Genomic DNA, 133,573 nt, shown 5'->3' with positions numbered 1-133,573 from the left:
TACACCCCTAAACCAAAAACATCTTCATTTACCCCCTAACTTTGGATAATCCTTTAAATTAAATAAAAATTAATAAAAACACCCTTAACTACTAATAATATGATATATTGACATTAATGCCCTCTATATTGTTTAATATATCAATCAATTTGAAAAGTTTATTCAACTTCATTATTTATAAATTAATACTATGTTTGTATAAATGAAATAAGTACAAAATAATTATTTTAAATTTGAGTGTATAAATAGCCGTTATGCTAATTAGCAAAAGTTTACAAATTCACTAATTTTAAATTAACCATTAAAGAAGCACTTTTTACATATTAATTTTTTTTGTTCTTTTGGTAAATGTAAGTTTCATTTATAAAACAAGATCGTACAGTACAACAGTGTTCAACTTGTGGTTTTTCCCTCGACATGCACCATAATCTATATAACGCACATGATCTAACAGAACGAGATAAATTAATACTAATAATCATCTGTCTAATATCTTTCACAATAATGGTGGCTATGATATTCGGTGGTTGCTCCGTATGCTCAAAGCGTCTCAAATTTCGTTCCCTCAAAATATGGTAAATGTAAGCAGCCAGGAGTACACGATAAGCCAAGTTAATGATATGTTACTCTCCATTTCCTTGCAGCCCATTCAACGTCCCGTGACCACTCTCTATTAGGCCATTCAAACCGAACAATCCGCCGAATCGCTGTCAGACATCTTCTGGCATAACGGTATCGAAAGAATAGATGAGTATGTGTCTCCATTGCGCTCTCATCACAAAATATACAGGCGCCTAGTACATATTAAAATTTTACCTACTAGTATCTTAGAGTGTAGGTTTTACCCAAATAAAAAAATTTATTATTATATATCGTGTCAAAATTTGAATCTAATGCAAAAATATTATGTATGAATACGGGTCATAACTACTAAATAGGTCTGGATCTATGTATTGCATATTGATTATCAAATCTAACTTGTTGGACGGTTAAGTCAACGAGTGAAATAGAATTATTACATGACAAAACAAAAATCAAAATTACCTCATTAACTCCCTGTATTATATCTTTGGTGCGGTAACCACGAGGCCACAACTTCTACTCCAATTTTGGTTGCACGCAAAATGAAGTCATCTTGGCTGTTAAAAATAGTAGTCCACCCAAATCCACACACACTACATCCACACCACGGCGGCCGAGCTTGAGGCCAAATATCCAAAAATCTGCAGAAACTGTGTGTGTGTTTTGGGAAATTCATATCATTAATATTAGTTCCACTTTAGCTTTCCAATTAAACGTAGACGCTACGCCACTCCCAAATCATTAATATTATGGCATTGTAGTCTGTAGTGCCATATTCAACCCAAGTTTTTCCTAAACAAAAACAAAAAGCACTTTATCCTCTTAATAAAGGTTTAATTAATAATAATAAGAGATAATTATACTTATTTTTCTTAAAAAAATTACATAAATTTCATGTGTTTTGTAAAATTAATCTAATACATCTAAAGTTTGCTTTCGTCTAACAAATAATACATAAGTTTTTTCGTTAGTCAAAATTTATTGAATTTAATTAAATCATAAGGAATTTATATATAATTATAGGTAATAATAATAATGTAGATTATATGCAAAGCTACTCCTACTACACTTGCAGCAAATCGATTCTAACAACACAACTAAAATCGTTGTTTGTGCATAAGCTTCAACACAATAAAACTGGCGTATGCCGGCCCCGCAATTATCATAAGCTTCAGCCTATGCCTATGCCTCCTTCTTCTTCTTCTTCCCAGATGCAACAAGAATTTTGATACGACTATGCCGTTTTCTTCAGCTCTACCACTACGACTACGACGATCCTGTTCCTTCCCCTCCGTCGTCCAACCATTCTACTTCCGCCTCCTCTCCACCGCACCACCTCCACCTCCACCTCCTCAATCTCCCCATATCCACAACTCTTCTTATGACAACGCAAAATCCAATTTTCTAAGATGGATTTCGGCCGGTGTAATTGCCACCTCTACCCTTGCCCTTTCCCTCTACTCATCTTCTCTTAATTCCCAATATGTATCCTTCGCTGACTGGTCAACGCCCACCACCCCCGCCGCCGCTCTTTCACCCTCCTCTCCGCATAATCAAAATGATCAATCTAACTTTCTCTTTGGAGGTAAAGCTCCACGTGATCCTTGTTTACAGAATTATTATTTTTACTTATAATTGTAGTCGTATTACACACTTTTACTTTGTTGTTGCAGAAGCATATAGACGGAAAGTATTCTTTAACTACGAGAAACGCATCAGAATGCGGAGTCCTCCGGAGAAGGTATTACGTTAGCTGTGTCTTAATTTCACCTAAAACAACGAATCCATAGTTAGTTGTAAAGGAAAAGGTCCATACTATACTCATTCTGAAAATGGTTGGAGTAAACTCAACTTATCTGAATGTTTCCTACTTACAGTGGTTGATCTGTTTGTTGTCCATCATCCATTGGAATAATTATGTGTTGAGATCACAAAAGATGGGTCACTCAATGCTGGTGCTTTAACTTCTCAATTAACTAAAAAGAGAAGCGAAGTTGAATAATGTTGAGCTTTAATTGCAGCTCTTGTGTAGTAGTAAATCTTTTTTGACAGAGAATTCTTCACATTAGAGCTGAGCTCGTGGTATTTACTCAGACTATATTAGCATACTTCTCAGCCAAAAGGAATAAAACAAAAGAAAATTGAAATTCTCAATTTAGTTTTCAAGATGTTTTTCTTTGTGCCAGAAACAGGTATCTGAAAGTTCTCTCTGAGTTTGAGGTTGCTTAAGAGAAATGTTTTTCGAGCTGCGAATACCTTTGAATATACCATTCTTTTGTTTTAAGTGTTAACCAAGTACTTTGAACCACTATGTAGTTTCTCAACTTTAAACAATTGCACTATTGATGAAGATAAGGTGATGCCGGTGCCTAAAAGTTTATCATTAAGATGTGTGATTCAGTAGCTTTCACCACTTCTGTTACTATCCGATGCTTTGATATGCTAACAGATTTTTTTTTTTCACTGTGCATAACTAAGAATTGTTGTGTGTTAACAAGAGTATACCACAGTGTAGGCTAAAAATGAAATATCTTTGTTCTTAACTTTTTAGATAAATAGCAATGTGGTAAATTGCTTGTTCCTCCAAACTACAGGAGATTGATTGTCTCTGTTAAGTCCCTGGAGCTTAGCCGGACCAAAGGTGGCCAAACCTCTTCTTATTCTTATCACTATGGAGTATAAGAGCATTTGTGTCCTGTATATCTAAGTTTACCCATCTTGCTAGGTAGAACTGAATAATTTAATTGTTTGCTTCATTTTGCAAGCTTAGCTTGATTGTACTGTATGTGTAGTTTACTGATCTCACTGACTATGTTCATCCCAAAGGTGTTTGAGTATTTTGCATCTGTTCGTGGTGATGATGGAGAAATTTTTATGACACCAGCTGATCTGATGCGAGCACTTGTTCCCGTATTCCCTCCTTCTGAATCGCACCTTGTAAGAGATGGATATCTCAGAGGGGAAAGGAGTCCTGGCGAATTGCGCTGTTCACCATCACAGTTTTTTATGCTCTTTGACACAAATAATGATGGCCTAATATCATTTAAAGAGTGAGTTGTTACTTATAGTTTGTGTTATTAGGGTGGGATTGTCTTATCCTTTTCTTTCTTTCATGACTGCTTCCCCCCCCCCCCCCCCCAGTTTGTTTTTCAGTTATATTTTTCCCATGATTACACGTTTCTTCCTGCATCCAACAGGTACTTATTCTTTGTTACGCTCCTCAGTATACCAGAATCAAGCTTTTCAATAGCATTCAAGATGTTTGACATTGACTGCAACGGGTAGGTACCATTTTAACAATTGACCATCAATGTGCATATTTGGAATATCCTTACGGATTAATTTATCAATAGACACTTCAAATGGTTGTTTTTGTTTTTATGATGTTCTGGGGAACGCACTGCCCTTCATGCTCAACAAAACTTTTGACACTTAGATCAGACTGAGGGTTTGCATTGTCTGTTCAGCAGCTTAAACTGATTGAAGCAGCGGAATTAGAAATGCTATCAAACAGGATGCTGATTAATTCTGGCTTTTCTAACTTCAGATCCAGCAAAACAATTAAAGAGAGGGTAACATTATTGAAGCCTCTCTCCTCCTGGAGGAACATGTGTCATGGAATTTTCTGTCATCTAATTAGGGAAATTGTTTTCTTAATGTCATGTTTTCCCAAAAATAACTGTAATGTGTACATCAAAATGAATTTTGTTCGGTTTTCGTAGAAGAGAAGTGAACGAAGATTTTCGGTTACTGATTTTTCATTTACAGTCTTCCATGTGCCAATTTCTAAAAGCTGCATATGCGTTCTTATATAGATTAGGTGTTGGGTGAACTCAACTATTTGAAATTATTTATTTAAACCTTACTCTTATGTGGATAATCTTTACCATTCTGGATGGTAGTTGTTCTGAAGATTGCTAGTTACAAAATAGAGTGAAAGGGGTGGGAGGACTGTAACCTTGATGTTTGCGCTGGAGTATGTTCTATTGGTATTTGGCAGGAGAACTGTGTACGGGATCCTTTATATTTGAAATATTTATTTGGTTAGAGTAAGACTTACAAGGTATAGAGACTGCAGCAGTGACATCAGCAAAACACTGGGGCATATACCAAGTGTTTAAGTGCAATGTTGTTCATTATTTGTGTGACTCAACTCCTGAAGGAAAATGAGTGTTAGCTTGATTAACTGGTGAAAATTGATAGGCACATCAAAATCTGATTGGGTTTCATCCCCTCTGGAACATTAACTATCTTCACTGTTGCCTGTTTGCAATCTTTTAGAACAAGAAGATATTTTCCTTAATTTCATCCATTGCTCTCGTCACTGTTATTATTTTTCAAGAACACTCGCTTTCTTCCTGGATGATAAGAAGTTCTGCTTCTCTCATAATAGGGAAATAGACAGGGATGAATTTAAGAAAGTGATGAATTTGATGCGAGCTCATAATAGGCAAGGGGCTGTCCACAGCGATGGGCTTCGAGCAGGGCACAAGTTGGGTGGTTCAATAGAAAATGGAGGCTTATTGGAGTACTTCTTTGGGGGTGACGGCAAGAAACTTCTCCACCATGATAAATTTGCCCAATTCTTGAGGGATCTTCATGATGAAGTATGTGCATCTTCTCCTCCATCTAAGAATTCAGAATCGAGTTCGCGTGTTGTGGTTCACCTTATACGATTTGTCTCTTATTCTACCAAAGTAAATGCTTTAAGTGTTCTTCCCCTTCCACTCAATTTGTACTATCCATAGTTGTGTTGGTATTTAGAGATAGAGTTCTTAATTGTCCCAGGTACATGTTGGAAACATGGGTGAGCTAATGGCTAGAGTAGTGTTGTGCCTTGAATTGACGTAATTATTCGCATAACTACTGCCACACTCACGATTCAAATTACAAAGTGAATTTTGGAAATCCTTGTTAGCGAAAATTTATTAAATGCTTTAAGTGTTCTTCCCCTTCCACTCAATTTGTACTATCCATAGTTGTGTTGGTATTTAGAGATAGAGTTCTTAATTGTCCCAGGTACATGTTGGAAACATGGGTGAGCTAATGGCTAGAGTAGTGTTGTGCCTTGAATTGACGTAATTATTCGCATAACTACTGCCACACTCACGATTCAAATTACAAAGTGAATTTTGGAAATCCTTGTTAGCGAAAATTTATTTCGTCCAACTCCCCCCCCCCCCCCCCCGGTCTTACCCTCCTCATGATATTGTACTGATTATTTATCTTGGGCAACTGTGCAGATGGTGAGGTTGGAGTTTGCTCATTATGATTACATGCTACGAGGAACCATATCTGCCAAGGATTTCGCACTCTCCATGGTTGCATCTGCTGATTTGAAGCACCTCAATAAGCTGCTTGATCGCGTTGATGATTTAGATAATCAGCCACATCTGCATAATATTCGCATTACACCTGAGGAATTTAAGAATTTTGCTGAGCTGCGAAGAAAGTTGCAACCCTTTTCTCTTGCACTTTTTAGTTTTGGACAGATAAATGGGTTGTTGACAAGGAAGGATTTGCAGCGAGCTGCTGACCAAGTAGGTGCTCTTTGTGCTTCCATTGTTTCCTCTATCAGTATCCTTTCTAGATGCTCACCTTCGAATTTTGATATTTCATTCTCGTCTTGCTAGGAGTACCCTCATTATAACTCTACTTTGTGCTGTGCTTTTTGCTTCCATTGTTTCCTTTATCAGTGTCCTTTCGGATGCTCACCTTTGAATTTTGATATTTCATTTGCGTCAGAGTTCTTGCTTCCCTTGCTAGGAGTGCCCTCATTACAGCTCTGGTATTAGCTAATCTCTAATCATGTTGCTTTAGCGTTCCACTTGTTTCTCATTCCTTCAGTGAATCATAGGCGTGTAAACGGGTGATTGATGGCACATACTTAAGTTCCTCATATGATATTTGGCCTCTGTAATAACAGTAGAAATTGTTCAGCACTTGTCTTTGACATTGTTAATCTTTAGGATTAATAGTAATGCATTAGCATTACTCTTGAATGCTTAATTCTGATCGTAGAAGCACCATCATCATAGAGATGCATGTGGCACATGGGGTTGCTTTGCTCGTATATTCGCCTTGGTTATTTACTTGGAATTTCTAATGTCCTCATTCTTAACTGTGGTTTGTTTTGTGAACTTTATTTGCTAGAATTTCATTACATTCTCCCTTTCACCTGTTAATTTCCTGGACATCTAATAGTTTCTTGACGAGCGTTTCTCATATACAGGTCTGTGGGATCTCTCTCACTGACAATGTGCTTGATATTATCTTCCATGTGTTTGACGCTAATCGGGATGGGAGTTTAAGTTCAGATGAGTTTGTTAGGGTTCTGCACAAACGGGAAAGAGATATTGCTCAACCCACAGAGGCAGGTGTTCTTAGCTTTTTATCGTGCTGTTGGCATTGTTCGAGTGCCCACTCGCTTACTCGGCTGTTATCTTGATCACATTGTTCACAGAGAAATATCCGGTCCCCAGAATTTTAATTTATATGGCAGTTGTCCTTGAGAGACCGCAAATAGTGTGGTGTTAAGTGGTGGCATTCCATACCGCCTTTTCTATGTTTTGATAGGCTGGGAAGTTGTGTTTGTAATGAATGGCTTAGAAGGTAAAGTTGAACCAAGTTTGTTTCATGTGCGGCGTGTGGGGCAAGGGATTCAGTTTTGACATGTAAAGATATGTATACTAACAGGTAGGATTTTAGTAATGATGTGCATATGCCTGGGCTATGGGCTAACATAAACCAGAAGTTTGATTGTATTTGTTTTATCTGGATGGAATACTGAAGCAATGAGGGGTTTGAGTGAGTATCAAAGCTTGAAAGTGTAGTAATAATGAATGTATTTGCTATGCTTTAATGTTATTGTTGTGCTGAATTGATAATGAGGAGAAAAGAAGTATTGAAGGGGAATTGGAAGGAGGGGGGATTGAGAAATGGGACAGAAGTAGTAGGTGGTGGAAAGTAGTAGAAAAGGAGCAGGGTGTTTTGACAAGGTCACATGTTTATGCGTGTGGCCAAATAGCAAATAGGAATAGCGACACTGATGATGCCACCAGCACCAGGCCAGCTCTCTCTCACTCTGGCAAAAGTAATAATGTGCAGCTCTCTTTTCAAATTTCTTAAAGGAGTGGGTCCCGCAAATGATTTCTTCTATTTGTGGAGTTGCGCTGTCACTCCTTCCCCTTCCCTTCCTTCAGTTCTCCCCCCGCTTTGCTGTCATCTCCATCTGATAGCAGCAGCCTCACCCACCTTCTCCTACACGCGGTGTTTTGCACGCGCCGCCCTTCCCATTGACTCTTTAAAACGCCCTCCCCTCCCCTCCCCTCCCCACAAACTGATGCCCTGCCACTTCCAGAAACTTCGAAAAGAGGAATCTAATAAAGAATATGGCGGAGCGGAGTGGAGTACGTAAGAGTTTATTAAAGTAATAAAATAAGAAATTACGGTAAGCAGCTCCTGAAATGTAATTCATATCTAACTTTTTTTTTTTTGGAAGTTGGACAGAATTTTTCATGTATAAATGTGAATGTGACTGGGAATAGTGGAGGATGGGCCTGGGCGCGTCACTGCGGACCCGATGACGGCTAACTGAAACAAAAAAATATATATATATATTAAAGAAAAAACACAGGAAGCAAATATGGAAATTAGAAACCCTAGAGGACAGGGAGAGATTTATATATATATATATACTACTTGGCGTCCAACCAAACATCCCTTGTTTGCGTTTCCCGGAAATTCTTTTGGCCGCTTTCATTCTCAGACTTTTAATTCCCCAACCTTATTTACGGGCACAATATTTGGATGCGTTTCTACTTTATTTCCCCACATTTATAAGCCCTTTTCCATTTATATTCTGCATTTCGGAGCTCCCTCCTATTCATCATCACTCATTCAATCAATCTTGATTGTCAACTACCTCTCCCTCCCTCAGGTATCACCTTCCACAATTTTTTTTCTTCAAGTTCAATACTTTTCTTGAAGCTCTTCTCTTTTCAATCTCTGCTTTTTAATACTTCTTTCCCTTAAAACTAAACGTAGATTTCATGTGATGTTATATCAGAGCCACCAAAATATTGACTTCCTTCGGTATTATGTTTGAATTTTTGAAAAAATTAAAGATTGTTTTTCACTCGTTTTTTAACTAGCTGTATTCTTCATGAATATAGTCTTAATAGTATTCCAAATAACTTCATGTATAGTTAAATATATTTTTCAGGTGCGTTTTCTCTCATTCCGAGATCATAATCAGATTCTTTCATTTTAAAGATTTGATTATCTTCATTTTCTTGGAGAAAAAAATATGGGAAAGCCTAGTGCAAAGAAGAAAATTCATATTGGTCCAAAATCCAATGACGGAAACACCAAGCACGTCAAAGCAAACTCCAAGGCATTTGATGAAGACACTGCCATCTTCATCAACATGTCTCAAGAATTGAAGGAAGAAGGGAACAAATTGTTTCAGAAACATGATCACGAAGGTGCTATGTTGAAGTATGAAAAGGCCCTCAAATTGCTGCCAGCCAACCATATTGATGTTGCTTATTTGCGGACCAATATGGCTGCTTGTTACATGCAATTGGGCATCGGCGAGTACCCTCGAGCAGTAAATGAATGTAATTTGGCACTTCAAGTAGCTCCCAAGTATAGTAAGGCTTTATTGAGGAGAGCAAGGTGTCACGAGGCCTTGAATAGGCTTGACTTGGCTCTAAAGGATGTCAGCAATGTATTGAGCATGGAACCAAATAACTTGACTGCATTGGAGATTGCAGACAATTTGAAAAAGGCAATCGATGAAAAGGGTATGCAGGTCGAAGACAAAGAAATTGTTATGCCCCCAAGTGAAGCTGAGCCTACTTCTGCCCCTGTTACTGGAAAGATTGTCAAGGAGAAGGGGAAAAAAAAGAAGAGCACCAAGTTCGAAAAGAAGAATATTTTGGAACCCGAGGAGAAGAATGTCAGTGAAGTTGAGGAAAACAAGGCTGAGGACAAGGTGGTTGTAGAAGAGAAAAGAAGCTTTAAGGAAGAAAAGGTAGTCATGAGGTCGGTGAAATTGGTTTATGGAGAGGACATAAGATGGGCACAGTTACCCGTAAATTGTGGTGTTCGTTTGGTGAGGGACATTGTTATAGACAGATTTCCAAGTTTGAAGGGTGTGCTCATCAAGTATAAGGATCAAGAAGGTGATTTGGTTACCATAACTACCACGGATGAGCTGAGGATAGCCGAGGGACTGGCCGAAAATCAAGGGTTTTTGAGACTGTACATTGCCGAAGTTAGTCCTGACAAAGAACCTCTTTATGATGGAATGGGTATTGAAGAGGAAGTACACGAAAGCAGTGAGAAACCATCAATGGTTACAGTTGAAAGTAATTTAGACAAAGGGTCGTCCTGTGTTGAGGATTGGATTGTTCAGTTTGCCAGGCTGTTCAAGAATCATGTTGGGTTTGAGTGCGATTCGTACTTGGATCTTCATGAAATAGGAATAAAATTGTATTCGGAAGCAATGGAAGATACTGTTACAAGTGAAGATGCTCAAGGGCTGTTTGATATTGCTGCAGCCAAGTTCCAGGAGATGACCGCTTTAGCCTTGTTTAATTGGGGAAATGTTCACTTGTCTAAGGCAAGGAAGCGGTTGGTTCTAACTGAAGATACCTCTGCTGAATCCACGTTGATGCAGGTTAAAACTGCTTATGAGTGGGCACAAAAGGAATATGTGAATGCAGGTATGAGGTATGAAGAAGCTCTCAAGATCAAGCCTGACTTTTATGAAGGGCTTCTTGCCCTTGGCCTGCAGCAATTCGAACAAGCAAAGCTTTCTTGGTATTATGTAATTGGGAGCAAGTCTAACTTAGAGATAGGGGCATCTGCACAGGTACTGGAGCTATATAACAAGGCCGAGGATAGCATGGAGAAAGGGATGCAAATATGGGAAGAAATGGAAGAGCAGCGTCTTAATGGTCTCTCCAAGCATGAAAAAGATAAAGCAGAGTTGCAAAAATTTGGGTTGGATGAGTTGTTTAAAGATATTTCAGAAGATGAAGCTTCCAAGCAGGCAGCAAATATGAGGTCTCAGATTTACCACTTATGGGGTACAATGCTATACGAGCGCTCTGTTGTGGAATATAAGTTGAGCCTACCAACTTGGGAAGAATGTCTTGAGGTTGCAATCGAAAAGTTTGAACTTGCTGGGGCATCACAAACAGATATTGCAGTCATGATAAAGAACCATTGCTCAAATGAAACTGCTCTAGAAGGTAGGATATGGGCTATTATTGGCTATACTCTTGTACATTTTCATGAATGCTCACCTTTTTCCTTTTAACTTTTGTGATCCAGGATTCAAAGTTGATGAGATAGTACAGGCATGGAATGAGATGTATGACGCTGATAGGTGGCGGACTGGTGTGGCTGCATTTCGTTTGGAACCACTATTCAGAAGGCGCTCTCCGAAACTTCATTCTGTTTTGGAGCATCTTTGAATGGTCTTGCTTGGTGATGTTGGTTTAATAGGAAGAAGAAGCATCAGAATTAGTTTTAAATGCTCTATTGGTCATTTGGCCCACATTATTTAAGTAAGTTGATGCTGCAAATTGGTTATTGAATTGCCGAGGTTAGCTGCACTGTTTTTGTCCACTGACTCTAGCATTGTTATGTTAGATTCATGTAGATGTTTGTGATAGTGAGTCATTTAAATGCGATGTAGATGTTTGTCATACTGAGTTATTTGTGTAGAACCTTGCATATTTATAGTTGCAGTATTTATGCTGTATGGTCTTAGATGGAATGGGAGATTGGAGTTGGAATAGTTGATGATTTTATAATGAATCACTTGTTTCTGTGTTGGTGTGAATGAGGATGGGATGGATTTTAAGAATAAAGTTGATGGTTGGCTGCACGGAGTATAGGGGATTTGTTTATTGAAGTTGTTTAGTTGAGCTGAACCAAATGTAAGGAGTGAGGTGCACTTTTTAGCAGCAATGGTATGCATGTTGACAAAAGTTTTGCGGTTCTTTGGCTAGTATTTGGTTTGCCGGTGATAATTTATTGTGATTGACTGTTTGATTTGTTGCAGGTCCTCTGGCTGGGTAGCTGTTTACAATACAGTAATTTGTTGCAGGTCCTCTGGTTAGCTGTTTTGTGAGTTTTGATTGGGTAAAATGGTTGTGAAGGCAAGAAGAAGTAGAAGTAGTTGGATTTGTTGTTTGAGAAGCATTTTGGTGTAGTGCAGCTCTCAACAAGTTGCATTACACGGAATTGTTATAGGATTGATTGAATTTGTAAAGTGTTATTGTTTTGGGGAGAGATAGAGAGTGGTGTATTGAGAAATTGAGATGGAGAGGTTGTTTGTATTTATCACGTATTCCAAGTTTTTGTGGTGGTTTTATTTTTGTCAATTTTTATCTATCAACTATTTTTAATTTGGTTATAACAAATCTTACTCACAACTTCAAATTTATAATATCGATTTTAACAAAAAATTGTTTATTGGGGTTGATTCGATTTGGGATCTTTGAGCTTGTTTTTGGACATGGAGATTTACAAATATGAGGTTGACACTTAGTAAACAGTTGTTGAAAATAGAAATTGCATAAAGATAGATAATAGCAAATGATGATAAAAATGAGTGGTTTGTGGTTAGTGGGAGATGCGATGACATAGCTACTTGGACGGACATGGTTGAGTCATGTTCCTTTATGGGCCTTAGTGGGAGATGAGATGACATAGCTATTTGGACATGGTTGAGTCATGTTCCTTTATGGGCTTTAGCAGGAGCTATTTGGATTTGAGTCATGTTCCTTTATGGGGCTTGACTTGGAGACAAAAGGGCTGGGCTGGGTGTGGGGTCTCTCCTCTTTGGGCTGCGTGGGAAGCCGAGTATTTTTTTTTTGAACATCACCCTTAAATTCCTTAATAATATATACTATTTATTTCTTTCAAATCAGTTGCTCTATTCACAAAACTGAAGACGGGTGCATAGGGCGGGTTAGAGACAATTCGCAGCCTAATACAACCCTTGTGAGAGGGTCAAGGGTGGGCGTGGGGGTCACTTTGCGTCAGAATCTATCTAATCTTTCTGCTCTCATCAACTTTATTATTATTATTATTCTTTTACATCTTTTTTCTACCAATTTATACTGTGAAAGAGAAGAAGCGTCTCCCTCATCATTAGGGCTTTTACATAACATGGAGAAGATCAGAAGAGCATCTCATGCTGGTTCATGGTACACCGACAACCGTAAGTACTCCAATTTTCTGCTCCCTTCATTACTTATATTTCTTCTTCACTTCTCCAATTTTCTTAATTTAAAATAACTGAGTTTTACTACAATCCTCCACCCCAGTGCTAATTAACTATGCTAAAAAAATTTGGCCTTTCCCACTTAATTGTTCAATGATCGCAAAAAGGGGTCTTGTCCTTGCTGTTGCCTATTTCTGTGGTTTGTTTTTGTGATGTTATCCATGTGGTTTGGATGATATGTTGCTTGTCTTGAAATTTTTGTCTGCTTATATGTAGAATGTTATAATATATGTTGATCACTGATAAATTTGATGTATATCTACTTTCATCTTCACATACAATACTATTCTGTTTTGAGGCAAGGGTTGAATTTGTATTCTCTCTATAATTTTAGCAAAAAAACTAGCTGAAGAGCTTGATGGGTGGCTTAGGGCTTCCGGCCTTGCAAAATCTTCCGATGTAAGAGGTGTAATTGCACCGTAAGTCATCACATACCACTACACTTGCTGTTTAGCGCAATGGTGATCGATCTAACTCCAGTGTATCTGGTGGTTTTCTACCCTTTAGTCATGCAGGTTATTCGTATTCTGGTCGTGCAGCAGCCTATGCGTTTGGAAACATAGACCCTGCAAACATGTTGGTTTTACCTAACTTCTCTTACTATGTTGGTCATTTCATTATTGTACCATTACTATTATTGTGCGTCTACGTGAATGTCCAATTTTTTTTTTTTTACTCTATCTCCAAATTTGTGAAGAGCTCTTTATGCTGCAGTTCTAGGGTGTTTCTTCTCGGTCCATCTCACCATTATTACACTCCAAAATGTGCACTTTCAAAAGCCACAGTCTATAAGACGCCCATTGGAGACCTACCAATTGATCAAGAAGGTAAATGATGCACGTTTAAGGTCTCATGCAATACCAATTTGCTGATGCTGTCATTCCTATATTTTTATTTATGTGCTGGTTGTTAAGTCCTGCTTCAAGAAAGTACCAGTTGAAGGATTATTACTTGGTTAGATAAGCCCTACCCAACTGTTTTCCCTTTTGGATCAAGGGATGGATAGTGAAGGTTCAATTCCAAGTGAAAGTTCAGGAACTACTATTTGATATTCACTTGAAGCTGCTCATAAAATTCTTAAAGTCTTTTATGTATCATGAGAGGTTCCATATTCAAGGAAGCATGATGGCTAAACTATTATCATTGGGTCTTTTTGAGTAGTTCTACAGTTTCATGTATTTGTGCATGAAACAAATTTTGCTAAGATATTCCTCATTTAAGTGCTTTTTGCTTTACCCTTGTGCCAGTGAACGAGGAACTAAAAGCTACAGGCAAGTTTGAATTCATGGATATTCATGTTGATGAGGCTGAACATAGCATGGAAATGCACCTGCCTTATCTAGTTAAAGTATTCCAGGGGTATGTTCTCGTCAATTGCAATTTTGTTCCATTTATTTGTTTGCTTTTCTTCTTTTTGTGTGTGTCTCTCCTTTTTTTTCTCTATCTTTTGGCTAATACATAGAAATGAATGCAGGCATTCTGTGAAGATTGTGCCCATTTTAGTTGGTGCTCTTAGTGTTGAAAATGAAGCCATGTATGGTCGCTTGTTAGCGAAATATGTTGATGACCCTAAAAATTTCTTTTCTGTATCTTCAGATTTTTGTCACTGGGGATCCCGGTACGTTCCTGATTATTGTTTCAGAACTGATCCTCATTGATTTGATCAGTGTTTCTATTATAGACTGAAAGATTCTATCGATTGGTAATATGTTTATATTGAATACTTATATTAAGGCTTAAGTTTTCTTGTCTTTGGCAATTGCCAGACAAATTACAACCTCCCCTGAGGTTTCGTATAATTACGAATACCCCTCATTGTTTGAAAAATTACTAATACCCCCTGATTTTAACAACTTGTTTGAGAATTAGCCCAATCCATTAGGTTTCCAACCATTTTTATGGTGAACTGACCAAAATGCTCTTGCGGTTTAAAAATTATAATTTTATTTATTTTTAAAATTTTCTATTTTTTTTGACTAAATGGATAATTTTTATAATTTTTTCATCCACCTTATTTGCTTTATTTTCTTTTAAAAGTTTTTAATTTTTTTAAAAAAAATTAAAAGATAGAGTAAGGGCAAAGTTGACAATTTCATACTTCCATCTAGGGATTACATAATTTCTTCAAACATCAGAGGGTATTTGTAATTTTTTAACAATGAGGCGTATTCACAATTATGACAAATCTCAGGGAGGTTGTTGTAATTTACCCTAAATTATTATATATACAAACTGCTGAGGCTTAAATTTTCTTGTCTTTGGCAATTGCCACATAAATTATATATACACAACAATACTATGTGAATTATGAGGTAAGTTAGCTCCCCCAAAGAAAGAAAAGAAACATGAAGAGATAGAGAGTCTAGTCTAGATAGTATACTTGGTGCCATTACTTAAAAATCAGTGAGTGCAGCTGTCACTTGTATCATGCGTGTTAGGTTTTGGGCATTTTACCTTTTCTTTTCTCATACTCATGTAACCAACCTTTCCTTCCCTCTCTACCGTCTTGCGCTCCTTTATGCGTGAGTTGTTTATAAGCACCTGATAGGCATTCCTTTGTGTTGGCTTTTTTAACTGCACTTGGATGTTGAGATATTGTGCTGAAATATATTGGAATTTCGATTTTTTCTCTAGGTTCAACTACATGCATTATGATAAAAAATATGGAGCCATCCACAAGTCTATTGAGGCATTGGATAAAATGGGAATGGATATAATAGAAACGGGAGATCCAGATGCATTTAAGCAGTACCTCTTGGAGACGGACAATACTATTTGTGGACGGCATCCAATTAGTGTTTTTCTTCATGTAAGTATCTTAACCTCCCTGAATATTTTTATTAGGTTGTGAGAAAAAGCTTTTTGCTTAAAAAGGTTATCCTCTTGGAGAACTTCCTCCTAATTCCATAGCATTGTGTAATTGGGAAGTCAAGGTAAGTAGTTACGATCCATTAAAACCATTTGGAGTTTGTAAGTAGAATACACTGGGTAAATGCATTTATGATTAGCAATTCACAAATGCATTTGGAGTTTATCATCAAGCAGTTCATGTTCTCCGAACTTGTAGCTAATCTCACTTGGTCTAGAACACACTGGGTAAATGCATTTATGATTAGCAATTGGTGGGTACAAAAATCAAACCAACGGACACTTAGACGGTTGATGCACTATTCAGAACCGGTAAACTGGCATCTTCCCATATTCTCACTTTTCTGGCACCCTATGTGAAGATAATCAGTCCTAGATGGAAGCTGGTTATATGAGGGGAGAATATTTTGTTGGCTCTTTGTGATCTTTTATTTTGAGTTATAAATTCTACGCATTTGCTTTATCCGCCTTCACTATATTTTGTGGATTGCCTAAAGCATCTTGTATTTCAAATTCAACCAGATGTTGAAGAATAGCTCAACAAAGATAAAGATTCAGTTTCTGCGATATGAACAATCAAGCCAGTGCAAATCAATGAGAGACAGCAGTGTAAGTTATGCATCTGCAGCAGCGAAAGTAGATGCTTGAATTTGTGAAGGTACCCAAGCTGGTGTAGATCAATGAGGGACAGCAGTGTGAGTTATGCATCTGCAGCAGCAAAGTAGATGCTTGAATTCATGGAAGGAGCACAAGATCACTGTACCTGAACTGCTACGATTCTAATGTCAGTTGAATGTAACTTCTATTAATAATTTCTGGAAATGTTATGTTTATTCTTGTTATCCTTGTGAAGAAGTAATTCTGGTGTCAGTGATGAATCTTCTGGAATATTGCTTTTAAGCTTTGTTCTGTTCAATCTCTTTCAAATGTAAGGTTTTATTTGGTTATAATTTGCTCTCCTCAGCCTTAAAAAACGAAAGAAGGATATCTTGAAGTTAGTGTTCTAATTATTTTTCGTTTAATGTTGTGGAGGATTTTGGGAGGTTAATTTTCAATTAATGATAATACTATTTACTTAACCGAGCTGCTAAATTAAAGATGTTTTCAAACTGCATTGGATGATGCTCAAATCCCGACGGTATTGAAGAACACACAAAACGATATTATTTCTGAAAGAGATTGAAACAAGAACAACTCAAAAATGAAGAATGGCTGCAACTCCGTCGAGGGCCTTATTCCAACAAGAAGAAATGAATAGAATGACTGGACCTGAACATAATTTTCTCAACTCAACCAATAGACAAACTGATAATTATTCCACAAAAATCAAAGTGAATGCTACAATTCAGGCACCGGAAAGAATGTGTGTCGAACATGGGTTATCACGACATATTAACTAAGAATCTCACTAACTACAGTCTGCAGTGTACCTTTTCCGCCTTTCCAATAACAAATTTATGCGGTATCATCCCTATCTCAATCAAAAATCCTCTCCCCTGTGGATAGTATAAGAAACACAATTGAACTAAGAATACAGAGTGACCCTGGGATAACAAAAACTGCTCTCCAGCTATCTGGACTTGTGAGGTCCAACTGAGCATCCTTAGCAGCCTCAAGAAGTCGACCAGTAAGATCAACCCCAACTATGCCTGCTAAGGTACCAGCTGTATTAGAAACACCCATTACAATTCCTGCATATCTTGGAGCCACATCCATGTGATTTACTGCAAATCCAGCTCTTCCAAGAGCCAAGAAACCAAGAGCCACAGAAGAGCAAAACACGACCCCTTCAGGTGTTCTAAACAAGGGAAGAGCCATCAGAGCAAAAGAAGCTACCACAAATCCCACAGTGTTTAGGAGCTTCCTCGTTTTTGTCACTGACAAAATTCTCCTGGTAATCAAGTGATCTGCAATCACCCCACCAATATTTGAGAATAAAAACATATTGAGATAAGGCATCATCTTAGAGGAACCCATTTCTTGAAGACTGTGCTGGAGTCCTAACTCAAAGTATGTCGGAAGCCAATTCATGAGTACATAAAGACCATAGTGGAAAGTAAAATTATTTGCCACTATCGCCCAAATTGGTAAACTGAGGATAATTCTCTTCCAAGGAATTTTAGGTGTTCTAATGGGATGTGCTCCATTTTCTACTTTTGTCTTTTGATTCCCTCCTATTGGAAGCAAGGATTCACCAAAACCAGCAGCTGTAGCCTTCGGATGATCAGATCGAGGTGGGTCACTGGCATACTTAAACCAAAGAAGAGACCACATGACACCTAAAGTAGCTTCAGCAAGAAATACTGATTGAGGACCCCGAAACTTGACCAGGCTCGGGAGCACAAGCGTTCCTACAGCTGCGCCAAAATACATACCTGAAGTTGTGAGAGAAACAGATCTCGACCTTTCATGTGGTGGCACCCACTGAGCAAGTACAGTGTGAATGGAGGGAAAGATGAAGCCCTGGGCCACTCCGACAAGCAAGCGGGCTAGGACCAGAACTACGACTCGATTCGGATCCAGGGGTACAAAAGCACAAGTCATAGACCATAGAACAAAAGAAAGCAGGAGAACACGCCTTCCTCCAATCTTTTGAGCTGCCCAACCACCAGGGACTTGTGAACAGGCATAGCCATAGTAGAATGTTGAAAGTATCACACCCTTGCTTGACTGATTTACTCCTGCAGCATCGGCAGCAGCAGTATATGCAATGGAGAAGCCGACTCTTTCTATGTAGCACACACAAGTGCAGATGAAGGTCAAAATTACAATTGCGTAACGCTTAGGAAAATATGTGATCCTCATTCTCTTCTGGTTTCATGAATGGAGAGACCAGCCTTTTCTTATTAGATGATACCAAAACAATAAAACCAATTCAAAAAATCCACAGCTGGTCCACAGATCTCAGTGGAAGAAACCCTCCTATAAAAATTGGAAACGAAGTTAAAATAATACTGATAAAGAAGCAGTGGAAAAAACGAAGTAAGAACAACACATCAAGTTCATAAATAAAATTTGACTCCCATTTAATTAATTTAACAGGAAGATGAGCTTCATTATCCCACCATTTTAAGTCAGCAATATGCATAAATTCAACCGCATTCACACACAAAGCCCAGCAGAAACATATGAAATGACAAGCAAAATCAAAACCTTTTCCATGATTTCTCGCGACAGATACACATAAATCAAAACCCCATTAAGATTCTGCAAGAAAAAGCAAATGCAACTGCCACTGGAAGGATAACCACGACAAACATTCAATTGTGAATTAAAATAAGCAATGAAGATCAAGAAAGAAACCTGAACTCACCTCCGAAGCGAAAAGGGCTCCCCAGAAAAATAAAATTGAAAGGAAATAGAGAGACTTTGACTTGCTAAAAATAAAAAGTAGGGTAGTGGGAGTGGGAAGCTACATTGACAAAAGGAACGAAGAGGGATTTGATGAGAAAATATTAATGAAATTTCTTCTAAAATTTGGTGTTGATGTATACAAGTACGGGTCAATAAATGAATGTGAAGAAAAGTGGTAAGAAGGTTGGAGAGGGAGCAATTTTAATTTTAAAATGTGACTTCAAACCTGAAAACTGGCAATTTAGAAGATAAGCTAAAAAGAGAATTTGTAGAGGACGAGGAATAGGAATTTGATTCCAACAATATAATATCAATAATAAGGGATAATTACAATTCCATCTTTTAGATTACAAATTACATTTAATATATTTTTTTCTAATAAATAAATTCCATGTAGTTGAGAGTCATCGAATTTGTTGATATTAATAAAAAAATTATTATTTTAAAAATATTTATTCTCGATTGTCTTATTATTAATTTATAGTAGGTCAAATAAATTTTTTTATGATTAAAGAGACCCTCCTACATTTTCAAGCATTAATGCATATAATGATTGTCAATTTTTGGACCTCCGCTTTAAGTTTGACACAATCGGTGGATAAAGTCAAGATTTTTGGGGGTTTTTTATTGAGTTAGAGCCCTAAATTTCAGATTCATTTACTCCAAATGAAGACATAGAGATTGTTCATAGTAGTTAGGTTGAGATTAAATAGAAGTAGGGATTCTTGATAGTAGTTAGGTTGAGATTGAATAGAAGTAGGGAGTAGGGAGTGAGGTTGAGACCCAAACCCAACTCGAACATCAAAGCTATTGCTTACAACTTACACATACACTCCTCTTCATTTGTTCTGTTTTCAAACTCTATTATGATTTCAATTTCATCATCAAACATCTTTACTACATATATGTAGTAGAGGATTCAGCATTTGGAGATTTATGCTCAGTTACCAATACCAAAAGGATTCACACCAACTTCAACACTTTTCCTTTCAACCACTACTCTCAGTCTCAGAAAATGATTGATATTCTCATTTCTCCTCCAATGCCGGTATTGCTCTCCATCGACCTTCCGATTCAAGGGGCTCAATAACCACAACTCCACCATTAGATAACCCCAAGCCGAACTGGTATGGCTTCTGTGGATGAGCAGCAACCACAACTGGATCCACATAACCACTGTGCCCCCAAACACACTCATTAATTCATCTTCAACTTAAGCACCAAAACAAATCTTGTTAATCCAACACACCAAGTACCTGAGCCGAGGCGGAAGATAGGCTGAAGGATCAATCTCAAATCTTGGCGCCAGATCTGAAGCATCAAGTATCAAGAGGATTCCATCTCTCATTGCAGCATATACCCACTGGCTATCACATGAATATGTAGCATGGGAAATCCGCGTACAAAAGTTGGCAATGGTCCACTGGAAGTAGAAACCAAATAAAATCATGCAGCTACAAACACTTCTTTTAGTAGTTTCCATGTGTGTGTATGTGTGTGTGTGTGCACGCATCACATGAGAGAGATAGACAAACAGAGAGTGGGAGGTAAGACCTGCTTCACACGTCGTAGCGTACTCGTTTCATATATTGCGAGTTGAGTCTCATGCACCGCGAGCAAGTGTTTCTGATCCTTCTCAAGTTCAATATTGGTCTCTGACAGCTCTGATGCCACCCAACCTACTGAAATCTGCAATACCGTGCTTTTCTTTTTCTCCCACGTACCAGAATCCCACAGAACAATCTAACAGAAACAAATGTGACTTTAGATGCCAATTGTTGGATATGCAAACAAACATTTGGGTGACACTATTTCACTCTCTTTTACAAATCTCTTTCCTAAACAACCAACCTGAGTATCTACTCCACAAGAGACAAGTACATTTAAAGTGGTTGAGAAAGCAAGGCCACTTATTCTTTTAGAGTGACCTTGAAGCTTGCTTATTACCTGCAAAATCAAGGGCCACAGGTAAGCGCATGTTGTTTCATCTGGTATCATTATCATTATATGAACGATCTAATTACCTCATCCACACGTATATTATAGATGAGAATTGTTGAATCATCCATGCCTATTGCAATTATATTGTTATCTGGAGGATAGAACACAATACACGTTGCAGCAGGCGGTGCCGGCATCACATTTCTTAGTTTCTACACTTATTCCACAACATTTAAATATGATAAGTAATATCTTTTAAGTGAAATTTGAAATACTCAAGCACAATGATACTTACAAACCTCATGTTCCTTCAAATGAGCTCACAGTTTTTAAGTATTACCTTGAATATCAACATGTTGTATAAAGAAACCATTCTTCCTGATGCTGAGATAACATAAGAATCATTCCTTGACAACGAAAAGCAAGGTGTAACGGCGTCCGAGCTGTTTTCAGGAAGATCATTGATCATTAATAATCCACTCTTTGGCTGCCATAGTTGAGGGGCACACCTTGTAGTTGCCTGCAGCGGAGACACTGCTTGTGAATCATCCAAAGACAGGACTGAGAATATAGATGTCCAACACACACGCAGACACACACACATGCACAGAGTGAGAAAGAGAGAGAGGTATGAGAAGAATTCCATAAAGATCGATTTTTTAATGAATAGACAAACATATGATACCTCACCACTTAAATTAGCATCACTTTTTACCCATCTCCATAGTAGATGGGTCCCATCTTCTGCTAATGCCAGAATGCCGTTCCCTGCATGAGTGTATACCAATCTCCGTATCTGCAACCATCAATGTTAAACTGTATTTCTTTTCTATCTCTTTTCTTCTTTTTCTTGAAGTTAGCAAGGAAAGATTAAATAATGCTATTCTAAACACAATGATGAAGCAACCCGTGGATGGCTTCCACCCAGTCCAACTAGAATTATGTCGCACTCAAAGCTGAATTGTCCTCTTCAATTGCAGGATATTATGCAATGGATCGTCATTGAAAGAAATTGAAGTATAGATGGCGAACGAAAACTTGTTATGTTAAACAGATGGAACTCCAAAGATGCTTAATCATGAGAGTGTAACGTCTCTTAGCCAATTGCATTACCACCAACTTATAACAATATGGTGTGTGTTAATCATACCAGATTTGTCTTAACTTCAGAAGTGAGTAGCACAGATTGACAGCGTGAAACTTCAACAATTTTAGAGATATTTGGCATCTCCACTTTGATAGATTCTGCAGGCTCTTCTGGGTTTCCTTTTTCCAACACATTCGGAGCTTCTTCCTACAGAGAATAACCAATTATTAGGAAGTAAGCAGTAAAATTTAAATTGCGGCCACTGTTGTAAACCATCACTAGATGCTTATTTTCTGGAAAAAAGGATGACTCTCTTTTATGACCGGATCTAAAGGATCTCCAAATGAAGAACATCACAAAATTTGAGTGAACTTTGTAGACAACTTACTGTAGTAGCATCTCCCCCCGCAACAACAGCTTTAAGAGGCCCAGGTATTGGATTTACATAAAGCTGTAAATGGATTATCAATAAGTACAAGATGCTTCCTGCTAAGAAAGTATAGAAGGATTTAAAATTCTAACCTTTCTCAAGGATTCTGTTAGGTATCCAGAAGAATCACCAGAAACAAAGTCAGAAGTTTGCAGCAAATCACGGCCGTGATCATTGGCCAAGATTTTGATTTGATTATCATCGGCAGAAATAGCCAACAGATTGCCGTTTTTGTTGAAGCAAATATATGGGTTCTCCTTTATGAATTGAAAAGAAATAGACCCACATTAGATCACCACATAGCCCTGATCTAAATGATAACATTTAAAAGGCACGGCTTGTAACAGAACTCAAGATCAAATAACTACTAGAAAACCTACAGGCAAACCTCCATCTGCATCAATAACTGCTAAAATTTCGGCATTGTCCATATCCCAAATTTTGATCAAATGTTCATCACCAGCAGCCAAAAACCGGTTGCTGCTTGTATCAAATTGAACCATAGCTGAAGAACATTTGCTAAGGCCATGATAATTCCTGATAATAAAACCTTCTGTCTCGTTCCATTCAACAATGTAAGATTCTCCATTTTTGTTTGTCCCACATGAAAATAGCCTAAAAATGTTCAGAGAATTCAGCATGCGTAGGCAAAAAACAGTGGACATCCAAGCATTCAGTCAATCACCTTTTACCATCAGCGCTATAAGCCATTCTCATACAGCAGAAACCAGGAGAATCATAAGTAACCCTTGATCCCAAGTTGTCAAATAGCCATGCTTTGATCTCCCCACGTGTTGAGATGGAAAATAGAAACTGTGATAAAATGCAGAGAGCGATTATCTACAAACTCTCATGCATGGGAAAAAGAAAGAATTCAGCATATTGATTATACACTGACATGAACATTTTCCTTCACATGAGGGCAGACAGAGTACACTGGCGCCCCATGACCCTCAAATGTATACTGTTTGGCCCCAGTCACAGCATCCCAGACCTTCGAAAAACAATTGCAGATTGTTGGTATATCTATCACACATATCAAACTTTCAAAGTATGGAAACCAACCTGAATCAACTTATCATCACCACAGCTTATGATAACGAGTTTGTCATGTGGTTTAGAGAATGCTAGATCATTTACACTGCCAACATGTGCATCAATCTGGAAGCAAAAACTCAGATAAAAGGAAGCAAATTAATTCGGAATATTGATAAAATGAAATTAATAGACGATACCTCCAATTTTTTCTCAAAGTAATTGGCAGTTTTATGATACAAGTATAAACGGATCATATGTCTTGAGTATGCAACCCCTGTTAACAAAACTCCTGTTAAACAAAACCGATTCACGTGACCATGGACTAAGATTAAGGAGCATTTTGAAGGATTTAGGTGTACCAAATAGCAAACCATCAGGGCTCCACAAAACTTGACGAACAGAAATGCCAGGATTTTTCTCCATGTCCTCCTGATTATGCAGAGTTGCATTTACAATCCGTTTTCTATTGTGACTAAGGGGAGTAAATCTTAACAGGAGTGGGTAAGAATAAAACAGTAGGGTAGAAGAACTATACCAACACCAACCCTGAGGCTGACTTGACGTCCGAGAACCTAAATTCACTCTTGAACAACTTCTCAGCAGAAGTAACATCCCAGAGCTCTATATCCCCATCACATTTTCCAACTAAAAGAGTAAACCGGTGGCACATATGAGTTTTCCGAAACATAATACCATGGAAAAATACAAACAATTATTAACAGCATAGACAACCTAATAGCAGGGTCTCGTGAACAGGGTGGAAATCCATTGTAGTCGGGGTAGAGCCCACATTTAAAATTCGTTCAAGAGTCCTGGGAAAGTCAACAGGAAGTTCATTTGCCGAATCTTGACAGCGGCTCAAAAATTCTGTGGATGATGCTACCTGCATAATATTGTTCTGAAAATGTAATGACCTTACTCATCAAGAAGCTAATAAAGGAAACCAGATATGTGTGATGATCCGTAGCAAAAGGATCGGTTACCTCATCAAGAGACCTTGGTGACTTTAAGTTAGAGGAATCATGATGATTCTTATTATCCTCTAAAGCTGGAGCTACCAAATGTGCATTACAGATTTTGGTCACACACTGAAGAAAAGGGTAATATATTAGAGTTAGAACACTACTACATAGAACGCAGGTGCTACCTTGGTTGGACAGGTTCCCAATATTTACAGGTGTGGCAGCACTTAAAGATTCAGTAACTGAGGACTGATCAGAAGTTGAGTTGCCCATGAAAGATGATACATATAGTGGAGCAGATGTGGGAGGCTGGAAAAGGATTGGATCAAACAGTATAATATACTAGTGCAGGAAAATTATGAAGCTTGATTAGGCTATTAAAGGACAAAAGGAAACAATTAAGCTTATTTAAAATCTTACCAGTGAACCTTCCTTGTTCATTTGATCTTGCATATTATCAGGTCCAGGACACTTATGATCTGTAAAGAGGGTGTCAATATGGGGTTGTGGATGAGGATGCGCACAGTGAATATGCTGCCAGTTCAAACTGCATAACATAATTTTAGAATTAGGTTACTTAAAAGATAAGAAAGTTTCTGGCTCAAAAATATTAGAATTCCCAGGGAACTGAAATGACAGCAGAAACGAAGTACCTCTGATTAATCAGACGCCTCAACCTTGACTTGTTAATTTGAGGAAACCTTGTTCTTCCCTGGAGAAGGGGATTTGCCTCAATGACAGTCCTTAGTTCTTGTATCATTCTTTTTCTGGCAGATAATGTATCTCCATAGAAGGTAAGCAAACTGTGTTCCCTGTTATTTCACCATGCGCTTAGCAATATATTTCCTCAAGAATCAAGTTGTTATTATTGTTGATTTGATATTTATGGGCTTTTTATGGAATTCCTTGCCTAATTTGATTCTGTACCCATTTGATTAGAACGATTTCTTCCCCAAATTATACACCTGATGAAATTGTGTAACCTCAAAAAGAGGTGATTATTGTGATCCAAACTCAAAAGAGAAAAACTAATGAAAATGTCTGAGCTGTGTGGGGCCTTTTTTATGTGAATGCAGGTCAGAGGGCAGAACCAAACAATTCTGCCTCTCCTTTTCTCACGTACATGATTGCTATTAAAATCTAACACATCTTAAAAGGCAATTCAAATACTAAGGATATTTACAGTTTTTATCATCGTACCTGAAGTCATCTAGCACCAGGAGCTGAGTCATTTCTTTGTACAGTTCTTTGTTTGATTGTGCAAAAACTTTAAGATCTTTGAGAAGGATGTCCAAAGCCACAGCATGTTCATGCCTATCACCAAAATTTGCATCCCATGAAATCAATTAAGAAACTTCTCTATAAATCATAAGAACTATTAGCTTACTTGTCTAGAGCCTCAAGAAACTTTTGCTTCCTAATCTCAAAATATATCTTAGTCGAATATTTGTTGTCTTCAACTACTGTGAAGTTTGAAAGATATTTCTCTGCCTCTTCCCAGTTCCCATTGAGCAGCAGCTCCTCAAAGTAGTTCAAATTGTAGAAATAACCAGTCTCCTGCTCAAGCCTATCATAGAAGACGGCATAAAGTAAGCTCCACGATATAGACTGAAAAATTGGAAGAAGAGGTAGATGTCCGGCTCACATATGAGCAGTCCTTTTGAGGTTCTCTTCATCGCAGAATTGCAAGATCAAAAAGATGAGGTCTTTACAAAGAGACATTGCCACAGTAGTTGTCACCTATAAACAAAACAATGACATTATTAGAAACCAAACATTCAGCAAGCTTAGCAGCATCTCATTGTTGATGAAATTTTCAAACATGAGATGTATATTGCATCAACTCAGCAATCTTAAACTCTCTTCTCCATTCATTTTGTTGTTATTGGAGAAAATATTTAGCAAAGGGTATATGTAACATCTAGAAAGCCATGAAAAAAAAGCATTACAAAATGATGGGATATGCAGCCCAAATAAAGAGGACTTAAGACAGGTCAAGCTCCTATGGAAGAGTGGTAGATTGGGATAACTGATAAGAGGGGTAAAACTGTTTCCAAACTTGGAGAAAGCGAATTGAATGATGAGATAAATGTAGGGGCTGAAGATGCAGCAAAAGACATACATAGAATCACGTGATTTAAGCAAATATTTGTATGTTTATGCACAAAACTACATTGGGAAAAAAAACAAAGAACAGAGTTGGAGCCGCCAAATCAAACACTTGGAGGGGAGGGGAGGGGAAGTAGGAAAAAGCACATGTAACTTTAGCAGCTCTTGATGATCAAACTCAGTATAGTCAAACCCAAGTTGAAGGCTGAAGCCACTTTTTCGATTGAGCAAAATAAGCTTCGCCAAAGGGTTTCTGATCAAATCTTTAGTAGTTGATGACAAACTGAAAATCTGGAAGCAAAAGTGAAAACAAGAAAAAAAAAAGAATGCGGATTCAGCAATTACAGCATCTAATAAAGTGAAAGAGGCACCACGGAAGATCGGAGGATATCTGATCAAGGTGAGCTTCTTCTTCTTCTTCTTCTCCGACTATAATGAAATTAGTGGAGGGGCTAAAAAATCAAAAGCACCATGAAAAAAGGTTTGGAGTCATAAAAGAGAAAGAAAGGAGAAAAGAGCATTGAGATGCTTTGGCAAAAAGAAAGTAATGAATATTGGAATTGAATATAAAACGGGTTCTCTCTCTCTCTCTCTAAACCTCAAAATGCTTCACAGGTCAGGCAGTCTAGTCTGGCCAAAAGAGTGAGAAAGCGATGCCTCCGAGGAGATAAGTTGCTTGACTTATCAGATAAGTGGTTGAAGAGACGACGAATAAGTTGGTAAAGTTTTCACATGGTACTCTGGATGTACTAATAGCAGGGTATAAGAATCTGTGTCGGGTCTCATCACCTTTGAATTGTACCGTACGTGTGTTTTTAGAATAAAATGACATAAATATAACTTTACTTTTAAATTTTATTATGATACCGAGAAAAAATACATATATTTATCAGTTAAAATAATCCTACATAATAATAATTTTACGATTGATAATTTGATAAAGGATAAAATTATTCAATTGAATTCTTAAAAGCTAGAAAGGAAAACTTCATTTTATTTTATTTAATACTGTAAGAATCAAATATATGATTTTATTTTTCTTAAGAAAATCTGAGTTAATTAACAAAAGGAAAATAAATTTATATTATGGAGTGTGAGTGAGCAGTCCCAATGGACTTAGAAGTCCATTTGTGGAGAATTTGGGCCACTCATTGTTGGGCTGAGATTTGGGCCTATCCATCACCGACTGCTTCTAGAGACTTCGATCATATGTATATCTCAAATTAAAGAAAAGAGAAATAATAGAATCTAATAATAATAGAAAAAAGGAAATAAACATCTCCAAAACCCTAGGTAGAGTAGAAGAGAAGAGTAGATAAAACCCCCAAATTTGGAAAATTAACCTCCATTAGGGTTTTATGGCATATCCTTAATTGTTCCATCTTATTATACATAGTGAAGAGAGTAGATATACGATAGCCTCTGTATATATACAACTAACACTCACTCTTCCCCTCCATACAGCTTTTCTTTTTTGTATTCTATATTTTCTTTTGCTCAAGCTCAAGCACTGAAGATGGAGGCTTTGACTACTGATATTGTGGTGATGGAGAGGCTTCTTACCTCCGCAATTCAGGCTTTTGTGGTTCAAATTTCCACTACACTTTTCAACTCCCTTGCTTACTTTCACCTCATGGTATAATGCACTTCTCTTCTCTCTCTCTCTCTCTTTTTTTTTTTCTGTCTAATAGTCTCCAATTATTTCTTGTTTTTTTGTTGATTTGTACTCAAACTATCTACTAATCTACATGTTGTGCCCGGATACTTATTCTTGACTTCCTTCGTTCTATAATTTGGCTATTGAGGCTTTTCTGCTTGTAACTTCCAAGACTGTTTTCGTGGTGCAAACATTTCTTTCTTTGTTGGTTTTCTGTTTATATTTGCTTCGTAATTCATGATTTTTTATTCTATTGTTAATTTATTTGCACTTTTTTTAAGAATTTTGTTATGTACGGTTGACTTTTTTTTTAAAAATTTTAATTTGTTTAGTGTTTTGGTCTGACTGCTTTCATGTTCATCTTCTTTTCAGTAATTTCTATCAATAGCATGAAAGCTCTGGACCCTTCGTTGATATTGATGTGGTTTAGCAAAAATTAACTGTTTTACGTTCTCCTTTCTTGGACTCCTGTGGTGGTTCTTTATCATGTTTTTGCCTGTATATAAGTTTTCTTTTTCTGCACAGAGTTCTAGCATTTTAAACTTTGGATTTGTTCTGCTTCCTGATTGTATTTTGGTACAGTTAAAGTTTGTGACTTGGTTGCAGGCAATTATTGATATTTTAAATTAATTGTAGTTTGCTTACTAATGCGGGTTGAGAGATTCGGGGCTTTATTCCTTCTCCATTTTCCAATTACTGTTGTTCAATTGATGAACTGTGGGATTCGGGCATGGTGATTCAGATAAGCTGTGGGGAATTTCATGGCTGGTAAAGTGTTGGTTTGGCTAATAAGGTTGTGAGTGCGAATAGTGGGGGTTTGATGGTGCGGATATGGTTGGCTTTTTTAAGAGAGATTTGATTTGTCCTACTCTTTAAATGCTTAGGCATAGTTTTCTTGTTTCTTTTGCCATGGAGGTTTAAAGCTTGTTTTATGTTGGTGGAGTGATGTGTAAGTAAATAATTAGAACAGAGATGGGCAGTTCAATCAAGATCTAAATTGACTTGGGTGGAAACTACTTTGTTTGGTTCTTGTGTGAGTGAACTTTGAGCCAGAATGTAGTACTTATAATAAGCGGAGAATCTCAATATAGATGGACCACTTCTAGTTGTTGCGCAACTTCCCTATCTAGGATCAGGTTGGGGCAATGACGTTGGCAGTTACGTTGTAAATGGCTTATTGGATACCAAAGAGATTTTAATAGCAACTTTTTTCCACTTGTTGGTTTATACAGAAATGTGTTACGGATTTACTACAAGATAGTCTTTAGATGCTTCATAGTCGCACATGCAGGAAAGGTGACTAGCGTACGATTCTATGAGCTTGTGTTTTAAGTGCTTTGCAATAACATGTTTCTTTTTATTGTTTCATAAAAAACATGGATTATCAAGGACAGTAATTTCATTAATGATTTTATATATTTTATAGACAGGATCTTTGTCAAATGCTACAGAAGTGCTCCCTAGAGACCTAGTGGCATTAGAGAGGTTTTGCTATTTCCCATTTCTGCTCCTTTACTTCTGCTCCCCCCAACCCCCACCCAAAAGTATTGATGGACAGTTTACTTTTCGAAGGGTGTTGGTAACTGAATGTTACATGGAGAAGCAGTCTGAACCTGAAAACAAAGATGGCAGTGAGGATGAGGATGAGGATGAGGATGAAGGTGAAGGTGAGGGTGAAGATGAGCAAGATGATGAAGATGCTGGAGATGAAGAGGATGAGGAGGATGAAGGTAATGATGATGAAGGAGACCCTGAAGATGACCCAGAGGCCAATGGTGCTGCTGGAAGTGGAGAAGATGATGATGAAGATGATGATGAGGATGAGGATGAGGATGACGAGGATGAAGAAGAGGAGGAGGAAGAGGAAGAAGAGGAGGATGAGGAGATTCCCCAACCGCCAGCCAAAAAGAGGAAATGAGCATAATGACTCCTTGTCTGTGTGTTTTGTACTTTGATTTCCTTTGACAAGGATGTGACGCTGATACAAGCAAACATAGAATTAGGAAGTTTGTCAGTTTTGGACATAACTAGAAAACTCTGTTAAAGTTAATGACTCCTGTTTATTGTCTCTAGTTTCTGATGATATGGATATTTCTTGTCTTGGATTGCCCCTTGGAATTCTTGTGTACTATGATGCCTTATTTAGTTAGGCATTTGTGGCCTCCATATCTCGCAGATTTTTATGAGAAGCAATTCTGGTAATTTTGCTTGCACTTCATTGTTTCTACCAATAAGGCTATTATCTCAGGAAAACCTGGTAGTATTGATGCACTTAAAATGGAATGGTAAAAGCTCTCTGCTTTTAGCTTTTGGTGGCTAAAGACGTAGTTCTACTCACATGATTTTATCAGCATTCAAGCTACTCGGGCTTGGCCAGTTTGTAGTGATCTACCACTTGAGCTTTGGCTAAGTTGTCCTTGTTCCAATCTACTTGTCGCTTGATATTGAAATATGTTTGTGATTTGAAGAAGCAAAACTTAGGAAATTGTTGGGTTTTTTTTCCCCCCCCCCCCCCCCAAGGACTTAGGCAATTGTTGTTGAATTGCTATATTTTCCGATGTAACTCAAAAGCAGAACTCCAAGCGAAAACTTGACTTGGCTATGTCTACTTTTCTACATGCGCCATTGTTGTGATTAGAGGAAGGGAATGGTTTGCTTGACTGGGTTGGAGGTGCTCTTGTGCTTATAATAGGTGGGTTATATTGGCTATCCAAGAATATTTGGTAGGAAATACCTATCAGGTAATTAGACTATAGGTATCTGGTGCAATTAATTTCCCCAGATCCTTTCACTCACAATTTATATCAAACCAAACTCATGAATTTTTCCTATTCAAAATTCTCCAGAAATTTGCATTAATTTGGTGCGCCTCATGGACTCAAAAACTTGATAACTTTTTGATGTATTCAGATTCTGCGAATTTCAATACGGAATGGACTTTTCACAAGTTCTCATTATCAAAATCCCTCAACTAAATAACAAGATAATAAGAAAGTGGTTGATAAAGTGAGACGTTAGATTCCTTACACACATGTGACCCCGGTCGGCTTGACATTAAACTGATACTCAGAATCCCAGGCATAACTGAAGACATAGCCCGAAAATGGGGCGATGAATGAACCCTTAGGGAGAGAACATTCCCCACCATTCACAACCAGAACGTTTGGGGGAATATTCTCCACTGTGTGGAATCCATTGCATGTCAATTTCACATTGGCCACCAGACAAGGGCAGGCATTGAACAGAGTCACTTGAAATTCAGGCTTTGTTCCTTTTACCTTTGTTCCTGTCTGGTTTTGCTTCACAGTTATGTCATTTGGTGAACATTTGTTCTCTGACGTGCCTGCCATTGGGGATTACAAAGGGAAACATAAATAAATCTCAGTATCTCACATTAGTCATTACTCATGTTTTTTCTCTTTCTCAGTATGAAAAAATGCAACGTTTTTGTCTTTCTGCTGGTGCTTGAATGTGACATTTACCTTCAGAGATGAAACACAAAAGTATCAGCGCAACAGAAAACTTAATCAGAGTTTCCATTCTGCAGAAACTCTACGGATGGAAAAATGACTTCTCTATTGATATGAAAGCACGGATAGAGGTAGAGATCATTCTTGCATTTATAATGTTCTTTGGCTCAGTATACATCCAGGTCAATTCAAAATTAATGAAATTTTAGCTTTAAAAAGTAAGATTTATGCAATGAAATTGGAAGAAATCTTTCCTTTCAGGAATGTATGATTATGGCTTTCTAACATCAGATGCTGATTATTACATACCTGAAGATCCTATTTATTTGACTTGATTAAGAAAGTGAAATTAATATTTGATAATGCACCTTATTTACACTTGATTTTGTAATAACAGTACATCTAATTTACTTAATTTTCCAACAAATATATTGCAGCAAATGCTTTTTCGTTTCTTGAGGATATTTCATCAATCTTTCGCCTGTACATTCGTTCATAAAGCAGCATGTTTGACTGTTGAGAAAGTTTGGCTGGCAGGAATATCACATATTCATATGTCTTATGAGTGTGCAAGTGTGGGAGTGGGACAGTCTCTTAACTTAGACGGCCGCTAAAATTTGATGAATCAGTAGTTTGTTATCAAAATTCACTGTGTCAGATTACCCTCAATTTACAGGTCGTCGGATTTGGTGTTGAAAGGGACGTGGTATATAAAATCATCATGTAAATTGGAGTAAAATACAGAGTTTAAATAAAGGAATAAACTAATTATTATTCGTAAACGGGATGAGATTTAATCCGATACAAGCAATCTAATTGCTAAAGATGTAATCATACAAGATCGGAGTTAATAGTTCCAGTAAGATAGTAGGTAAGGGTACAATGTAAATTCCATTTTGATTTTTATTATGTATAACATAAGAAATGTAAATCAATCAAGTTAGTAGCTGAGATTGATATTTTCTCTCTACACGGTTAAAATTAAGTTAGAGAGTTTACATAAGAAATGTAAATCAACCAAGTTAGTAGAGCGCATGATGAATGAGTTTTAAAGCATTGTGCACTCTGTTAAATGTGTCTCCTTGAGCAGCAATTAACGTGGAGAACTTCAAATGAATTGCTTCGTTAGTCGCTGTTCATATTGTTATTCATAAAGTAAAGTAGTCCAAGCATATGAAACATTGGGATCCCACAGCAGTGCATGAGGCAGAGAGTTGGTGATTTGTGGGCATAACAATTCACGTTTTCGTTATATTATATATCCTCAGCTTTGCATGCCTAAGTTTGACTAAGATCCAGATGTTGAGTACATAATTTGATTGAATAGAGTCAGTTAAATTTAAGAAAAATATATTACTATGTTAGCAGACATGAAGCATAATTGATGTGATGAGTTTAGGACCAAGGCAGGTTTTGTTTAGGTTTATCCTCATCCGGCCACTTAAATCCCAACTCTTGTTTATTTTAACTTATCTCATACACTGACTTAAAAGGCAATGGGGACTTTGTCTTTCCAATTAAAAAACACATAAGATGCCGTAACCAGATGAGCTTTGACATGAAAAGGACCACCTCCATTTGGTTTTTCATCTTTGTTATTATGTAGTTATCCTATGCTCCGGAAACTATTTGTTCCTTCTGTTGACATATATTGGGATTTGGTAGACACTGATGGGTACTATTAACTTCACTACACTTATTAAACAGCATGCTTGCTTCAACCCAATCCCAATCAATTAAACTGTGCAGAGGATTTTTACAGTGTGCTCACAGCAGGTCATATCAGGGCAATGAATCCCATCTACTCACTAATTATTATACAGACAATTTGTCATTATTTTTTCTGTATTTCGTCCACTTGTTAGAGTAATGAGCAATGATTCATGAATATAAAATTTTGAAGAGCAGGATGATGCATCAGTTGACTAATGTTATCTAAACCAAATTGTGGTGCTTCCTTTTTTTTTTTTTTTTGGCTTGTTTGGAATATGATCTGTTGGCTTGATTCCTTACCAGTACAATCAAACCAAGACTCTTCTCATCTTTCAATTATTAATTTTCTCAAGATGCTTTGCTAATTTTCTCTTCATTCTTCAACTAATTATTTAGATGCTGTGGGCTAAGATGAAGAGTTTAATGAATGCAGCCCACATCTTTGTTCATCACTTTCAACTGCAGGAGGGCGGACCACATCAAACCTTGTACTACTAATTGACAGCCCTATGAGTTTGACGATGTCTTAGCTTTTACTACACTGACGATGCAACAAATATTTGTTACCACTTAAAGTATCTTATTAGTCAAAACTTCACCAACCAAAGAGAGGAAAACCGTCATGTAAGAAAAATCAATTGGCAAGTGCTACACAAAGAAACGATCTATTTCACCATTCATTGTGTGTTAAGAAAAACAAAAGGAGATTAAGATATACCCTTTTGAGTTTTGGCTTAAAATAAGGACATAAAATTGTCAAACCTGCACCAAACCATTCTAATGTTTTTGCAACATTTCCAAAATCTCTCTACCGAAAATTTTCTTAACCTTTTTCTTAATTTCCATTGAAAATCTTTATCATCAAAAGCTTTTTATCCAACTTCTGATGAATTGTTTTTCCTTCAAGATAATGATTGATAAGTCTCAGTATTTATAGTACAGAAACACACACGCCCATGGCTTATTCATCGAGTGATGCTGATCCAGACACACTGCTGTATGAAATGGTTTCTCTATTGAAAGTTCTGGGGCTCAGCTTGTGGCTCTACTTGGCCAGTCACGGCTCGACAACAGTCGTTTCTCAGAGTCCTGCAGTTGCTAATGGTACAGTACATATTGATGGAGCTTCCTCAATAGGAATGATAGATGATGACTTCATTTGTGCCACAATGGATTGGTGGCCTCCCACAAAATGCGACTATGGAACTTGTAGTTGGGGTAGTGCTTCACTTCTCAATCTGGTAAGCTTCTAATTGTCTGTTGCTTATCGTTGCAACAGTTTGTCTTTCTGAATTTGGCTATTACCACAGAATTTAAGACACAAGTTTTACCATTAACTTCTGATGCTCTGTTAAGGACGGGAAGTGAGCAAGATTTCCTGTTCTGCGATTCCAGTTTATGGAAGAGGGACATTTCAAACAAAACTGTGTTTTTACAGTAGTGTTGTGTCAATTCAGCATTTTAATCTGCAGCTATCCTTTTTCCTTTCACCAGACAATGCTTTATGAAATGTGGAAAGGGCTAATGTAGTTCACATTCATAAGTTTCCTCCATTTGTGACTAGTTGAGTTCACGTACTCTAGCTAAAATTCCAGCAGACAGAGACAAGGGCTACATTAATTTAGAAAGGCAAATGAAAGTGATATGGAATTCAAGACAACTTTTTCTTTATGCACTGCATGATATTAATTCAGTTCCATTTAATTTTTATAGGATCTAAGCAACAAGATTTTGCTGAATGCGATCAAAGGTATAAAAACTTTTATAGCTATAAATTGTAAAATTTTGTGCAAGAATTTTCGACTGAGATTATATTTCATTGCAGCCTTCTCTCCCCTAAAACTTAGACTTGGTGGAACTTTGCAAGACAAAGTCAGATACCAGACGACAGATGATCCCAGACCATGCAATCAATTTGTTAGGAATAGCTCAGAGATGTTTGGATTTACTGAAGGTTGCTTGCCCATGTCACGTTGGGATGAGTTAAACAATTTCTTCAAAATGGCAGGGTAACAATATTTCACCCTTTTACTGTATGAAATATGTCAATATCTATAATTTCATATTTCATATTGAGCACATACCTCTCCAGTCTCATGACTTCTTCTTCGAACGACAGAGCAGAAGTTATATTTGGTTTGAATGCATTAACTGGACGCACAATAGGATCAGATGGTACTAGTACAGGAGCTTGGGATCCTCGCAATGCAGAATCCCTTATAAGGCACACTGTTAATAGTGGCTACACTATCCATGGTTGGGAGCTTGGTGAGAATTCTTGGAAAGGATTTGTTTTCTTGAAATATAACTTTTTCTTGATTTACTGAAGCTGTTTCATGGAGGTTGGATCTTTGATGTCAGGAAATGAACTGAGTGGGAATGGCATAGGAGCAAGTGTTGCAGCGGAGCAATATGCATATGATGTGATAACACTCCAGAAAACGGTGCAAAATATTTATCAAGGCTTTGAGAAGAAGCCACTAGTCCTCGGACCAGGAGGGTTCTTCCTTGCAGATTGGTTTACAAAGTTCATAAATGGAGCATCTGGCTCTCTTCAAGTGGTTACGCACCACATTTACAACCTTGGTCCTGGTATGTGTCTTTTGATAATGATAATTGCTTTATGAGATAGAAGAGAAATTTTTTTTGCAGGGCAGGGGAGATAGGTGCATTTCGACTTCAATTTTGTGCCATTGTGCGCTCAGTTGAAGCATTCAAAATGAAATGAACAAGTATATTTTCTTATTACTAGGTGTGGATAATCACCTGATAGACAAGATACTGGATCCATCATATCTTGACGGTGGAGCACAGCCCTTTAGGGATCTTCGAAATATTCTCAAAAGCTTGGGAACTTCAACTGTGGCATGGGTTGGTGAAGCAGGAGGGGCTTATAACAGTGGCCGCAATCTTGTCACCAATGCATTTGTGTTTAGCTTTTGGTAAAAATTGGTTTTGTTCCTACAACTCTTCTTTTTCTTTTATTCAGACAAGCTCGAGTCATAAACAACTCAATTCTATCTTGACAATCAAAAAGGTATCTGGATCAGCTGGGAATGTCTTCCTCTTATGATACTAAAACATACTGCAGACAGTCTCTGATTGGTGGAAACTACGGTTTGCTCAACACTACCACTTATGTCCCAAATCCTGATTACTACAGGTGGCTTTTCTTCATCTGATGGTACTATATTGTTTTTTATTGTTTCTAATGCATAAATGGCATACAGAAGGAAATAATCACCTACCGATATTCAACAAGTTGCGCACTTGATCTTGCATTTGAAGTGGCTACGTATTATGAATGCATACATAATGCTGTATAAAAATGAATTTGTGCAGTGCACTTCTTTGGCACCGTCTGATGGGAAGAAAAGTTCTATCAACGAGCTTCGTGGGGACGAACAAGATTCGTGCATATGCTCACTGTGCAAAGAATTCAGTAAGTAATTGTTCTATATACAGTATAGTTTTCATCTATATATGAAACCCAGTTAAGCAATTAAGAAAAATAATTCACTTTTGTGCTACAATGTCACAGCCTGGAGTCACATTGCTGTTGATCAACCTGGATAACAGCACTGCAGTTCAGGTTGGCCTTTCAGTTGAAAATATTGTTCAACAAACCCGAAAGACAAAATTCACAAGCATCTACAAACACCATACCGAATTTGAGATGATGAGAGAAGAATACCATCTAACCCCAAAAGATGGTGATTTGCATAGCCAAACAATGCTTCTGAATGGGGAAATAATAACTGTAAATTCTTCAGGGATGATACCTCCACTGGAACCCAGAAGAGTTGACCTCTCAGAACCAATAACTGTTGCTCCTTTCTCAATTCTATTTGCTCGGATACCCTCCATTCAGCTCCCAGCTTGTAAATAAAGCATAATCAGATGGCTGTATATCATTGCCAATGTGGTTTTACACGAAGATCTTTAGTTAATAGTCTATAGTTTACTACTTTCTTAATCCAAATTTAACCTTCTAGCAGTTTTAATTGGGATGTTACTTTATTGGTGTCATGTTCTGTCAACTAAGCTCTTCAAAGTTTGGGAGCAAGGCTAAAATCTTGTGACCTGCAGAGATGAAACGCCATCCTGTATGTCAGTTACATAGATTTGGGATTTAGTGTTAGTAAAGCAGGTAATGAGTACTTCTAGTTACACGCAATCTCAGAAAAGAAGTCTCAATAAATTATAAACACCGAGACATCACATTCAAAATCTTAGGCAGGTAATGTACAAAAAGAGGCTGTTTATTTGGAACTAAACAGTACAAAATTTGTTGTGTTTCTGCACACTACAGAGAACACTCAGCAAGGCAGAAATCTCCATTAAAATCTTAACCAATGTCAGTGCTCTGTGATTGGTGTTCCAAGATTACTCAACTTGCTGAGAACTGCAGCTCTTGAAATGCCAGAGGAATAGCAGGTCTCCAAGTTGTACCCTCTGGGCTGTCCATGAGTGCAATGCCTACAGCTGCCAATTCTTTTCGAATTGCATCAGATTTTTCATAATCTTTATTTTTTCTTGCAGCATTCCTTTCTTCGATCTTCTGCACAACTTGATCTTCTGTTAACCTTGCGCGTTTCAGTGCATAATCTCTCAGTTGCTGCAACGCCTGGAACACATAAAACAATAAGCTAAATCACTAGGTTTCCAATCAGGCAAAGTTACAATTCTGTAAGTGCGACATAAATTTCGAAGATTAAGAAGTTTACTACGAAAAAAACAGCGAATCTTAGAGACCAAGGAAAACAATTTACTTTTTAGACAAAAAAACAAAATAAAATAACACTGGCTAGCCGATAAATATCAAACAACAGTAAGCAAACAGGAAATTCATAGAAATTTCAGATTCAACTTCCTATGAATATCATATGGTTTATCAGAATTTGGAATTTTAATCAGAACAATTACATATTCAAGGAATACATAACTTGAAATCTCCAAAGCATTTTTAAGGAAATGTGCAAACCATTTTAGAAACAACTACAACTGCCTGTGAACATTCTAGAAAGGTAAGACAGATCAATAAGAACAACACTCTAAAGAAAGAATTGTGGGCATTAGTGTGTGTGCCAGATGGAGAGAGAACATAATTTATATTACCTCAGAGTAACTATCTGGCAAGAGCCCCAAAATAGTAAGAATATTTCCAATTGCCTTTCCTAAAGCTGCAAGTGACTCTATTCTGAGTTCTTGCTTCTTTCCCTGCAAAAAACACTCTGGTCATAAGGAAGCCCAAGAAATGAGCCTACTTTAACTTTGCCATGAGATTAAAATCATGCGGCATAACTAAAAAGGAGATCTAAATTTTATCTTTAGAATGAACTTAGTGGGAAACTGCTGTAAGTGATGCTGCAAGTGGATCCTGATTTATATGTAAGAAAGCATCTTCACTATCGATGCTCAAGATGCACTACACCAAGTTATTTCAACTCGAGGAGTTAAATGTTTTTTGATCTAAGCCAGTACATAACAAATCAGCAGAACTGCAAGCATGATTAAGATTGCTTCCCAATCAACTGAAACCAAAAATACCTTCCGAGTATGTAAAAGATCATTGATGGTTTTCAACGGTTCAGACATCGCAGCCAAAGCTACAGGAGTATGAAGATCATCCAACATTGATGCCAAACATTCATCATAAAAGTTTTTGATGCAAGTCGCAATTCCTGGTGGAATAGAATCCTTCAAACTAGCTTCATCATACTGTGTAAGGATCCTCTCACAATCGTGTAATGTCTGCACTCAAAATGAACTCATACAGATGAAATCTTACCTAACAAAAAAGTCTGAATATGACAATTGGTAATAGAACATCCAAGTTTATATAACAAAGCATGTAGCTTTCAGTGTGAAATTGCCAGAAGAATGCAAGTCTGGACAAATTGAACAGTAAAAAGAAGCTCCCTAAAATAAGAATCATGTCTAAACATGTTGCTGCTACTATACCTGAAAGATATAGAAAACACGATCTGATGAACTTTCAAGCTGTAGGTCTGAGTAGTTGATTGGGGAACGGTAATGAGTTCCCATAAGAAAAAGCCTCAAAGCCAGTGGATGGTAAAGTTCTAAAACCTGAAATCAATAAGAAAAGAGGCCTCATGACTACTGAGCTTAAAAGAAAAGGAAATATCAAGGGCAATTGGACATATGTCAATAGACAACTTAACAACCAAGTTTTGTGTGTGAGAAAAAGAGAATGTAAATCATTCATTATCCCTGTAACTGTTGAATTGTGTTAATAGAAAAGAGGGCCGATAACTACTGAGCTTAGAAGAATAAAAATTATCAAGGGGGATTGACCATATGCCAACAGATAGCAACCAAGTTTTGTGTGTGAGAAAGAGAGGTTCTAAATCATTCATTATCCCAGTACCTGTCGAATTGTGAAAAAGTTTCCAAGAGACTTTGACATCTTCTCAGAGTCGATGGTAACGAATCCATTATGTATCCAATAGCTCACACTGCTTTCATGGCATGCAGCACAACTTTGTGCAATCTCATTCTCATGATGGGGAAAAATAAGATCCATTCCTCCACCATGTATGTCGAAAGAATAACCTAAATAAGCAGCACTCATGGCACTGCACTCAATATGCCATCCAGGCCTTCCAGGACCCCATGGACTCTCCCAAAATGGTTCTCCCTCCTTTGCTGACTGCAAAACAAGCAAATAATACTCACAAAAGCTCAAAAATCCACAGAAATTACCCTAAAACTTATTCCACTTTATGGTATAGGAAAGTATTTTATGCCAAAGCAATCAGTTAAATTTAACACTAAGTTCCCTTATTTTCACATTTGATCTCTCCCCCTTAAGTAGGGAAAAGATATATAGGTTAAACTTATCATGGTCAACTTCATGTCATAGAATGGAAATGTAAAAGGTTTGTCAAATTTCAACACTAGGGGGCTTATAAAAAAGTGTGATAATATAATGATGCTTTTATAAGTCTCTCAGAATAATAATGTAGATGTGCACATATAGTTGTAAGACGCAAATGCTAAAAGTTAGCAATACTGCCAAGAAAAACATCCTTTTGGGAACACAACTGTTACAAGTTACAAATCTCTTTCGGTTAAATCTAAATTTAATTGGCCCAAAGAAAGCCTAAAAGAATGATACAAAATGTAAGGAGTGACCAATATTCCTAGAATGCTCTAAAGAACGTACTAGCTATATCATAATATCATCTGGGAAATGCATAAATACATTGCTCTCGAAATTACAAGGACTTACTTTCCATAAAGCAAAGTCAGCTGGATTTTTCTTCCTGGAGTCTACAGCCACCCGTTCACCTGCCCTGTTATCTTCTAATCTACGTCCAGATAATCGACCATACTCAGGGAATTTGTCTACAGAGAAATAAACATCCCCATCGATCGTGTATGAGCACCCATTATTAAGTATCTAAAAAAGGAGCAAAGAGAAAGTGTTAAGTCTCCATCTAATGATTACATGAAAAAAGTTAATCATTGTTAGAACTATTAGGACAAGGAGACAGATAAAAGAAAATCATGCATCAAGTGTTCAAACCAGATACTCTTGGATGCCTATGTTTTTGTGTGTGTGATCTCCATCTGAAGTCATTTTACCAGCAGAAAGGAAGAAAAATAATTACAGAAAGAAGCACATACTGCAAGAGGAACTTATCAACATGGGCCAGAAAGAAGAGTGAACATGAATAATCAATCCGGGGGTACCTGTTTAATCATATCAATAATTTGCGGCATGTGATCTGAGACACAAGGTTCCACGGAAGGGGGAAGGCAGTTTAAATATGCCATATCATGACGAAATTCTTCACAATATCTTCTGCTTAAATTAATTGGATCTTCACCCAACTCATTTGCCCTGGCAATAATCTACAGAATTCGAAAATGCGGACTCAGGTATCCTGTCATGCATATGTAAGAGGTAGTTGGTACTTATAAGCAAGTGAGAGTATTAACCTTCACAAAAAGTTTATTGAAAGGGTCCCCCACTAAGCCAAATGAAAAGTTTGATCCGAAATGCATAATAATGAGGTGTTAAAAGTACCGAAGTATCCAAACAGATTAAGAAAATGTGAATTATGCAAAAGAAACTTCAATTCTTGCTTCAGAAGTGGAATATAAAATGGCATTTCTCATCTTTTAATGTTATCAAGCAAGTCCTTTTTATAGTTCTAGTAACCAGTTTCCAGTATATGAGAAACCTTTAGTAAAAAGGCAAAATGAGGAAGATCTTGAGCTACTGCAGCTATTTCACAGCTGGAAGTACTGCTGTTGAGCAATGTAAAGTGTTTTGGGTTGACATGAAGCATAATTATCATAACCAGTACACAGAGAACGAAACATGTTTGATCATCCATCCTTTGCGACCATCGAACCATACATGTGCTGCAAGCACAAGGAAACAACAACCGATTCAAAGCACAGGGATTTCCAGTTCTTCAACTCACCTTGTCATCAACATCAGTGAAATTGCGGACATAGTTGACTTCATATCCCAAGTACTTAAGGTATCTGCCTAATTTTGAAAGAAAGACAGCAACAAAATGAAATTAGTTACTTAAGATTTTGGCATGTGATACAACAGTAGTCAGGAAGATTTTGATAAAACAGGAATCAAAAGGTGTTGAAAATTAATCAGCGCAAAGGTCAGACCTTTTCCTCCTTACTCCAATAAAGTAAGGAATTTTACGAGGAATATCAATCAATACATATATATCAACCACCATTCGAGTGCATGAAACATATTTTCCTCAACAACTAGTAAGTAATGGTACGAAGAGAAACGTAAGGGGAATATACCTGTAAAGCACGTCGAAAGCAACGTAAACTCGGGCGTGGCCAATGTGGCTGAGATCGTACGCAGTGACGCCACACACATACATTCCTACTTTCCCATCAATTTTCGGCTTAAACAACTCTTTTTGCCTGCTCATCGTATTGTATAGCCACAGCTCCTTTTTTATTTCTCTACCATTATAATTATCACTAGCTGGGTTTTTTTTGAGGTCTTTACCGCAGCAACTCGTCAACGACTGATCTTTATTGCGGTAATTGATGGCAGAAACAGTGGGAACGCGGAAATTCGTTCCGGAGTAGAGTGTTTTGGAGGTGAAGCTTTTGCGGTGAAAGAGTGAGCGGCGGAGCGGAAGCAAGGGTTTGTACCATTTCAAAACAGTCGCCATTGGATTGGGGATGTCACGCTCTCTCTTCTGTGTGTAGATTCCGGAAAAGCTGGGAGAGAAAGAGAGAGAGGTTCATTAGCGTTCATTATCCTGAGGAGTGACGAAGGGAGGAGACGAGCATCCGGTTCCTCTTCTCCAATACTTTCCAATTTCAATAGAATCAGTGGGATGACAAAACGCTTATCCACGTTTGCAAACAAAGATGCAACTTCTCTCTCATGAGTATACTTATTTACAACCAATTTCCCCAAAAAATATTCTAGTGCTAAGTTATAGTAAATAATTTTTTTTAAAAAAAAAACTAAAAATTGGTACATTGTGGATATGTGATGTAGTCGAGGTTTTTTTGCTAAAGGATGAAATCGGAATTTTTGCTAAAGGATGAAGTCTATTGTGAAAAAATTTCCGCAAAAGGTCCAGTTTTCAAGAGAATGGTGTCTAGTCAATGAATAGTAACTTGCATAAAAAATTTATATTTTGGTATTTATAGTAGTGTTGTAAATTATATGGTGTGGTGGATTGTAGATGTTTAGTGTATACCTCCTATACAATAAATTACATTTTTGCCCTTATAAATTAATAATTTTTACCAATGTATAATCAAGTACAAGAATGTTTTTGCTTCTTGAGCTTAATGTAAAACTAATGAATAATATATATATCTTTTGTTTTCTAATACTAGAAATATTTTGTTTAGTTCAATATTGGGACTCAAATGCAAATATTTCATATAGTGAAGTGAAGCAACAAAACTCGCTGATCAGATTTGTTTGGATTTCCCAGTTTCAAACTATGAAGTAGATGCACATTTAACTTGGATTGTGTAACTAAATCATACAAGATGATGAAGCCTGTATCATCGGAAAAAGAAGAACAAGATTCAGCAGTATGCCCACTACTAACTATTAATTCACCTAAACTCATCTGTATAAGATTGTAAGTATCTGAGGTATATGATGCAATCTTTCCCCTCAAACTATGAGCAGCAGATGCTTTCTAGGAACTTCTGCCAATCTCCCAATGTAAAGAATCGTCTAACTAATGCCCCCATGAACCACCTCTACAAAGCTCAACTTTGGAAATGCCTGTGCACGTTTTATCATGCTCCAAGTACCATGGTTGTCAAATGCTCCGACTCAAGCCAAGGAACAAACCTTGTCTGCAACACAATGATTTGAAACAAAGTGTTACCACACTTTGAAACAGCAAGAGAACACATTTCCTGAGGGAATATCATAAAGGGGAAAAAATTATAAACACATGCATATTTACCTTGCCCAGAGTAACTACAGCATAGACGACTGTCATCTATGTAGGTTGCTTGAAGACCCATCATCCACGAGCCCACAGAAATATCATCATGAGCATAAGCCTTCAAAGATGCACTGCATTGAAGTAACATCATGACATTGCACGACAATAACTCATGACTAAATGATGACTTGATTGCACAATCCATGACAAATGAGAGAAACTTGAGGGTGATGAAAATGAATAAAGCAACAATCAAAACCTTTCATGGAATGGCTGAAAAAGCAACCTTATTTAGTTTACTATAATATAGAGTATTTGGCCAATCACATTATTCCTATTCCTATTAGCTGATGGCTCAAAGGAGATTCTCATAAGAATGCAAGATGTCAAGAAGAAAATGCCATTTATTGGAATCTATATCCTATGTTCTTTTACGAGAACGACCTCAAAGCAGAACAAAAGCTGTAGCATGACAAGCAGCCTCAAGAATTTAACTTGTTATTAGTTATCAAGAATTAACAACTCTATGCAAAATCATTTCATAGTTATCACATTAACATCCATGAAGATGAAAAGAAATCCTTGAGCCTAAAAAAACATATATCTTCTAGATTGACAATCTAAAGCAGCCCAATGCAATCAAATACTAATTTCAGCAAAGGCTAAGGCTGACCCGTTAATGTTTATGTACTGAGCCAAATTTTTTGAAAGGATAAAGATAGAACCAGCTGCATGGCGAAAGTACCTGAAAGAAAAGTTAATGTCCTTCAATGAACAACTTTCGAACAAAAAAATTGCAAGGAAAAAGCCTTCTAAATTCTGAGATACAGGCACACACAACGGTGAAAAAGCAGAAATTCAAGTCCTGATGTTACAGTAATGTACTTACGATTTCTGATCACCAAATTTCCACCATTCTGGCTCATACCATGGTCTTCCCCTGAAAAGTATACAATACAGTCAATACTTAAGAGCTTAAAATAGTGATTCACGTTTTACAGAATTCTCTTTCAAATTACAGAAGACTACTCTTTGTTTATTAACATTGAGACAAGTGATGTACACAAAATGGTCATAAATTTAGAAGACCGCTTTCTGATATATTTTATCAAAAAATCAAAAGTTCTTTTATGTCTCCAGAAAATATATCTAACATACAGTTATTATTAGACTAACTTAAAGCTCCAACTATGAAAACAGAAAATTCTTAAAGCAACGTAAGCTGAGCCAATAGAAGATAAGTTGTGCATTACTCTTCAACTACTACATCACCAGACTTCATGCAACCAATATAAGCACTGTCTTTATCATGACGGCTTTCAAGAAGTTCAATCAGATCATCTGACAAAAGGAAAATTTAATATTTTTATTAGTGAAAAAAAAAATAGATATCCCATGAGTTGAAATTTCTCATGAAAGAAAAATAGATATTCTGTGATTTGAAATTTCACAAATAATATCCAGAATTACCAAAATTCAGAGCAACATTGTCGTCGACTTTTATATAGAAGTCTGCATCCCACATCTGGACTGCGGTGCTAAAGAAGAACTTTGTTTTCTTGGGCAATTCCTCTTGAGCCTCCTCATGATGATCCTAGCAGAATAACAATCAACTTGTGTTGCATGCTTTTATTACACATATAACAAGACATCAGCTCACAAAAAACTCAACACAACAATCCCATGCAACAGCATTACTATCATTCACGAACATCAATACAAAATTAAAATTATTCTATTATCTTAGGAGTCAACGGTATTGCTAACATTTTTCAGGTCAATTCCCTTATAATAAAATCATTAAGGAAAAACTTCATGGTAGCAAACTAGTAAAATAAATATATACAAGATACGTAAGAAATTCTAACTTAAGAACCCACATGGCAATAAGATGTTTTATGAATCAACTCAACCATCATGAATCAAATAACTCACAAGAATCAAAAAGTCCTTTGTTGCAAGGTTTTCCTCATCAATATTGCGGTCCAAGCTGTCACCACGATTAGGACTGCAAATCCATGAAGCTTCTAGTTGATAAATTGATCAAGATCTAGTGTAAATGCTGATACTGCTAAAGACAATGCGATCAAGGAAAAACTATTGTAGACAAGTTTAGCTTAAGAAACAAAGTGTTCCAAGTGAGTTGGAAACCTCCGTCCAATCACAAATCGCACAAGAATCCCTCTTTCTTCAAGTTTTGATAAAACATCAGCTGCAACCACAATTAAGTTAATTCATGTTATACTCTTCAGGCAAGCACACCTGTAAAGAGATTATAATATGAGAATCCGACAGATAGAAATTGAACTTCAACTAACATCTTGACATCCAAGAACCTCTGATGATATTGCGTTGTAGCCGACCCCCAAAACTAGTATAAACTCCAATGACAGCGAGCAACTTTTTGCCAGAAGAAGACCCACTTTGCTTCAGCTGTTTCTTAAGATAGCCTTGGCTCTTTGCCACCGTCAATTCCATCTCAATATCAACAATTCTCCTCTGTAATTCCCTATCATGTTCATCAAATAAGCCTGACTTACTTATCATGCCAACCAGCAAACAACTTATGCATCATGTGAAAATATTAATTAGTATATGCATTTCGGGAGGCATGGAGCTATAGAAGTCCTACTTGCATCCAAGGACCATTAATTTGTCCTCCACAGAAAGTACCTTAGGTCGCTGCTAAGAAAAGGATAAAACAATTCCCATTAGTTTTTCCCTTTTCATTTGGACATAAATACATATATAGCGAATAGGCAGGTAGATAAGCACATATTCATTGTGTCGAGTAGTCTCTATATTTAATGACAGCAAAAGGAGAAAACTTAAGGACACTCTTCTGTCTGACTGACTAACGAGCACATAAAGTTGACAAGGAAAAGAAAAACAAGATCTGATTTTTAGGTCATGAATGAGGCTCTAAAAGTAATTTCTACTGAGCTCAGATAATATAACAACTCCATTTGTGAGTCTTGGTAGCATGCATTTGTTTGATTGCTTCCTTAAGATCGACACGGCCTTCTTCAGTAGACTTCAACAATCCACGAACAGTTGCATATTGGCTTAGGGTGCACAACATCATGTAGAATGTGATATCAAGCAGAACGTTCCTTTTGAAGGTAGCATTGTTGATACCAAAAACCCAGGCTTTTAAATCTACATATTTCTAGGAGGCACATTCCTTTCAGCCAAGTACTTAATAAATCCCTATTTGCTGAAACAGGGTTCCACCCGCATTTCAGCATCATTTTCTTCCATCTTGTTCAATCCAATTGATGAAATAGAAAGTCGAGCATGATTTTCGAGATTAAGTCATCTACTGATTCATAATTGTAGCACTCTTTTTCATTTGTCCCATTTTTTTTTTTTTTTTCAAGTTTTTCATTTGGTGCTGAACTTGTACAACTGGGGCATCTGAGTAACAAAGCTTCAATTGAACCATCCACAACATGTTATCAGTTCTCAGCCTCATCACTTGACTTCCCAAAATACTCCTCACTCACTAACACACACATACACACAGAGGGACAACCTTGGAAACTAAAAAATCAGAATTATTTGAAAATGAAACAGATTGGAGAATTGAAACCTGAGCATAATTCAACTTCAACAAATTGGCCAGCAACATTCTGTTCTCTGCATCTTGCCACAAACTGACATAAAGAATAAAAATATCCATGAGAAACGATAAAAAAGGAAAGGAAAGAGAAGAGAAAAAGCAGAAAGCAACCGGCCAGCAACGTAAAGCCAGGCAAGGCAAGAAAGAAAGGCCATAAGAAGAGAAGGTTTGGAATTGGAGGTGGTATGGAGAGTCTTGGATTTCGATCGCCTCTCAGATTTGGAAGAAGTAACCGGCAAGTTGGTATTATCCATTTTTTTTTCCCGAGTGAAAAAGAATAGTAGAGAATAGAGAAGTTGGTGATGAGAAAGGCAAAGGGTTGGGTTGGTTGGTTATTGAAGAAGAAAGGTTTCCAAAATAAGAGGGGCTGTAAGTAAATTCCGAATCTCAGAGGAGTAAATGAAACAGAGAGAGAGAGGATGAATTAAATAACAAAACGAAGATTGTTGTTATGTTTGGATTGGAGAAAGATGTTTCTACAGAAGAAGAAGAGAGCAGAGCACTCTGAATGCGTTCTCTTCTTAGCTCATTGCTGGACAAAGTGGAGTTAGGCTTTGTGTGTTAATTAGTTGCAAACCAGCTTTGTGTTGATTAAACGGATAGAGAAACAAGAGTGGCATGGACATGAATTCTTTCAAGAAGAGTGCCATGCACATGGATTCTTTCAATTGCTGCGCATCTTTACACTTTCTAAAACTTCTAATCTAACCCTCAAATTTCATTTTGAATTTTGTTTTCTCATTCATTCATTTTTTTATTATAAGATGATCCAATTCCAATATCCGGTCACCTACCAAAACACTCTTCCTCCTCCCCTTTCTTCTTCATCTTTTTTCCCTTTTTATTCCAGACATTTTCCAATTCATTTTAATATGTGTCTGTTAACATCTACGAGGTTGTTGAAACCTACTACGTTAATTCATTATAAATTGATTCGTTTTTAACTAAGATTTATAATTCTTGCGAGGAAACAAGGGAAAACCTGGACTGGAGGTAGAGCATTTGTCACCTATGTGTCAAGGTGCACATGTGAGTTGGATCAGTCCAAGGCCGATATGGACTAGCCTCAAAAGTCCAATCGATTCACTACTGTTCATGACCAGCCTTAGATCAATTCTAAACTTCTAAATGGCTTCATTTTTAAACTCAAACTCAATCCATGAATTGGCCCAATTGAGGCCCTAACCAAGCCCACATCAAAGCCCGAATGTGCTTGTTTGATCTTTTTTCTACAATATTGAAGCCTTGTTATAAACAAATACTTAAATTTATAATTGTCTTTTAAGATAAATTAAATCAAACAAAAATTACATATAGAAAAATTATAATTTAAATATATAATGAACTTAAAAAAAAAAACCCAACTAGCCCATTCCCCAAGTATTTATTTCTAACACGACCCAACCCCAAACAGGCATGAATCAAACCAACCCATTTTTTTATTGATTCAATCTGGTCCTGAGGTGAGTTTTGTCCAGTCCGGTCCATTGTGGATCTTGACCTTTGAGACTTGAAAAGAAATATTACATCAACACCACAATTACAAATTGCTTATACCAATAATATATGCAGTGTCTCATTAAATCCTTATCATTATTTCAGAATTAAAGAACAGGGAAAGATGGATGATATAGAGAAACAAAAACTGCTTGCAAGGCCAAAATTAGAATGTAGCTACAACTGACACATCTATTCCCGTATGCCGCCACTGACCATGAAGAAATTGCCTTTCATATATCTTCAGTCTAATCTCTAATTCGTCCTCTGTGCTCCACCCAAGAAGTTTGCAAGAGAGGGAACACCTTGGTTTCCCATCTCCTCTTGGGCTCGTTTCAATTCTTCAGCATCTGTTCCACAAAAACCAGGACACAATTATCACAATGACTTACATATATTCTCATGGTATCACCAACATTCACTCGAAACAGATGGTTACAAGAAATGCTGGAACAAAGCAATTCATGCACGTAGGAACTTCACTTCCATGTATTTCACAAGCTAAGGGAACAGTGTCAACCTGCTCTACAATTTGTGACTTAATTTCTGGATATGTCAGTGAATAAGTTATTAGCATATACTGGAGTCTCGTTAGGTATGAAGGCACACCACATTTTACACCAGTAATGTACTAGAATTAAGACTAACTTATATGAAACTATATCAAATTGGAGGAGCTCCTATCTGCACACTTTTTGTTGTGGAAATGTATAACAAAATATCCAGCTGCCCTTCAAGATTTGTTCAGTTTATAGTATGAAGAAAAACAGGAAATACATGTTTTCTTGATAGGAGTAATACATACGCTGGGTTTTTTCGGTCTGAACTCCATTGGTTACGGGATGTCCAGAAGGAAAAAATGATCAGATGGCATACAAGTCTGATTATCTATGAGAACTTGGAATGCTTACCAAAGTTCCCCTATAACTTCAAAAAGTTGATTTATTCAATTGACCAACAGTAGTCAGACAGTAAAAGCTAAAGAAAATCCACATCAATCAATGTGAGCAAAGTGTATGTGTATCAAGTAGCCAAAGGAAGATTGTGAATTGACAAAGAGAAAGCATAATGTATAAGTGGAAGTCTCCAATGAAATCAGGAATTAGTATCAAACTTACCCACTAGTTTGGGCATCAAAAACATCACAATTGCCATGAATCCAATCATCAGTCCCATTGGGCTTTTCACAATGGACATTATGGAGAATGGTTCTCTTATCTGCAAATTACAGATGAAAACCATGCATACTTTTCAGATTGAACAATTATTTAAAACCAACAATTAGTTTAGAAACTCTAACAAACCTCGAAATATTGTTCCTCTCTCAAAGGCTCCAAGACAAGTTCACTCAATGCTCTCCTGTTCTCTGTCAGAGCTGCCTGGACCTTACCAGGATTTCTGGCGCTGACATCAACCCGGACCTGAAAGCAAAGCAAAAATTCCCATCACATACATATTTTTGACAAATAACCAACTATAAAAGAATTGAAGAACTAAGAAGCTCACTGGAGAGAAGAAATAGCCAATAGCAGCCACTTCAATAAGATGAGTTCCTGCTGGCACATTATGGCTTGCAAGATAGTTAAAGAATAACATTCCAGTGCATGTATTCAACTGTTACCATGTGTTCAGCAACTTAGTGATCATTCTACAGAGTGAAAATTCTAGTGTCCGTTCAGAAAATAGCAACAATTTGATGCAGTTTTGTCGCCAAGCTAAAGCTAAAGCAAAAGCAATAATAAAGCAAGACCTCCAAAGGTCACATATCAAGTCCCAAGAGTGATGAGCAAATAGATATAGATGATAGGATACAATGAAAAATATCCATCGGGCCTTAGGAAGGTAACTTTTTCTCCCCCATTAAGTATGACCTTGACATTTGAAGTTTTTGCTGGGAGACCAAATCCTGTTGCACTGAATCCTTGAGGACCAAAACATTAAAAAAACAAAAAGCAAAGTTAGCTCAGTGCAATTAATAATATATTAGTAGCTTTTCATTTCAGCACAACGTTTGTTACGTTTCCATATTGTATGTGTTAAGGTAATAGAAGAAAATGAAATTAGTCCTCGGTGCCACCCATGATCAATGTTCTCTTTCCGAACATTGCTTCATATTCACACTCATAGTACCTTTCACTACATAACATCGCACATTTTCTTTCAAGTGTCATATCATAGAGAAGTTTCTTGTGGACTACATTTTCAGATTACCGAAGAGGAGATATTTTGAGAAAGTAACACCTTAAAGTTAGATTCATATAAATTTCCACTAGATGCTGGATTCATAAGCACACTCCTTTGCTTCTGCCTAGCAATCTGAACCAACATCCTCTATGCATCTCAATGTACATTCTTTTGATATACAACAAAATCTTTGTAAAATTTCAGGAGGACTTAAAATCAACGAGAGAAAATTCAGAAGCGAATCAAAATACATCATACCAAATACACTAGGGTTGTTTGGTTAATTTCAAAATACAATCAATTCGAAATCCTTTAACGCCCACATTGAACTGTTATTTTCCATCATTTTAGTGGATTTTAATAGTGAAGCCGTCTATGATCCTCAGCTCCTGTTCCCTTTCTCAAGTCCAAATCCCAACATTTGAAAAATTATCCTAAAACTAACATTTGCGGAGAAGCAGAATAATAGAAAGAAAAAGATCAGGAAACTGCGACTTGAAACTCCCAAGTTGGTTTCTGCCAAACTCCAAACGACCACTGTCTTTGGGTTATTCTCCTACTTAAACCTAGTTGCGTCCAAGACGATTCAGAATCAAGGGAAATTTAAGGAGTTTTTATGCTTGAATAGGCAACAAATGGTGAGATATCGCAACTATAATTATTAGAAACTCATGTAGAGAAAACCCTTGATGTAGACCGTAGAAAGGAAAGCATACCTGGAAATCTAACTTTACCGTTGATGCTATACCCCTCGGCGTTCCTAGAGAAAGAAAAGGGATAAATTAGCGAGTCGACGACGGTACCCAACAAGCCACCTCAGAGCATCGAAAATCTCTAAAAATTAGGGGGACAAAAAAAGAAAAAAAAATGGTAGGAGTTCAAAGGGAAAACCAATAATGGAGGAGAAGAGTTACCCATTAGAGATCCCGAGTGCCCAAGGCAGAAGCAGCGAGATCAGTGAAAGAAAGATCAACAGGTGATGCGCTGCCATGGAAGGGGGGAGAGCGGTGAAGAGTTGACAATAACGAGAAGCGTAAAAATGGCGTTGTTAAGAGTAGAACTGTTACTTATGTTTGGATTAATATTTTGAATGTTTAAGTTTTGTTACTTTGGATATAAAGAGAGAAAAATAGAGATAAATAATTATGTATTTTGAGATAAATAGTATTTTTGTATTTGTATTTTGATATAATATAAAATAGTGTAAAATAAGTGGTGTATGTTTGATGTTGGGATTTGGAAGATAAGAGTTACTGTTCATTGTCAAATCATGTCTTTGAATACATATATTTAGTAATATATATGTGTATGCATATAGTATTTTGTTTGTTAGTGAAATACAATATATATATTTATGTTAAGAGAAGAATAAAAAATAATAAAAAATAAAAATAAATAAATTACAATTGCACACCTAGTGAAGGTGTGCAAAACACAAAAACAAACAGGCTTTGTTTGGATTTGAAACTTCACATTTTTCGAGACAAGATAAAATACACTCAATGTTTGTTTTTGTATTTTTACACCTTATCTGCATGTTTTTCTATTTTTCAACTTTCTATATATAATATATATATATTTATATATATACATAATATAAAACAAAAATGATTTGACAATAAATAATAATTTTTGTCTCTCAAAAGTACAACATTAAAAATAAAATATTTATATATATACATATTTATATATAAAAATATATGACTTGACAATGAACAGTGATTTTTGTTTTTCAAATCTCAACATCAAACCTACACCACTAATTTTAAAATATTTTAAATTTTTTCAAAATACAAATCTAAACATATCGTCTATGTTTGTTTTTGTGTGTTGTTCTAAGATGGGCCAAAACACAAAATTAAGTTTGGATATATAACTTGCACACCTCCACTAGGTGTGCAAGTTGTATTTTGAATATTTTTTTTAATTCTTTTATCTCTCTTCTTTGGTCTTGTCGTCTTCTTCTCTCTGTCAGCTTCTTCTCTATTCTTCTTTTCTCTCTCTTCTTTCATGTTTGTCTCCTTCTCTCTCACGGGAATTTCTCTCTTTCTTTTCTTCTTTGTTCTGTATTCTTTCTTCTCTCTTTCCTTTTCTTCTTTTTTTTTTCTCTTTCTTCTTTCATTTTTGTTTTTCTGGTCAGTTTCTTTTCCTTATTCTCTTTCTTCTTCTTTCATTTTTTTTCTGCTTGGCAGAGGTTTGCCCGATGTTATTTTCCTTCTTTTTCTTGTTTTTTCACGCTTTTTTTTTCTTTCTCTTTTGTTGTTTGATCTAATTTTTTTCGTGTGATTTTTCCAGCAATTGGAACGCCCAATTATCTGCCGTTGGCGATGCCGCCGCCACCGGAGTCAACGTCTCTACCGCGCGAGTTTACGGACTAAAAGTTGATCTCTTACTTTGATTCAAGTATATGAGTTTTGGAGGTGGGTTTGTTATGTGAAGTGAGGAAATGGCGAAAAGGGTCGGAGATGAGACTGCTGAAACGGAGTTGGAGACTGAGACCCAACATCAATACGCCGTTCATATTTTTCTCCGGTCAGCTGCACTGTTACTCTTTCTTTAAATTTAGGATTTTTCTTTTTTATTATGAACTACTTGTATTAATGTATTTTTGTTGCTCAACATTATGTCGGTTATTAAGAAAAATTACCACTGATTTGTACATTGAATTTTTTTTTTTACATATTTTAAGAAATTGATTTTGGCAAGTTGTAGTATATAGTGTCGGTGCACTATACAGACCAGTTTTGCTGCACTGTAATCAGTATTTATTGCAATAAGTGTTGAAGTGTATATCAATTATGACTATACGCTGCAATTTTCTGCTACTACCATTTTGGATTTAACATTTCACTGACAGGTTTTGCATTATATTTACTGAAATTGGACCTTTGTGGCAGTTCATTATTTTACTTTTAAGCTTTAGTGTGTAGTGCATGACTGATATGCACTGTTGTGGCAGTGTTGCTTTTTGCTACATTGACTGCAGTCATATTATTTGCAAGTATCCACAATTTGCAAGTTGTCTATGGATAATTCACATGGCTACAGTGACACTTTAGTACATATTTGAGACTATAACATATATGTTACTCATTTTGTCTATATATATAGCATTCATATCGTTCGCTAAAAAAACTACTCCATCTAAACTTCAAAGTACAAATGCTTGTATTGGTTATTTGAGTACGTATCCGAATATAGTGTTGCACTCGGGGAACGGTAGCTTGCATTCCACTTTTGTTGGTGTTCTACTTGTGAACCATCATATTCGTACATTGATTGAAAAAGGTACTTGTTAATCCCTTTAATAATTCTGATTTTATGTTGTTTGCTATGTCTCACCAAGCCGTGAGGTGGAGTTCGTGTTGTGGTTATTTAAGCTAAAGCTGTCTCATGAAACTTGCATATCTATTGGATTATTAGGTTCTTTATTTGTTAGGATCTATTTTGGAGTTGGTTTTGTAAAGACAGATATGTGGTAATATGTACTTTTATAGTTGTGTTTTTTAATTCAATCTTGTCTAGACCATCCTTATCTTTTATCTTTGGGGTTAGTTTATCTACATGAATTGAAGTGATATAATGTGTCTTTTACTAGGGATGACCCTTGTAGTGAATTACCATGCTAAGTTGCTAATTATTCCTTTTTTCTGTGAGCTACATTCATATGATTTGTGCTTCAAGACAGCTTTGTTTCCCTTTTCCTTCTTTATGTTGCTAGTTTAGGTTGGTCTATGAGATGTAACAGTTGGTTACTAAATAAACGAAACATGTTTTCAGACAATCGAAACTAGCGTATATTCTTTTTCCCTGTCCATCTGGGCTATATATGCTATATATATAGTTGTAATAACAGAAGCTGACATTTGTTTATTTGCTAAGTATAATTCAGGACTTCGTATAATTCTTTTGATGTGCATGTTTGGATTGTGAATGATTACAACTCTTTTTGACAGTGAAGAGTGTGAGAGAATTAATTTGTATGAAGAAAATGCAAATTATTTTCAAGTAGGGAAGATAGTGATTCTGCTTTTGGAGAAGGATAGCATTGTGTTTGGATTTGTAATTTGGGTGTTTTGGTTTTATGTTTTGGAGATAGAGAGAGAAAAATAGAGATAAATAAGTATGGCTGTGTTTGGATTCCAATTTTGGCCCATTCCCGAGATGGGCCAAAAACACAGCAATGTTTGGTTTTAGTTTTTACACCTTCACTAGGTGTAAAAACAGAAATTGGGCTACAAGCCTTTTTTTTCTTTTTTTTTATAGGCTTAGCCCAAATTAGTTTATTTTAAAGTGTAAATAATTGCAGCAACTTTTTGTCATCGTCTTCAACCTTTTCTCCCCACAAATTCCGGTCGAACCGACCACAGCCTAGCACCATCATCATCGGCGTCAGACCCACCACGGCGTAGTGAGAAGAACTCCATCGACAGCACAACCCCAACGCCGCTATTACCCGCGTCCTCCCACCATGACGGTTTTACGATGACCAAGCCACAAACTCCATTGGAGTCCGCCTCTGTTGACGTCAAAGGTGTGCCGCAGGCTGTTGGAATCAATTTCTCAAGCGCCACCTAGTCCTCGTTCCACACCGTGCGTCAATCAAGTGAAAGGGCGGATTTTTCTCCGTTAAGTTTGCCGACAATTTCTTGTTCTTTTACTTTAATTACACAATTTCTTCCATTCAATTTCTGATTTCTGAATTTTCTGTTGTCTTCAGAGTTGGGTGTGGATGTATTATACTGAAAAGTTTGTCGGTTCAACAGTATTTGCCTTAAATTATTGTCTGTGATGATTTGATCTTTCACATGTGCACAATGCTTTCTTTCTTTAAATTATTGTCATATTTTCACCTTTTCCTGTTGTTCCTGTTGATTCACACATTGAATAGTTACAATAATGCATCTACAATAATCTGCACAGCGAGGTATATGTCTATATATACAATATATAGTGCGCGATATAAACACCACATTGAAGGTTTCATAGTTCATTTAGATCTCATTTTATAAGTTTTTGAAGCTGCCAGTAAAAGCGAAACCTCGCTACCTTTTTCCGGTGAGTAAAACCGAATGCCTATATTTGTATTCAATGATGTGTTGTTATTGCCTTCATAAAAATCTGATGTTTGAGATCTGTAGTGATGATTTATGTTTGTTAATACAGTTATCACTTGGTTAAGTTACTTTCTATGTTATGTTACTTTCAATTTTGTAGGTGTTGAACATATTTAATGTTTATGGTAGTATATATTCTTTATTTTGTCTGTGTGATCAGTCGGGGAGTTGGTTGTGGAGTGCGTTCGGCATTTCCCTGTCAATATATCTTAGTTGAGTACTGGATTGTTTAGGTAACTATCATCTCTAACACTCATTGTGGCAAGTAATTGCCTACCTTTCTCCATATCCATGTAACTCATACCTTATAGAGATATATATGGCAACTCCAGCAAATGTGCCACTTTGAGGTTTTTGCTCATACTTCTTGTATTTGTCTAACTACATAAGGAATAGAATTTATGATGGTTTCCGTTTTCTTAAAAGATTAGGTTACAAGAACAGTTTCTTAAGTCTAGTAGTTTGACTCTCAAATGCACTAGATGATCTGGCCTTGATTACTTGCAGCATTATGTCATGGGATGACAAGGATGTTATAGTTTCTTCTCTTTTTAATCTTTCTCTCAAATTGTAGGTTGTTTGCTTGACTACGAAAATGATTAGGCATTACTTTTCATATGACAAGCAGATGAGGGCAACATGTTTCAGGTTGCTTGGGGCATAGCATAAACCTAAAACCAGTTGTATGCTTCATGTGCTGATATGTATCTGTTAGAATATTTGTGTGTGTGGGTGCGAGTCATGACTGAAGTTTCTGGGATACTTGATGACTTCAATGGTGTTGTCCTTTTGGGCTTGTAATTTTGCTACATTCTGGAAGTTGCTTCAATTCTTGGTTGTCTCTCTATAATTTGTGAGCTTGGCAGGTTATGCAATTTAGATGTCTGTGTGCTTCTATGCATTTATATTGGAGGTTAGTATATCTTTTCTGTTGATTATCCACTTGCTAATCAAAATAGTAGCTTTCAGCACGTATTTCTCTGGGCTCATCTATGCGTATGAGAATAATGGGATTTGGATTTTATCAAGTAATTATGTTTGTATAGCTTCTGCAATGTGTATTCTTGTCTGTGTGTAGATACTTATAACATTTTAACCGAGATAGTACCTTTATTCCTGTAGTTGGCTATTTTTGTATGCCAGAGTTGCTGCTGATAGATGGGTTAAGTTATAATGCTTACTGAGATGTGTATTTTTGTTTGTGAATAATAAATGTGCAAAGAGGGCAGAGGGACAAGGACATGTACTACTCTCTCTTGATTAAATTTAATAGTACAGAGGCATTTTTTTATACGATCTTTACCTATACTATATGTAATTGAAAATTGATAAATTGGCGTCTCAATTGTTTTGATATGCTAATTTTAATATTTAATTTGAACGAAATTTATTTATTTATTAAATTTAGGTTTCTTTATATTATTTTTATTCAAATTTATTTTAAGAAATTTTGAATAAAAAAAAAGAAAGAAGTCTTTTTTATACTCTATCCCTTATTTTATCCTTACGAACTATCAGATGAAATAGAATGCTTAGAAGAGATATAATGAAATTCTTTGATTGGCTCTTTCCATAAAGCAAAGGAAATGAGGCCAAAACACAATTAATTTAATATAACAAATATATATATAATTCTATACTAAATCTAATGTAAATAAATATTAAATAATATGATTAATAACCTAAATAAATAAACGGTGCCTTATTTTATTTGAAATGCGGCATGATCTGCAACCAAATATGTGCTTCAAATTTGAACTCATTTACTATTTTTCAATAATTTTTTTATTTTAATTTTCATTAATTTTTTCTCACTATATTTTTTATAGTTTTAAGAATTAACTTATTATTTTATATATAATTTATTGAATAATAAAAAAGTATAAATAATGTATTTTAACAGAAATAATAACACATGGTTTTATGTTCTAGTAACTCATTAGCGAGATAATGATTGTTTGTTTATAATTCCAACCCTTTGCGATGTGCGGCAGTTTCTTTCCTTATGGATATATAAACGATTGTAATTAATTGTTACGACACTTTGATATATAAGACAACCCACAAAGATGCAACACCCAAATGACGCTGGTTCCTCCCACTCATCTCTATACGATAAAGTGTTATGGACCATGGAAATGGAACGCGTGTTTATTGAGTTAATGCACGAGGAGTTCATCACACACCAACTCCAATCATCCACATTTCCACCATCAGTCTGGGCTCGTGTAACCGAGCAAATGAACTCGGTTATGAGTCAGGGTTGTCTTCTTACGACAGTACAGCTTAAGGGCAAACTTAACAAGATGCGTCGTGCTTGGCGTTTGTTAAACGAAATTTTGAATAGGGGGGCTGGGTGGGGATGGGATTCAGAAAGGAATACCATAACAGACAATGCATGACGCTTGGAGGAGCTGTATCGGGTAAACATCTACTCGTGCTGCCTTCTTGATTGCAGTGTCCTTACAGAGTCGCAAACTAATTACATATCTTGACAATGTAAATGAATGCAGAAAAATCCGGAATATAAAAAAATAGTTGAGCATGGGCTTCAACGCTTTGACCTATGTACTAAAATGTTCTCACGGAACACCGCAACTGGTGGGCTTGCGCGTTCGTCATCACAACGTCGGACAATCCACAGCACCAACCACATAGACGATGAACAGATGGATGTCACTCAATCGGGCAGCCGTCGTTCACGAGATGAGTACGAAGATACAATATTCTCTCAATCTGTTCCCATGACGTCCCCAGACGAATACTTTTCTTCCCCGGGACCATCGCAGGCTTCCGCTGGTCCATCTGGAAGCGGGCGTCGATTCCGACGGGAAGCTAGTGAGTTGCAAGCTAAGAAGTGTGAGACGATGGATAAGTTGAATGAATCACTTCAAGGAAAGATTGACCAAACCGGGCCCAAAGCTACTGAATCAATTGAGCGGTGCGTAGACGAGTTGACAAAGTTTAATGATTTGCCAGACATCATCTTCACCACCACATTGGAGCATTTTCATAGTCACAGCACGCGCACGATCTTCTTACGTCTTAACTCATTATCTCAATTGAAGTAATGAGCCTACCAATATAACGAGAATAAACTCCGATGGTTGTACTCTTTGGGCAAGTGACTGTATTGCTTGATTGTTAGAAAATTGGAAAAAACTGATTTCATTATGTGTATTCATGCATGTATGTCATATCGATTTACTCATATTGCACTCATACCAAGTACCCATGCTCGTTAAGTATTTTCATATCCCCAGCCAACAAACATCTACTGCATGTAACTTACACACTAATTTATCTTGTTTATGTTTAGCAATACATCAATGATCGGATATATGGCAAGCTCGGGAGTTGGTGGAGGTCTAGATTCGAACTCCGCAAGCGAGAGTCCGGGGACCCCAAGGACTACCGGAAGTAACGAATCTGATGTTCCAGAGGAATTTTACGCTTTTAGAGATTTAATATGCCCAAAGTTATTTAGGAAAAATGTGCCACGTAACACATCTTCACTACAAGGAGCAGGATGGGTTGCGGAGATTATGACGACCCCACACCAGGGAAGGTTTTTTGACAATATTCGCATGACCAAGCCATGCTTTTATGCTTTGGTTGATGCATTGACTAGTAGAGGTTTACTGTCTCATGGTCAGACGTCCAGAGTTACCTCAATTGAGGAGGTTGCACTTTTCATGCAAACGGTCGGCATGCATAAAAGGCACCGCGACAATATGGAGCGATTTCAACACTCATTGGAGACTATTAATTGTAGATTCCACCGAGTGCTTTCTGCCTTGTGCGCTATGGCGCCAGAACTAACAACACATCCGAATTTTACAAACACACATCCGAGAGTGGCAAATAACCCAGAATTCTACCCATACTTCAAGGTACGCACCACATCTATCATTGTCGTAACACCATCTCATAGTCTTCACAACTGCGGAATTAATGCAAGCTTGTTCGACATAATATTTCATGCATCTAGCTATACATAATTGTTGACATCGATGTAGGATTGCGTCGGAGCGATGGACGAAACGTTAGTACCTGCATGAGTCCCCCAAGTTGACCAAAATCGATACAGGTCGCGGAAAGGCCGCCTAGCACAGAATGTACTAGCAATATGTGATTTCGATATGAATTTCACTTATGTGTATGCTGGGTGGGAAGGAAGTGCGGCTGATGCCCGTGTCCTGGACCATGCAGTTTCACAGGATCGAAATTTTCCTTTCCCTCCAATCGGTGAGCATTGTAATATATAAATTAGATTCCACCAACCTCTAGTTTAAGGACCAATTACGTGGCACTAGCGGTTCTCTTTATGATGATACATTGTGACAATGCAGGTACGTATTATTTGGTAGACGCGGGTTTCGCAAACTACCAATGTTTCCTGGCTCCTTATCGAGGAACAAGGTATCACCTACCTGAGTGGAGGGGACAAGGTCGTCGATATCATACCCCATAGGATATGTTTAACCATGCACATTCAAGGTTGAGAAATGTAATTGAACGATGCTTCGGTGTACTGAAGAAACGTTTTCCAATACTATAGTGGGGATGCCAAGTTACCTTCAGAACCACTAGGTTGATATAGTAATTGCCTGTTGCGCCCTTCATAACTTCATCCGTAAGTTTAGCAACGATGACATCATATTCAACGAACCAGATGAAGATATTCAGACTGACATGGATTCATTCTACCATAGGGGACATCCAACCACTTATGAGATAGAAGCCCAGCGCAACCTTCGAGATAGCATAGCGATGCAAATGTGGGCAGCCAACCATCGAAACTAGCAATGAACGTAGTGGACAATGTTGATTCATATGTAAACTATTAAAACTACTTTCCTAATGTAACTTTGTCTTGGAATGTTACGCTATAATATCGTTTAGTACTATTTGCATGAAGAATTATAGAGTGTGCTTGATTATTCACAATTTTAAACTGTTTAGATAGTAGTTTTAAATAAATTGACATTTTTTTACATTTTTCAACTGTACACGTGGTGCGATTTTGCACAATAATTATTTTGCTGACCGTAATTTTTTGCAGCCATGGCATACCGCAGATATCTGGAGAGTGCTGGATTTCCACAGGACGACCATTGGGGTTTAAATATTGAGCAGCGCTTCATGTGGATGATACTTGACGACAACACTCGGGCGCCTATGAGAGACGATGCACTTGCGGAGGCGCAGATGGGTCACTGGGCACGTGGATTACGTAGATATTTTGGATATCCTTACACCCGAGACCAAGTCCGTGATAAATTCTACGAGTTTAAAAATCGATTTCAACAGTTCCACGGCATCACTCCGATACCAGGGATTTATTATGGTGTTTCCAGTAGAGCTACGACCATGTGCATTACGGGTACGTCATTTTAGTTCTAATCTGATTACAGCTACTTAACAATCATCGTTTGAAAATACTATTGTAATTTCCAACGCTAACAAATTTATAATTGGACCCTTTTTACAGCGTTTTTCATTGGCTAGACGGTACTATGAGTACCCAGAGCCACATTATCCCAGCATGTTAGAGGTGTGGGGACCCATCAGGTTGCCAGGTGTTCCTATTGAGGCACAAAGCGAAGCAGGAAATAACGAAAGTCGTAACACCGTGCGTAATTCGATAAGAGGAAGCGTGGATGCACCTATTGTTATATCGGATTCTACTGCCCCATTGTTACAGTCACATACGCACATCGCCAGTTGGGATGCAGTGGACCATGTAGCTCGTGGAGATGGTGGCCCGGTGCTAGCACATAATACCTCAGTAGCTGCACGATGCAGTATCGACATGGGCTCGGAAGTGGGGGGGATTGGATCGTGGGCTGACTACATTCATCGGATTGGTGTGCAGTCTGATCGGGGTGCCCAGACGTACAGTGAGGGAGACAGCACAGCGCACTCACCGCGACCACGAGGACTACCACCACACCGTCGTGACGGTCCTTAGGCATACAATGCCGATTGGAAAACTTTCAAGTCGAATATTGATTTAATCATTAAAAAGAAAACAACTAATCGAGCAGTTTGTGAGTGTCAAATGCATTCGTTTCTTATATATCGTGCAGTTGTGTAATTACATTTTCATCATTCCCTAAAAATTGACAGCCTTGTATGTCATGATTAAAAATAATTTTAATTGTTCTGTCTTTTACTAATCAATGCTAATTGATTCAACTTTGATTATTTACATATTTTGGAATCAATATAGTTTTCTATTTGAACGAAATTTTTTTCAAGATTTGAACCGTGTGGACACTGTATAATTACTGCATGCTTAATGCAAGTACTTATTATTTGATTTATCAATTAAATATTTTCACCGCGAATATAAAGGTGGATGAAATCATTTTGAACATAATACTGTAGTGCATGTAATTATTTATTTAATATAAAGTAATAAACTCCACACCAAAGCAGATGAGATATAGTGAATTTTTCTAAATTATCTATATAATGTTATGTTATATATTATTTAATATATATGCTATATGTTAAATCTAAGCAACAATTATATATAAAAATAATTTTTAACTTAAAAAAATATTGATATTAAAAATATTTACTATCAATGCTACTGACTAAAAATATTTTAAAATTTTCTACCTCAGTAAATTACTTAGTTTTGTATATTGCGGATAATACACCAATATTATATACGAAATTCATATTTTTTATTACTTTAATTATCTATTATAATTAATCAATCCGAATACAAAACAAACGAATGTATTTTCATCACATTACTATACTTCAATTTACTAAATATTAATTACAAATTTTTTGAACTTACACTATTTTAATATTTTGAACTCAAAATTTTTAATACTTATGCGAAATATTTGAGAAATTTGAAAATTGAGAAAAATATACTAATAATACATACTTAATTAAAAATATCTATTATTGAAATGTTTATATATTATATTTTTTCATTCCAAATTGTAGGTGTAACAAGATCATTTTCGAGACAATACTACAGTGCAGTAAATTATTCATTAAATTTGTAATTATTATTTAAAATGTTAAAAAAAAGTATTTAACAAAGATAATTACTTAATTTAAATATATATACTATATTTCACTAACAAACAAACTATTATATACATACACAATTATATTAATAAATATATACAAAAAAGACATGATTTGACATCCAACAGTAATTTGTCTCCTATATCCCAACATCAAACATACACCACTTATTTTAAACTATTTTATATTATATCAAAACACAAATTCAAACATACCATCTATCTCAAACACATAACTTATGTTTGGATTAATGTTTTGAATGTTTTTGTTTTGGTGCTTTAGAGATAGAGAGAGAAAAATAGAGATACATAATTATGTGTTTTGAGATAGATGGTATTTTTGGATTTGTATTTTGATATAATATAGAATAGTGTAAAATAAGTGGTGTACGTTTGATGTTGGGATTTGGGAAACAAGCGTTACTGTTCATTATCAAAACATGTCTTTGAATACATATATTTAGTAATATATATGTGTATGTATATAGTATTTTGTTTGTTAGTGAAATATAATATATATATTTATGTTAAGAGAAGAATAAAAAATAATAAAAAAATAAAAATAAATAAATTACAATTGCACACCTAGTGGAGGTGTGCAAAACACAAAAACAAACAGGCTTTGTTTGGATTTGTTACTTTGCATTTTTCGAGACAAGATAAAATACACTCAATGTTTGTTTTTGTGTTTTTACACCTTATCTGCGTGCTTTTCTGTTTTTCAACTTTCTATATATAATATATATATATATATTTATATATATACATAATATAAAACGAAAATAATTTGACAATAAACAATAATTTTTGTCTCCCAAAAGTACAACATTAAAAATAAAATATTTATACATATACATATTTATATATAAAAATATATGATTTGACAATGAACAGTGATTTTTGTTTTCCAAATCCCAACATCAAACCTACACTACTTATTATAAAATATTTTAAATTTTTCCAAAACACAAATCTAAACATATCGTCTATGTTTTTGTGTTTTGGCCCATCTTATAGATGGGCCAAAACACAAAATTAAGTTTGGATATGTAACTTGCGCACCTCCTCTAGGTGTGCAAGTTGTATTTTGAATATTTTTTTTTAATTCTTTTCTCTCTCTTCTTTGGTCTTGTCATCTTCTTCTCTATTCTTCTTTTCTCTCTCTTCTTTTATGTCTGTCTGCTTCTCTCTCAGAGCATTTTCTCTCTTTCTTTTCTTCTTTGTTCTTCCTTCTTTCTTCTCTTTTTCCTTTTCTTCTTCTCTTTTTCTTCTCTTTTTTTTTTTCTCTTTCTTCTTTCATTTTTGTTTTTTTGGTCGGTTTCTTTTCCTTATTCTCTTTCTTCTTCTTTCATTTTTTTTCTGCTTGGCAGAGGTTTGCCCGATGTTATTTTTCCTTCTTTTTCTTGTTTTTTTCACGCGTTTTTTTTCTTTCTCTTTTGTTGTTTGATCTAATATTTTTCGTGTGATTTTTCCAGCAATTGGAATGCCCAATTATCTGCCGTTCGCGATGCCGCCGCCACCGGAGTCAACGCCTCTACCGCGCGAGTTTACGGACTAAAATTGATCTCCTACTTTGATTCAAGTATATGAGTTTTGGAGGTGGGTTTGTTATGTGAAGTGAGGAAATGGCGAAAAGGGTCGGAGATGAGACTGCTGAAACGGAGTTGGAGACTGAGACCTAACATCAATACGCCGTTCATGTTTTTCTCCGGTCAGCTGCACTGTTATTCTTTCTTTAAATTTAGAATTTTCCTTTTTTATTATGAACTACTTGTATTAATGTATTTTTGTTGCTGAACAATATGTCGGTTATTGAGAAATATTACCACTGATTTGTACATTGAAATTTTTTTTTACATATTTTAAGAAATTGATTTTGGCAAGTTGTAGTATATAGTGTCGGTGCACTATACAGACCTGTTTTGCTGCTGTTTTGCTGCACTGTAATCAGTATTTATTGCAATAAGTGTTGAAGTGTATATCAATTATGACTATACGCTGCAATTTTCTGCTACTACCATTTTGGATTTAACATTTCACTGACAGGTTTTGCATTATATTTACTGAAATTGGACCTTTGTGGCAGTTCATTATTTTACTTTTAAGCTTTAGTGTGTAGTGCATGACTGATATGCACTGTTGTGGCAGTGTTGCTTTTTGCTACATTGACTGCAGTCATATTATTTGCAAGTATCCACAATTTGCAAGTTGTCTATGGATAATTCACATGGCTACAGTGACACTTTAGTACATATTTGAGACTATAACATATATGTTACTCATTTTGTCTATATATATAGCATTCATATCGTTCGCTAAAAAAACTACTCCATCTAAACTTCAAAGTACAAATGCTTGTATTGGTTATTTGAGTACGTATCCGAATATAGTGTTGCACTCGGGGAACGGTAGCTTGCATTCCACTTTTGTTGGTGTTCTACTTGTGAACCATCATATTCGTACATTGATTGAAAAAGGTACTTGTTAATCCCTTTAATAATTCTGATTTTATGTTGTTTGCTATGTCTCACCAAGCCGTGAGGTGGAGTTCGTGTTGTGGTTATTTAAGCTAAAGCTGTCTCATGAAACTTGCATATCTATTGGATTATTAGGTTCTTTATTTGTTAGGATCTATTTTGGAGTTGGTTTTGTAAAGACAGATATGTGGTAATATGTACTTTTATAGTTGTGTTTTTTAATTCAATCTTGTCTAGACCATCCTTATCTTTTATCTTTGGGGTTAGTTTATCTACATGAATTGAAGTGATATAATGTGTCTTTTACTAGGGATGACCCTTGTAGTGAATTACCATGCTAAGTTGCTAATTATTCCTTTTTTCTGTGAGCTACATTCATATGATTTGTGCTTCAAGACAGCTTTGTTTCCCTTTTCCTTCTTTATGTTGCTAGTTTAGGTTGGTCTATGAGATGTAACAGTTGGTTACTAAATAAACGAAACATGTTTTCAGACAATCGAAACTAGCGTATATTCTTTTTCCCTGTCCATCTGGGCTATATATGCTATATATATAGTTGTAATAACAGAAGCTGACATTTGTTTATTTGCTAAGTATAATTCCGGACTGCGTATAATTCTTTTGATGTGCATGTTTGGATTGTGAATGATTACAACTCTTTTAGGCAGTGAAGAGTGTGAAAGAATTAATTTGTATGAAGAAAATGCAAATTCTTTTCAAGTAGGGAAGATAGTGATTCTGCTTTTGGAGAAGGATTGAAGTTTTTCTTTAAATTTATTTGTCTTGCACCCCTTAATTTGTGTTATTTTCTTTTTTTAGTGGTGTTGTCTGTTTTTCTTTATATTTGACGGATCGTAAATGAATTGAATGGAGCTAAAATCATATTTTAAGTTGGATTTGAATCTTTTATGGACTTTGAAAGTTTAAATTAATGGAATTCGAACGAGCTTTAAGCATGTTTATCACTATTATAAGGATATATATCAATAAATCTATGATTTTTAATTTAAATTTTAATTCACTTAGTTAATTTTATTAATATGCGACTAGTAAAAAAAATTAAATTTTATAATTGATACAATCTGTCCATTAACTTTTTCTTAAGATATAATATGTTCAATTTAAGTCATATAAATATATATAAATTTTATGCAAAATTATTTCTTTATATTTAATATGCTATAAATATTTATTTTCTGTTTGTTCTTAAATATGATACAATTAATATAATCAAAATATAATTCATTAGTTGTAACGTATTTGTATCAAAAAATTAATATGCACGGACATATCATAAAAATCATTCTTATCTTTTAACTAAACTTTATTTAGATATAAATAAATCTAATAAACAGAAAATAAATATGACCTTTACAAAAGAAATAAAATATAATTCAGTAATTTAAGCATAAGTATGGGAAAAAAAATTAAAAGTACCATTTACATATTACGTTTTAGTTAAATATATTTCGAGAATATCTATTACTTTATATTTAATATGATACAATTAATATATAATCAATTATTTCTTTATATTTAATGTGATATAAATATTTATTTTTTTTAAATATTATTTAAACCGTAGCATTGTTTAAATTATTTAACATATTAGTGTTGTTCAAGCTTTTAAGTCAACAACTATATAAAAAAGAAAGCATCAGTAAAAATTAATTTGGTCCATAAATTAAATAACCATTAACTGAAATGATTTCTAACTCATTAATTATATGTATGAAAAAATCGATGCCCAATTGGATCATATTACAAAAATTTGTATATTACAAAAAATCCGTGCGGAATTCGATCATATTACAAAAATAAATTTTGCTATTTTTTAATGTGGTTAGATGTTGTCGTTTCTATTTTTAATTACCAGTATTATGTTTTTGCAGCATCTTTACATAAAGACATTAGCAATTAGTAATGTCGGAGCAGTAATACATTAGTTGGTTTTCATGTTTAATAGTATATCATAATGTGCCATTCTTCTTAGGGATTTACTAAAAGGCATAAATTAAAAACTACCCATTACAGAAATACAAATAATCACGTATGTAGTAATTAATTGATATAGTGATATAATGTGAGAAATCCAAATATAGAATCTAAAAGATTGTGAAATTGTAAATCATAAATTCATTGTGGATATATAAATTATCGTTGCTTATTTTTTACGATATTGTGATATATAAACAAACCCACAAAGATGCAATACCCAAATGACACTGGTTCCTCCCAGTCATCTCGGAATGATAAAGTTGTATGGAACTCAGAAATGGAACGCGTGTTCACTGAATTAATGTTCGAGGAGTTCATTACACACCGACTCCAATCCTCCACATTTCCACCTTCGGTGTGGGCTCGTATAACCGACATAATGAACTCAATTACGGGCCAAGGTTATTGTTTTACGCCGGTACAGTTAAAAGACGAAGTTAACAGACTGCGTCGTACTTGGCGTCTGTTGAACGACATTCTGAGCAGGGGTATCAGGTGGGGGTGGGACCCAGAAAGGAATACCATTACAGACGAGGCAGGACGTTTGGAGGAGCTGTATCGGGTAATATAAATATTGTGCTCTCATTCTGCCTTCACTTAACCATCTAGTTTTGCATGAAGGCTCTCTTAAATGCGACGAACGTACTCTTTTACAAACTAATAATATGTCCTGCCAGTCGGTGAATGATTGTAGGAAAATCCAGACTATAAAAAAGTTGTTCAGCATGGTCTTTAACGATTTGACCTATGCACTCAAATTTTCTCACGGAACACTGCTTCTGGTGGGGTTGCTCGTTCGTCATCTCAACAACGCTGAACAATCCATAACAGCAACAACATAGATGATGAAGAAATGGATGGCATTCACTCAGGCAGCCGTCGATCACGAGATGTGTGCGAATATACAACATTCTCTCAATCACAGCCCATGACGTCCGGGGAAGAATTTTTTTCTTCACCGGGATCAGCGCATGCGTCCGCTGGTCCGTCTGGAAGCGGTCGTCGGTCCAGACGTGCTACTAGTGAGTTGCACGCTAAAAAGTGTGAGACAATGGATAGGTTGAATGAATCACTGCAAGGGAAGATTGACCGCATTGGGCCCAAAGCTACTGAATCGATTGAGAGGTGCGTAGATGAGTTGACGAAAATAAACTCCGCTGGTTGTATTCGTTGGGCAAGTGAATGTAATGCCCGGTGGTTAACATATTGTCAAAAACTCGTTATTTATGCATATTTATACCAGTATGATTTACTTAGATTGCAATCATACCAAGTTCCTAAAATCTTAATTATTTTCGTGTCCTTAGCCGTCGAACGTCTACTATATGTAACTTACCCACTACTTTTGCATATTTCTATTTAGCAATACAACAACGACTGGATATATAGCCAGCTTGGATGTTGATGGAGGTTTGGAGTCGAACGCCGCAGTCGATAGCCCAGGGACACCAGGAAGTAACGAATATGATGTTCCAGAGGAATTTTACTCATTTAGAACTTAATATGCCCAAAATTATTTAGGAAAAACGTGTCACATAACATGTTAGCACTACAGGGAGCAGAGTGGGTTGCTGAGATAATGACAACCCTACACCAAGGACGTTTTTTTGACAGCATTCCCATGACCAAGCCATGCTTCTATGCTTTGGTTGATGCATTAACTTCTAGAGGGTTACTTCCGCATGGTTAGACGTCCAGGGTTACCTCAATCGAGCAGGTTGCACTCTTCATGCAGACGGTCGGCATGCATAAAAGACACCACGACAATATGGAGCGATTTCAACACTCACTGGAGACTATTCATCGTAGATTCCATCGTGTGCTCTCTGCCTTGTGCGCAATGACGCCAGAGCTAATAACTCTTCCGGAGTTTACAAATACACATCCGAGAGTGGCAAATAACCGCGATTTCTACCCATACTTCAAGGTACATATCAGCAGTTTTCACATCATTGTTCATAGCGTAATTAATGGAAGCTAGTCTTTCACATACTAATTCATGTATGCAATTACACCGTGCATTGCGCGTTCGATGAAGGATTGTGTTGGAGCGATGGATGGGACGTTGGTACCTGCTTGGGTCCCTCGAGTTGACCAAAACCGATATCGGCCGCGTAAAGGTCACCTTGCACAGAATGTACTAGCAATATGTGACTTCGATATGAATTTCACCTATGTCTATGCGGGGTGGGAAGGAAGTGCAGTCGATGCCCGAGTCCTGGACCATGCAGTATCACAAGATCAAAAATGTTCATTTCCGCCGATCGATGAGACGATCAAATATATTTGCTATATTGCATCGAACATCTTGCTTAAAAGGAAAGTAGGTGGTACTAGCGGTTCTCCTTATAACAATGTCTTCTTACAACGCAGGTAAGTATTATTTGGTCGATGCGGGTTTCGCAAACTACCAATGTTTTCTGGCTCCTTATCGAGGGACAAGGTATCACCTACCTGAGTGGAAGGGACAAGGTCGTCGCTATCAGACCCTGCACGACATGTTTAACCATGCATATTCAAGGTTACAAAATATAATTGGACGATGTTTTGGTATACTGAAGAAATATTTTTCAATATTACAGTGGGGATATCGAGCTACCTTCAAAACCACCAGGTCGATATAGTAATTGCATGTTGCACACTTCATAACTTCATCCGAAGATACAGCAATGATGACATCATATTCAACGAACCGGATGAAGACACTCCTCCTGACATGGATTCATTTTACCATAGGGAACATCCAACCACTTCTGAGTTAGAAGCTCAACGCGCCCTCCGAGATAACATAGCGAGACAAATGTGGGCAGCCCACCATCTAAATTAGGAATGAATGATGGAACAAATGTTGATTCATATCTAAATTATTAAAACCTTTTGTTGATTTTCACTCTGTCTCAACTTCGAACGTTATAGGATCATTTAGTAGGAAGCTTTAGAGTAGGATGACGTGTAGTTTTTCGTTGACATTGAATAAAATTGGTGATGCATTGATCCAAGCAAAATGACATTTCATACATTAGCAAGGAATAGCAGGTGATACGACGTTGCACATTACTATTTTCTGACCATTATTCTGTGCAGACATGGCGTAGATATCTAGAGAGTACTGGATTTCCACAGGAGGATCACTGGACTTTAAATGTTGAGCAGCGCTTCATGTGGATGATACTAGACGACAACACCAGAACGCCCATGAGAGACGATGCACGTGCAGAGGAACAAATGGGTCACTGGGCACGTGCATTACGAAGACATTTTTCGATATCCCTACACACGAGAGCAAGTCCGTGATAAGTTCTACGAGTTTAAAAATCGATTTCGCCAGTTTAACGGCATCACTTAGATACTAGGAGTTTTTTATGATATTAAAACATTTGTTATGGTGTTTCCCTCCGAGCTACGACCACGCGCGTCATGGGTACGCCATGTTATTTCAAATATAATGAGATCCATTTAACAATTGTCATTTCAAATTACATACATTATTTTGCAACGCACTAAAATCTTTCATTTGAGCCTTTTGCAGCATTTTCCATTGGCTCGATGATACTATCAGTATCCAGAGCCACATTATCCCAGCATGCTAGAGGTTTGGGTCCCGCTGATATTGCCAGATGTTCCTGCTGAGGCCCACGGCGATGTACCGAACAACGAGAGTAGTAACACCGTGCGTATTTCGGTGAGAGGAGGTGAGCATGCACCAATTGTCATATCGAATTCTACTGCCCCATCGACGCAGACGCATACACACATTGCCAGTAAGGATGCAGTGGAACATGTAGCTCGTGGCGATGTTGCCCCACCGCTGCCATGCAGTACCCAAATAGCCGCACGACGCACTCTTGACATGGGCTCAGAAGTGGGGGAGATTGAATCGTGGACTGATTACATTCATCGGTTTGGCATGCAGTCTGATCGGGGTGCCCAGTCGTACAGTGAGAGAGATAGCACAGCGCGCTCACGCTGACCACCGGGACTCCCACCACGGCGGCGTGACGGTCCTTAGAAATACAATGGCCGAATATGAAAATTCTACGTCAAATGTTGATTTCATTAGTAAAAATGGAACAACTACTAGAGCATTTTGTCACTGTCAAATGCATTTCTTTCTCATATGTCGTGCCGATGTGTTTTAAGATTTGAACAATTCTTTTAGAAATTGACAGCTTTATATGGTACAAGTAAAAATATTTCCTCTATTCTGTTTTGAACTAAACTATTTAACTATTTTTAATTCAAAACATCGTTCTTTGCATGACCAACAATATATGTAAAATTTTCAGAAAATTTGGGCAATATATCATTACTGCATACGTAATGCAAAGTGTTTATTGTTCGATTTATCAAGTAAATATTTTTCACCACGAATATAAACGCCCATGAAATTATTTTCAACTCACCGATTTAATATAAACAAATCTATTCAACACCAAAGCAACAAAGATTTAATTATTTTTTTAAATTATTTGTATTATATGTATTATATATTATTTAATATATAATATTTGTGAAATGTAATTAATAATTACTACTAAAAAAATAATTATTAACTTATGAAATCATTGATATCAAAGATATTTAAATATCAAAGCTACTTAGTTAAAATATGTAAAACTTTTCTACCTAACGAAATTACTTTAGTAGGTACGTACACTACTGACAATATATCAGTACTGTATACCTAATTCATATTTTTATTACTTCAAGTATGTATTAAAATTTATCTGTTCACATATAAAATTCTAATGAATGTATTTTCAATTTGTTATATAGTGCATTTAACGCTTGATTACAATTTTTTTCAACTTAAACTATTTAAATCTTTTGTACTCATAATTTTCCTATTTAACTGAAATATTTGAGAAATTTCAAATTTGAGGACAATATACCAATAATACATACTTAATTCTAAATTTTTATTTAAATTTTATATATTATGTTTTTTCATTTCAAATATAAAGTCTAACAAAATCATTTTGAAGACAATACTACAATGTGTTTAATTATTCATTAAAATTATACTTATTATTTAAAAAATAAAAATAAATGCCTCAGTCAAAAAAAAAATTACTTAACATAAATATATATATTATATTTCACTAACAAATAAAATACTATATACATACACATATATATTACTAAATATATATATTAAAAGACATAATTTGACAATGAACAGTACCTTCTGTCTCCCAAATCCAAACATCAAACCTACACAACTTATTTTACAATATTTTATATTATATCAAAACACAAATCCAAACATATGATCTATCTCAAAAGACATACTAACTTATCTCTATTTTTCTCTGTCTATCTCCAAAACACCAAAACAAAAACACCCAAAACATTAATTCAAACATAATGATCATCTCTATTTTCAACACACACTCATTTATCTCTATTTTTCTCTCTCTATTTCCAAAACACAAAACAAAACAACTAAAACATAAATCCAAACATAGGACAAGGTTTTGTGTTTGCTGCTACTTGTATTTATTTGTTTATGTTTTGCTTCTACTTACAATCATTTCTATTTCAATTCATCCAAAATTCTCAATTAAATTAGGTTATATTTTATTAAATGAATTATATATTGCTATTTATTTATTTCTATAAATTATACATGTAAGATAATTTGATTAAATTAAAATTTGATTGTGCATGAATTATGTTTTACATACTCTTGTTTATGTTTTCTTTGATTAAAAAGTGTAGAGAGAGAGAATTTGATAGGGGATAATAGAAACAAGAATCAATTTCACAGGGTAAAAAGTTAGCTATTTTTTACACTTTTGAGTTGAAAGCGTACATATAAACGAAAAAGAAAAAGAACAAGTTGGGCATTGCTGCGTGACTTAGACAACAACACACAACCAACTCCAAATTCAAGAATGAATCAAAACACACACACACACACACACACTCCCCCTTGCTCCATCTCAGTATACCCAATCAACAACCTCAAACCTATTACTCCCATTTTATTCCCCCTGCTATAAACCCAAACTTCTCGACAACCAATCTGAAAGGTTGGCTATAACAAATCCTGCAAAAACCTGCAATGTAATTTCCAACACAAATCAACCAATGCTATATACAAAGTAACAACGCTAATTCATCACAAATTTACCTGAACTGAGCCAAGTATATAGATGGCAGAGTAATGGCGGCCATGAATCAACATATCAGCCACCATCGCAAGCGGAATGGTGAGGGACATGCCCAACGTGGCCACCAGTGGTGTCGTCCACACAACACATAATGCCCTATACACAACATACCAAATCATAAGAACATGCAACTGTCTTGCCACGGCTATGGTTCAAACTGGAATAAACTAGTTTTCACATACCAAAAATAGTCAGAGAGAACACTTCCAACTAATCCGTTGGCAATAACAACTTCATCCACCTTAGCAGAATGAGGAACTGTAAACTTTGGTTCTATACCCAAAGCTGTTAATGGCCATACTGAAATGGAAAAATAAAAATAAAAAATTTAGCAAGTCAATTATCTAATGGATATGCAGGAATAAAATGAATACGAAAGAGAACAAATAAGACTCTAAACCGCTTACCAAGCCACCAAAGTGCCACAAGTGTAAATAGTCCAATATAACCAAACAACTTCTGCACATCAACCCTCTCTCCTTCTTCACCCGAAAACTTCTTGAGAAGCACTGCAGCATTTACATAAGAACGGGCATTCGATAAAATGGTCATAAATTTATCTCAAGTATCGAGTGAGAGAGCCCCTCACCTGTAAATAAGCCATATGTCATAGCTGATAGAAGTCCAAAAAGATCCCCAACAAGAGAGCGTTTGCTACTTTGTTAACAGAAGAAACAAAAAGTTGAACCATCAGTCAATTCCCTGAAATATACAATTACAAATGCAAAACTGAGGAATAAACATGAGATTTCAAATATTCGATTAAACAGCAAACTCTTTGCTTTCATGCATACTTTATCAGGGCACTTGTATTTAGTTTCCATAAAATAGGAGGAAATACTCACGAAGAGGTGTTTAATTGTGACTCATCAGCGGCCCAAGTTTTTCCCAGGGTTGTCATGGCAACACCAGCCATGCTCACAAACACAGCAACAACCTTTGCGACATTTAAGGAATCTTGGCCCAAAAATGCACCAATAAAGAGAGTAAACAATCCTGAGGTCGAAGATAAGACTGTAGTACTTGCAACACTTGTACGTGCAAGAGCAGCGTTTGATAAATACTGCAAAACAAGGGTAAAAGGCACATGTATGAATAGGAATGCACAAAATCAGCAGTCTGATTTCCACAAAGCATTATGCACATCATATTAGGAAGTATGCAAGTACCTCCGTGATAAACCAAAGAGGGGCAATGTAAAATCCATAGGTCGCAATTTCTTTGGTTGTGATTGCTTTTTCAGGTCTGGTATGCCTAGCATCATCTCCTTGTTTAGAAACTAAAGGCTTTCCCTCTTCATGTTCTGAAAAGTCATCTTCACTGTCTTTTCTGTTCAGGGATCCCTGAATTTCAATTTCGAATACTTTTCGTCCCCCAATGTACTTTAAAGGAGAGCCAAGTCCAGGACATGCATCATCAGCTATAACTTGATTGCTCTTGCGCGAACGTCTCTTCAGGATATTACATATCCAATCTTTTATAAATGCTATCGGGAGATAAATCACCATCAAAGAAGCTCCGAGATATGTCACTGCAAATGGTTGCTTATAGTCTGTGAAAATATCCTGTTTCAAGAACCACATTAAAACCTAAGCGGATGCATATGCTCTATCTTTAATATTTATTAAGGTCAAACTCCTCCTAACAATTGGAAAGAGATGACCAAAAATGACATATGCAGTAAAAAGATATCAGTTTGTTTTGTAGCAGAATCTCCCTATATAGAAAAACGAATCCCTCCTTAATAAAGAAATCACAAAAACTTGACATACTGAGCTTCCTAGACAAAGTAAGATTAGTGAAGCATGATTTCCTTTTTCCCAAAAGATATCCAAGCATAGCAATTTACATTTGAACCAAACATGCATGTGGATTTGGGTCTGAAAGGGTTTTGAACAAGAAGGATGCCTGCACACATAGGCCATAGCAGTCAAGAAAGGGCCAATCAGAATCTCATCCGTGATTATAGCTTATTTCCATTGTAAATGTGCACCCTCAATAGCCGAATGTCCATAAAGCAGGTCATATATCACCCAACTGGCCAACCCAGCAATGGTAATTGGTGTATTCTTAACCAATTGGGCAAAACTTATAATTTGTTTTCTAAGGCAGGCAGACAGACTTGCAGATCACGAGATAATACCTTATGAAGCCAAGTGCTAAGGCTTCATAAGATTCCTACAGCATAGTACCATACACCTATGATGCCAAGTGTCAAGGCTTCATGGAATTCCTACAATACTACCCTGCAGAAGCATATCTACTTGAAAAGAAAAGAACAAAGAATCTAAAGTTACATGTGTGCATACTTTTGTTTCTTGTTGGTATCCTAGATTATGAGTTTGTATCCAGAACAAGTAGCAGAAATCCATACACCTTCATCTTCCAAAGAGAGGAATTGATGGCAGGAGAGAAAATCAAAGTGTGAAAATTAACCGAGCAAAGTACATCCAATGAATTCAAGCATATTAAAATTGAAAATTGTCCCTTGCAAATCATTTCTCAAGATATCAATGCATACATACACTGAGTTGCTGATTTGAATGTCTACCGAGATAAAAAAAAAAATCGAAACAATCAACAGAAAGAAGTTAAAAACTGCTGAATCTATACTGGAAAAGGGGAAGTAACTTTACCAATAGAGAAAAAACAGAGGGAGAGGGAGAGGGAAAGGAAAAGAAAGCTGACCTGAGTAACCTCTGCCGAGGTAACCCAAATAATGACGACAGCAGCAATTAAAAGCAAACCGGCCTTGTACCTCCACCCCATCAGAGATTGAAGAACAACCCAGATGCCAAAAATTGATCTTTGACCAATAAAAACAGAGAAGATCTGAGGTTTCTCAAGTTACAGATCTTGTTTCACCAAAAAGTCAAGATTTTTACAACGTAACCGACAGAAAGAACTAATAAGAAGGAACAATCAAGAGGGTGCAGTTTGTTAGGTTGGTGGACATAAAGAAGAAGAAGAAGCTGTAGGTGGACGGCGAAAGGTAGCAAGAAAATTTTACAAGGGGCAGAAGTTGGAGTAAGAGGGAAATGATTACAAAAATAATGGGGGATTATGTATTCAAATTTGATTGACTATAAATGCAGAAACCCCTAAAAATGGAAAAAGACTTGAGACTGCAGTGACTCACAAGAAGATTTTTAGCGTTTCAGTTTCACCTTTAAATTACTTACTACAACCTCAGCCTGTAATGACAGTAATGTGGATGTCCCTTTTGTTTTGTCCACGCCCTTTGCTTCCAACTTAATTTTATTCTCTCTCTCTGTCTATATATATATATGTATATTGTATTGGTGTGATAATTTACAGCTAAGGATCTGAAAGTAACACTGACCGACTGGCAAGAATGTACCATGTTCCGGCATTATGTGTAACTGCAATGATTGGACAATAACTCAGTTCACCCCAAAATCCATTTAATTGGGAGCACCTCCTCAACACAACAACCCCCTTTGTTCCATTTTGGCATTCATCTTTTGTATATAAAGGAAAAGACTTATTGTGCATTTGTGAGTATATATTTAGATGTCGGTATAAGATCATCAACACTTCAAACTTTAATTTGTTGGGTACGAGAAATATATATATATATATTTAAAAAGATATGGTTAGGTGTAAAATTATGATTGGTTAGTAGTAACTTAGTTTATTTGACAGACAATAAATTAAGAAGAACAACTCCTCACTAATTAAATATTGTACAAAGTGCAGATGAGACAATTTAATCAAATTAAATATATAAGATAGAGAGAGAGAGAGAGATGTAGGTAGTAACACAATATTAATTAAGTTTGTTGTGAGTGATTATTCCTTGATGATGGTTTGTGAGGTCCACTTGAGATGCATATTCAGCTTTCCTGATTTAGTCCCCTCGATATGTAAACTCTCTGTAAATTCTCCTTCTAATATACACCTCGTCAGCGTCAACAAGCATCTTCCCATTTTGTCCTGCACATCAACAAATTAACCATATAACACACACATACATGACACAACATTAATCCTCAATTACCTTGCCAAATGTGTCGTGATCGTAAACTTCCATGATTAGTAACTCATGCAACCCATCCTCCACTACGAAATCGAATGTCTGATTCCAGACAGGATTCAAGGTGTCATTTAAGACCTGATGATCAAATGAAAAACATTGTTAGATCGATGATTGAAGGAGTGAATGAACGTCTGTCTATCTGTGGCCTCACGTACCCTGGTCTTGCACTTCTGTTCCGACTTTCTCATTGTTAGGACCACAAAAGGATCAGATTTTCCCATTAAATCTGTTGCTGGCAAGTTTTCTGCGGACATTATTGTCACGGAAAGAACTCCTCTGAATATAATGTCCTTTTTGGTATAAGAAGGAGGAGGAGGAGGAGGAGTAGAGCTGGAATCTCCTACGTCCTCAGTTACTTGTTTCAGGGCCTTCTCCAGGGAAGTTAATCTGAAGTCTGGATCAAAAGTACTCGAAAATATACTGTCAGTGCTGAGAGGACAATACAACAGCTCCAAATGCACCTACACGTATATATGTAATTGAACCATGCAATTATATATATAAGAAAGAAGAAAAGATGATGATGAGGTGATTGTGACTGACTTGGCCGCGATTTTTCCTATCTCTTTGGACATGCAGATCCTTCACCAGTTTCAACCACACGTCCTTAATCTTACCGGGCTCAAGCTCACAGAGTGGTATTTGAGCACAACCAATTAACTCAGCAGCTTGAATTCCTTCATCGTCGTAAATCCTCACTGTTAAGTGTTGAGTCAATTCATCCTCAACTTCAAACGCAAAGTGCTCATTCCAGATTGGATTTATGTCATTGTCCTATGAATATGTATGTATTACAAGATGGAATTGTATTGAGATGGGCAGGGCAATTAATTAGGTAGGTAGAGCTACATTCTTACAATGACTTTGCTGGTTTTGGTTTTGGCACGCAGAGGGCGGACAAATATCTGAGCAAAGGGATCCGACTTGCCAATTACATCTTTGTTTGTTAATTCCTTAGCTTCAATCAGCTTCACCTCCAGAACTCCAACTGCCTTTACCTCTAGGTAACTGTAACAACACAAATTCAATTAAGTCATTGGAACATTATAAATCCAATCAAGTAATTGGTAGATAGATAGATGACCTATAATCTCCTGGTATTATGGGCACAATTTTACGAACTGGCCACGTTATAGAATCTTCAATAGCATCTCGTATCGTATCCTACATATACATAACAACAAGAAGAGAGAGAGGGACAGAGAGAAATTATGCAGATTAAAAGCATGCATATATAAATATGAAATCGATACGTAGTAGATTAAGTATTTGTGAAATAAACCTCAAGGGCAGTAGATACTCCAGGAACCGCTGATATGTCTCCACCAATCACTTTGAGCGTAAAGTCAAGATTCCTCTGCGTGTAAATAGAAATGGCATCAATTAGTAGTAATCAAGTGAAACCAGCTTGTTCATTATATGACAATTAATTAAGATTGTAGGAGATGGAGGAGTGGAGTGATGCCTTTTCTCTCAAGGAATAACAAACTGCTCCAAAGCATGGAATCTCATCAACTAATGGTTTGAATATCAACCTGAAAACCCCAGTAAATCCAATATTTTTGACCTACAATACATATACAATTATGCAAAACACAATCTATCAGTCAGTCACTCAATCTATTCTTGTATATATGTAAGAAGAAATTAGATACCTGGATGGGTAGTGCCACACCAACTCTAGTCTTAATATCAAGTACGATGTTAGGATTTCCATCCCACTGCAACTCCATTTCCATAACTAGCTCTTTTGGTTGACTACTTTCAAGTACCGTAATTCCTGCATGCATATATATCAATTCATTAACCATCAAAACAACAATTAATTACCTACTTCATCTAATTCATATTACCTGTGAACTGCGGTGCCACCGTCCCTAGAGTCAATTTAGAAAATTTCAGAGAAGCCAAAATTGCTGGTCTATATTGTTCAAGAATTGGCTCCACCGAGTTCCTTATTATCTCCGAAGCTGCCTATACATACATATATATATATATGTAGGTGTTTGTGTGTGTACAACATCTATAATATTAACATGACAAAATATTATAGAGTAAAACCCAAAATGAGATGATGAGAAAAATGAATGAACCTCGTCCACATAAGGCCATATTTTGTCAAGAAGTTGATTCATCCAATTTAACTGCAAAACAATAATAAAGAGGAGAGAAAATGGAAGCCATATTAATAATTCATTATTATTAAGTAGATGAAGAGAAATAGAATGCAACTCAACTTCTGTCTGTGTGAAAAGACAACCCAAGAAGGGTAATATGGATCGGGAAGGAGTTTCCTGGAATCTTGGACACTCATCCTGGCTAAACCTGCTATTGCTTCTGCCTGCACCCAAAACCTAACATTATTATATATATTGATGATGATAATAATAATAATGGGAAACAACAGTGTATGTATATATACCAAATCACAGCGCCTTTTGGATCTTGTAGTCTGGAAGCGAGCAAAGCCCACGATCAATCCAAAGCCTAATGCGAAACCCACAATCCACCCCAATACGAATCCCATAATTGATATATGTATATATATGGTTAATTAGATGATGATTCTCTTCTTCTTCTTCTTCCTCCTCCTCCTCTTCTTCTATATAATATAATTCAATTCCAGATCGAAAAACTATATATATATATTACAACCTTTGTCGGATTCTTGAATGAATTGTATTAATGTACAAACATGGATGATCCGCTAGCTGCTTAATCCAATGCTGGAATATTGAATGAATTAGAAGTCACCAAACCGTAATACCGGTCACATAGTGACGTGTATCTCCTCATGAGTTGCCACTTGGTGAGTATGCCCACATCCATCATCTACTACTACTTTTACATTTATATATATATATTTCTTGTTCTTTCAATAAATTATATATATATATATATATAGCTGGGTAGGTACCTTCATATATGAGATAATAAAATTAAGGGGTAAAATAAAGTTGATAAATATATAGGAGAAGTGGGTAGGTAGTGATTTAATTATTAAATAAAGAAATATTTAAGTGGGAGGCGGTAACAACAAATAGCGAAACAACCTCCGACTTCATACCAATTCATAATTAGCAAAGAGTGGGTCAATACTAATTGAAGACTACCCCAACTCCTCTCTCTCTCTCTCTCTCTCTCTCTCTCATATGATCAAACAAATTAAACCCTCTCTAATAACTTAATATTAGTTAATGTTAGATTCAAACAATTATAAATTAGTGAGGCAATTAACTAATTAATTAGGGGCATTGGCATATATACACATATATGCGTGTGTGAAAGGGAAGTAGGGTGAATAGATAGTCAAAAGTGAAGGCGATGTGAGCGGAAAGAGTCCCTTCATAGTCTAACGTATTTCTGACTATTATAACAACTCTCTCTACTATCACTACCATTTCCACTACTCTTATCACTACCCTTCCCTCTCTGTGTGTCTGTATTATTGCTACAACTACGTATTACTACTTATTCAGTCCACTCCAACATACTGTATCATCATCTATATATAACTCTCTTCATCATATTTGGGAATTAGGATCCATTACAAATTTATACAAGTCCCCCTCCACTCCACTTGTACTGTTTTAATTCTTGTTAAATTTGCGTGCTACCTCTCTCTCTCTCTCTCTCTCTCTCTCTCTCTCTCTCTCTCTCTCTCAATTCATTAGATATATAGACACACATTTTGAAGAAGAAGAATATATATATATATATATTATTGATAGAGATCATTAATGGATAGGGTGATGAGTTTAAGCAATAGTAGTAGTGGACGTCCATTGTTATACTCTTGTTGTCTTTTCCTCATTCTCTTCTTCTCTTGCCTCTGCACCACACACTTGCGTTTCCCACCCTTAATTTCACCCAACAAACAGGTAACATTATAATCATATAGTATATGTGTGTGTGTGAGAGAGAGAAAGAGAGATATTGGATATGGATTCAATATATCTATCTATATATATAATTATTGTTGTTTAATTGTTGTGATGAAGAAGAAGAAGGATGATCATGAGATTAATATTGAGAGATTGGAACAAGGGTTGGCTAGAGCTCGAGCTGCCATCATTGAAGCGGCACGTACCCACCGCACTTACGACACGCCTCCGCCTCTGCCTAATCATGACAAGAATCAGACTCCTACTTTTATCCCAACACTCTCCTCCTCCATTTACAGAAACCCTTATGCATTTTATCAGTTAAGCTCCACTTACGTCTTCACTTCCGCATTGCATATACATCATTCATTCCCCATTTTTAATTCATTAATCAAAGTGCGTGCATGCATGGTGCAGGAGCTACATAGAAATGGAGAAGAGGTTGAAGGTGTGGGTGTACAAAGAAGGCGAGCCCCCATTATTCCACAGGGCTCCACTCAAAGACATTTACTCTATTGAAGGCCACATGATGGACGAACTTAGCAACCATCTTAACCCTTTCGTCGCTTCCAACCCTGATGAGGCCAACGCCTTCTTCCTCCCCCTTTCCGTCACCAACATCATCCGCTATCTATACACACCACGCCTCACCTACGACCGCAATCCCCTGCAGACCGTCGTCACCGATTATGTCCGCCTTCTCTCTACTAAGTACCCTTATTGGAACCGCAGCGCCGGAGCTGATCACTTTTTTGTTGGATGCCATGATTGGGCACCAGACGTTTCCACCGCCGACCCTCATCTTTTCAAAAACCTCATCAGAGTGCTGTGCAATGCCAACTCTTCCGAAGGTTTTCGACCCATAAGAGACGTCTCATTGCCGGAAATCAACGTCCCTCCTCAAGCCCTCGGTCCACCCGACCTCAATCAATCACTACTCCACAATATCAATAAATATCGCACAATTCTTGCCTTCTTCGCCGGCGGACCTCACGGCCACGTGAGAAGAAGACTTTTCAAGTACTGGAAAGACAAAGACAAGGACGTTCAAGTCCACGAATACCTTCCCAAAAACCTAAATTATTTTGAACTGATGTCGCGTTCCAAGTTCTGTCTGTGCCCCAGCGGGTACGAGGTAGCAAGTCCGAGATTGATCGAGTCGATGCATGCGGGATGCGTGCCGGTGATCATATCGGAAGGGTACGTGCTGCCATTCAGTGAGGTTCTTGATTGGAGGAGGTTTTCGGTGCATATTCCGGTGAGGAGAATAGCGGAAATGAAGAAGATACTGGAGGGAGTAGGGAGGGAAGAGTATATGGAAAAGCAGAAAGAGGTGATGGAAGTGAAGAAGCATTTTGTGATGCATCGACCGCCTCAACCTTTTGATTTGTTGAATATGGTGCTTCATTCCGTCTGGCTTAGAAGACTCAATGTTAGGCTAATCTAATTTCATTCCTTGATTATTTCTAATTCATCATCGAATTTGAATCAATTATATAGCAACTGAAGTGCAATATATTTGTCGTGTAATTGATTGGTGTACAGTGATCATCAATGAAATGTAATATATTTGCGATGTGATTGATTTAATTCTATTGAATCAGCAAGAGTTTTTTGATAATGTATAGAATGAATTGATAATGTATAGGTTTGTAAATTTGAATTACCTATTTTTGGTTTTTGTCTACATTTGTGGTGCTGGTAATTGAGTGTGTGGGTATAATAGGATGATTGATCTAATACAAGTAATTTTGGATAAAAGAAAATTATACTATAATTATGGGGGAATCCATATTTAGTTAATAAAGCTGAATAGGTAGGTGGGTTAGGAGTAGAAATAAGATTTAATTTGAATTCATATATAATTAATTAGGTCGGCCCATTCAAATTAATTCATAATTATGAAATCCAGCTTCATATATATGATAATCAAATACAAATTAATTAATTAATGGTAAAAAGCTATATATATATATATATAAGGGGGGGGGGGGGGGGTATAGGCAACACATTGATGAGATCCAATTCAAAAGTAAAGCTGATCACCAAAATCCTCTCTAATAAAAACCAATATTTGTATTCCCATAATTAATTTATACCAATATTCCAATTTCCAATTAATTACTTTGATTGGCAGATGTTTTAAGTTTGAGGGTATTTGTTGTGAATATTTATCTTTTGGTAATTTATTTGATAGTTTATAGTCATATTAAAAAGTGTATGAATTGATTAAAATAATGATATAATTGTTTGTTGGTTTTATAAAAAGAAAAAAAGTAAAGAAAGAGTAAAATGGTAAAAATATAGTAGGTAAGATGTTTGTAATAAAGAGATGAGATTTGGGTAACCCAAATATGAAATACTCATAACGCTCATCATCAATTTCACAGTGTGTTGACTGTTGATGAGACCGACGTCCGTCATTCTTCCCCACCCCCACGTTACCTTCCCTTCATCTCCTTATAACCGTCTCCTCAACAACCCCCTCACACACTCATCACAACTCTTTCTTCTATATACACACCCACACCCACACACACACACACACATATATATATATATATATGTATGCATGGTGATGATCATGAAGAGCGGTGCTGATTCTGCTTCTGCTGGACTTCTCTCTACTTTCTCTTTTCTTCTACTCTCTGCAGTTTTTGCTGCCTCCATCGCCGTTGTTTTCCTCCTCGGATATTTTTCTCATAAACCCATTCATGGACTCCCCTCCTCCTTCTATTCCCCTTCTCAACCACAATTCCAGATACCAACAGTTGAGTTGCTCTCTCATACGCGTCCTGCACCAGATCAATCCAGGGCTGTGCTTTCTTCTGAATTCCCATCCAAATTCAAGCCAGCTGTCACCGTCAGTATTTTCACTTCTATTTAATTAATTCTACGTGTTTTTAATCACACACACACACACATATGTATATAGATGAATTTGATTTAATGTTGTTTGCAAATGATAATGCGTGTGAATCTATTTTCAGTTATGCAATCTCCTGTACCTTACGTATCCTCAATCCTAATTGTATTCATTTATATATCTGGTTGTTACAGTAATATTCCAGAGGGACCAATTGTTAATTAATTACGGGATGATCTTTTAGCATTATTATCATATTGGCACTCCCAACTTTACTTCACGCAAATCCTAAATATGGAAATTTTAGCTCAACGGATTTGTACGACTGAATTAATTCTACAGCTATTTCAATTGGTGAAACTTTGAGTGTTTTTTTACTAATTAAGCTGTCAGTTAAGTGTAATGCAGCTATATACAACCTACTCATTTATCTCAATGCTTCCCGTTTGCTGTTTGATGATTAGAGTGCTTTTTTCTCTGTGCATGAATCACTTGTAATTCAACAAGTGTTGACTGATAGCATGATTATAATGGTCCGGGTTTTCATTAAATATGGGAAATGCAGAGGAGAGCGGAGAACAAATTGGAACAAGGATTAGCTAGAGCAAGAGCAGCAATTCTGGATGCAGCTTCTGCCACAAACCCATCAATAATCATCAAGAATAATAACATTCTTTCCCCAGCAATCTATTGGAACCCCAGTGCATTTTATCAGTAAGTAATCCTCTTAATTAGAAGCACCCTCATTTTCCATTAATCTTATGAAACCCATTTTTAGTACGTGAAAATATTGTTAAGAATGCTTGTGAAATGATGACTGGAAGCTCGTAAAGCAGTCGCACGAGTCTTAATATTCAATCTATTCCAACAGCTTCTTCATTGCACGTACTAATTTAATCTGCAGATTTTCGATCAATTACAAAATTAAGTTTTACGCCTATTTCCTGAGCTTTTGAAAGAGGGGGTGGGACCTTAATTTGCTAAATTATGGCAATTCTTTCCTTCTAAGATACCCTGCAAAAATTTCAAGACTATAGATTCCATATGTGTGATATTCCACTAGTGAGAGTTGTGGTTATTAAGAGGAGAAAGGGTGTCTTCTATCTGAAGCATGGGGGTGCATAGTGCGCACACTCATTGTTCCCTCCACTCCAGTTTTTTCAATCCTCAAAAGGACTGAGATCCGTGCTGCTATTACTCATTACCTTTCTTTGTCAAACATTGCCCATGGATAGCTCCACCCCCCTCTTTGCTATATCCACTTGTCCTCTATTTTCTATCTTCTCAAGAAAGTATTTCTTTTTTTTTTTTTAATTTTTGAAATGAATGTCACGCTGAAATTTTGACTTTATAGTTACTTGTGGAGTGATATCACAGCTTAACTACTAAGCATTGAATCGATATCAAAACTATTCACTATATTTACTTGCTAGAGATTTGGTGTATTACGATAAAAAGTCATGGCTTTAAGAACAAAAATAAAAGGCAAGGACTCTCTTGTTAATTCTGTTGTCCCAGTTATTATTTTCTTCTAGGAAAAGATCGATGATGGTTTTTCTTAAAAAGGTCCATTAGAAATTCAAATCATCTTCTATTCATTGTATTGTTTTGCTATTCACCTTTCGATTACAGATATTTGTAAATCTTGGTCATTTTAGAGATAATCATGTTTCAAGTATTCGCTATATAATAAGATTAGTGAAACATACAGAGAGGAGAACGAGATTACAGTTCATTGATTGAGATTTGTTCAATAGAATGGGGAAACGGGAGTTCGTGTAAAAACATTTACTGTTGGTTATTATGGGAGTCGTATATAACAAGATACCTCGCGTTCTAAATAAACTGGCTTGAAGTAGTCACTACTCCACATTGATTAATTGTGGAGTGATATTAGTCATTATGCATTTTGCTGACACGTGGGGTGCATAGTATCTTGGTCTTAGAAAATGATTAAAACTTAGTATGAACTGATTTCCTTGCTCATATTTATATATTACAGGAGTTACAAGGAAATGGAGAGAAGATTCAAGGTGTATGTATATCAAGAAGGGGAGCTACCAATAGTGCATGACGGACCTTGCAAAGACATATATAGTAGTGAAGGAAGATTCATACATGAGATGGAGCATGGAAACAATAGGTTTAAGACAAGCAATGCACAAGCAGCTCATGTATACTTCATGCCATTTAGCGTTACATGGATGGTCAAGTACCTTTACAAGCCTAATACGTATAATGTCACCCCACTCAAAGCATTTGTGTCTGACTATGTGAAACTCATCTCCACAAAACACCCCTTCTGGAATAGAACTCAAGGAGCTGATCATTTTATGCTTTCTTGCCATGACTGGGTGAGCATAGTATTATTTACATGCTATTTTATTCTGCCACTGAATCATTTCAAATATCAAGTGAAGATTACTCTATTCTGATATTCAAGTGCTTTCTTGTTTTATGAACGAAGTTATCTTGATGATCTGTATGCTATTTACATTGTCCTCCTAATGAAATATTGTTTGTTTGAATTGTTCCAGGGGCCTAAGGCCTCACAAGGAAATGGATTACTCTATAACACATCAATACGTGTCTTGTGCAATGCAAATTCCTCTGAAGGATTTGATCCAACAAAAGACGTGAGCCTGCCTGAAATCCATCTTTATGGTGGCATCGTAAATCCAAAGCTGATTTCTCCTCCGCCGTCCAATATTTCCAGGCCCGACCTTGCATTCTTTGCTGGTGGCATTCATGGCCCCATAAGGCCAATTCTCCTCAAACATTGGAGGGGTAAAGACACTGATCTCCATGTTTACGAATACCTACCTAAAGATCAAGATTATTATGATTCCATGTTACGTTCCAAGTTTTGCTTATGCCCTAGTGGATATGAAGTGGCTAGCCCCAGAATTGTTGAGGCCATTTATGCTGAATGCATCCCTGTGATATTATCTGATCATTACGTCCTGCCATTTAGTGATGTTTTAAGGTGGGAGGCATTCTCAATACAGGTTGATATTTCTGAAATCCCTCGATTGAAAGAGATATTGGTGGCAGTATCAGAAGATGAGTATCTGAGGCTGAAGGAGGGCTTGAGAGCTGTAAGGAGACATTTCCTTCTGAACCAACCAGTTAAGAGATTTGATATGTTTCATATGATCTTGCACTCTGTATGGCTTAGACGATTAAATCTAAGGGTTGGATAAGTACTGGAAAATAAACTTATGAAAGGGGCAAAAAGTTTTATGAGCTCCATTGATATAACTGTATGTATATACCGTCATGTAATTTTTGTACTGCCCTTTATCCAAAGTTTAACAAGAAATTAAGTTTTATAAATCACCCAGCTTTTCCCTGCAGTGATGATTTTGCTTGGCTCCAAAACATATACCAAGTAATCGTGAGCAAGGCAAAATGTATTACAGTGACAGAATTACTTTATAAGATTCATATGATTCAGAATGTGAAACATTTTCCATTTGGAAAGATTTGTTTATAATATGAAAAGATTTATGTACATTACGAATTCTTTTAACTATGAAAAACAGAAAAAAATGCTAGCTATGTACATCACTTAATTGCAACGAAGCTGTGGGAGAAGCGCTCAATCTGAGACTTCAACATTTCCCCAATAGAGAACTTAGGCCTTTCAGTTGAGGTTGGTCGATAATTGGTAGTCTCTTCCATAACAGAAAGATCTATCTCACCCATCTCTCTCTTCATAGACTTGATGAAGTCCAAGTCCACATTGTTTCCTGAAATATCCCTCACGTAGAATGCATTAACCGACTTCTCTCCTCGTGTGGCGACATCTGCTCTTAATACTGCAAGGCCATTCTCCCTTAGAACCCGTGTTATGTCAGACAGCAATCCGACCCTGTTATATGCGCAGAGTTCCAACCGCACTCCCTGCATTTAACCAATAAGAAAATTTGAAAGTGAAAGATTTTTGCCCAACTGCAGTTCAGTTAGGATGAGCATACCTCACAAACTCTGCGTTCTATTGCAGCCTCTAAGCATTTTATGACTTTATCTTTCTCGCTCTCCGTGTTCAATGCACAACCGTCTGCATGTCTTATGAAGTACTCCTGCCACAATACAGAATTAATTTGATCAACAGTCTACTTCTCTACTAAAGACAAGATTATTTCAAACCATATGGGCTAGCTAGGAAGAATAACTTAACATACTTGGTATGCATAGCCTCCATAAGAATCTATGGAAGCATGAAAAATCACATATTGCATATCTGTAAGAGTACAAACAGTATCAAACATCAGCCTTCTCCGATCCTTGCATTGGATGGTAACAATTGAATATCCCTTCTCAATGCAACTCTCAATGGATATGCTGGCCTTTCTGTCCTCCTCATCACTGTCTGCTGCTGACGTTGGTGATCTCTTGTGCTGGACCGGCACGTCAAAGTCCCTGACGGAAACCATTAGTTGGTGCAACCGACGCTCTACTTTAGTTGTGGTGCATAATTGCCCCTTAGGAAGGCCTGCTGGCTTAACTTCTTGCTGGTTAGCATGTTCTTCTGTGGCAGCACTACTGGTGGCTCGGAGGACAGTGGTCAAATGGTCCTCAATGGCATGGAGCCGGTGATCATCAATTGGGGTGTCCGTTGATTTATCCGAAATGTACACGACACAGGCCAAATGTGCATTGTGGCTCCACGCATGTGCTTCAATTATGTTGCAACCAAGATCAGCTAGCACTGCTGATATCTCTGAAAATAGGCCCGGCCTGTCCTTTCCTGTCATTTCAATTGCTTTAGGCTCATTGGCTTGAGACTCCAAATTGGTTAGGGCCTTTGCCTTGGGACTGGTTATGCCATTGGAACCAATATCCTGCATGTTCGTCTAGGTCAGCATTTAGTGTGTAACTTGATAATTAATGATTAGCATTAAAGGGGAAATTCTTAAACAATTTGAGCCAGTAAGAGAATTACAAGTATTATACACTAGTTGAGAAGCAGCCGAATGAAAAACCCAAATCAAGAATCTTATATTTCTGAAGGTAATGTAAATTACCTGCTGTATGTAGTTGATAACCCTTTGATCAGTAATTTTGTTGCCTCGCTCATCTTTAACATGAAAAACTGCACCACATAAAATCAAGACTCTTATTATGTTCTTCTTCCATAAGGTTTCAAGGTATCGCATTAACTTAATGAAAACTGAGATTTTCCAAAAATAAAAAGAAGCGGAAGAGATGAATACCATCCATGAACCATCCTGCATCACAAGAAATGTAACCTTTTGATATGGTGAGGTTCATATCAGTAAGTGCTTGCACCACTTCCAGGAGAAGCCCCTGCTTGTTTACACTGTCGATCTGCCACCCACGCATATATCATACACTTGTTAGATTCTGTCCTCAGTGCACATAGTTTAGTCCATGCATGCCAATGAAGTTTTCAAGAGAAAGCATCCAAATGCAAAAGAAGAGGAGTAATCCATTTACTTTTACAACTGTGGAATCTTGTGAGCTTTCATTGTCTATATTAACTCTACAACTGCAATCAAAAGGTAAAAAAATGAAAATAGTGCTCTAATCATCATTAGAACACATTCTTCAATTATAATTTCAAATATGAACAGGAGAAAACTCACGCTGGGCCATATATTCTCTCCGGAAGGCTATCAAAATCAGGATCAAAGTAAGGCGAGCAGACCTTGTTCATTCTGCAAAATGCAAAAAGGCCATGAGAATCAGAAGAAAGAGAGAGAGAGAGAGAGAGAGAGCACCGAATAGGAGCATCAAGCTTTTACCTGGAAATGTTGTTTGGTGAATAATTTAACAATAAGAATAACATCTCCAGTTCGTGAAAGAATGGTGTTGCATACAATATGCATGATGGAAATGAGCTAAGCTCATCATCATGAACATGATGTAACTCCCACAGGCGAGGGAAGAATGATGAATTTTTTCAGTTCTTCTCATCAAAGAAGAACAAAAGAGGAAGAAAGAGCTGATTTCTTCTGTTCTCTTTATTTTCTTTTTGGAAATTTTAAGAATAAATGAGAGAGGAGGGATGGGGCAGATTATGGTTGATTGCCCGATTGGATTGTATTAATGAAAGAATGCGTAAGTTGGATGGTGGAGGTTGATTTGCTAAGAAAAGCTAACATAATTAATAGCCGTTTATTTCTTTGTTAGTCAAAGTTGTATTTATAGTCCATAAATGTCTCCTAAAATGATGGGACCAAGTTGGAAAGTTTTTACGTGGTCTGCGTCTCTCCATCTATCTTTTATCTTCTATGCAGGTAGGATGATGATGGACACCAACAAGATTTGTCCTTCCATCTCTTGAACCCCATTATGAGCTTCAAATTACACAAAACCACCAAACCAAGTCCACGTGGAATTAGTACATAATACGCATACATTTTATTACAGGTCCTGTTGCAATGTTGACCAAGACTGTTTATTCTTGAAAATCAGCACAACAACATCAGAAAAGGGTTTTATTTCCACTCAATATTTGGGTCAGAAATGAATGGTTGACATCAAGGCGTGGAAATTACTTATGATTTGCCAACATTGCCTGGATCGACTCCCAGTCCCAGATTTAACGATTTTAGTATCTTTTACATACCCAACAACTCATAAACTGACTTTAAACAGATGATATGAAATGGACAGTATTGGTTGAAAGTTTAACGAGATGCAAAAACTGCATCGTCATGTAATCTACGTCATTCACGGTTTGTGGGATCAAGCCTATCTCAAGTTACTGCTGCCTAAACCGTAGGCGTCGCTCAAGAAATAAATTTGGATCTGATGGAATAAAAGTAAAAGTAAACCCTCAGCCAGAAACGCAAAGGAGAGACAGACAACTAAACAAAATTTCCGAATGCCTTTTATTGATTGAAGAGGGAAAGACTCAAATTTGGCATATGTAACTGTTAGTGCTATTGGATTTGCATGCTCAGCAGGACAAGAAAAACTACAAATCCTACCATAACATCTGCATCAACCTTTTTCCAAGAGTTCTACCGGCTGAGATGCCAAGAGAACTCGAAAACAATATCACCTCACATCAGGGACGTCGTTCTAACGATTGAACCAGGGGCCAGCACCACCATTAACATGCCCATTGCTATGGATCCCAACACCATTTGGGATAAGCGGAGGAGGCAATCCAACAGCCATTGGAGGCGGAGTAGGTGGATACAACCCATGTGTGTGAGGTAGGTTGTGGGAACTTACAAGTGGACTCCCAGCTGGACTTCCTTTACGCTGTTGTATGGCATGTATCTGCCTCAGCCCTTCTTCATGGATACGTGATATCGTCTCGAGCTCCTTCATTGACAAAGCTTCCAGCCCAGCACCATATAGAGGAGCATGCCGTGACATCTCTTCCTGAAGTTGAGCCTCTAGATGGTGGATGTATTGCTGCAAGAAAGTAGCACTCTATCAACAACAACATCAAATAATCAGATTCCTTCACATAAAGGAGCTGACGTTAAGGAAAAACGTTCAGGGGCTAAAAAGTCATTTTTTAACGAGAGAAAAGTCAATAATCCAATCAAGCACTAAGCTAATCAAGATACTGCCAAATAAGCAACTTCAGCTAAAACACAACCTCGCAGGCCTGCAATTTGGACTCCATCCCATCAATATAGGCCTCACATCGAGCAACCTGTTCTTCCTTCTCTCGCTTCTCTCCTTCTGTTTGCCCAACTGTCTGTGTCAGACGACGAACTTCATCCTCAAGCGACTGTCGTAACTCTTCTCGAGTCACATTTTCTGTGGCAAATCTTTTCAACTCTTCATCAAACCTTTTTCGTGCTGCCTCAGCACTCTTTAACCTCTCAGCAAGAGCATTTTTCTCCTTCATTACCCTCTGAAACATTCAGGAAAGATTATCAGGCATGACAATAATCATGATCAGCTGAACTAAAGCTTATGACATCCTGAAAGAAAAAATAGAAAGGTAAAGGATACAGCAATCATGTCTGGGAAACAGCAAACATAACTTAGCAATTTTTACCACCAAAGCCCTCTACCTAGACACCAACTTTTAGTAAACACAACTTATCAACTTTCTTTGGGCCAAAAAGACAAAATCCCATTTTCAGAATCACAAAAGAAGATTTGTTTCCACTTTTAACATATTTTAGGAAGTTGAGAGTCAACTTTAGACCATATTATTTCACCAATCCTTCTGAAAATCTTTTATATTGCTCAACAACAGCAAAAACCAATGCCAGATGATTGATAAAATATTAGACCTTCAATTCGTCGCGTTTTCGAGATTTCAATTGGGAGAGTTGAGTTTCAGCATCATAGAGACGATCTTGAAGAACTTTCTTCTCAGCCATAAGCTTTGTGATTTCATCATCCCTTTCCGAGCGAACCCACTCAAGCTGACTCTCAATTTCTTGCACCTGCTCCATCAGCTCCTTTCTTTCCCGAGCAAAACGATCCATCTCAGCCCTCACTTCGGACTGTCATCATATACAAGCGTCAAGAATTGTAATGATTTTCTTGTGAAACCATCAATATAGAAAAATAATTACCTTGAGACGGCTATTAGTAGCCTCAGATTCAGTTAGTCTTTGAGATAAAACAGCTTTTTCTTTCAATAAACTAGCATTTTCAGCTTTTCTTTCTTCACGAATACGAAGAATATCATCTTCACTGGCACACAACTGATGCCAAAGAGCCGCTCGATCAACATTTGCAAGTTCAGCAACCTCCCGCATCATGCTCAGAACTGGTCTTACTGTTTCCTGCTCCTCACATACTAAGATCACCAAAACTTCCATATCTAAATCTACATCACGACTAGCATCTGCACTAGTTGTAGCACGATCAACAAGCCTCTTTAGCATCCTTAATCTGCAAGACTCATCAGCATAACATTTGAACAACATAGTATAAAGAATCTTCACAAATCCTTTCACCCGCGAGTCTTTGGAAAGTGCCAATCTTTCAGCAAGACCAAGAACTAAAGTGAAATCATCTCGTTGCTCTCTGAGTTGCTCAATGCCTTCCCCTTCCATGACTAAATCCGGCTGCTGAATCTCAGCAACATATTGTGAAGTGAAATCCAATTGTTTGGCAAGGCGTCTTTCCAAGACTACAGCCAGAGACTGAGGGACAAAGGTCCCACGAGCTACAGCTCTCTCAAAAGTTTGCGCAGCTTCAACAGCTAGACAGGGTATAGATAACATCTCAATTAAAATGTAAATATCAGAAAAGTGAGAACAGCCATGGGAGGCATGATCTTCCCCTGAATGTAGCCTTTCAGACTTAGGTCCACTTTCACCAAATATAAAAAGCCCACAAGCTGTTGGTGAGAAATTATCACCAAAATCGTCATCGCAGTTGATATCTCGAAGAATATATTCAGCAATATCTGCACAACTATTTACAGTCCGACCCAAATAATCTAAGACGCATGGAGAGACTTCGATACCCAAATTCTTTAGTCTGACTCGCACAGACCTCACCTGCGGCAGGACGTCAAAAAGGTTAATGCTATTATCCACGGAAACAAGGAGATAGAAGAATTCAGGAAACAGATGAATCAGGTTGGTTCACTCATTCGTGCTTACTGCTTCAGGAAGATGTTGACAATGTAGTGCTGCTTTAAATATAAAGTCAACTGTGGCTGCAAGAGGTTCATCATTAGAATCAGCCAAAAGCTCCAGTGACTGGAAAAGAACACGTTCCCATACATCACTACCACATTCCAACTGACTAAGTGCCCCAAAAACCTGAGAAATAAAGGCTTAGGTGACGATGAGAGATGCACAGTGAAAACTATCAAACTCATGCTACAAAAATGTCATCTGAGATACATAAAAACCTCATCAATGCAATCAAAGAAACAAGTGGATTCAAGGGAATCCCTCAATTATTTTACCGGCAGACGTAGTGCAGGTTCTGCATCGGGCTTCTGCAGCCGATCCATAAGCGCAGAAGCAGCTAGTGGATGTTCTGACTGCTCAACTAACTTTGGAACCAATGCAACTAGGTCTGGTTGTAGATGCTTGGGGGCTTTGTCTAATACAAGAGCGATCTTTTGAGCCGACTGCGGCCTCCTTCTTGGTTCTGGGCAACCTTGTGGAACAGCTCCATCAAGAGCTCTCAAGGAGTTCACAATCAATCCAAGAAGCTCCTCTGACTGCTCTGGCCACTTGGTCTAAAGAGAAGGTTCCCTAAATCAACTTAGAAATAAGCAGGCAACATATTCACTAGTTTAGAAGATATAGCAAACATACCTTGGATCTCAGAGAGGGGTTCTCACATGAACCAGCAGCCGATGTCTCTGGTGGACAAATAGGCTGCACGGGAACAGTTTTTGCATGTATGCCAATTCCATTCAGATCGCAGCTTTGTACAGCAGATGAATTTATACTTCCGCCAATCCCTAGGTCCAATCTCTCCCCCACAGAAAGCTGTGTGGAGTCCGTCAGTCCATTGTCTCCATCAGATCCCAGTGGACTAGTTGCTCCACTGCCATCCGGAGAAGGTTTGGAGCTAATATCCGAAGAATCATCACTTGAACTCCCCTCTGAAGGCTGGCAACACTCAACCATTATATCTAAAAGTAAATCAATAATTGCTTGTTGCAAAACTTTGACTCCCATCAACAAATTCATCAAACTGGGAGAAGACTCGTCATTCTTCTTAATTTTCTTCCCATCATTACTACCAGATATCTTCGTAGGAAGCAGCAAGCGCTTTACTTTTGCAGGGTCATCAAGATAAACACGAAGTCCAGTCAGGAAACCAGCTATTGCTCCGGCATCCATGAGTAGTTTCTCTCTTAAGGTCACCTGAGGTTGAGAAGAATTGTCTTCATAAGTAAGGTGAAACCCGGCCCTGGATAGAAGATTTCTGAAGATGTCTTCTTCATCTCCACTTAGATCTTCACTGTCATCAGAATCAATGAGTTCGTCAGGGTCAGTTGTCAGGGCGTCTTGATCATCTTCAGAAGCTAAAACCTGAAAAACAATGTACTGAATTAACACCGGGACATAACATCAAATGTACATTATAATGGCTAACAATGAGAAAGATAGTGCCAACTGGTGAAGACATATTTCTAGCTCAATATGACTCTCTTGGCTGCCTTTATTCGCCAATCAGAGTTTTCTGTAGACAATTTAAGAGAGTGGTAAAATTGAGTGTTCAAGTTTTGAATCCTTTTAGATGGTAGCTTTTTAACTTGCATGCTTGCCAACAGATAAGAGAGATGGTCCTTAAGAGAATAAGGGGAGACGAAATACAGCATGAAAAATGGTCCATTCGCCACAAAAATCAACCAAAAAATTTCACTCAAGAAAGAGTGCCCAAAGCAACAAAATATGGCTCCACACATATGCTAGAATAACCAAGGCCAAGATTTCTATTTTTTCAGAAGGGAGAACCAATGAGGATTTATGTTCATCAGTAGAGTTGCTTATAGTCAACAGAATCCATGATTACCCACATATGGCTTTGGTCAATAGGACCGAGTAACCAGGTACTGAAAATAAAAAGGACCTACTAACCTCCAGGTCTGAAAACTCGAACCATGGACAGCAGTCCAAGATCTCACAAACAAATACAACTGTGTCTCGCAGCAGAAATCCTGCATCAGCTTCTAACATGTCAGATACCTTCATAAACTGAAGAACAGAATTGTTCCAGGTCTTTGTGCAAATGGAAGACTCTTTCCAAACAGTTTTAGATGGGTTCTTTTGGTTCACAATAGCCATCCTATATCTGACCCAAAAGTTCTTCTCGGGATCACTTCCAACTGACTGATCACTCTCCAAATATATACATATGGTGTCAAAAGACTCATATACTCCTGCACAATCAAAGGCGGCAGCAAAGAATTAGAATAGATCATCCACCATAATTCCACTAGCTGCTGCAACAATTTGCATTGAAATAATTCAAGCTTTTAAAGAGCTACCCACCAATCCGAAGCTCACATCCACCAGCTTGAAAGAATTTGCTAAAGATTTTTCTAGTTTCCATTATTTCCTTGAAGGACAAGAAATTCTCCACTTTCCAGGTGAATGAGCTCCTCTTCCCAATTCCATCTGACTGAGAACAGGCAGTTCCGGAGTCAGTTTCTTGATCAGTGAAGTCCTGCATTATGGAAGTTTCTTTCAATATAAGAACCTCAGCAGAGAAGATAACAGTATCCTGGACTAGAAATCCAGAATCCTGATCAAAGAGACTAGTGAGTGTCACAAACTCGCGCCACCCCCAGTCCTTTGCAGCCTTTGAATAACGATTTTGAGATTCCTTTGTAACAGACTTCTCTTCCATTCTTTGGTTCACAACTGCCAAGCGATGGCTCACAAAACAACTCCAATCACTGTTAGTATTTCGTGAATCTGTAACCTCAAGAAACACAGAGAGGTGGCATGGAGGTTGAGACTGCCCTGATACCAGTAAGCATGAATGAAGATTCATCAGGTCAGAAGCAAAAATTTCATTTACACAAACTTGGATAAGCCGAAAGCAATTTTCAAGTAAAGGTAGAAACGAGAATGCTTACATCCAATTTTTAACTCTCTTAGTTTCCTACATTATCTTGGAAATAAATACTCAAAAATCAATGCAGCAACAACATGCATAGAATGCTGGATTTTGTTTAGAAACCCACATCCTTCACTCATATAACCGACATCAGTGAAAGAATGACAATTAGCAACTGGTTCAGCATGAAGTTCTACTAGAGCAATATGCACGAACAACAATCAAAAAGCAAAATTGCCGAAAATTGTGCAACAAGTATATGAGCTTAGTTGCTGGTTTTCAATCTTTTGATTACTTCAACTTTTCACGCACTAAAGCAAATTGTTTTAAGGATCTAAAATTCCAAAATAATAACATAACTAAATTGCAAGCAGCCTAATAAGACTTGAGGTTGATAAATACCTTACCAATCAAATTTAATTGCGTAGACAACGGATGGCAATAGAGAAACAACGAATAAAATCAACTGCATGTAGATGAGAAAGAGAAATGGAAGGACAAGAAATTCAAATTAAACTATCATATGATACTTGTCTTTAGTGCTCCCTTCATCCAAACTGAATGCCAATTCTCAGTGTACTAAAAGGTAAACTGTCCCTTTTGACTAACAAGCCATATTAATATTTTGAGAATTCTTATATACTAATACTACCGCATCTTAACTTTTATGTTCTTCAATATTACTGGAATGTGTTCTAATATTAAGAAAATAGTTCACAATTGCGTTCAGGAAAATGGTCAAGTTGAGGTCAACAGCATCAAAAGGAGACTATCTTGACAAAATAGTATTAGAAACAAAAACTAAGTATAGAACAATTTCCATGTCTCCCCAATGAGGTTATATAACATACCTCTGGGATAAACAATAAGGCGACAATCCCGGTTCCCAATCTGAAACCTCCTACTTTTAATGCAAAGCCCAGTAATCTTCCTTTTTTTCAAGAGATCCTTCAACCGGGTAAAGTTCTCAATTCTCCACGTAAACTTTCCAATATGCCCATCTGACTTCCTCACGTTTCCACTATTCCTCGCACCAATCAAAGTGCCACCCTTTGAGAAACTGCTCAACTCCTTAATAACATGGAAGGATGTGCTAAAAACTGCCGTGTCTTCCACCAAGAACCCAGCCTCTGGCCCCATAAAATCTGACATTTTCATATAATCATTCCACCCCAAACTTGTGTTATCCCCACTCTTATTGTCCGCAGCAAAACGGCCGTAACTATCTCGATGCACATGGTTGGAACCATTACCTGGCTTCTGATTCAACACTGACATCCTAAACAAACACCAGCAACTCCTATCCGACATCAAGGAGTTTTTCTCAGTGTCCTTGCTCTCCAAACACATGGACAAATACTCAACACCATTCACCACGCTCTGATACACGCTAATGCGCAAGTTACATTCCCCAGCGGGAAAAACGGGGCTCATTATTTTCTGAGTTTTAATCATCTCTTTAAACAAACTAAAATTGTGCACTTTCCAAGTGAACTTGCCACTCAAAACATCCCCAACCACAGGCCCAATAACCCCTCCCCCGCCCATAATAGAGACATTGTTGGCCTGCAAATCGTAATTATCACGCGAGAATGAAAAGGACTCATGAAGTATCAATATATCGGCAGTGATAAGAATACAATCATTGGACAAATGCAAGAATCCGAACTTGGGGTCCAAAAGAGAAGTAAGTGAAGCAAAATCGCACCAGCCGTGGGACTTTTTCTTGGAGGAAAAGCGATGCCAGCTGTCCCGGTGCACTGACTTAGAGGAGTCTAACAAATTATCAATGGCGAGGCGGTAGCTCGCGAAACAATCCCACTTAGAAGAAGCAGTGTTGCGGGGGTCCATGATTTGGAGGTAAATAGATAGATATCCAGGGAGGGCCTGAGAATCACCCTTAGGGTAAATGAGCAAACGGCAATCGAAACCCCCGACTTCAAAGTATTTACTCCAGAGGGCGCGAGATTTGATTCTGGGGAAATTAGAGATAGTCCATTTGCAGAGAGCGGAATAGTCACCGCGGCGCTCGACAAGGACGGAGTCGGCGGAGGCAGTGGTGGCGGCGGAGGAGGAAGAGGTGGAGGTGGCGTCGCGCAGGGGATCCTCGACAGCAGCGGAAGGCTTATCGGAAGGAGGAAGAGAGGAGAGGGGGAGGGGGAGGGAGGGGGAGGCGGAGGAAGCGTCGGAGGAGGAGACGGCGACGTCGTTTTGAGGGTGGTAATGGTGTTTCATGGCTTGATGAGATGATATGTTAGGTTTTTTGGGGGGGAGGAGGAGAAGGAGAAGGAGAAGGAGGTGGTTTAGGTTTCTTTTCTCTTTTATATCTCTCTCTCTCTCTCTCTCTCTTTCTCTGTCTGTGTGTCTAATGTATTTAACTTAATTTAATATAATATATAATATTATGTTATTATTAATTAATATATATTAAAAAAAGTATATATATATATTCTCTGGGTCTGATGTCTGGTGTTTTTTATTGATGGAGAAACAGAAGAGAAAGAAAGATGCGTGAGGAGGGAATATGGTATTGATGTAAGAGAGTATTGGCATTTGGAACTTGCAAGTGGTAGTAATACAGACTACACTACTCACTACTCCATCCATTACATATTTCCCTCAACATTTCCTCTCATCTCATGTCCTAATGCTGTACTACACACCCTCATTTTCTCTTTTTATCTTTTATTTCAATCTCAACTTCATCAAGAGTGCCATTACGCTCATTGTCCTTAAAAAATCATATTCAAATTGAACAGGAGGTGGTGTAAGTCATTGTTCACAACATATGAATAATTTCTTATATTTAAATTTTTATAGAGGTTTTTTAATATTTTCTCATTAATAGGGATCAAAATGAATTTAATGGAAATGCATTTTACCCCCCATATAATTCAAAAAAATGAATACCACCAAAATGAAGTATGGTACATTGGAAGGTGTAGGACAAAAGACTTGCACATAATAATAATAATAATAATATGAAGCTAAGAACGTAACTAGTTTGAGGTTTTCTGCATTACCTTCTTCCTCCGTAATATTGCAATTTGGAGTATGTCTATAAATGTTTAAAAATAAAAAACATCCATCCTTTAACATTAATGCACCCACCACTCTCTTAACATAAATATATTTACTTTTTTTTTTTTAATAACTAAATAATGGGAGATACCTATTTATTTATATAAGAAAGTTTTCACATGAGGTGATTGATTAATACCTTCACCCACAGCTTATTTGGTTGGAAATGTTGGATTATTGCAATTCTTGTTAATTTACAAATTGAAACCCGATTTTATTTTTAAGTTGTTTTTATGGTAATAAGTTAATTATTGTGGAGAACTAACACACAAATAACCCAATCTATTATTTGAAAATATACGTTCTTCCTAGTAAAATTTAGACCAAATTACATATCACCCCTTTTGTTTTCAAAAAACAGCTAAAAATCTTCTCGTATTTTTAAAATAGGTAAAAAATTCTCTCTATTTTCTCGCAAAAATCCCCATTTCATGAGAAGTTAATGGAAGGTGAAGTGCACTTGGGTATAGTGCGAGTAGGCTTGATTTTTATTTTTTTTTCCATATATTAACAATTTTTTGCTATAAATTGACAAAAATACCCATACATTATGTTTAAAATTCCCATGATCAAATTTATTTGTTTGAACTTTTCTTTAATTATTATTTTTTGTATTTTCATCCCTCCTAATTAAATATATTTATTTAAATATCAAACTACAGAAAAATGTTTATTTTTTATAAATTTATAATTTAGATAAAAATCAAATTAAAATCACAATACAAATAATATTATGTTTTAAAATTTAAATATTATATCAATATAAATTTTAATAAGAAATAATAATAATATTTTATTATCTAATTTAAATTAATATTTAATTTAAACATATTTTAATAAATTATTTACTATAAGTAATTTAAATCTAAATTTAAATTACTAGTATATGTATTTACAATAAAAATTTATACTTTTTTCTTTTTTACTATTTTAAAATTTTAAAATTTTAAATCAATTTTTTTTTAAATTTATTAAAAAAATTTGCCCAAAATTTCCCTGAGGCGATGTGGCTCTCGCTTCCCTTTGCGCTGGCGGCGACATTGCCCCTTTGTGTTGGGCGACGAGAGGGGTTGTGGGGTCGGGTGGAGAGGGAATTAGTGGCGGGACGAGGTTAATTTTATTATTTTTTATAAACACTATTTTTATATTTTATCTAATAATTATAATATAATATATATCAAAATTAATTAAATCTTAACTCTTAATAATTTATATCTAAGGTTGAGATATATTGATTAAATTTTATGGTTATTATACAATATAAAAAATTCAACTATCATGAAAAAAAATAATATATAATTGATAAGGGTATAACAGTCTTTTAATAAATAAATTTAAATCTGTTAGCTTTAATTAATGATGAAGGTGAAGGACGAGTGTGCTATATTTTTATTTAAAAAAATAAAAAAAAATTTATCTATCTTTAAAATATAGAGAAATTTTTAACTAACTTTTGAAAATACGGGGATAATATGCAATTTAGCTTATAAATTATTATCACACAAAGCAATTAAATCACAACTCCATAGCTGGGCCTAAAAGAGGCCTAGTCAGATAAATCAGCCCATCTCAGTGGAAAGTAGAAAGGCGTTTGTATAATTGAAACGACTTTGTTTTTGTTGATATAATGAAAACGACTTTAGTTTTATTTATTTATTTATGTGTTTGTTTAAGATAATATAATAATAATAATCATAGAATTAGCTTTTTCGCCAAATTTATTACTCCAAAACTTCAACTCAACCAGGAAGCATTCGAGAGAGAGAAAGAGAGGGCCGCGGGAATGGCAATACTATACGCGCTGGTGGCGCGTGGGTCTGTGGTGCTGGCGGAGTTCAGCGCTACCTCCACCACCGCGAATGCGATCGCGCGTCAAATTCTCGAGAAAATCCCCGGGAACAATGACACTAATGCTTCCTACTCGCAGGATCGGTACATTTTCCACGTCAAACGCACCGATGGACTCACCGTCCTTTGTATGGCCGACGACACCGCCGGAAGTACGCTCACTTTTATTTCTCTCCCGGATACGGTGTTGCGTTTGAGCTTTTTTTCTTGTGAAAACTCGTTGCGGTTCCTTCTTTCTTTTGGTGGTTGAACGTTGTGAAGAGAGAATTTTGCTGTTTTTTAGATTTGAGTTGCTCTCTATTGTTTTCGTATTTCGAATTTGTTTTGAATTGAATTTGGGTATGAATGTTGTCTCTTTCTGTTTGAGAAAGTATAGGATGATTTTTGTGATGAACGTGGACTTAATCATGTGATTTAGAATTTTCAGTTCGGAGCTGGACATCTATCTGCAGGAACTGAAGTTTATACGACTGTCATGTTTGTTGACTTTCTGATCTTAATCTTTTAGTTCTATTGGTGGATCTGAAAATAGTGCTCCTTTTTGAGGCGTTGTAATTCGTATTTAAGTTTATGCTTGTTGCTTGCTTTCTGTTTGTGGTTACTTTTGGTTTCACGGAATGTTCTTTATTAATAAGAAACTTCTTCAGAGAGATTTGATTTTATTTATGTGGATGTATTAGTTATGAACATAGTCATTTTGATATCTTATAGATATTGTCCTAGTTTTTGGTTCATGAGTAAGGCATCAAATGTTCACTTTGTGTCATTTTTGATATGTTCGTTGTTCCCCTTCTTCTCTACTTCAAGAGTCTAAATATTTTTCCAGTTTCCATATAATTAAAAGGTAATATTAGGCTTCATAATTGGTTTTTCTCAACAGAAAATCTGAGCAAATTGTGCCCGTTATTGATCTCTCAGCTTTTATAACATGCTAGCGTGAGAAGAGAACCTTTGTTTAGTAGTCAATATCATTATAATAGCAGCCATTGAGCAATCGTATTGTGAGGGATCCCTTTCATCCTGAGTTGAGTATCCGGGTTTCACAATGATATCATCATTTTGAGCCTTCTTGTGTTGTTGATCAATTTCTTGCTATGCCCTCCTTTGCATTGTCATGTGCTTGACCCAACCTTTTGTTGTTCCTTAAATAAATACAGGGAGAATTCCTTTTGCATTCCTCGAAGAAATTCATCAAAGATTTGTCAGGACTTATGGTCGAGCCGTATTGTCTGCACAAGCATATGCAATGAATGATGAATTCTCGAGGGTTCTTAGCCAGCAGATGGAGTATTTCTCAAATGATCCAAATGCTGACAGGATAAACAGACTTCGAGGTGAAATGAGCCAGGTGACAATCAACCTCTAACAAGAGTTGCTTCTTTCTGTGGTTGAGTCCCTTTTCTTTTGCATCCCAAGCTTTAGAAGCACTGTTGGGTTTCTTGATGTGATGTGTTTTCATTTTAATATGTTTCTCCTTAAACGAGTGTGTGTTCAATTGTTTTTGGGGGTGAAATTTACTAGACATCCATCTTATTGTTCTTTGTTTGGATGAAGGAGCAAATACATTTAGATTCTTTATGCTGTGTGTTTACATGATATATTAATGGTTTGCAACGTCTTAAATTTTTGCTTTCAACAAAATGTGTATCGTCTCGTCTGTAGTTACGTAGCTTTTTACTGCTAGATTTTATGTTCTTTACTGGGATAGAGGAGCTAATAAAGGTTAGATTCTTTGTGCTCTATGTTTTCATGTATATTAACGGCTTCCAACATCTTGAATGTCTGCTTAATGAAGCGAGTATGCTAATATCAGCAGCTACCTAGCTTTACTCTTTGTGAGCTACTATTGCTCATAACTAATAAGAATTTATTGGGTGTTATTGTAGGTACGGAATGTCATGATCGAGAATATTGACAAAGTTTTAGAGAGAGGTGATCGGTTAGAATTATTGGTTGATAAAACTGCTAATATGCAAGGGAACACTTTTCGCTTCAGAAAGCAAGCAAGACGTTTTAGAAACACTGTCTGGTGGAGAAATGTCAAGCTAACGTAAGTTTGTTTAACACCACGCTATATGTGCTTTAAAATGATAAGGAACTCTGGGTTTAGAAATAAAGCTTGGCCTATAAATCCTACTTGAATTGGTTAATCATGTTGCTTATTACTCATTACACTTAAGACTATTATATATAGTATAGATAAGATATAAATATTCTATAAGCTCCAAAAATACATTTAATAAGATGCATTAGCTTAGAAGATATAGATAACTCATAACCAAATTCCCCCCAATATGGAATGCTTGCATGGTAAGTGTGCTCCATTTTCTTTAGGATACTGTGAATGGCGCACCCAAGAGACCATCTTTTCCTGCTATGGCAACTTAAAAGGTTGATCTTGTTCAAGATTTTGCATCTTAATCGCGTAATCTAGATCATTTACCTGCACATTTATGTCCTACTCTTTTCTAAACTAGTGAATCTGTTTTTCCTTCCTCAGGGTTGCATTGATATTGCTTCTCCTGGTCATAATTTATATTGTTTTGGCTTTCGTCTGCCATGGGCCTGCACTTCCATCTTGTCTGAAGTGAGGGTTTGATCAAGTGAGATCTGGATGCCATTTCCTGGTTCTCTTTTATCTATACTTGCAATTCTTCCAACTCAAATCTTCCTTAGATGTGTGGAGAATGGTGAAAAGTTGATATGTCAGTTTTTATGTCTTTGATTCCCTGGTTTTGAGATGTCACTGTGTGTGAAGCTCTATCCGGGGTTTCAGCTCTGCCTATTTATCCTGTGGATTAAGAAACAAGATAGTTGCATAATCTAAAGTGAAATTATTGGCACACTTTGTGATAAACTTTTCTGGATATTTATTTGTGTAACTAATGTTATTGGTGTGTATTCGTTTTCCTTGAGAACCGTGTGGTCGTTTCCGGTGGTAGAGACAATGGTGAAATTATTGTGTTTTTGATCAATTGATCTCGTGAAGTTGAATAGTTTTACAATTGCCTTTCCAGTATCATAAGTATTGATTCCATTCTTGAGTAAATGATGTTGGGGCATGTGAAAGCTTTCCTTTCTATGTTCTCCTCAAACTCAAAGCAAGCCTAAACATGGTACATAGAGGTGTTGGAAACTTTCTTGGCAGATCTTTTACAACTTTTTTGACTAACAGTCTTCTTGCTGTACGAATAATTGGAATTCATTACAATGCTTTGAAGAAGTGCCAGCTATTTATCAAAAAAAAAAAAGAAGAATTACAGTGTTAGGTGACTGGCCACTCGTTGTGTTGCAAAAAATCAGAGGCAAACAGCCGATGCCCATACAAGAGAGAGAGAGAGAGAGAGAGAGATTGGGGCATTTGGTGGCTGTTAGCTTTTGGGAGCAACTTCCGAGTCTTATCTATTTCGATGATGATGATGAGGAAAGAAGTAGTCACATGTAGTTGAATCATTGGCCCAGATTTGCCTGCCCTGCCAGATTGAGGGGGTCCATTCACTCGGTATGAAAATATTATCCCATGTCTCCCCGTCTCTACTGCTATCTTTTATTCTATTGGACAATGACATTTTTATTAGTTGGGGGGGGGGGGGGGGAAGCACATATGCTTCATCTCTCTTTGGAAAAAAAAAACATATTTTAAGGAATTTAGAATTGAGCAGGGCGACAATTGTTCCGTTCATTGAGGCTCAATACCTTTGTATTGTTTCTGAACTTAGTGAGAATATTAAAATTTAAGAATAATGATGCGCCTAGATCAGATCTAAATGGATGGAATATTAATAGAAACTATTTGGTTATGTAGCGAAGTGCCAACTTTGATTTGAATATTTATGGTATATATGGGGTATGGTGTTTGTTTGATGAGTAGGCAGTGATCCAATCCAATAATTGAAATGTGAATCAAGGGATAGACAGAGAGAGCACAAGACAAAACAAGTTTAAAGCCATGTTAATACTCCATCTTTACCCAATTTGAGAAAATTCGATACACACACTACAGCCTACAACTATCTATCTCATAGGTTGTCCTTTATTATAATGCCAACACACACATATATATATATATATATATGATTCATTCTCGATAAACATTACGAATCACACACACAGTAACAGATTCCTACGTACAACTTACATGACATGCATGGTACATTAATTAATAATCTGAAATTTAAGACCAAATAATCTCTTGAATATACACGCATACACGTACTAGCTAGTGTTTGGGAGTCTATATATACATTTATAGAAAAGATTAATTAGTTACATGATAATGTGGGTGCCTTGAAACAGAAAATAAAATTTGAAGCTTGTCCTTGGATGAATTTGCACAGACACACCATCTTCAGAGACATGATGGGCGTGGTTTCAACTTTTGCACAAACTTACAAAAATCCAACTTGTACACTCTCCTCCCTTCCACTCAATTCATCTCCAAACATAAACCTCACATTTCCTCTTTATAATGAGCCCCGCCCTAACCCCATCCTACTCTCCAACCCTAACTCCTTACCCATGGCCGCCTCCCCACTTTCTTCCACCATTTTAATCATTTCCCTCCTCCTTTTTGCCACATTCACCTCCGGCTGCGGTACGTGTGAGCCTAAGCCTAAGCCGGCACCCAAGGCGCCACCCGTCAACCCTTTTTGCCCCATTGACACCTTGAAGCTTGGCATCTGCGCCGACGTCTTGGGGCTGGTAAACGTGGTAGTTGGGAATCCTCCATCAGGTGATAAGTGCTGCGCCTTGCTTCAAGGGCTGGCTGACTTGGAGGCTGCCGCTTGTCTCTGCACTGCCATTAAGGCCAACGTGCTAGGCATTAACTTGGATGTGCCGATTGCGCTTAGTGTTTTGGTTAGTGCTTGCGCCAAAACCATTCCTCCTGGCTTCAAATGTGTATAAGCATTAATGCCACAACATGGCAATCAAGATGACTAGTCCATTCTGCACTCTACCTAGCTATCTACTGTTTCTAATTTTGTTGGATCGTTTAATTGGTCATGTACGTTTGTTCATGCATGTGTTGCAAATTTAAAAGTAATGTTGGAGTACGTACTAGTGTATGTTGATTACTTAGGATGGAGATGGAGGGGATGTTAGTGTAGGTACGTTTGGTGGTGTTGTGCGTTTGAATTGTTGTTTTGCTTTGTAAGCTGATTTGGGATAATTTTGATGTCAATAAACAGACAAGCTGACGACTGTTTGTCATTTGTACTCTATGTGTACGTGTTGTTTGTGTTACTATTTTGCAGTACCTGACATAACTATTACTTATAATTTTCAATTATGGTATCTGCTATTGTAACAAAAATTTAAGGAAATGAAATAATAAACTTAAAGCTATATTTTCGAATTTTTTAGGTACGTACCTATTAAGTCTTTTGTGTTACTACTCTTTATCAAATAGTACGAAAAAATAACATTGGTGTAGTGTTTATTTATTTTATATATACAATTCAGTTCATCATTTAGTATATATGTCAAAAAATATCAAGACTAGAATTACTAATTTTAAATGAAAAGGTATATATATTAAAAAAACAAAAAACAAATAATACAAGAAATTACTGTAAGATCAACACATACAGACATCTATGGTATTGGATTAAAAAGACACACAAACTCTTGATGGTGAGATTTCGAAATTTTTACTTGAATATGACTGATATATTTGTCAAATAATGATATAAAAAATTATTCTTTTAATAATATTTTTTTTGTCTTGTCACCAAATACATAACTGTAGATACAACAAGCTATAACACATAGCATAATAATAACAATAATATTTATGAAGCACTCTCTTCTTCAACAAAAGTGGTATATTAAGTTATACTCATTTATAAGGCTTCGGCCTTTGCCTTTGTTCATTGTAGATCCTGAATTTTCATAGTTTTATGTTTTCCAGTTATTACAATTCATTTTGGGCTTTGTGGGCTTGTGGATTTCGAATCTTTGGGCCAATTGACGAATCTTCCGTTCATCATTTATATTAATATAAAAAGAAAATTTTATTCACATTAACAAACAAGGATTAATGACATCATCGCGTCAATCTTTTTTAAAATCAAGAATGTCCTTCATGATAAAATAAATAACTTAATTAAATATTTAATTTAATTATTTTTTTTCTTTTTATTAATATAATATACTAATTTATATATTTTATTTTTATTTATAATATATTTTAAAGCGTAAAAAATTATTTATTTTATATACGTACGAATAACACGTGCCACAATGATTAATGCTTAGTATAACCTAATTGGATCACATATGCCAGTTTTTCAATTTTGATTCCAATTTTAAAGTAAGTACTGCCAATTAGGAGAGAAAGAAATAAAATAAAATGAAATACCGATATTATTTTTATACAACCAAAAGGAAAAGACAAAATAAAAGCATTGAAACAATCGATCCTCTCCTCCTGTGCCTTTTCTCCAGTGTCAACTCCAAACTAACTTTTAGCAGCAGCGACTTTCAAAAAACGCATTAACAGGTCCAAGAAAAGACGAGAGAGAGAAGAAGTCGTGAAGCGGAAGCAGACGCACCGCGCACATTTTTCTCCTTTTCTTATCACGCGCCGGGCAAAAGCCAAAGACAAGAAGGGAGCTCCGATCTCAATCGCCCGAAGGCCAAAACCTTAATTATTACACACTAAATTCACCTTCAATTCATGCCTCTTTATGACTCTCTTCCTATTTAACTAACATCTACACAGAATTCAGTTAAACCATCACTAATATATTGAACTCATTGATTGTTATTCAATTCAAGAACAAAGTGATCGAAATCCAAAAGTTTGGAGATGCAGAGGCAGAGTCCACCGAAGCACAGGCACGATGGAACCTCGCCTTTGCCTTTGGGTATGGATTGGAGCCCTCCGCCTCGTGTTTGGGTATGCTTCTTATTCCATGATTTATTTATTTTTGTTTCTAAAGATTTATCAATTTTTACTTGATTTTATTGCCGATTCATCCGTTTACGACATAATGAGTTGTTTATACTCCAATAGATTTAGATATTTGGTGTTTGGATTTTAAGTTTTTATTTGTGGTTTATAATTTATAGCTTGTGATCAGCTCTATATGTATAAAAAGTTTTAGCAGTACGAGTAACAGAGTTCAAGTTTTCTACTTCTCCTTCTGTACATATAAAGATCAAATAAGTAATTTTTTTTTTTCTTTTTGGTGGTAAATCTTGGATCTTTATTGTGGATTTGTTGCTTAGTTTTATTGAATTGAAACTTTGTGCAATACGGTTGACACTTCAGATCATAATGCTCGAAGGAATACTATGTTGCACAAAATAAAGTGCTATAGACGAGCTCGAGATGAGGCTTTAAGGGAATAAAGAGTAGTTGCTTTGTAAAAGAAAGTCCAAATGTCGGCCAAAATTGAGTAAATTGCTTTTCTTATTATGTTATCGCCCAAAATGCTGATCCAGGAGACCTTAACACCTGAATTTGTATTAAACAAATAGTTTGGATTACAGCTTATGGTGGCCTTGGTGCTAAGATTGGCTTTTAAATAAGCAAACTTTGTCTGGCTCAATGCTCAGGCATGACTATTGCTACTATTATATGTGTTGATATGTTATATGCATTTTGCAGGCCGGGAGAGAAACTGTTTGGCCTCATGATCCTCGCACAGGATGGAGTTACTGTGTGACAATACCTTCCTGGATTGTACTTGCAAAGACAAGAGATTCTGAACCTACAGTGGTATTATTTTCTTTTTGGTTGTCCTGTTATATGTTCATTACATGATATGGTTCATGAATTATACTTGGTTGTAACAATATATGCAATTGTATAATACTTTAAGAAATTCCTTGGTTTTCATCCATATGGAAGGGGTGGCAAGAATTAAAGTTGATTTTCTTTCACCTTGCCACACTGCCACATCTTTTTAGAACTGACAAAAGAATGATAAATTGGTCAAATGTTTGTAGAACTGCCAAGTATGAAATTAAAGTAGATGAGTGTAAGGCAGCATGTAAGCAAATTGTGGAAGATAGTTTGATGGAAATTCTTCATATCTCACACATTAAGCAACCAGCTTTCGCTTTTTTCTCTTTCTTCCTTCTTTTTGTAAGAAAAAAAATATTTATAGAAATGTATGTGCGTCTGTGAACGAATGAACATCTCCTCTGATTGTTGTTGGCAGATAGTCATTGGTACAATCCCTGTTTTGGTGAATGTTCTGTTTCTGTATTATTTATGGTTGTATTAGACCTTTTCTTCCATGCAGGGTTTTCACTGCACTAGGTAGTTTCCTAAATTAACATTTTTGAGGGGCAGTTTTACAGGGTACAAGTCGGCATACAATCACCCGAGGGGATTACAACCACAAGAACTGTGTTGAGAAGATTTAATGATTTCTTGAAGCTGCATGCTGCTGTAAGTCAATATTTTATTCTAGAATTTGGGCATCATCATCATCATAGACTTGTGTTGGAAATATGGATACTGAAATATGGTTGTAATCAGTTATGATTGTTGTCAACTGTCTATTGCAGCTTAAACGATTCTTCCCACGGAAAAGCATTCCACCAACTCCCCCAAAGGGGCTCTTGCGGATGAAAACTAGAGTGATGCTGGAAGCGGTAAACATTATTTAGAGCTTAGACATTGAAGTCATGTTATAGATTGAAGATATTGAATTTGGATTGCAACTTGCCCCCTTGAGAAAGGTTTTGTCTTGACATACACTAGGAAGCTCCTAAGAGTAATCTTTATTTGTCTTAGTTCTTGCTGTTTCATACCTGAATGAGGTTGATGCTGACAATAATCTTCACGTGCAAAATAATCTTGCTTCTTGATTATTTTACTTATTAGCATTGGACCTCCATTTTTTGTCTTTCCTTCCATTCTTCTCTCGCCTCCCCCGGCTGGCATTGTATGCCTTTTCTTTCTTTGGGACTGGATTCTGCTAAGAAATGTCGCTGTTGAGGCCTGGCCTTAGCAGGCCTTCTAAAATCAGTAATGGCATTTGAGACTGAATTCAGCTCATTCATATCTCTACTTATCTTGTTTCGGTAGACTGTTAAGATACCTGAAGGCTGCTGTTTGTTATAGAGGAGGAGTTCTCTGGAGGAATGGATGGCAAATGTACTATCAGATATTGACTTGTCAAGAAGCATGGCTGTTGCATCCTTTCTTGAACTGGAAGCTGCTGCTAGGTCATGTGCGTGTCAGCTAATAGCATTACACTTGTAAATCTTTTGATATTGACTTGACTAAATGATGTTGCATCCAGAATTTTGTGGTTTTACTCTTAATTTTGTACATTCTGAACTTGTGCTTGTGATAAAATTTTCTCTCTCACAATTGTTTTCAGCATTCCAAGATGAGGGGCAGAACAGTACCGATTCACATATTTCTGTGACCACAGACTCGTCTCTTCATGTTCATCCAAATGCAAGCATATCTCTGTTAGCAGGCAGTTCATCACTGACATCTGATTATGGCAGTGATACAGCTTATGAGGCATCTGAGACTGGTACAAGCCTTGGAAGGGATAACAACTCTGAAGTTGGGATGGAGGATCTTTCATTTTATGACGACGTAACAAGCCCAATAGACAAGTTTATTAAGTATGGCATGTCAAACATTGATGAGGGCTTGTCTATGGGGCAGGCTATACTAGAGAACCTCGAAAGTTATCCTAAGCAGCATCTGCCAGCCAGAGAGATTCATAATAATTTGGAGCTCAACATTAGCAATGGAAGTTCTTTTAAGTCTTCTCATCACATCAAAGACACAATGGAGCATCTTTCTCAGCCAGACACTGGCACTGTGGTTCGTCATGTTAGAAAGCTGTCAAATGAGAGTATTGAAAGTGACAGGAGTTCTCAACGAGGAAGTGAGTTGTCAAATCTATCATTTCCTAATTCAAATGGGCATGGACTAGTTGACCTAAGAAGTGGCTCTGAGGTCTCAAAAGCCATTGGAGGTGTTGTAGACTCAGATTATCAACTCCCAGATGATATTCACCTGTTGGTCCCAGTAGATCAGCGCCAGAAGATGAATAGAGTGCTTACAACATTGCAGCGGCGGCTGATCACTGCCAAAACTGATATGGAGGATCTTATCTCAAGGTTGAATCAAGAAATTGCTGTGAAGGACTACCTTGCAACAAAGGTACTGGAATGCTGAAAACTTTTTGTCTCACAGCAACCCCATCTCATATACTGGCTTTGGGTCTATTTTTCAGGAATAATTCTACGATACACGGAAGGCTTAAAATTCAAGAGAAGTATGTAATTGATTTTTGCACGTAGAAAAGGAATTAGAAGAATATGAAGGAATGACGCTGGTGGGAATTGAGATAGGTTATAACATAGAAGTGGCAAGCAAAAGCTTGTCATTTTAGTTGAAGTAAATTATGGTTGGGACTTAGTTGCTAATATGTGGAGAAGAAAGCTACCTGGCTTTGCCCTTCTTTTGACCGATAATTTTCTTCTCCGATGAGCTCTTTTGAAAGGGAGGAGAAAGGGAAGAGGTGAAGGGGATGCTCGAAGTCTTAAAATCCCTGGAGAGTAAATTTACCAATGCAGTCTTGATCTTAATGCCTCTCTTCTTGCCCTGACGGGAAAAAGATAGACTGCATAATATTTTAAGCCATTTGTTAATTTATTGAAATAGTTTTGTTTTATATGACTTCCAGAAAGTAAAATGATTTAGTTGGTATTTGTGACTCTAAATCAAATCGAATGTGGTAAACGCATAGGAGCTTGAAAATTGAAAATTATTTTGTTGCCAAAGAATATTAGGAGCCTATGTAAATAAATAGTAATCTAAATAGTAGATATTTCAATTTCCATGTAGACTATAATTTGTAGGGTAGCTTTGTTTTTGCAAATGTGAGGGAGTGGATTTCACTCAATCACCTCCTGAATTAATTACTGAGGCGCACCAATCTGCCAGTTCCACTATTTGTATTGATTGCTTTTGGCCTACACAGAAGACAGATCCAATCCCAATGCAGTCTAAATCTTATTCATTTCTAATCCACATGGAAATGCATGTGACTAGAACGCGAGAATTTGCCAACAGATACCGAGTACTTTACTCAGGGTTTTGCGTGTTTTTGTCAACAACTGACATAATGTCCAATGGGAAGTATCTTACTCATTAGTACTAATGTTACTATCTTTTACTTCCACTTCTTGGTGCATTTAACCGACATCTATCCCTTTTTGAGGCATATTAGAGTGATGCTCTGCAGTCTCAAATTCCTAGATTGTGGCCGGCCATGTCCAGTGAAATATGTTAGTGGGATTATGGCAGTCAGATTCTTTTGGTCTCTTTTAGGAAATATAATTTGGTGTTGATTTGTTTAAAAATGTTTTTACTAATTTAATATTGTTTAGGAAATGTGAGAACTAGTTTTGGTCAATCTAACCTGTCCTTGTTTCCAATAACCAACTTCCAGCTTTGAACCCTTCATTGTTACTTTGTTCACGAGATTCTGACAAGATAGCATGGTTCAGATACTCGTGATGTTATCATTGATCAAGTTTGGCTTATATGACGAGATTGACTTCAAATCTCATTCTTTTCTTTAGTTGATTATCTTTCTATCCGTGGGTTTGCTGCAAGGCCCTTTTGGTATTTGGAGGAAATGTTCCCTACACATGTACATTTTTCACCACATATTTTTCTAGATTCAGATATATCTATTGGATATGAATCCATGATTTATCATTTCTCTGCAGGTGAAAGATTTGGAAGTGGAGCTTGAAACTACTAAACAAAAAAGTAAAGAGAACCTCGAACGAGCTATATTAATTGAAAGGGAAAGAGTGACCCAAATGCAATGGGATATGGAAGAACTTAGGTTGAAGTCAATGGAACTGGAATTGAAGTTGAACTCTCAACAGGTAATGTATCCTTTTCTCCGGTACCACAGTAGTTTATCTCACTATGAGCAACTCCATATTCATACAAAACCTTTTACAGGCCCAGAGGCTGGACAGTCAGTCTACAAATTCACCAGGCAATCAACACAAAGATGTCTTGCAGCAGGAGCTGGATTCTGCAAAGCGGCGGTTTGAGGATTTGTTGAAGCAACATCAGGAGCTGGAAATGAAGTCTAAAGCTGACATCAAAGTTCTTGTTAGAGAAGTTAAATCTTTAAGAAGTTCACAAGCGGAACTAAACCAACAACTTAATCAGTCGTTCAAAGAAAAATCTAAAATGGAGGTAACTTAAATCGCCCAGCTATAGAAATGTCACTCCATTCTATCCTTGTCAACACAGATAGCATCTGTCAGTCCATTCTGTCCGTGTAGCATGCTTAGAGCTCTCCTGGTGTCTTACATGCCAATCCTCCTGAGGACTTGGAGACTGACAGTTTTCTTACCTATAATACATGTGCTCCATCTGTCCCTTTGGAATTATTATTTGATTCTTGCTCCTTTTTAGGCAATGAATTTTCTTTCTTTCTTTCTTTGCGTTGTTCCCTAAGAAGATTTTTCTTGAAGGTAAGAATATGTATAGGAAGCAAACTAATATAAGAGTTGTCACTCCAATGTATTATATGCCTGTTAAGTATGCGCATCAGTGCAGTTTGCTCTCCCCTTTATGCGCAAGACGCAAGAAAGATGCTCTATTTCTAGAGTTCCAAAATATCTGTTTCTATATAATTGCATATTTTCAAAATCTGCATGAATTGAATTAAATTGAGAAATTGGTCGCTTGTTTCTGAAACTTTGCAATCTCAGGAACTTCTCCAAGAAGAAAGAGAGAAAAATGAGCAAACAAGATCCTCTTGGAGGAAGCTGCTATATAAATGCAAGATTCTTTACGATCAGCTTCAGGAGTGCAATATTAATAATTTAATGCGCACAAAAGGAGAGGATCTACTAAAAAATATTCCATCATTGTTGGATACGTTTGACGTTACAGGGACATCTGACGATCAAATAGGCCTTCTCATTGCGGAGGTACTCCTGCTGCCTTGAACTGTTATTCTTCTCTTACTTATATTTTGGTGCTCCCTCGAAGTTCAGATTTTATACATGATGCGTCTTTAGACTAAAATTTCTTGCATTTGTTTCATATATTTATCAGTATATTTGAAATTTTGGATTTAAAGAGCTTGAGCTTTTTAATCACTGACTTAGATAAGGTGAAAATAGAGGACAACCAAAATCTGTATCCCCATTTCTTGGGGTGGTTGGGTGTGAAGAATTCAGCTGAAAACAGTTAACTAAGCACATTTTTTATGTTGCATATTTCTTTGCTATTGTTATTCTGGAGCTGCATATATGCTCTATGTGGAAGTAATTGGCGTCATGAACATGTTGGAAGGTTAACTCCTTTTATTTGAAGAAATAAGACCATAAGAGGGAAGCATGGAAAGCAGTAATGACTGAGCAAGTAGAATATACTAGCGATGGGACAAGAAATTGTTATTACGTTGAATTTGTTTCTCATTTTGTTGGTGATGGAACATTGGAATTTGGGGTGTCTGCCCCAGAAGATTAGGCGCAGTGACTGAGTTTGCGTCAAATTTTCTTCCCTCATTAATGAATGTTCCTTGATCTCGTTTTCTTAAATTTTGATCAGGCTGAGCATTTAGGAGAGGATGTTGATACTTGTGCTTCAACGACTGATAGAGTAGCAGAGTTGGAAGGGCAGGTGAAGTCTGTTGATGAGGAGTTGAGGCAGATGCTAAAGAGTATCTTAGTTGATAATGGTGTATTGAGAAAACAGGTGAAGTCTCTTATTGTTCATGCTCTTGAGATGAAGGAAAGAAATGAGAAAGTGGATTGTGAGTCTCATTCAGATGTAAATGTAAAAGATGAGGTTGAAAATAGCGGTGAAGTTTGAGGAATGTTGTAAATTCAGGTAGGCCATGTACGACTGACTCCCCATTATAATGTGAGAGTTTTTCTTGTACTTGCACAGCTCTTATCATGTCATATGTATGCAGTTGAGTAGAACTCTTTATGGTGACAGCGTACTGTTTTATGGACAATGAAGGGTTTGGTTAGAGAAAAGGATGAATGGAGGGGAGCAGTGGGGTTATAGTAATTGATTGATGATGTTACTTTATAATCAAGAAAAACAGAGTAACACCAAAAGAAGAAAGAGAGAAATATAAGTGGGTATTAGTCTCGTGAGTTGCGATAAAACAAAGAAGAAGATGAAAGCGAGAGTGGGGCCAAAATAGAGGACTTTCTTGCTGGGTTCTAGTGGTGGTGATGGAATTGACAGGTGGCAGAAGCTGGCTCATCTTGTTCTTGAAATTTGAAAGGACATTTCTTGTCCATATACTGTTAAACCTCTATAAATTAATACTTTATAAATTAATAAATTTTCTAAAATAATAAAATCTTTCGGTCACAACTTGGGCCTTTGTAAAAAATCATCAAATTCGATAAGATAATAAAATAATAATTTTTTGAAAAATTCCTTCATAAATATTAGGTCTCATTAAAACTCTAAATTAATAATTTATAAATATACAATTATAAATATTATGGTAATTTACTAAAATATGAAGTCTATAATGCTTTACGCATTTGATCATTCATGAATGATTTTGCAATGTCTTTTAGATGAGAAGACATGGTTGGGTGTTATGAATTATTTTATTATCATATTGAGATTTATGTAGTATATGTTTCATTCATCATGCATGAATATATTTAATTGGTTATAATAGTTATTTAAGTGCAACGAATTAATGTAAACATGTATATTTAAGAAATTCCAATGAATTGATACATGTGTCTATGAATATAATAGTTGATTGTATACAATGAATTGATATTATACATGAACATATTTAATTAGTTATAAAAAATTGATTGATGCATGAATATAATCAATGAAACATATATGAATTCATTTATTTTCAATACATATGTACTAAATTTGTTGAATTTAAAAAAATCTCTCTTTTAATTAATAAAATATTAATTTATCGATAAATTAATATCTCTCTAAATTAATAAAATTTCATAGTCCCAAAATTATTAATTTATAGAGGTTTTACTGTATGTGGTCGATTCGTTATTCTTTAAATTAATTAATTAAAATATCATTTATTCCCCCCCCCCCACCAATTAATTGAAGATGTACACGATAACAAATAAATGGGATTATTATTAAATTACTTAATGTACTACACTACACTCTTATAAATAACAATAATAATAATAAACATCTCAATTCCATTGTAATTTGTTTTATATTCTCAAAAGAATCATGTATTTATTTATTTATGATCTATAACAGTGGTCGCAGTGGGACGACTATTATTATTAATAATAATAAGAAAATCCCAAAAACACCCCTAACTCCTGAAGTAAATGGTGGAGTGGGGCGGGGGATGCCGACGCTGACGGTGACGGTGACGGTGACGGTGATGGCGGTTTATAAAGAAAGCACTACCAACTGATACGCCACCTCTCCCTCTCCCTCTCCTTCACAGTTCACACTGTTGACGTGCTCCTCGTTTCTCCTCCATTTCCTATCCCTTCCCACACCTTCAAGACTTCTTTCCTCCCATCCCCGTATCTATTCCTTCACATTCTCACTCTTAGTATTTCAGTTCTAATCCATGGCCATGGGAGCCCCATTTTTGGTGTATGTAAAGGTCCGCCGTTTGAGATCAGTTGTGGTGCTCAGCATATGAGCCATGGCGCTTTCTGCCTCTTTTTCCCTACCTTCTTCTCATCACTTCTCTCAGGTCTCTCGCTAATTCTCATTCTACATATGTGTATTTTACATATTTTGATTTTTTCTTTTTTTTTGGTTTTATGTAATTAACTTCTGTTATTTGCTGGATTGTCATGCTTTTTTCTTTCTTTTGATAACTCTGTTTCCGTTATTATTAGTAACTGTTATTTGACTTGCTTTTATGCAAAGCGATTTTTGTTGTTTCTTGGTTGCACCCTCCCGTATTCCACTGAGATTTGTATGTGAGATTGGAAATTCGGAAATTCCTCAATTAACTTCGAGTTTCAGATGAAGAATTGAACTTAGAAGATTAAACGGAACGATGAACTGCGGTTTGTTAAAATTTGTGTGAAAAATTTCATCCTAAAAAGGCAGCCAATTAGTACCATCTGTTTCATAATTTTTCTGCATTGATATGCTCTTCCTGTGAGTAGTTTTTCCTTTTAATTTCGGATATTCCTAGAAACTCCGCAGCAATGGAAAGGATTTCAGTATTACAATACTTTTTGCTGGAGTTAGTATTGGCATATTAGTTGAGCTGTTACCAACTCAGTATTAGCTGGATGCAGCAATCCACAATTTCTTGTATTGTATATGAGGTTGTGACTTTGACAGTCTTGTGCAGTTATTCTATTCTGATCTCAAATTGAAGCATAAGAGATTAGGATTTCTGAAGCCACAAAGAAGAAAATTTCAGTACTTGTGGATTGTCAAATCGGTGTTAGACAGCAGGATATCATCGAGCATTAGGGACAATGGGGCAACTGAACCAGCCAGAGTTCTTCTGGAGAGGCTGTTTGCTCAAACACAGAAACTTGAGGAACATATAGGGAGAGATCCTCGTTCATCGCATGCTGCTGAGCTGGGTGTGAATCTTGGGAAGCTGGAATCTGATCTTCATGCTGCCCTGGCAGCCTTGAAGAAGAAGGAAGAAGATCTGCAAGCTGCAGAGAGGAAAGTATTGTCGGAGTACAATGAAATTAATCGTGCCAGGAAGGACTTGGAGCAACGAGAAGGAGACATAATAGCTGCTAGAATTAAACAGGAAACACTAGAAGAGGAGCTAAGACAGGCCAATATAGACTTAGCATCTCAAGCCACAGAAATTGGGGATCTTAAACTTCATCTAAAGGAGAGGGATCAGGAGATATCAGCCTGTCAATCTGCACTCTCAGCCAAAGAAGAGGAAATCATAAAGATGAAACATGAATTAATGAAGAAGAGTGAAGAAACTGCCAATGCTGAAGCAGAACTCAGATCTATGGCCAGGCTCTTGGATGAAGCAAATAAAATTGTACAGAAGCAAGAAGTCGAGCTCCAGCAACTCCAGAGCGAAATTCATAAGAAAGAGGATGAGCTAGAAATTTCCATCAGCATGCAGAAAAGTGAAGCTGAGAAATTGAAACTTGCTGAAGCAAAGTTGGAGAAGCAAACGATGGATTGGCTAGTGGCGCAAAAAGAACTGAAGAAGCTGGCAGAGGAAACATCTAGCCATGTTGGGAAAGCAAATGAAACTCTGGAGGAGTTTGGAAGAGTAAAGAAGCTTCTTTCAGATGTGAGATCTGAGCTGGTTTCATCTCAGAAAGCATTGGCTTCTTCTAGACAGAAAATGGAAGGTCAAGATCAGCTGTTGGAAAGGCAGCTTACAGAACTTGAAGAGCAAAGGAGGAGTGTTATGTCTTACATGAAGAGTCTGAGAGATGCTGAAGTAGAAGTGGAGAGTGAGAGAGTGAAACTAAAGGTTGCTGAAGCTCGAAACAAGGAGCTCGAAAGGGATTTATCCATGGAGAAAGAGCTTATTGGTGAGTTACAGAATGAATTAGAAAAAGAGAAATCATCCTTGGAAGAAGCAATTCAGGAGATTTTGGCTCTGCAGAAGGAGATAGATGATAAGAGTGCTGCATTTGAACAAACAGAGACTCTTCTCAAGGCTAAAGAGTCAGAATTGGTGGAAGCAAGGCTAGAGATCCAGCAATTAAGATCTGGACGTGCTTCCCTTCAACTTGTATTGGAAGAGAAGAACTTGGAACTCTCAGATGCAAAAAAGATGTTGGAGGAAGTAAATCAGGAGATTGCTGAACTAAATGGAATTTTGTTCAGCAGAGAAGATGAGCTTCATCAAGCAATGTCCATGCTAAAGGAGAAGGATGAACATTCCCAAACTATGCAACATGAACTAAGCAATGCAAAATTAAGATTCGCAGAAGCCGAGACAGTGGTGGAAAAAATTGTAGATCTCACTAAGGAAGTGGTTCTATCATTTAATCAGGAAGGCTGTTCTGCACTGAGCCCATTTGAACAGAACAATGTCAGATTGCCGCCTCCATTACTATATGGTCCAGCTGATGGTTTTAAGTGGCAGAAAAAACAGCTTGAAGCTGAACTTGAGTTTACCCGACAAAGCCTGAGAGCAAAGGAAATGGAAATTCTTGCAGCACAGAAGGCTCTCACCATTAAAGATGAGGAGCTAAAAATGGTCCTCCAAAAATTGGATGCTAGAGAAAAGGAAATAACAGAACTTAAGAGAGATATGATGCGAGATAAAGATGATCTCAGAAAACTTAATGCTTTGGCACAGGAAAGAATTGGTGAAAGGAGTGTTGGTGACCTTGCAATTGAGAAACTCCAACTAGAAGCAGCTCAACTGGAAGTTGAAGCTGCAACAAGTGCTCTACAAAAGATCACAGAGATGAGTCGGGAGCTTCTGAACGAAGCTGGTTTGACCATTGAGGCTGATGACACTAGCCTTTTTGAGCAGAATGGCTCTGAGGCTAGGATAAATGCAATCACTGACAATGAATGTTCTGGAGAAGTTAAATCAGAACTGTCCCGACTTCTGACTTTGACTGAGCAGCTTGTCAAAGAAGCGGGTATTGCGGGTGAAACAAGCCAGTAAAACAGTTTTAGAATTTCTCAACTTTATAGAGATGTAGGCATCTAACCAATTGTGTAATCTAGTTGATGCGAAGTTGGATATATCTACTCCTGCATTCTGGGATTTAAAGTTCCTGGGAGGCATTATGTGAGGTGGTTGGTTCGGTTGTTTTTCGCTGTTGTTTGTTCAAAGGAATGTTAATAAGGCAGAATTTGTTTGCTTTCTTTTCTTCATGTTGTACGGTTGGTTTAGTGTTAGCTTCCACTTGAACTGCAACTTCACCTTTCCCTAATAATGATACCTTACCAAATTTGAAATGAGCTGTTGCATGTTATTGTCGGAATGCTATCATCTCTTTTCTCTTTATAAAACCTGAATTTGATGCATGAAAATTAGGTACCTACCTGTGTTCCCAATGACATAACCAAACATCTCAGTTGCAGAATGTTGGTTTTCTTTTTCTGTTTGAGACGCTGATGGTTATGCCTTCGTTCTGCTAAACGAATCGAACACACACTGCAAACACCCAACAAGGAGCTTCTTCCATGGAGGGCTTTGTCCATCGAATAACATAGGCGTAACTAAATAACACATGAATTAAACAGCCAACCCAACAGACGATTAGGATTCATATACATAATCATGCGAAGAGGTAAATGACGACCAACCATCTATTTACATAACTGGCTACCAGTTCCCAAGTTCAGTCCCTAAGTAAACCTTCAGGAAAGACGGGAATTCAACTTCATTGGTATTAATGTTAATTTACAAACACCCTGCAATGGTCAGTTTGTGTAACACATCATCTGAAAATGTTAGTAACCTTTGGAGGACGCCACACAGCATTGTTAGCACTCTGGCCATCCACATTTTGATTGTCATTTTGCACTACAGTGTTCTTTCCATTCTTTTCGCTTGACATCCCCCTTCCCACTTTCTTTCCAACAAAAAGCCCCAACTTCATCGCCGTAAATAGACCCAATGCCATCAGCAGTGGCCTGACAGCCCAGTGAAAATCCTCTAGATGTTGGTACTTTTTCACCATACTATGGCAAGTGTTGAATGATACTAGTTCGACTTCAGCTGGATCACCCAAGAAGATGTTGTTCACATCTCCAATTGCCAGTCTGCCTGGGAACTTCACAATGAGGCAGCCATTAGGCAGCACCTGAGAAATTCTCCCTGTTGCCCACTCTCCCCCTCTTTTTCGAGGCCATTCAAACCGAGGGCTAAATACATTAGATTTGAGCTTCACAAACTGTCCCACACAATAGGGTTTTGCCATCTGGAATTGAGAATAGTCACCCTTCCAAAGAGTCTCCAGTCCTATAAATGCAACAGCCACACTTCCATCACGACCAATTGAATGGAGAACGCCTACTGGTGAGTGCTTCTTGTCTTCTTTCTTTAACCGCACCCAATCTCCTGCAGCCAAGCCAAATGTGACCCGCTCCAATGTGGAAACATGAACTCTTATTGGGTCATGAAGTCCATGTACCCTCACTAACACAAATCCATCTTGGTCGGTATCCCGTTCCAGACCAACTACAGTTCCCTCAGGGACATCCATATTTTTGGGGTTGCATGAGTTTGGTGATTTCCTAGATCGGACCATGTCACCAACTTGGAGGTGATCCTTCGCAAGGAACCACTCTGTATAACCAACACCTCCTGGTTTCTCCCTTATCATTTTACTTCCAAGATCTGTCCAGCCTCCATCCTGGTTAACTGCGCTCTGTGAACTGCAAATTCAGTAAAAGTTTGCTTAGAAGTATATGCTAAACCATCTGAAGTCTTAACTTGAACTATGAGCCATCAATTTTCTACCTAATTTTTCCCCATTTTACCAGAAAAATCCTAGATTTCAAATGTCAGAACCCACATATGTCTACCGAAGATGTAGCAGTCAAAACAAGAAACTCATTGGAGTGATTCGGAAAGTCTCTCAACTATAATCTAATGCCAAAAAGAAAATAACTGGATAAGATGATACCTCTTAAAAGCATGCAAAATATCTGCCATGACAGGACGACTCCTGAAGTCATACTCAAAACAGCCAATAATGACATTTTCAACTGCAGGAGGAAGCCCACTGGGAATATGAGGTCTTTCTTGCTTTGTTACAACCAGTTTGTATATTTCCTCAATTGATTTACCACTCCAAGGTTGCGTTCCAGTTAACATTTCCAATATGCTGCACCCAAATCCCCATGAATCAGTCTCAACAGATATCGGACCTCTTACTTCTGGTTGCCATTGTTCTGGAGCCATGTAATTAGGAGTACCAAGTGGCCGAGCCATGTCAGTACTGGGCAATGAAATTCCTAACAGTACATAAGCTATACCAATATCCCCAACAATTGCCTGGTCATTTGCATTCAAGAGGAAATTAAAAGGTTTAAGGTTTAGAATAAGGATCTCTTTTGCATGCAGGTCCATTATCCCTTGAGCTAGATCTGCCCCATACCTGTGGATATAATCACAGAGGCAGTAAATATGCAATAGTTTTCATGCAATTTTAAGCTCGCGAAAACGTTCAATTTTCCACAAGAATCTGATACAATACAAAGATACCTCAGAACATCAGTCAGTGACAGCTTCCCTCCTTTGAAGCGAGCCATCTTGTCTCCAACTGAGCCTTCATAAAATTTCATGACAATGCATATCTAGAAGAGTGAAACAAAAAAGGCTTCAGATAAAGGGTATCTGGAATTCCTTTCTTTTATCTTCTCCTTGACATGAGGTAAGGGGATTCTTAGCACTACAACAAAGGTCAAATAGGAAACTCACTTTCTTATTTATAACTGAGAGTCCATGGATCCAACAAACTGTTTCTAACCCTTGGCACTTAGAAATTAAATTACCCAGCCTATTCAAGACGTCTCTAATATTGTCTTCTTTAATTGGATGCAACACCTTAACAGCAACTTCATGATACTCTTCATAGTCTTCAGATGTGCAATGATGAGTCGCTAACCAAACATCACCAAAGGGCCCTCTTCCCATCCGGTGCCTGAGTTTAATTGTTGCTGGGTCAATCCATGGATTGATTTGGTTAGATGATGCAACAACAGAACCACTCTGCACAGAGTCTCCTTCCACAAACACAAAGTCAAATAAAGACGCTGGCTGATTAGCAACAACTTGTCCCGCCATTCTCCTAAAATATTGAAGATAAAATTATTCATATGGAAATCACTGACCGTGTCAATAATAAATGTCTAAAGGTAGACAAGAAAATAGAACAAATGTGTGAAAAAGCTACAGAAAAGACCAGAAATCCAAACATGTCATATACATGGATCATAAAACTATGTACGAATTTCATTCCAATTCATGAACATATAATGATCAGAAGTAACAGCAAGAAATAAGCATAGCTACGTCCCTCAAAAGAGATCAGGGTTGACAAAGACAGCATCTTTTTGGTAAGCAAGAAACATCCCCAACTAAAATGGGTCACCTCCTGGCCGAAATTTCTGTTTCGCAGGCTACCTCCCATACAGAAAAATCATTCTCACTTTTCTTTTAAGCTCCGGCGGAGACATAGAACTTCAAGCTTCAAATAAACCCAATCTTCAATCCAAGATAAAGAGCATTTTTCGTTTAAGAAATATGTTTATGCAAGGATCATTCAACAATAAAAAGAACCCTCATGATTTTATGTTTCTTTCTTTACGGAAATTCACTGAGGAACAGGGAAATCGCAGAGTTCCACGACAACCATAGAGAAAACTGGTCAGAATAGAAATATACAGCCACATATGCACATGTATCTCCGACTGGAAGGGAATATTAAACAGGAATTACACAAGGAAACTTACTGACAGTGTGGAGTAGGAAAATATTGTGATGAAATCAAAATATACGGGGAAAAAGAAAAACTCGGGAATTTCGACGAATTAAACAAAGTATGAGTAATAATCGATCATCTTCATGATTTAAAGGATGACAAAATAATTACAGAAGGTCTACAGCAAGACCGAAGTATAGTATGGATTATGGAAGGGAAGAGAGAGAAGAGCGAAGGAAAGTGAGAGAGAGAAGAAGGTAAATATAAAGAGAGAGAGAGAGAGACGGTGTGGCTTAGGCTTACGTACGCCATCGTGCTTGCGCATTCAATTATTCCTTCTTCTACTACTAATATAATATTAATATATTGAATCTTGATTTTCTTTTTGGTAAAATCTCCAAATTTTATTTCACTCAATATTCCGACTTTTAACAATTAATAGAGATATTGGTCAGTGTTAGGATTTTAGCGATGAATTATTACTTACAAGTATTCAAGTCGTATTAAATTTGATTGAACCATATCTCTTAAATTGTATATCAATTATACATATTATATTTATTATATGATTAATTCAAATTCGATCAAGTTAGATTTGAACTAAAATTTCTCAATACCCAAAAGGTTTTTTTGCAAACATAATTTATCTTTTCAAGAATTAACAAATTATACTTCCATTACGCATTCATTTTCATCACATTCATTCACATACATATATTAGTAAGAAAATGATGGGTACTGAAATTTCACATTAAATTCTCCTCTGCCTCTTTCTTGCATTTAATTTGTGAATCAAAATGCATGGAATGGATTTATGTTACTACTTGAGTTGTGCCATCCAAATGGGTCTCTCATTCGTACAAGAAATTAGAAGCATGACCATATCTCTCCAAAGTTGAGACTAAAAGACAGTGCTGTGTTGCAAGTCACTGTACCTTCTTAATTTTTGATTCAATCTCTTGACCACTTCCATTCGGAATTCCTTCCTTTAAATAAATTGGATGAAAGTGAAAGGGCGCAAGCAAACCAATTACTCCTCTACTCTAATTTTGTCCTCAACCTCAACTATTTTCCCACTTTGCACTTCATGTATTGCCCCTTTGCAAGAATAGTAGCAATCCAGTGAGTATTTGTTTTCTCGGAAAATCTCAGCAGCTCCTGACCCTGATTTTCATGTTGTCATTTTGATTCAACAACAAGAGGAGTTTTCCAGTCTTTTAGATGTGAAGTGAATAAGAAACGAGACATGAATTTTGATACTTTGAAAATAGCCATCTATTTCTGCAATTTCTTGTGGTTCGTTCCTCCAACCACATTCTATAATGAATTCCTTCCTAGACCGAACAAGTTTATCTGATGAACAATATATATATGTATTCATTCATTCATCAGTAGGAACACATTCTGTAATAAGATATCTCATGCTTATTAAAAGAGGTTTTCAGGTCAGTCCACATATTGTTATTGAAGCACAAATGCCGCAACATTGAGAAAGGTAAGAGGAGAATTAGAGTGGGTTCATCCTTGCCTCTCTTTTCTCATCAGTAGGGGCAGTGACCATTTTGGGTCGGATGCTCAACATGACGATTATCAGCTTTGATGAGCCACCACTGATTGCCAATTACCTCTTTAACTAAACCCACTATCAACCTCATAAGAAACTGAAGTACAGTGAAAGATGTTCTTTTGTTTTAAGTGAGTTCAAAATGAAATAAACAGCTATCGAAGGAACTTACAGATTGTTCTGAGATTCGGGCTTCCTTTTGTGTATCTACATCTCAGGATCACAGGAGTTAATCCATCTACTAACAGAAACTCAGGGTCATTGCTGCCATGGATTCTTCAAGTTCTCTAGAATTATTCTAAGGTCTTAAAGTAATTACAGAAAAGCATTTTCAACTGCTATACTTCACTAATGGAGTACTCCTAGTTCAACTGTTGCGTATTAGCTAATGTTGCAGGAAGATCGACTTCACCCAACTCAGGAATACAACAATCAGGGAATAATGTTTGCATCTTAACTTAAGATGCAAGAGGGAGCAAGCAGTAAGTTCAGATGATGACAAATGCTCCAAACTAGATTCTCTTCAGCAAAATTTCTACATAGGTTTGTATTTTCATATCAAAGAACAACTAACAACATTTGTATGATCTCAACTCCTTCTAGTTTATAACGCTCCTCTAAGAAGTCAGAGCCTGCAGGCGTGAAGAAGTTTTGAGGATGAGGATTCAATGCCTACATAATTCATAATCTATGAGAATAAAACTTTAGATAGGTTCGCATTCCCACCAATTAACACTAGATGTGTACTTCCAGAAGTATGAACCATGATGAAGAACCAGGCATAAACAACTGAAAAGGACAATTTCCGCAGCAACACCAAGAATTTGGAAGAAGGATGGAGTTACCATTTCAAATAACTCCTGAGAGCTTTCCAAATCAACTAGGAAACAGCCCAAATGTTTGCTGCAGAATTTGCTTTGAAATCTGAAGCAAGATTCTGTAGACAAATGCAATTGAATTGCTAATATTGAATTTGAACTCAACAGCCACTAAAACCATTCAGTCTAAACACAAATCTTAACAGAGTAACTCCCAACACTCATTCATTAATTATTATACAGTATGTCTTTAGATCATTTGCACATCACATCAATCATAACCCAAAAGAAAGAACGGAAAAGAAAAGGGTACCCAAATTAACTACAAATCGAAGTGGATACATAACTTGCAATCCACAAACCAAAAGAAGGCATTTTTCCTCAAGAAACAGGGAGCACCTTCTTCACTATCTCCTCACTAAGGGCTGCAATCTGCGAATCAAGTGCTTTCACAGTTTCCTCCTTCTGCTTCTCCAAACTAGACAAGGCCTCCTGCAGCTCAGCCTCCACCTTCTTTCTTCCCTCCGCCAGCTTCTGCTCCACCTCAATCTGAGTCTCCTTCTTCATCTTATTGAGGGCTGCCGATATCTCCGCCCTGGCGGCCTTCATCACCGCCGCCGCCTGGTCCTCCAGCTGTTTCACCTCTGTAGAAGTGTCCTTCACGCTGTTCAGCTTCTCTCTAATCGCGGCGTCTCTTTCATCCATGAATTTTCCAAGTGGGGTGTAGTAAACCTTGTCTAAGGCAAACATGAGGAACAAGAATTCCAATGCAATGATGGGGAGGGTGAGATTGAAATCGAAAAGGGCTGCCTTTTCGATTTCCACAGCGAGTGACGGCGGCGCGTGAGCGAGTGAGAAGGTGGTGGCGGCGGCGAGGAGGGAGGGTAGTTGGTGGAGTTTTGCGAATTTGGGCAGCGCTATTTTAGGTAGGGAAAGTTGGGGGAGTGGGTGGGGATGGGATTTGAGTTTGGGGGTGGGGGGAATGGAAGAGGTTATTAGAGACTTGGAAGAGGCCATGATCATGTTAGCCATGGCTGATCTGCTGCTGCTGTTCTTCCTCTTCTTGTTTCTGTATTATTATTATTTTCCTGTTAGTTTAGTTTCTGGGAATGATTGGTGAAAACAATTTTTGAATATCTTCACAGAGCCGAAGGCTATCCCTTTGTGTGCCACACAATTATGGTGAGGTTGGGATTGAACTGAAATGAAATTCAAGATTCTGGGCTGGGCCGTGCTGCTCACGTGCTGTCCATGCACCAGTTTAAGTATTGGTGGTCTTTTCTTGTTTTTTAGAGCTGAGCTGCAGGTTTCTGGTTTCCTAACATTCCATTTCTATTGATTATTACGAGTGTATGATTTGATTGGAGCTCACAGAACTCTCATTCAACCGGATACAAGTGATGGTGCAGCAGTCTTTGCTATGTATGAATCTTTAAGTGATGGTGCAGCAGTCTTTGCTAAGTATGAATCTTTTTTACACCCATGATAATTGATAAATGTCATTTTTGGGACAAGTGCAAATTTCCTCCTGGTTTTTGCGTGATATATAAAATAACCTACCTAACTAAACGTAGAAGAAATTAAAGAAGAAAAGTTTGATTCCATAACAAACACACGAGGACAAGGATGACTTCTTGACTTATTACATACTTACATAAGAAATCATAGGGTAAGGCCCTGGACTCATTGGGGGGTTATACTTCAAGACAGCCAAACCTACTTGACGTCAGACCCAGTTACAATCTGAATACACTAGGCTAATATTGGTTAATCATCCATACCGAACAGGAAAAATTCCAAGATCAACCCACAGTAAAACCAGATTGCCAGTGTCTTCTCCCCCATCAGTTCTGCAATGCAGATAGTTAACAATGAAAAAATCTGGAGGAATCCAACTGTGACAAGGCAAAAGATTCCTACTCTACTGCCGGAAACAGCTATCTAAGATGTAATGGTGAAGAACATGAAGCACAAAACAACTCATTTCTGCAGTTTGCAACTGCATGTATCCGCGCATTCCTTTACACAAATACAGCTTCGATGGCTATTGAGACCTTGCTGGCATTACCATGTGGGGTTAGAAAGTTAACTTCCAACTGAAATCTAACACCAGTGGTCAATGCGAGCAGTCCCAAAGAGTTGGATATACAACTGTCCACGAGTTACTCTCCATCCCAAGTTTCTCTCCGAGATTCACACTTACAGCTGGAACATCGTAAGAGACTCTTGAAACTTCCTAGTCTGTTGTCAGAATGTCTTGAGCTACCCCTCTCTTTGTCGCTCAACAACCTACGGTATGGGAACCACCCTCTTAACAAGTGATTTATCCTGTGTTCACAACGTGAAATGATACCATCCTCTGTCTCAGCACAATCATCTTGGTTGTCCTCTAAATTCCATGTATGATGACCATCATCTTTTTGTCCGTCTTCACAACTGCAACTGAGTTCACATAACATGAATTTTCATCTCATAACCATGACTAATGATAATATAAATTTATCAAGGCCAAGAAAGTGGTGATGATGTCAATTCTATAGCATACTAGCTACTTCTTGATGATCTAGTTTAAAAGGTACAAACAAAACGCAGGGAATTGTGTATCAAATATCAAAGGAATATACAAGTTTAAAGAAATGATTTGATGCAAATAACAGACACAATGATAGTGGACATGATATTGCTGAATAGTGAATACCAATGCAATAGATATACCTGAAAATTGAAGCCAAAATCTTCATGAAAGGAAAAAGGAGAAAAATGTTAACTTCTACTACTAGAATGTCTACTTAAGCTATCATACAACAGAATAGAATTTCACGCTGATATGAAAGATGTATGGCACAACTCTTGTCTAAAATGTGTATTGAAGTTGTCTTTGCCACCTTGGAATTAACACCTTCCTGTGAACTGACTTAGATAATGTTCCACCCAATATAATACAAGATGCAAATGGTCAACTTACATGCAGGGTTCATGATCAGAATCAGGGTCCTCTCTCTCTGATGGTTCCTTAACCAAATTGTAGGTATCGGAAGCATTATGAACAAACTGCAGCTGTAGGTGCCAAAAAACTGAAGATTGTTATGCAGAACAAAAGGTGAAAACACCAATTATCTAATGTAAAGATGGATCTAGTTTAAAGAACTCTCACAGTGTTGAATGAAAGAGAGCATCAGCAAAGTGAAGAAAACAGTAACAAATGTAAATAAGATTCTGTCATTAATTCACTCTGATGTTTCCTGATTATACTCCAAGATCTACTTTGCAGAGCCACCGCAATTGTCAAGCCACAGATCACATTTTGCTAGTTATTTCAATCACAAACCTATGTGTCAAGATCTGTATTAGGGCTCATTTCATTCAAAATTCTCGACATGGACAAGTATATTAGGGTACCACTGTTTGGGAAGATATATTTTTCCAGAGAAATTAATTCATTTTTAAGATCTAATTACCTCCTTGCCTTCTCAGATCACAAACTTCTCATACAGTCATAACTGTTCATTTTCTTTCTATTCACTCAATGAAATAATTAAATTGCAAACGGTCTGGTATGGGCAGGGAAAGCCTCCCTATTTCCTTAAATATTGTAAACATTTAAGAAGGATCAAACCTTTTCTATCCACCATTTCCATGCTGAGGAAGTAGGAAAAATTGTTATATCCCCAGCCAATTTCATTTTCCCTGAGTTAATTCTTCTCAACCTGTCCAAGTACTTTGATTCTTTTAGCAGACTGGTGAGAAGTCACCCATTTCCTGTTGAAATCCACCTTTCCATGAAAGACCTGTTAAGCACTCTCTCCAAAGCCTGCCCCAACACTGGTTTAAGTAGGTAACCTTCATACCTTCTTCCTCACCATTTTACCAATGCCACAGCCATAATTAGACCATGAAGAGTTAATTACCCAATAGCAAGTTACATTTGGTTCAGCGCTTCTCTTAGGTTAACCACTACTACCATTACAGTATGTGTCATCTCATGCTTCAAGATATATAATACAACCTGAGCCATCAATCTCTAAAATGTGAAACTGTCTTCAAACAAATAACAAGTCTAGCAAAGGCAGGCCAAGACATATTTTCTTAAATTTATGACCAACCTGATCACCATCCCTGATGCCTAACATTCCAATATAATCGCTGTCATTCAGTAGCTTCTGGCCTTCATGACAAAGACAAAACTGTCCCCACACATGTTCCCTGCAGAGTTTTCAATTTAATTTATATTAGAAAGGACCAAATGAAATAAATTTACTAGACACCAGCCAAAATTATAGAACATCTACCAGAGATGAATCTCCACAAGGCTTAAATGACGGACAGTCATAGCCAAAACATAACTTACCAACCAACTCTGGTGGAAAAAGTTAAGACAAATAGGAAGTTATAGTCCAATGTAGTGCAGCACATTGTCGCAATTAAAAAGCCAAAACAACTTTTAGAACAAATGTAAAGAAAGATCTCTTTGCTACAGCCAAGGACTCAATTTTAACTATTCAGAAAGGCATAAAAGACGAGAAAATAAAATGTTGCTAGTGATAAAAAATTTAGATAACGCATTGATTAGTTTATTCATTTAGTTGCATGATCTTGAAGCTAATCCTTAGGGCAATGCCCGATGAAGAAGTTGTGGGGAGGAGCATTAAATTCCAACAAAAATAAAAATTTCAATCAGCTTGTATACATGACCACTGAAAAAGACTTGTCAATATTGACAAGTGAAATCCTCTTTGCCTCCCCTGCTCTCTCCAACAAAACAAAATAGAAATGTGAACATGGGCATTCACCCAACTCTCCCAGCCCACAGACACGTGCATGCATATGTGTGTGTATTTTATGTGTTTCACAAATGCAAATTACATTACCATGAAACACTACCAGGTCCCTTCTTTGGCAAATGATCAAATGCTGCTTCCACTGCCTCCTTCAGCTCCCCAACTGTCCCCGTGCTCGACACCTCAATGTCTTCAAATCAGGAAATACACATGAAATCAATTTCCTATTGCACAGACTCAAATACAAAAATGTAAATTATCCATACATAAACAAAAAAAAACCCACTGCCGCCCCAACATGCATAAATCTCATAGGGATAACTTGCTGTTTGCATTTATGTAGATCACACGAAATATAAATGCATGTGTAAATGGACAGGAGGCAGCCGACACATATACAAATAACGTATTTCAAATAATTCCAATCAACCACATAAAACAAAACAAAGTATACCGAAAGATGAGCCATCCAATTTGAGAATAGAGAGCCAGAGGGGGTGCTGAAAAAGCTCATGGTAAGAAAGGCTCCGTTTGGGGGAATCAATGTGTGCCATTGGGGGAAGTATACATGACAAAGATTCAGTCGAAAACCGAGGGTCATAATGATCGTCTCCGTGCTCCAAAATCTGCATCCTTACAAACAGAAAGGAAAGGAAGAAAAAACTATCCACGAGAAACCCTACAAATAAAAGACCACACAGAATGCAAAGGAAAAGCAGGATATATAGAGCTCTTGTTTATTATTTTATCCGCGAGAAGATTGGTTCGAGAAAATGGAATGTGATTAGCCGATTCTTTGGATGAAGATTGAAGCTAGGGTTTGCTTGTGTCGGGAGAGATTCTCGATATAGGCAGAGAGAGAGTAGAGAAGAGAATTTGGATCTATTTTTCTGTTCTCGTCCCTCTCTATTCATTGCTTGCCGGGAAACGATGGGGAAGAAATAAGAGAGGGGAAAGAATGGAGGTAGAAAGAGAGAGAGAGGAAGAAACAGGAAGAAGAAACGATGGGGAAGAAAGAGAAAGAGGGGTTTTTGACTTTTGGTATTTTTTTTTTATTATTATTATTTTAAATCATGAGATTTAATCATAAATTTTTTATATGGATATAGTTGAAATTAATAGGCAATATTGCATTTTTCGTCCTGTATGTATAGGGGTATGGCAAATTTGGTCCTCTAACTATCGCGGTGGCAATTTTGGTCCTGTATCTTTCAAATTTTCGCAATTTTGGTCCTTCAGCCTATTTTAGGACCATTTTGCCCTTCTAGCGAAAAATGAACCTTAGCCCCTATCATGCTTCAAGTTTGGCCCAACATGCTTCCGAAATAAACTAAGCCCTCATAAATTCATACCTTTTTTTCGACCGCCTTGTTCCCGGGTATTCCAAGTCCTCGATTTTACGGACTTTTTCGAACCACACTACCGCAGTAGATGGTTCGTAGGTACTTGGCTCCTTCAGCAACAAACAGCACAGCCCTATTTCATTTCCTACCTTAGGGCGTGAAAGGGACTCCAATATTGGGACTTAATAAAGTTTTGGATAAACAAATTGAACAGAAGCCTAACTTTTTATTGAAGAAATATAGGAAATATTACATAGATATTACTCCTCCGTTGGAGGAGACAACTGTTTAGCCTCTCATAGGATAGAGGACTAGACTCGTTGGGGAAACCTCCATAAACTGAAAGATTAAAATACTAGAAATATTGAAAACC

The 133,573-nt window shown here is 36.9% G+C and overlaps 23 protein-coding genes and 2 long non-coding RNA genes across 47 annotated transcripts; 13 read left to right on the top strand and 12 right to left on the bottom strand.

Annotated features, from left to right (window-relative positions):
• The first annotated feature begins 1,663 nt into the window (after positions 1-1,663).
• On the top strand, positions 1,664-7,401 carry LOC105164547 (calcium-binding EF hand family protein). Of its 2 annotated transcripts, none has more exons than XM_011083209.3 (7): positions 1,664-2,167; positions 2,256-2,323; positions 3,409-3,632; positions 3,780-3,863; positions 4,976-5,189; positions 5,826-6,122; positions 6,815-7,401. In XM_011083209.3, the coding sequence occupies exons 1-7, from the start codon at positions 1,819-1,821 to the stop codon at positions 7,028-7,030; spliced, it is 1,452 nt and encodes a 483-aa protein (XP_011081511.1). In that variant the 5' UTR covers positions 1,664-1,818; the 3' UTR covers positions 7,031-7,401. The 2 variants fall into 2 exon arrangements, with proteins under 2 accessions (XP_011081511.1, XP_020550350.1); XM_020694691.2 differs by lacking the exon at positions 6,815-7,401 and adding an exon at positions 6,787-6,809 and having other exon boundaries at positions 5,826-6,159.
• A 739-nt stretch (positions 7,402-8,140) lies between these two features.
• On the top strand, positions 8,141-12,826 carry PHOX1 (Octicosapeptide/Phox/Bem1p (PB1) domain-containing protein / tetratricopeptide repeat (TPR)-containing protein). Of its 3 annotated transcripts, none has more exons than XM_088881505.1 (4): positions 8,141-8,521; positions 8,807-10,844; positions 10,927-11,200; positions 11,663-12,826. In XM_088881505.1, exons 2-3 carry the CDS (start codon positions 8,891-8,893, stop codon positions 11,067-11,069), a joined length of 2,097 nt encoding a protein of 698 aa, XP_088737631.1. In that variant the 5' UTR covers positions 8,141-8,521; positions 8,807-8,890; the 3' UTR covers positions 11,070-11,200; positions 11,663-12,826. The 3 variants fall into 3 exon arrangements, with proteins under 3 accessions (XP_088737631.1, XP_011081513.1, XP_011081512.1); XM_011083211.3 differs by having other exon boundaries at positions 8,143-8,521; positions 8,790-10,844; positions 10,927-11,162; XM_011083210.3 differs by having other exon boundaries at positions 8,144-8,521; positions 10,927-11,162.
• Positions 12,694-16,707, top strand: LOC105164549 (AmmeMemoRadiSam system protein B). The gene is made up of 8 exons (XM_011083212.3): positions 12,694-12,826; positions 13,224-13,308; positions 13,397-13,465; positions 13,604-13,716; positions 14,137-14,248; positions 14,364-14,507; positions 15,524-15,698; positions 16,280-16,707. The coding sequence occupies exons 1-8, from the start codon at positions 12,775-12,777 to the stop codon at positions 16,403-16,405; spliced, it is 876 nt and encodes a 291-aa protein (XP_011081514.1). The 5' UTR covers positions 12,694-12,774; the 3' UTR covers positions 16,406-16,707.
• Positions 16,708-17,054: 347 nt separating this feature from the next.
• PHT4;6 (phosphate transporter 4;6) lies at positions 17,055-19,345 on the bottom strand. Of its 2 annotated transcripts, none has more exons than XM_011083215.3 (2): positions 19,061-19,345; positions 17,055-18,679 (listed from the first exon to the last, which is right to left on the bottom strand). In XM_011083215.3, exon 2 carries the CDS (start codon positions 18,560-18,562, stop codon positions 17,234-17,236), a length of 1,329 nt encoding a protein of 442 aa, XP_011081517.1. In that variant the 5' UTR covers positions 18,563-18,679; positions 19,061-19,345; the 3' UTR covers positions 17,055-17,233. The 2 variants fall into 2 exon arrangements, with proteins under 2 accessions (XP_011081517.1, XP_011081516.1); XM_011083214.3 differs by having other exon boundaries at positions 19,071-19,344.
• A 563-nt stretch (positions 19,346-19,908) lies between these two features.
• On the bottom strand, positions 19,909-27,306 carry LOC105164551 (protein TPR3). Of its 7 annotated transcripts, none has more exons than XM_011083222.3 (26): positions 27,024-27,306; positions 26,215-26,309; positions 25,957-26,136; positions 25,770-25,883; positions 25,223-25,381; positions 24,990-25,116; positions 24,755-24,878; positions 24,591-24,661; positions 24,340-24,505; positions 24,143-24,252; positions 23,967-24,036; positions 23,805-23,881; positions 23,635-23,730; positions 23,468-23,563; positions 23,255-23,382; positions 22,950-23,184; positions 22,662-22,826; positions 22,528-22,590; positions 22,203-22,346; positions 21,738-21,848; positions 21,393-21,572; positions 21,136-21,264; positions 20,963-21,058; positions 20,666-20,854; positions 20,368-20,534; positions 19,909-20,287 (listed from the first exon to the last, which is right to left on the bottom strand). In XM_011083222.3, exons 2-26 carry the CDS (start codon positions 26,289-26,291, stop codon positions 20,140-20,142), a joined length of 3,222 nt encoding a protein of 1,073 aa, XP_011081524.1. In that variant the 5' UTR covers positions 26,292-26,309; positions 27,024-27,306; the 3' UTR covers positions 19,909-20,139. The 7 variants fall into 7 exon arrangements, with proteins under 7 accessions (XP_011081524.1, XP_011081520.1, XP_011081518.1 ...); XM_011083218.3 differs by having other exon boundaries at positions 24,591-24,655; XM_011083216.3 differs by having other exon boundaries at positions 27,050-27,306.
• Positions 27,307-27,932: 626 nt separating this feature from the next.
• Positions 27,933-30,453, top strand: LOC105164553 (uncharacterized). Its single transcript, XM_011083223.3, has 3 exons — positions 27,933-28,314; positions 29,762-29,820; positions 29,908-30,453. The coding sequence occupies exons 1-3, from the start codon at positions 28,195-28,197 to the stop codon at positions 30,251-30,253; spliced, it is 525 nt and encodes a 174-aa protein (XP_011081525.2). The 5' UTR covers positions 27,933-28,194; the 3' UTR covers positions 30,254-30,453.
• A 3,735-nt stretch (positions 30,454-34,188) lies between these two features.
• LOC105164556 (heparanase-like protein 3) lies at positions 34,189-37,468 on the top strand. The gene is made up of 9 exons (XM_011083229.3): positions 34,189-34,759; positions 35,232-35,268; positions 35,344-35,527; positions 35,638-35,786; positions 35,880-36,110; positions 36,271-36,460; positions 36,556-36,681; positions 36,861-36,960; positions 37,060-37,468. The coding sequence occupies exons 1-9, from the start codon at positions 34,475-34,477 to the stop codon at positions 37,405-37,407; spliced, it is 1,650 nt and encodes a 549-aa protein (XP_011081531.1). The 5' UTR covers positions 34,189-34,474; the 3' UTR covers positions 37,408-37,468.
• A 229-nt stretch (positions 37,469-37,697) lies between these two features.
• On the bottom strand, positions 37,698-42,884 carry LOC105164555 (Cysteinyl-tRNA synthetase, class Ia family protein). Of its 2 annotated transcripts, none has more exons than XM_011083226.3 (9): positions 42,330-42,884; positions 41,978-42,041; positions 41,238-41,399; positions 40,774-40,944; positions 39,910-40,191; positions 39,483-39,608; positions 39,069-39,272; positions 38,637-38,738; positions 37,698-38,145 (listed from the first exon to the last, which is right to left on the bottom strand). In XM_011083226.3, exons 1-9 carry the CDS (start codon positions 42,710-42,712, stop codon positions 37,909-37,911), a joined length of 1,731 nt encoding a protein of 576 aa, XP_011081528.1. In that variant the 5' UTR covers positions 42,713-42,884; the 3' UTR covers positions 37,698-37,908. The 2 variants fall into 2 exon arrangements, with proteins under 2 accessions (XP_011081528.1, XP_011081529.1); XM_011083227.3 differs by having other exon boundaries at positions 41,978-42,045; positions 42,330-42,543.
• Positions 42,885-43,451: 567 nt separating this feature from the next.
• LOC105164557 (hydroxyproline O-galactosyltransferase HPGT3) lies at positions 43,452-48,288 on the bottom strand. Of its 3 annotated transcripts, none has more exons than XR_016065692.1 (12): positions 47,700-48,288; positions 47,559-47,622; positions 46,599-46,651; positions 46,285-46,475; positions 46,118-46,178; positions 45,902-45,974; positions 45,437-45,560; positions 45,220-45,307; positions 44,856-44,906; positions 44,640-44,711; positions 43,985-44,084; positions 43,452-43,871 (listed from the first exon to the last, which is right to left on the bottom strand). XR_016065692.1 is itself a non-coding variant. In XM_011083230.3 (12 exons), the coding sequence occupies exons 1-12, from the start codon at positions 47,840-47,842 to the stop codon at positions 43,849-43,851; spliced, it is 1,056 nt and encodes a 351-aa protein (XP_011081532.1). In that variant the 5' UTR covers positions 47,843-48,282; the 3' UTR covers positions 43,452-43,848. The 3 variants fall into 3 exon arrangements, 2 of the variants coding, with proteins under 2 accessions (XP_011081532.1, XP_011081533.1); XM_011083230.3 differs by having other exon boundaries at positions 43,985-44,097; positions 47,700-48,282; XM_011083231.3 differs by having other exon boundaries at positions 43,985-44,097; positions 46,599-46,648; positions 47,700-48,281.
• Positions 48,289-49,111: 823 nt separating this feature from the next.
• Positions 49,112-52,342, bottom strand: LOC105164558 (ER membrane protein complex subunit 7 homolog). The gene is made up of 7 exons (XM_011083232.2): positions 52,184-52,342; positions 51,986-52,029; positions 50,898-51,006; positions 50,592-50,655; positions 50,390-50,506; positions 50,204-50,303; positions 49,112-49,435 (listed from the first exon to the last, which is right to left on the bottom strand). The coding sequence occupies exons 1-7, from the start codon at positions 52,258-52,260 to the stop codon at positions 49,341-49,343; spliced, it is 606 nt and encodes a 201-aa protein (XP_011081534.1). The 5' UTR covers positions 52,261-52,342; the 3' UTR covers positions 49,112-49,340.
• Positions 52,343-53,225: 883 nt separating this feature from the next.
• LOC148787700 (uncharacterized) lies at positions 53,226-53,974 on the top strand. Of its 2 annotated transcripts, none has more exons than XR_016065822.1 (2): positions 53,226-53,404; positions 53,565-53,974. It is a non-coding gene; the product is annotated as an uncharacterized LOC148787700 (long non-coding RNA). The 2 variants fall into 2 exon arrangements; XR_016065823.1 differs by having other exon boundaries at positions 53,226-53,463.
• Positions 53,975-64,517: 10,543 nt separating this feature from the next.
• Positions 64,518-70,859, top strand: LOC110012177 (uncharacterized). The gene is made up of 7 exons (XR_002287331.2): positions 64,518-64,816; positions 64,920-65,921; positions 68,161-68,481; positions 68,597-69,044; positions 69,283-69,846; positions 69,958-70,391; positions 70,502-70,859. It is a non-coding gene; the product is annotated as an uncharacterized LOC110012177 (long non-coding RNA).
• A 2,803-nt stretch (positions 70,860-73,662) lies between these two features.
• Positions 73,663-77,334, bottom strand: LOC105164561 (putative transporter C405.03c). 2 transcript variants are annotated; one of them, XM_011083233.3, is made up of 8 exons: positions 76,784-77,334; positions 75,265-75,660; positions 74,941-75,158; positions 74,685-74,752; positions 74,503-74,604; positions 74,278-74,395; positions 74,056-74,191; positions 73,663-73,981 (listed from the first exon to the last, which is right to left on the bottom strand). In XM_011083233.3, the coding sequence occupies exons 1-8, from the start codon at positions 76,862-76,864 to the stop codon at positions 73,919-73,921; spliced, it is 1,182 nt and encodes a 393-aa protein (XP_011081535.1). In that variant the 5' UTR covers positions 76,865-77,334; the 3' UTR covers positions 73,663-73,918. The 2 variants fall into 2 exon arrangements, with proteins under 2 accessions (XP_011081535.1, XP_011081536.1); XM_011083234.3 differs by having other exon boundaries at positions 74,685-74,749.
• Positions 77,335-77,908: 574 nt separating this feature from the next.
• Positions 77,909-80,734, bottom strand: LOC105164562 (synaptotagmin-5). Of its 5 annotated transcripts, none has more exons than XM_011083235.3 (13): positions 80,578-80,734; positions 80,381-80,496; positions 80,249-80,300; positions 80,009-80,129; positions 79,811-79,935; positions 79,621-79,722; positions 79,438-79,512; positions 79,240-79,319; positions 79,013-79,163; positions 78,699-78,929; positions 78,311-78,616; positions 78,117-78,230; positions 77,909-78,052 (listed from the first exon to the last, which is right to left on the bottom strand). In XM_011083235.3, the coding sequence occupies exons 1-13, from the start codon at positions 80,680-80,682 to the stop codon at positions 77,909-77,911; spliced, it is 1,722 nt and encodes a 573-aa protein (XP_011081537.1). In that variant the 5' UTR covers positions 80,683-80,734. The 5 variants fall into 5 exon arrangements, with proteins under 5 accessions (XP_011081537.1, XP_088738122.1, XP_088738121.1 ...); XM_088881996.1 differs by having other exon boundaries at positions 80,249-80,294; positions 80,387-80,496; XM_088881995.1 differs by having other exon boundaries at positions 80,249-80,307; positions 80,391-80,496.
• Positions 80,735-82,456: 1,722 nt separating this feature from the next.
• On the top strand, positions 82,457-83,486 carry LOC105165025 (putative glycosyltransferase At5g20260). Its single transcript, XM_020694607.1, has one exon. The coding sequence runs from the start codon at positions 82,470-82,472 to the stop codon at positions 83,484-83,486; it is 1,017 nt and encodes a 338-aa protein (XP_020550266.1). The 5' UTR covers positions 82,457-82,469.
• Positions 83,487-84,449: 963 nt separating this feature from the next.
• Positions 84,450-88,261, top strand: LOC105164563 (Exostosin family protein). Its single transcript, XM_011083236.3, has 4 exons — positions 84,450-84,902; positions 85,471-85,619; positions 86,908-87,259; positions 87,443-88,261. Exons 1-4 carry the CDS (start codon positions 84,612-84,614, stop codon positions 88,106-88,108), a joined length of 1,458 nt encoding a protein of 485 aa, XP_011081538.1. The 5' UTR covers positions 84,450-84,611; the 3' UTR covers positions 88,109-88,261.
• A 93-nt stretch (positions 88,262-88,354) lies between these two features.
• LOC105164564 (ACT-like superfamily protein) lies at positions 88,355-91,030 on the bottom strand. 2 transcript variants are annotated; one of them, XM_011083238.3, is made up of 8 exons: positions 90,677-91,030; positions 90,518-90,589; positions 90,369-90,420; positions 90,125-90,239; positions 89,936-90,003; positions 89,093-89,752; positions 88,886-88,990; positions 88,355-88,811 (listed from the first exon to the last, which is right to left on the bottom strand). In XM_011083238.3, the coding sequence occupies exons 1-8, from the start codon at positions 90,718-90,720 to the stop codon at positions 88,473-88,475; spliced, it is 1,455 nt and encodes a 484-aa protein (XP_011081540.1). In that variant the 5' UTR covers positions 90,721-91,030; the 3' UTR covers positions 88,355-88,472. The 2 variants fall into 2 exon arrangements, with proteins under 2 accessions (XP_011081540.1, XP_088737258.1); XM_088881132.1 differs by lacking the exon at positions 90,369-90,420 and having other exon boundaries at positions 90,677-91,028.
• A 715-nt stretch (positions 91,031-91,745) lies between these two features.
• On the bottom strand, positions 91,746-99,725 carry LOC105164565 (uncharacterized). The gene is made up of 10 exons (XM_011083239.3): positions 98,252-99,725; positions 96,830-97,303; positions 96,416-96,717; positions 95,141-95,866; positions 94,783-95,061; positions 94,472-94,633; positions 93,431-94,366; positions 93,143-93,358; positions 92,494-92,754; positions 91,746-92,303 (listed from the first exon to the last, which is right to left on the bottom strand). The coding sequence occupies exons 1-10, from the start codon at positions 99,633-99,635 to the stop codon at positions 91,962-91,964; spliced, it is 5,082 nt and encodes a 1,693-aa protein (XP_011081541.1). The 5' UTR covers positions 99,636-99,725; the 3' UTR covers positions 91,746-91,961.
• A 2,470-nt stretch (positions 99,726-102,195) lies between these two features.
• On the top strand, positions 102,196-105,304 carry LOC105164566 (vesicle-associated membrane protein 711). Of its 2 annotated transcripts, XM_088881823.1 has the most exons (5): positions 102,196-102,481; positions 103,487-103,677; positions 104,216-104,379; positions 104,664-104,720; positions 104,830-105,304. In XM_088881823.1, the coding sequence occupies exons 1-4, from the start codon at positions 102,265-102,267 to the stop codon at positions 104,671-104,673; spliced, it is 582 nt and encodes a 193-aa protein (XP_088737949.1). In that variant the 5' UTR covers positions 102,196-102,264; the 3' UTR covers positions 104,674-104,720; positions 104,830-105,304. The 2 variants fall into 2 exon arrangements, with proteins under 2 accessions (XP_088737949.1, XP_011081542.1); XM_011083240.3 differs by lacking the exon at positions 104,664-104,720 and having other exon boundaries at positions 102,198-102,481.
• A 1,499-nt stretch (positions 105,305-106,803) lies between these two features.
• LOC105165027 (putative lipid-binding protein AIR1B) lies at positions 106,804-107,551 on the top strand. The gene has a single exon (XM_011083903.3). It carries the CDS (start codon positions 106,848-106,850, stop codon positions 107,232-107,234), a length of 387 nt encoding a protein of 128 aa, XP_011082205.1. The 5' UTR covers positions 106,804-106,847; the 3' UTR covers positions 107,235-107,551.
• Positions 107,552-108,778: 1,227 nt separating this feature from the next.
• On the top strand, positions 108,779-116,241 carry LOC105165028 (Phox (PX) domain-containing protein). Its single transcript, XM_088881944.1, has 10 exons — positions 108,779-109,230; positions 109,945-110,055; positions 110,635-110,733; positions 110,853-110,939; positions 111,412-111,520; positions 111,674-112,476; positions 114,054-114,218; positions 114,298-114,540; positions 115,062-115,283; positions 115,909-116,241. Exons 1-10 carry the CDS (start codon positions 109,141-109,143, stop codon positions 116,170-116,172), a joined length of 2,193 nt encoding a protein of 730 aa, XP_088738070.1. The 5' UTR covers positions 108,779-109,140; the 3' UTR covers positions 116,173-116,241.
• A 1,377-nt stretch (positions 116,242-117,618) lies between these two features.
• On the top strand, positions 117,619-121,128 carry LOC105164567 (Myosin heavy chain-related protein). Its single transcript, XM_011083241.3, has 2 exons — positions 117,619-118,039; positions 118,655-121,128. The coding sequence occupies exons 1-2, from the start codon at positions 117,989-117,991 to the stop codon at positions 120,923-120,925; spliced, it is 2,322 nt and encodes a 773-aa protein (XP_011081543.1). The 5' UTR covers positions 117,619-117,988; the 3' UTR covers positions 120,926-121,128.
• Positions 121,129-121,482: 354 nt separating this feature from the next.
• Positions 121,483-125,006, bottom strand: LOC105164568 (Protein kinase superfamily protein). Its single transcript, XM_011083242.3, has 5 exons — positions 124,729-125,006; positions 123,695-124,064; positions 123,479-123,570; positions 122,898-123,371; positions 121,483-122,646 (listed from the first exon to the last, which is right to left on the bottom strand). The coding sequence occupies exons 2-5, from the start codon at positions 124,058-124,060 to the stop codon at positions 121,707-121,709; spliced, it is 1,872 nt and encodes a 623-aa protein (XP_011081544.1). The 5' UTR covers positions 124,061-124,064; positions 124,729-125,006; the 3' UTR covers positions 121,483-121,706.
• A 2,272-nt stretch (positions 125,007-127,278) lies between these two features.
• PDE334 (ATPase, F0 complex, subunit B/B', bacterial/chloroplast) lies at positions 127,279-128,256 on the bottom strand. Its single transcript, XM_020694563.2, has one exon. It carries the CDS (start codon positions 128,109-128,111, stop codon positions 127,461-127,463), a length of 651 nt encoding a protein of 216 aa, XP_020550222.2. The 5' UTR covers positions 128,112-128,256; the 3' UTR covers positions 127,279-127,460.
• A 403-nt stretch (positions 128,257-128,659) lies between these two features.
• On the bottom strand, positions 128,660-132,898 carry LOC105164569 (Ubiquitin-like superfamily protein). Of its 2 annotated transcripts, none has more exons than XM_011083244.3 (5): positions 132,312-132,898; positions 131,948-132,047; positions 131,183-131,282; positions 130,045-130,136; positions 128,660-129,515 (listed from the first exon to the last, which is right to left on the bottom strand). In XM_011083244.3, the coding sequence occupies exons 1-5, from the start codon at positions 132,487-132,489 to the stop codon at positions 129,242-129,244; spliced, it is 744 nt and encodes a 247-aa protein (XP_011081546.1). In that variant the 5' UTR covers positions 132,490-132,898; the 3' UTR covers positions 128,660-129,241. The 2 variants fall into 2 exon arrangements, with proteins under 2 accessions (XP_011081546.1, XP_011081545.1); XM_011083243.3 differs by having other exon boundaries at positions 128,660-129,521; positions 132,312-132,895.
• Positions 132,899-133,573: the final 675 nt, after the last annotated feature.

Source organism: Sesamum indicum, linkage group LG6 (genome assembly GCF_026168435.1).
Source record: "Sesamum indicum cultivar Baizhima isolate 11 linkage group LG6, ASM2616843v1, whole genome shotgun sequence".
Classification (NCBI taxonomy): domain Eukaryota; kingdom Viridiplantae; phylum Streptophyta; class Magnoliopsida; order Lamiales; family Pedaliaceae; genus Sesamum; species Sesamum indicum.
This window is presented reverse-complemented; position numbering and strand designations above follow the sequence as displayed.

Bases quoted from the DNA above. Each gene is read 5' to 3' on its own strand.
- LOC105164566 (XM_011083240.3), top strand. From the start codon at position 102,265: ATGGCAATACTATACGCGCTGGTGGCGCGTGGGTCTGTGGTGCTGGCG. The intron at 102,482-103,486 runs GTACGCTCACTT...AAATAAATACAG, and splicing joins GGCCGACGACACCGCCGGAA to GGAGAATTCCTTTTGCATTC. The intron at 104,380-104,829 runs GTAAGTTTGTTT...TTCCTTCCTCAG, and splicing joins TGGAGAAATGTCAAGCTAAC to GGTTGCATTGATATTGCTTC.
- LOC105164553 (XM_011083223.3), top strand. From the start codon at position 28,195: ATGGAGGCTTTGACTACTGATATTGTGGTGATGGAGAGGCTTCTTACC. The intron at 28,315-29,761 runs GTATAATGCACT...TATATTTTATAG, and splicing joins TTGCTTACTTTCACCTCATG to ACAGGATCTTTGTCAAATGC. The intron at 29,821-29,907 runs GTTTTGCTATTT...TACTTTTCGAAG, and splicing joins GACCTAGTGGCATTAGAGAG to GGTGTTGGTAACTGAATGTT.
- LOC105165028 (XM_088881944.1), top strand. From the start codon at position 109,141: ATGCAGAGGCAGAGTCCACCGAAGCACAGGCACGATGGAACCTCGCCT. The intron at 110,940-111,411 runs GTAAACATTATT...TGTTTGTTATAG, and splicing joins CTAGAGTGATGCTGGAAGCG to AGGAGGAGTTCTCTGGAGGA. The intron at 115,284-115,908 runs GTACTCCTGCTG...AATTTTGATCAG, and splicing joins TAGGCCTTCTCATTGCGGAG to GCTGAGCATTTAGGAGAGGA.
- LOC105164567 (XM_011083241.3), top strand. From the start codon at position 117,989: ATGGCGCTTTCTGCCTCTTTTTCCCTACCTTCTTCTCATCACTTCTCT. The intron at 118,040-118,654 runs GTCTCTCGCTAA...AGTCTTGTGCAG, and splicing joins CTTCTCATCACTTCTCTCAG to TTATTCTATTCTGATCTCAA.
- LOC105164557 (XM_011083230.3), bottom strand. From the start codon at position 47,842: ATGGATAATACCAACTTGCCGGTTACTTCTTCCAAATCTGAGAGGCGA. The intron at 45,975-46,117 runs GTTTCCAACTCA...ATGGATTTGCAG, and splicing joins CGATTTGTGATTGGACGGAG to TCCTAATCGTGGTGACAGCT. The intron at 45,561-45,901 runs GTGAGTTATTTG...TTATTCTGCTAG, and splicing joins CAAAGGACTTTTTGATTCTT to GATCATCATGAGGAGGCTCA.
- LOC105164563 (XM_011083236.3), top strand. From the start codon at position 84,612: ATGGTGATGATCATGAAGAGCGGTGCTGATTCTGCTTCTGCTGGACTT. The intron at 85,620-86,907 runs GTAAGTAATCCT...TATATATTACAG, and splicing joins AACCCCAGTGCATTTTATCA to GAGTTACAAGGAAATGGAGA. The intron at 87,260-87,442 runs GTGAGCATAGTA...GAATTGTTCCAG, and splicing joins TGCTTTCTTGCCATGACTGG to GGGCCTAAGGCCTCACAAGG.
- LOC105164547 (XM_011083209.3), top strand. From the start codon at position 1,819: ATGCCGTTTTCTTCAGCTCTACCACTACGACTACGACGATCCTGTTCC. The intron at 2,168-2,255 runs GTAAAGCTCCAC...TTGTTGTTGCAG, and splicing joins ATCTAACTTTCTCTTTGGAG to AAGCATATAGACGGAAAGTA. The intron at 5,190-5,825 runs GTATGTGCATCT...GCAACTGTGCAG, and splicing joins TGAGGGATCTTCATGATGAA to ATGGTGAGGTTGGAGTTTGC.
- LOC105164556 (XM_011083229.3), top strand. From the start codon at position 34,475: ATGGCTTATTCATCGAGTGATGCTGATCCAGACACACTGCTGTATGAA. The intron at 35,787-35,879 runs GTGAGAATTCTT...CTTTGATGTCAG, and splicing joins TATCCATGGTTGGGAGCTTG to GAAATGAACTGAGTGGGAAT. The intron at 36,682-36,860 runs GTGGCTTTTCTT...GAATTTGTGCAG, and splicing joins CCAAATCCTGATTACTACAG to TGCACTTCTTTGGCACCGTC.
- PDE334 (XM_020694563.2), bottom strand. From the start codon at position 128,111: ATGGCTAACATGATCATGGCCTCTTCCAAGTCTCTAATAACCTCTTCC.
- LOC105164569 (XM_011083243.3), bottom strand. From the start codon at position 132,489: ATGCAGATTTTGGAGCACGGAGACGATCATTATGACCCTCGGTTTTCG. The intron at 131,283-131,947 runs GTAATGTAATTT...AAAACTCTGCAG, and splicing joins GGACCTGGTAGTGTTTCATG to GGAACATGTGTGGGGACAGT. The intron at 129,522-130,044 runs GTAAGTTGACCA...ATGTGAACTCAG, and splicing joins TCTGATCATGAACCCTGCAT to TTGCAGTTGTGAAGACGGAC.
- LOC105164551 (XM_011083222.3), bottom strand. From the start codon at position 26,291: ATGTCTCTTTGTAAAGACCTCATCTTTTTGATCTTGCAATTCTGCGAT. The intron at 25,382-25,769 runs GTACGATGATAA...GTGAAATAACAG, and splicing joins CTGGTGCTAGATGACTTCAG to GGAACACAGTTTGCTTACCT. The intron at 22,591-22,661 runs GTTAGAATTTTA...ATCCATTTACAG, and splicing joins TAACAGAATCCTTGAGAAAG to CTTTATGTAAATCCAATACC.
- LOC105164555 (XM_011083226.3), bottom strand. From the start codon at position 42,712: ATGGCGACTGTTTTGAAATGGTACAAACCCTTGCTTCCGCTCCGCCGC. The intron at 42,042-42,329 runs GTATATTCCCCT...AAAATTAGGCAG, and splicing joins GCTTTCGACGTGCTTTACAG to ATACCTTAAGTACTTGGGAT. The intron at 40,945-41,237 runs GTACCCCCGGAT...CTCCTTTTTTAG, and splicing joins TTATTGATATGATTAAACAG to ATACTTAATAATGGGTGCTC.
- LOC105164549 (XM_011083212.3), top strand. From the start codon at position 12,775: ATGGAGAAGATCAGAAGAGCATCTCATGCTGGTTCATGGTACACCGAC. The intron at 13,466-13,603 runs GTTGGTTTTACC...TTTATGCTGCAG, and splicing joins AACATAGACCCTGCAAACAT to TTCTAGGGTGTTTCTTCTCG. The intron at 15,699-16,279 runs GTAAGTATCTTA...AAATTCAACCAG, and splicing joins CAATTAGTGTTTTTCTTCAT to ATGTTGAAGAATAGCTCAAC.
- PHOX1 (XM_088881505.1), top strand. From the start codon at position 8,891: ATGGGAAAGCCTAGTGCAAAGAAGAAAATTCATATTGGTCCAAAATCC. The intron at 10,845-10,926 runs GTAGGATATGGG...TTTGTGATCCAG, and splicing joins AAATGAAACTGCTCTAGAAG to GATTCAAAGTTGATGAGATA.
- LOC105164558 (XM_011083232.2), bottom strand. From the start codon at position 52,260: ATGGCAGCGCATCACCTGTTGATCTTTCTTTCACTGATCTCGCTGCTT. The intron at 52,030-52,183 runs GTAACTCTTCTC...TTCTTTCTCTAG, and splicing joins GCACTCGGGATCTCTAATGG to GAACGCCGAGGGGTATAGCA. The intron at 51,007-51,985 runs GTATGCTTTCCT...TTGGTCCTCAAG, and splicing joins CGGTAAAGTTAGATTTCCAG to GATTCAGTGCAACAGGATTT.
- LOC105165027 (XM_011083903.3), top strand. From the start codon at position 106,848: ATGGCCGCCTCCCCACTTTCTTCCACCATTTTAATCATTTCCCTCCTC.
- LOC105164561 (XM_011083233.3), bottom strand. From the start codon at position 76,864: ATGGGGTGGAGGTACAAGGCCGGTTTGCTTTTAATTGCTGCTGTCGTC. The intron at 75,159-75,264 runs GTACTTGCATAC...CTTGTTTTGCAG, and splicing joins CTCTTTGGTTTATCACGGAG to TATTTATCAAACGCTGCTCT. The intron at 73,982-74,055 runs GTAAATTTGTGA...ATTACATTGCAG, and splicing joins ATATACTTGGCTCAGTTCAG to GTTTTTGCAGGATTTGTTAT.
- LOC105164562 (XM_011083235.3), bottom strand. From the start codon at position 80,682: ATGGGATTCGTATTGGGGTGGATTGTGGGTTTCGCATTAGGCTTTGGA. The intron at 79,164-79,239 runs GTCATCTATCTA...GTGTTGTTACAG, and splicing joins ATAATACCAGGAGATTATAG to TTACCTAGAGGTAAAGGCAG. The intron at 78,930-79,012 runs GTAAGAATGTAG...ACATATTCATAG, and splicing joins CCAAAACCAGCAAAGTCATT to GACAATGACATAAATCCAAT.
- LOC105164568 (XM_011083242.3), bottom strand. From the start codon at position 124,060: ATGGCGGGACAAGTTGTTGCTAATCAGCCAGCGTCTTTATTTGACTTT. The intron at 123,571-123,694 runs GTGAGTTTCCTA...TCACTCTTCTAG, and splicing joins TCTCAGTTATAAATAAGAAA to ATATGCATTGTCATGAAATT. The intron at 123,372-123,478 runs GTATCTTTGTAT...TTATATCCACAG, and splicing joins TCACTGACTGATGTTCTGAG to GTATGGGGCAGATCTAGCTC.
- LOC105164564 (XM_011083238.3), bottom strand. From the start codon at position 90,720: ATGTTATTCTTATTGTTAAATTATTCACCAAACAACATTTCCAG. The intron at 90,004-90,124 runs GTATTCATCTCT...TATGTGGTGCAG, and splicing joins TGCAGGATGGTTCATGGATG to TTTTTCATGTTAAAGATGAG. The intron at 88,812-88,885 runs GTATGCTCATCC...GGTTAAATGCAG, and splicing joins TAGAACGCAGAGTTTGTGAG to GGAGTGCGGTTGGAACTCTG.
- LOC105165025 (XM_020694607.1), top strand. From the start codon at position 82,470: ATGGAGAAGAGGTTGAAGGTGTGGGTGTACAAAGAAGGCGAGCCCCCA.
- LOC105164565 (XM_011083239.3), bottom strand. From the start codon at position 99,635: ATGAAACACCATTACCACCCTCAAAACGACGTCGCCGTCTCCTCCTCC. The intron at 95,867-96,415 runs GTTAGTAGGTCC...ATTGTTTTTCAG, and splicing joins TCGAGTTTTCAGACCTGGAG to GTTTTAGCTTCTGAAGATGA. The intron at 94,367-94,471 runs GTAAGCACGAAT...GTCCTGCCGCAG, and splicing joins GTCAACATCTTCCTGAAGCA to GTGAGGTCTGTGCGAGTCAG.